Source organism: Aquarana catesbeiana, linkage group LG01 (assembly GCF_042186555.1).
Source record: "Aquarana catesbeiana isolate 2022-GZ linkage group LG01, ASM4218655v1, whole genome shotgun sequence".
Classification (NCBI taxonomy): Eukaryota; Metazoa; Chordata; class Amphibia; order Anura; family Ranidae; genus Aquarana; species Aquarana catesbeiana.
The window spans coordinates 144,336,336-144,475,746 of NC_133324.1; the positions used below are offsets into that span (position 1 = coordinate 144,336,336).

At 42.4% G+C, this 139,411-nt stretch overlaps 1 protein-coding gene across 1 annotated transcript; it reads right to left on the reverse strand.

Moving 5' to 3' along the window:
- Positions 1 to 15,227: 15,227 nt before the first annotated feature.
- Positions 15,228 to 77,098, reverse strand: ANKRD34B (ankyrin repeat domain 34B). The gene is made up of 2 exons (XM_073624433.1): positions 76,758 to 77,098; positions 15,228 to 19,984 (listed from the first exon to the last, which is right to left on the reverse strand). The coding sequence occupies exon 2, from the start codon at positions 19,954 to 19,956 to the stop codon at positions 18,385 to 18,387; it is 1,572 nt and encodes a 523-aa protein (XP_073480534.1). The 5' UTR covers positions 19,957 to 19,984; positions 76,758 to 77,098; the 3' UTR covers positions 15,228 to 18,384.
- Between the last annotated feature and the right edge of the window lie 62,313 nt (positions 77,099 to 139,411).

Sequence of the window (139,411 nt, forward strand, 5' to 3'; positions counted from 1 at the left end):
AACTTGGACACTTAGCAGCTCGGATTTAATTGTACGTGCACATTCTGGGCTGGTAACCATGGTTACGTCTTTTTTATCCAGTGTATTCCTAATATTTGTTTGTGAATTGATAGTAACTCTGCATTAACACTTAAAATGTGCTTTCACTGTTACTAATGTAAAAACAATGTTTTAGGACAACAGTATTCTTTAAATAAACACATTGGAGGTAGGTGATGCCCTCATTTATGTTTTCGGTCAAAGCAACACCTTGTTGTATAGTGGTAACCTTATTTCCTTTCCTCCAGGATTCTGTGGTTCTCTTTTATATTATAGTACAATTTCCAGCTAGCGTACAATCAAAATAACCACATTGCGTGCTATTTTTTTTAAAAAAAAAACAATTTTTAATTTTCTTTCTTACTTGATACTTTAATAACTGCGAACCTTGGCAGGGGAAATTCATGGGTTCAGGGAGTAGTCTCATGCTGTAAAATTCAACAATAGATTGGCAATTTCATTCATTTTTTTTTTTTTATTAACCATTATCAAAAAAAGAAGGAAGGAGGAGATCTGAATGTAAGCACTATGGTGGTCTCACACACACGGATACGACAATCAATTTGATATTTTTTAAAACTGCCCTTTTAAGAGATCTCAATAAACCTGCAGCAATTTTGATCCTTTTTTTTTAATCAAAGCTGAACTTATATAATGCAATAGGTATAAATACCTAAATGTCAGTCGCTTGTAATCTGTTGAATCACAGGATGTAATTTCAGCAGTACTCAGACTGGGAGAGGGAGGGGCAGAACTTGAGGCCAGTTGGGTGTCCAGCACACACATGTGCTAACAAGGAACATGCTGACATCCAGCCTCACCTCCAGTTGTGTACTGTTGTACAGGCTTCTCTCCTGTGCTGAATTTGCTTAAAGTGAGTTTAACGGCAGATAAAAAAAAAAACAATAAATAACAATCATGTCATACTTACCTGCTCTGTGTAGTGGTTTTGCACAGAGCAGCCCAGATCCTCCTCTCCTCAGGTCCCCCGCTGGTGCTCCCGGCCCCTCCTTTCAGCTGAGTGCTCCCAAAGCAAGCAGCTTGCTATGGGAGCACCCAGGCAGCCTCACTCCCGAGCCGCTGCTCCGTGTGTCCATTCACATACAGAGCGGTCCTCGGACCCACCCTCAACCTCCTTGGCTCACTGGCTGTGATTGACAGTAATGGGAGCTAATGAGGAGAAAGAGAATCGGGAGAGTCGCTGCTCTCGTGCACATCTCTGGATCGAGGGCTCGGGTAAGTATTAGGGGGGCTGCTGCACACAGAAGGTTTTTTACCTTCATGCATTGAATAAATGAAGGTAAAAAACCTTGAGCCTTTACAACCACTTTAATCTTCTCACAGTGTGCATTAGAAGCTTCACCAAGTCAGATAGATCCTGCTTCATTTTTTGGCTGGAAGACATTCAGCATCATCAAGTTATTTCCTTACCGGCATTACTGTTCCTTGCCTGCCCCTTTCATTCATTAGATTCCTGTTATTTCAATCATGGAGGCTTAGCATCACACACGGGCATTACTTGGGCAAACTGCACTCCTCCAGACTACTACTGTCCACTCATCCAGATATTTTGATATTTGCACAACTCTTTCCAAGAGCTAGTCCACTGCTTGCATCAGGGCTGAGGGCTCTTGAAAGGAGCACTAAAACATTAACAGTACTATTGCCATCATCTTTTCAATACATTATGATTTGTGCAGCTTACTATTAAAACCCTCTTTCAAAGATAACCATTGACTCTTGTTTTTGTATCTCATATCCAAGAACGTAAAGTTTAGGTCCTGCAAGCAAATATAAATTGTAAGATCACTGTTTGATGGTGAGAATACCTTAGAAAATATGTGCCAAGGTGTTTCTGAAGACAAAACATTTTTTTCCTTTTGAATAAAGTAGGGATGGTTTAACAACCCTGTTGTTTTTTCCTTTGCTCTTTGTATCCCTTTTAGAGAGATTATCCCTCTCTATTTATCTTGGTGACCAGTGTTACAGGGACTGAAAGTGAGGAAAAATTAAAACTGTTGAGTTCTCAACAAAACAGGAACAAAAGGAAATCTTTCAGTGGAGACTAAGATTGCAATTGTCTAGGAGATAATTTTCCTCACTTAGGAATTTTTTTTCTTTTTCCTCATTGTTTGTAGCAAGATGTAAGAACCCCATTGTGATTCCTTGGCAGAATTCTGCTGTAGTGTTTCCAGCAGTGGCGGCTGGTGGTAATTTTTTTTTTGGGGGGGGGGGGCCTGCTTCTGATTGGCCGATTGAGGATCAGTGTTTCAATAGCGAATAATTATTCGCTGTTGTAACACCTGGGTGGCCTCGAGGTGCAATGCTCTCCACCACGAGCCCACCCTATTTTGAAGCCTATTAGAGCCTCTGGTTCTAATCAGGTGCTTAAAAAAAAATACCCCCGCTGCTGTAATTCACGTGCCCGGTGTCCTGAAAGGGGCCAGACGCATGAATAGGGGGTGGCGGTGTCCTGTCAAAATACCGGCTGTGGATAGAGAATGGGTGTGGCGGCCGTGGATAGTGGACCGGTCACCACTGGTTTCCAGGTGCGACGAGATGTCCCCACATGTCCACAATATGTCTAAGTAGAAACTTTTCTAAGAGGAGTCAAGCATTGGACTAACAAATTCTCTACTGTGGACTCCAGGCACTATCTTAGAGAGGTCTTTCTTATAATTGGACACTTATTTAGGTTATATTATTTCCCCAATGTACCCATAGTAGAGACGTCCCAAATAGATTCTGAAGCATGGGCAAAACTCTGAACAGTGACTTTCAAAGATGTTTTCTGAAATTATAGTAGAGCCGCCATGTTAAAATGGACAGGGTGTTATCTGAGTGGCTTTAATTAAAATAAATACAGTGCCATCATCCACATACATAAAGAGAAAGGGTAATGTATATTAACCAGTGTGTGTTTAGTATCACTTTAAGTACAGCCATATTGTAGTGAAAAATCCACTTTGTAGTATTGATGTGCAGGACTTTGAAAAGCAGAGTAATTCAATTTTTAGTAGAGTTGTTGCTTCATATCTATTTCCACAAGGCTGGTGTAAGACAAGATGGAGTTGTGCATGTGGCAATCGCCGCTGTCTGTCTCCAGCAGGGAGGGGGGGCTGGTGCTTGCGGTGACCGCCGCCTTCTCATCCGCCATCTATCTAACATGGGGGGGGTGTCAGCATTATTTTGTCACCACCTCCACACCCCCCCCCCCCCCCGAAATATTTAGCACCAGCCGCCACTAGTACATGCATACATTTATTGAATAAACCAAGAAAAACAAAGTTACATCCCTTGGGCAATCCCAAAAAATAAATATATATGCACTTATTTATATAAAATACCATGGTACATTTTAATAATGCATGACTTTTAATTAGTAATTAAACTATTTAGGGCCAGTGTCGATGGGCTTTTGTTCCCTTATACAGTTACTGCTGGTTGGTAACAACATGAGGATCTAAGATGACTTTTGAAATATTGCATCCACTCCAATACTCTACAAGTACACTATGCAAATTGCAAAATAGTGGATTTCACAAAGCTGTAGTGCACTCTATATCGATCAGCAGCAAGGTTGGGGTGACATATAAACAGGTTTTCCATCTTTTTCTCTGAAGGAGAAAATGTTATTTAATAAAGACCGCCTTCCTTTTAGACATCAAGGATTTCTGATTTAGATAAATTTCTTCCCGTCTTGCATTGTTCATTAAAATGCAGTTTAAAGTTGTAGAAAATACTGTTGCATGGAAATTAATCTTTAAAAGCAATTATCCTTACGCTATTAAACAGAATCCCCATCTGGCTGTTTCAGTCCCAAATTCTTTGTGTAGTTGGCATGAATTAATCTCTGTACTTACTGTTCAATTTAACCTCCCAGATATTATCTGAACACCTGCACAATAAAGATATGAATATAAGCTACTGATTTGTGCAGCTCATATAGGAACCAAGTCCTCTCTGTTTATTGTAGATGTACTTATGCAGTATTTTCATATGATTCTGAGTCACTTATACATTACTTATTATGGAAAATATGACAAGATAAATCTACATGATGACATCATCAGGTTGATTTACTAAAATTGGAGAGTGTAAAATCTGGTGCAGCTGTGCATGGTAACCAATCAGCTTCAGCTTTGTCAATTAAGCTTTGACAAAAAAAATGGAAGCTGATTGGTTTCTTAATAAGAGCTGCACTAGATTTGTACTCTCCAATTTTAGTAAATCAACCCCCATTGGTTTTGTATTCTCTTATCGTATGCTATATCATATATCTGTTCCTCTTTCCTCTACGACTGTATTTCAATGTGATGTATAAGTAACATAAGTATTATAGAACCTTTTTGAATATATCAGGATATACAGATATCCCATCCCATGTGGTTTCAATTGTTGCACGCCTTGGGACCCTACCACTTCTGAAGATGATCAACAATGAAATACTGTGGCCATCAATGGATGTGTTGACATGTCATATTGTAGTCCACAACAGGGTGACAATGCTGCTCTTAGATGATGGAGATAGAAAAGCAACTTTTTTTACCCCGTTATAGGAAGTTGGATGGGCACATTTTTTTTACTCTATACAGCCTGCATTCCAACACATGTATCCTCCAATAATGCAGCTTTACCCTCTCCACCATCTCATGTGCTGATGCATATATTGTCCCCCTTACACACATACCTTTATGAAGGTTCATTCGAAAGGTCAGAAAGTATCCTGGGCAGTTGACAACGCAGGGTGTTGAGAATAATTTGTATATACAGTATCTCACAAAAGTGAGTGCACCCCTCACATTTTTGTAAATATTTTATTATATTTTTTTCATGTGACAACACTGAAGAAATTATACTTTGCTACACTGCAAAGTAGTAAGTGTACAGCTTGTATAACAGTGTAAATTTGCTGTCCCCTCAAAATAACTCAACACACAGCAATGAATGTCTAAACCACTGGCAACAAAAGTGAGTACACCCCTAAGTCAAAATGTCCAAATTGGGCCCAATTAGCCATTTTCCCTCTCCGGTGTCATGTGACTCGTTTGTGTTACAATGTCTCAGGTGTGAATGGGGAGCAGTTGTGTTAAATTTGGTGTTATCACTCTCACTCTCTCATACTGGTCACTGGAAGTTCAACATGGCACCTCATGGCAAAGAGGATCTGAAAAATAGAATTGTTGCTCTACATAAAGATGGCCTAGGCTATAAGAAGATTGCCAAGACCCTGAAACTGAGCTGCAGCACAGTGGCCAAGACCATACAGCGTTTAACAGGACAGGTTCCACTCAGAAGAGGCCTTGCAATGGTCGACCAAAGAAGTTGAGTGCACATGCTCAGCGTCATAGCCAGAGGTTGTCTTTGGGAAATAGACGTATGAGTGCTGCCAGCATTGCTGCAGAGGTTGAAGGGGTGGGGGGGGTCAGCCTGTCAGTGCTCAGACTATACGCCACAAACTGCATCAAATTGGTCTGCATGGCTGTCGTCCCAGAAGGAAGTCTCTTCTAAAGATGATGCAGAAGAAAGCATGCAAACAGTTTGCTGAAGACAAGCAGACTAAGGACATGGATTACTGGAACCATGTCCTGTGGTCTGATGAGACCAAGATAAACTTATTTGATTCAGATGGTGTCAAGTGTGTGTGGCGGCAACCAGGTGAGGTCTTTGCCTACAGTTAAGCATGGTGGTGGAAGTGTCATGGTCTGGGGCTGCATGGGTGCTGCCGGCAATGGGGAGCTACAGTTCATTGCGGGAAACATGAAAGCCAACATGTACCGTGACATACTGAAGCAGAGCATGATCCCCTCCCTTCGGAGACTGGGCTGCAGGGCAGTATTCCAACATGATAACGACCCCAAACACACCTCCAAGACAACCACTGCCTTGCTAAAGATGCTGAGAATAAAGGGGATGGGCTGGCCAAGCATGTCTCCAGACCTAAACCCTATTGAGCATCTGTGGGGCATCCTCAAACGGAAGGTGGAGGAGCGCAAGGTTTCTAACATCCACCAGCTCCATAATGTTGTCATGGCGGAGTGGAAGAGGACTCCAGTGGCAACCTGTGAAGCTCTGGTGAACTCCATGCCCAGGAGGGTTAAGGCAGTGCTGGAAAATAATGGTGGCCACAAGAAATATTGACACTTTGGGCCCAGTTTGGAAATTTTCACTTAGGGGTGTACTCACTTTTGTTGCCAGCGGATTAGACATTAATGGCTGTGTGTTGAGTTATTTTGAGGGGACAGCAAATTTACACTGTTATACAAGCTGTACACTCACTACTTTACATTGTAGCAGGGCTTTTTTTCAGGGGGAACTTGGTGGAACTCAGTTCCACCACCTCTGGCTCAGACCCTTTTGTGACTGCTCACCACAATCACTTGTAAACACAGAAGTCTGGTTTCTGCGTTTACAGGTGACAGCTCTGCACTGTGTATGTAATGCAATCCTGGTATTTAATGCCCCTTTAAGACCATCCTACTGTTTTTGTGAAATTTGACTGAATACACCCACCATGTGATATGATTTGGAGGGTGTGTGTAGGGGAGGTGTTTTGTGAGGCCATGGTTAAGTTCCAGCACCTATTGTTTGAGAAAAAAAGCCCTGCATTGTAGCAAAGTGTATTTTCTTCAGTGTTCTCACATGAAAAGATATAATAAAATATTTACATAAATGTGAGGGTGTACTGTGAGATACTGTATGTAGTTTGGTAAATCAGTGCCCTTTTTGTGTAGTCACTTGTGGAGATGGGAAGTATATGAAAATAGTCCACCGTGTTTTTAAATAAACTACCCAACATGTCTTCTCAGAAATGATGGTGGAACCTTTGAACATTTCTTTCTCAATATGGTGGTAGATGTGCAGTTTATAGATTTCTATCAGGTGGCTAGTCAGAAAAGATTGATTAAGACCTCCTTCAGAATTGTATTGTTGTGTTCCCATGGAAGAGGTTTTCCTTTACTGATTGAACCACTGGCACTCAGTTGTCAGTGCAGGAAATGAAATTAAATATACCTAGTGGGAAACACAGACAATAATACAAATCTAGTTTAACACCAAACAATGAAATGTATAGCTATAGGTGGGCTTTAACCTATTGACATTTAAATGGAAAGAAATCTTTAAAGACACAGAGTTCAGTTTAGGCAAATGTGTATAACTTTTGGGTTTAGAAATATTTATTTCCTTATCAATAAAATTTTTTTTTAAGAGTGAAAGAATTATACCTAGATTTTAAACATTAAGGCTTAGTTTACATTATCTTCGCATGAGGCTTAAAGCAGGGGTCTGGTGCGTCCCCGTTTACTGTTTCAGGTCCAATTTCAGCCAGAATTTTTGGCTGAATTCGGACCTGAAACAGACCAGAAAGACGCACAGGGCTCCTGAGCAAATTAGCACCGGAGCCACTGCGGAGATGCGTGAACCGGCTCCATAGAGAGCCAGTCAAAGTCTCCTGCTATTGCGAATTAGATGCGGGGAACCCAGCCTTAGGAGAAGATCATTGGTTAAAAACAGGTTACCATTGTTGACCTAGATGTATTCCCCATATTGAATTATTCTATCACATGGCAATGGTCAAATGTTCCAAAATATAAAGCAGAACTATCATGCAAGCCAGTGAATACTGAGATAATGGCCAATTATTTCAAATTATTTTGAAAGGAAACAAAACTCTTTTTAATATCAAATTTCATCAGTTTATTTAAACATTTCAGCATATAATTCATTGTCAAAAGATCTTCAGTTTAACTGCTGTGTACATACATGGAATAATTTTCATAAGAAATGTTACATTTTAATATTTGGCACAGAACAGAAGCAAGCAGTACTTTGTATGACAGGTCTGTCAGACAAAGTGTCATTTTGTCTATAGATATGTATACAGTTGCTAATTATGAATTGTTTGTTTGGAGTTAGCTAACTACACCCAAAAGAGGGTCCAGCGCCATTTCTTTTAATTTTTCAGTGCAAAATAAACACCCAAAAGCATGTACAAATTGGCTAACCTAATTTCTACAGGTATCAATGGTCACAAGGTAGCTATATCAACCCATAAGTTATAATGATTACACAGAATATTTACAGAATTATACTTTATAGAGTTCTAAATAACTTCAAACATTCATCTAACTTGACATTTTAAAGGGTTTATGTGCATTTTCAAAAAAAATAAAAAGTAACATGAAGGGTTCCCCACTGCTTCCTAGACCCATTTATCTGGATCTAAAGAGCTGTATTGTCTTTTGCATTGTTGGCTGAAATTGTCAGGTACAATGAACTCCATATATTATTAAATACGCTTTTGGAGTCCCAAGATAATAGCAAAATAATTAAGGGAAAATTGGTTCTGCAAAAGTGGCACACTGAAATTTTGTGCACCACCTTTCATAATCACACACATAGGTTGGACTTAATGGACTTGTGTCTTTTTTCAACCTCACCTACTATGTAACTATGTAACCTTAAAGTTTGTAGCTCTTTTTCCCTAGGACCACAGCTTAAAAAGAGAACTTCATTTGTTTTTTTTGTGCCCAGGTCAGATTTCATGAATGGGGTTTACAACCACTTTAAGACAATAACAGTTTCTATTCCAGCTGCCAGTAGTGTGGAGATAATCCTGATTCCAATTTAATGTAAACCAGAAATGTTTGTAATATTATTAACAGGAACCAATGGAAGTGTTATAAAAATAAGAACCACAAGGAGAGACCTTTCCTTGTCAAGCTTTTCAATAAAAGTTCATTTTCTACCTTACCATGGAATAACATCAGATAAATATTACAAATGTTGGCACAGTGGTGTAGTGGGTAGCACTTTCACCTAGCAGTAAGAAGGGTCGCTGGTTCGAATCCCAACCACAACACTACCTGCCTGGAGTTTGCATGTTCTCCCTGTGCCTGCGTGGGTTTCCTCCGGGTACTCCGGTTTCCTCCCACAATCCAAAGACATGCTGTTAGGTTAATTGGATCCTGTCTAAATTGTCCCTAGTATGTATGAATGTGAGTTAGGGACCTTAGATTGTAAGCTCCTTGAGGGTAGGGACTGATGTGAATGTACAATGTATATGTGAAGCGCTGTGTAAATTGACAGCGCTATATAAGTAACTGAAATAAATAAATAAATAAATAATAAATAAATAAATAAATGTTAATTCACTAGGTACATCATTTGTAGCACAATTTCATGGTTACATGTATCAAGAATACCCAAGAAATGAATCCAATGGAGTACCATTCAGGTAACCAACAGGGGAGCGGGAGTGCAGCCATAGGTGAATAAACTGCATGGGCAATCTAGGGTTCTGGACAAGGGCAAGAAACACAATGAGCCATGAGGGGAAAGTAGGAGAGTCTAGGAAGTTGGTGGTCAACTTTCTTGACATACACTGTAGGGCCTCAAGTGTGACCCATTTAATTTGGCCCATTTACATAGTGAATGCAACCCTGAAGCTAGACAAATCCTGCTGGGCCTTGGCCAGCCGTGGCTGATCCGGTTACAAGCACATCTCGTAATCCAGAGAACGGAGCTCCGTTTTGTCTCTTTGCTCCGGACTATTTTGGGTGTTATAATTAGTTGGCACAAAAACCATGCTCTACTGTTTCTGCTTGAACCCACAATCTTAATAATTTGCCCTTGTGTTAGTAAGGATACTGATTTTCTACCTTTTCCAAAAAGCAAAGCAGTCGATCAAAGCAGGTAAATGGGGAAAAATACAAAAAGACAGATGAAATGATTGAAATCTCTGTGATTTCATGTTTTTGTTTCTGATGAGCTGCTGAGTTTAACCTGTCCCATCTGAAGCTTGCTGCCATATCTCAGCATGCTTTATTCTCTGATGCAAAATACTGGTTCATAGTGTCAGGTCATCTGTAAAATGACTGTCTTGTGCACAGTGGTGGTGGTCATTGTAGAACGGAATATGATAACCTCACAGCTATACACATTTCAATGATACCTGCAATACGTATGTACATTACAATAAAAAATAGCATTTCTTTTTCACTACACAGCATGCTGTATTTTCTTATTTATTTTAGATCAGTCATCAACATGCGTTGGACACATTTTAAAGCTGAACTCCAGGCAGATGCAGATTTAAAAAGCACAGATTCATGTAGCTCTGTATTAATACTTCAATAAATGTAGCAGTGTACAGTAAGTACCTGAATTTGATGTGGGTGGGAGGAGGGAGAAGAAGCAGTAGTACAAAGTATCAATCAGATGCAGTAAAAGTATCAATTAACGTTGCAGTGAAAGGAGCATGCTGATAGGAGAGGGGAGCAGAGTGACAGAGAGATGATCTTGTGAGTATGCCGCTTCTCCTTTCTCTGCCCAGTCACAGGGTAGGGGTGGTGAGAGACCTGTTAGTGAAGATGCATCTGCTGCAGGGAAAGTTCAGGTCGCCTTCCTTGCCAAGGCGTTAATTGTGCCTTGTGGAAGAGCTGTGTAAATAATAAGACTGGATGGACAGAAATAATAATCCTTTGGCTGGGAAAACATCTCCAATTTGTGTATTTCATCTGTATTTAGCTGTTTGCATGGAGTTCAGCTTTAAAGGATCTTTTAACTAATGGTAACAATTATATTGTGTATATAAAGTGTTTTGCTTTTTTCTAATTTGTTAATGCATTAAAGGGTTATAATAGTACACATTTTAGTAATTCTATAATCCTATATGACAATCCGTGGCTGAACAGTACTAGAAGTTAATATACAGTGCCTTGAAAAAGTATTCATACCCCTTGACATTTTTTACATTTTGTCATGTTACAACCAAAAACGTAAATATATTTTATTGGGATTTTATGTGATAGACCAACATAAAGCGGCACATAATTGTGAAGTGAAAGGAAAATGATAAATGGTTTTCAACATTTTTTACAAATAAATATGTGAAAAGTGTGGCGTACATTTGTATTCAGCCCCCCTGAGTAAATACTTTGTAGAACCTCCTTTCCCTGCAATTACAGCTGCAAGTCTTTTTGGGGATGTCTCTACCAGCTTTGCACATCTAGAGTGACATTTTTGCCCATTCTTCTTTGCAAAATAGCTCAAGCTCTGTCAGATTGGATGGAGAGCGTCAGTGAACAGCAATTTTCATGTCTTGCCACAGATTCTCAATTAGATTTAGGTCTGGATTTTGGGCCATTCTAACACATGAATATGCTTTGATCTAAACCATTCCATTGTAGCTCTGACTGTATGTTTAGGGTCATTGTCCTGCTAGAAGGTGAACCTCCGCCCAAGTTCCACGTCTTTTGCATATTCTAACAGGTTTTCTTCTAAGATTGCCCTGTATTTGGCTCCATCCATCTTCCCATCAACTCTGACCAGCTCCCCTGTCTCTGCTGAAGAAAAGCATCCCCACAACATCATGCTGCCACCACCATGTTTCACGGTGGGGATGGTGTGTTCAGGATAATGTGCAGTGTTAGTTTTCCGCCACACATAGCGTTTGGCTTTTAGGCCCAAAAGTTCAATTTTGTCTCATTTGACCAGAGCACCTTCTTCCACATGTTTGCTTTGTCCCCCACATGGCTTCTCACAAACTGCAAGCGGGACTTCTTATGGCTTTCTTCTTGCCACTCTTCCATAAAGGCCAGATTTGTGGAGTGCACAGCTAATAGTTGTCCTGTGGACAGATTCTCCCACCTGAGCTGTGGATCTCTGCAGCTCCTCCAGAGTTACCATGGGTAACTCTTGGCTGCTACTCTGATAAATGCTCTCCTTGCCCGGTCTGTCCGACTCTTTCCATTTTCGGATGATGAATTGAACAGTGCTTCATGAGATGTTTAAAGCTTGGGATATTTTTTTTATAATCTAATCCTGCTTTAAACTTCTCCGCAACTATCCCTGACCTGTCTGGTGTGTTCCTTGGCCTTCATGATACTGTTTCTTCACAAAGGTTCTCTAATAAACCTCTGAGGGCTTCACAGAACAGCTGTATTTATACTGAGATTAAATCACACACAGGTGGACTCTATTTACTTATTACAGTAGGTGACTTCTGAAGGCAACTGGTTCCACTAGATTTTAGTTAGGGGTATCAGAGTAAAGTGGGCTGAATACAAATGCACGCCACACTTTTCAAATATTTGTTTGTAAGGAATTTTGAAAACCATTTATCACTTTCCTTCCACTTTACAATTAATTGCCACTGTGTGTTGGTCTATCACATAAAATCCCAATAAAATATATTTACGTTTTTGGATGTAACATGACAAAATGTGGAAAATGTCAAGGGGTATGAATACCCCTTTCTCAAGACATTGTGTATAAAACTCCTTAAAGACCTGAAAAATTTCTCAGTATTGACCACCTTATATGCCTTCAATATCACTTCTCTGCCTTTTGGCTAAGATCAAGTGTTTTCAATTGCTACTTGTTTTGCACTCAGCCATTTTAGGCTAGGGAGACACTAAGTGGCCACGTTTTCCATGTTCTTCCAAGTTCAACTTTTTGTGTGCAGCTAAAGTTAACTCGCATTATACTGGCTTGATCTGCAATATATTAATTTTATGATACGTTCATGAGACATTTCATTTTAAAATCCAACCTATATTTTAAGGGTTCTTTGTTCCTGTAACTATACCACTTTACAAAAGAGGCAGACCCTTTGATTCTAGCAAAGACATTAGCTATAATCTGTACACTTTCTAGACTGGTGCACTGATCTAAAGGTTGGATCATGCAACCTTACTTATAAAGTTATACGATTCAAAAATTCCCATCTACCATGAATTCATTTTAAAGACTTTATTGGTCCACAGGGGTCAGTCACTCACACAGTGAGGGCTTAAGGCTGATTTCTGCTTATTTAAGACTAGATTACCTGAAGCAGTACAATAAATACAGTTCCATTAATATATAGTCAGTGCTAATTATTTACTATATACATCTAAAGGAATGACACAGTCACCATTAAGCCTAACTTAGTTTATATGACATGCCAGACTGCTGCTATCCTGTTAAGCAGGAATACATCAAACACTAAGGATTGATTAAAAAATTGTGAAATAGTCAATACAAGCAATGATAATAAAGCACATTCATAATACAGTTTATAGCCAAAATAAAGCCATCCAATTAATTGAGAAAAACAAATTAACCAATACATTTATCTCTTATGGAGCCTTGTTTTTGCCATTCTGTTATAATTTATGTGTCAGTAGATAAACGGATTTAAAAAGTGCTAGAAAAAAAGTACATTTTAAGGAAGAAAAAAAAATGTTTGCTGGTTATACTGAAGCCTTGCCTGTGCTGAACAGGTGAGTTGTTAACAAGGAACACACAACTATACGGGACATTTTAAAACCTCTCCTGAACTATGAAACTTGACAGCTAGTAACTGACATTTAAAAATGTCCATTGTGCCGTGTTTACATGCCGCGTTCAGCCGCGTTTGCGCTTAGAAGCGTTTTTTGCATTGCAAATGGTCAGAAATGTATCTCCATTAAAAACACATATAAACGAAACGCGGCTAAACGCGAGTTGCCGGGATTACATGCTGTTACAAAGGCATTTGGCATTTCAAATGCCTCTGAACATCCGTCCTGAACGCATTTTTTTGCTTTCCAAAAAATATTTCTAACCTCAACTGCCTGGAAAGGACTATAAACGACTCAGTGTACATGTGCTGATAAGATAACATAGAGGAGAATTCAGGGGCAGCTGAAAAAAAAGCCCAACTGCTCCTAAAGTGGTTGTAAACCCTCCCTCCTGACTTTTAACTATAGGTAACCCTAGAATAAGGCTTACCTATAGGTAGTGGAAATATCTCCTAAACGTGCGCCGTTTAAGAGATATTTCACTTGTAGTCCGCCGATGATGTAATTGGCGCATGTGCTGTAAAGAAACGGACCTCCGTGCCATTTCTTCCCCAGCGTGTGCCGTTACGGCTACCGCGCGCATGCGGGGGAAGTGATGTCATGCGGCTCCGGCCAGTCACAGAACCGGAGTCCGCGGCCCCTGGAAGGAAGAGGGGCGAAGATGGACGCAGCCTGCACAGGGGACAGCGATGGATTTGTTTGCAGGCAAGTGTCACATAATGGGCTAGTATGCAATGCATACTAGCCCATTATGCTTTTAATTTACAGGCTTTGCAGGGAGCAAAGGAGGAAGTAAAACCCGTCATGGTTTACTTCCTCTTTAAATGTCCATTTACCAGCAGCAGTGTACATGCCTTATCCTGACTATCTTTGCTCTTCATACGATCAAACATAAATGTCCTCTTGGCTTTAATAAATAAGTAGCTATAATAAATAAGTTAATCGGCATGCAGTATAAGTCAGCTTCAAGAAGGTTCCTGATCGCATAAATGTACTAAAAGGGCAAAATCATCCAAAATGTTTTTTTTCTTTGGATAGAAGCCAGAAGGGCTGGGACCTTTGATTCGTTTGGTGAAATTAAACTAAAATCTATTTGGATTATTTCCAAACTGTGTTGAAATAAAAAAAAATGTAACACATTTGTCTCGTGTCCTTTGTTTCTCCATCTTTTGGGGCTACAATTTCATATGCTGTAAAACGCTGGTTCAGCAAAAAACAAGGATAGAGTTCTTTTTAATGTAGGATTATTGGTTCAGCAAAAAATACAGAAAGAGTGCCTTATAACATATGAAAAAAATCTATCAAAAATGTAAATTCATTCACACTGTTTATAACCAGTGTCAAAAATACAAACTAAATAAATAAATACAAAAAAAAAAAATTAACAAAAAGCTTGACTGAAAATCTTTTTTTTCCCGAATGGCAGGCCTCGCAGTTACAGTAAAAATGTTTAAGGCCCACTCTCTCAATAAATAGGCCACACCTAAATAGCTATATGAGACCTTGAATGGAAAAGGCAGCCATTTTAAGGCCTCATAGGCCTGCATATGAGGTTAGCGATCAAATTCTGATATAGCTGATTATATGATTTGCAGGTTTGTCATAAAAGCCAAATGTTTATCAGACTTGCCATTTGTAATGGATGACCAAATCTATTATAATCATGTAGCTTGATTATTGGGTCATACAGATGACATGGTTCTACCTACTTTTACACTTCAGAGAATTAGAAATGTTTGGTATTCAGTAGTACCACAACACAAGCAATGCGTGAAAAAATAACTAAAGTAGCTAGGTAGCTTTTTAATTAAATATCTGTACAGGATTGTGTGTATATATATATATATATATATATATATATATATATATATATATATATATATATATATATATAGACAGTGACATTGCTGGGATCATTTATGTGCAAGATTTAATGGGGCACTCCATGGCTCATCCTCAGTCATTGCTTAAAAAAGAAAAAACAAGTTTCCATGAAGAATAGGAAATACTGCCTTTAAAAAGTTGTCTGTACCTACAATGAGCAGCCGCCTTTTTTAGCTTTTCACTTTAAACCTTCCTTAGCTGTCAATAGACTCATAGAGCAACCACCTAGAATTCACAAACTTTGGGAGCTCAGAAACCGGTGCAAATTCTGACCATCTCCAATGTTTGTGGGCTCAGAGCTGCCCCTCTGCCACCATACTGCTAGCGTGTCAACTATCATAGTTAAAGACCAAGGAGGTGGACCTGAGCTCTTCATCACAGGATCTCGTTGAAATTTTCATAATAAATTGGTCTTTGGTTCCCAAGATCCTCTTCAAGGTCTATAACTGTTTAAGCAGGTGCCTGCTTTCCATGCCTGGTGACAGATAAGAAAGTTTAACGTGAACATAGATTCACTTTAATTATGATTGTGCTCATAAAACACATACTTTTGTAAAGCCTACACAGCTAAGTAATTGCACTGAGGCTAAGCACTAATATGCTTTACATGGAGTACTGTACATAAGCAGAGCCTACCTAAGCTGTTATATATTCCTAAAACATATGACTGTATTCAGTGCGTACAAAATTAAAGCATTAGTTTCACCCATTTGTTTTTGGGTGGATTGGATCACGGTTTTGTACCAGATGGCTGTCGGTTTTTGCTTGGCTGGGAAGAAGAGCTTCCTGGTTTGCTGCATTAGTGGGTTCATCCATCTATTTGTGGACAGTCCACTAAAGGTGGCACAGGTATGCCACAAAAATGCTTCAACATCTCTGTATCATCTGCCCTCTACATAAATCTGCAAGGGAGTATATAGGAAACGCACTCACCTTTCACCCCCGTAGTGGGGGAACACAGCCAGGTGAGGGAAATTCTCCCCATTCAGGCCAAATACAGCACATATCTGGTTAAAAGAGTGAACCCTGTCATATACTGAAAATCCCATCCATTGTACATAATCCATTTACATTTATAATAATACCAATGTGTATCACACACAAATAAATATTTTTTTACATATAAAATATGGTCATAAATATATATTTTAGAGTAAAGCAATAAATAAATAATTTTTCGTCACGTTTCCATTATATAGAATCAACACTTTGAAGAGTTCAATAAACACTATAAGAACATTTGTTCTGATATGAAATAAAAATATTTTCTATTACTGTACATAGACAAAGTAGTTCCACCTTTTTTAAATGGCCATTTGTTGATTTTTTTTTTTTTTTTTTTTAGATGGATCCATTCACAGCACAGTTATATGGCACTTTTTAACTTTACAACAAAATTGTTTGTCAGTTTCTACTTTACAAATTTCTAAAGACATTTTGAAGCCTGCTTTAAATGTTAAATTGTTTCTAGAATAAAACAAAATAATTTCTCAAATTAAAATACATTTTTCCTACAATCCTTAATATTGTAAGTTTTTTTCATTGCACAGTGTTATATATTTAAAATTATTTACACATCTCAAAAACAATTTCAGAATGCAAAATTAATTTCAACATTGACTGTTTACACAGCATTGACCTTACCATTTTATCTAACAAAATTCTCAATACAGAAAGATATATGAAAATAAGCAGCAATGCTATAATGCCATAAAAACAAAAGGTGGCCAATAGAAAGAAACAATTAGTTTCCATTTGGAGGTGCAATGGGAAATTGAAAACAGTGTAAACTGTGAATACAATTGTACCTTTTGTTAAAATTAAAACTAAATGATCAATACATTTTTCATAACCTCAACAATATTTATAAAACATTAATGTTTAATATGTTGTTAAAGCTAACCAGAACTGATTGAATATTGAATGATTATATATTTTTGGTATTTTACATTTTTTCAGACCAACCCAGTGCTCTTTGGTTTAGATCCCATCACAGTATAGATCCATATTAATTGCTCATCTCACTCAATTTTAAACTAAAAGAGTTGTTAACTGGGCTGCCACTGCTTCACAATCTTCAGTAAACATTAATACCATGAAAGTGCCCTTAGGTAACCACTACAGGGCAAGTTTTTCACCATACATGTAATGATGCTTTTTAACTTGCCAGTGCATTTCCTAGTGCCTCAACATTTATGCTCATTATCTTCAAATGAGATATTCATAATCACAAATGTTTTTGCAATTGATTTTCTAAATAGGACCAATCAACCAGCTCCAATCTCATAGTTTTGTCTTCAAAAAATATCATTAGTATATACAGCAATTTTCTTTAGAAGTCCTCTTAATGGGTAATTTAAGCCATTTACGTGCGTATAGTTTTCTATAACAGTGTACAAATGGTCATATTCCAGCAATCAATATATCTGTACACTCCTTGAATATTGATACCCCAGCCACTCATGCAAATCCATGAGTATAAACATGTCAATGTATATTTTACTTATGCTTAATAAGTAGAAGCATTTAAATAAATAAATCATAGCGATCATGTGCTAAGAAACCAACTGAATTCTTGTAGAGTTATAGGTTGCTTAGTGCAACCACTTGTACTTGGTACTGTATAAAATATTAAGTACACTCCTAGATTCAGCATAGAATTCTTCAATAAAAGTATGGCAAATCCACTTAATAAAAGGCAGGGCCGATTTTTTAAATTTCACAAGATAAACATACTGTGCTGTTTCATATTCACCTCAGAATTAAACCTGGACCCACTGGTCCAAATACTAAGACGTTGATGCCCAAAGATGTAACTCTAGCACCATCCACTGTTTCTTTATATTTAAAGCTGGAAGCTAGAGTCAACTGTGACTCCATACCTCCTTCATGTTGCTCGTGCCTGCTAGTACACTGACAACTGCATATGTAGGGCAGCAATTCATTTATATTGTAGAGAAAACTGTGATTACTGCTAACTAGCAAGCATTTTACTGCTTGAATAATTTATCCAGCATAAGCTGAACGGATCTGTTTTCTTTACAGAAAAGGTCTGAAGTATTGTGTGCAGCAGGTGCTATCTGGAGAGAAAGCTTGTAAAACACTTTCAAGACGCGTGCTTTGAAATCCTGCCTTAGCCAAGAATCTCTTCAAAGTTAACAAGTTGTTTAATCTGTTCTGTGTGCATTGAATGCCTTCGAAGCAGCATTTTTTTGCTCTTTGACTCTTTTGGAAAGAGAGGAGCTGAGGGCACAAGCATTTTTGTCCCTGGGAAAGTAACACTGGATATTTTGTTGTGGCCACTAATGTCCGGAATAGGAGGGTGGGGATTAACATTCAGTGGTGGAAGAAAGCCTGGTCTGGTTTGACTAATGTGATCTAGAAGTAAGGCTCCAGATCCTCGCCTCTCAAGAATGGCGTGGTTCCTTCTACTTAAGGGTGTAACAGACACACTTTCGAGAGACTCCCTGGAACCAGACAGTAGAGAAGAAGGAGAAAACATCTTCTTCTTCTCCAAAAGGACTTTGCTGTCCTCTGTTGCAGCTGGACCATGACACCTAGTGAGCTGGGAATCTGAGCTGTAATGATTGGCTCCTAAATTTCTTCTTTGAACTATGCTCCTCAGGCTTGATACTGATATTGTATTTACTGAGTCAGGGTCTTGATCTACAGGGATTTCTGATTTGTTTGGTGTCCCTTCTGTGTACAGTGACTGTGAATGAATTTCATCATACGAAAGCTTCCTTGGACCAGAGGTATCAAATGTTTTTAAAAGATGAGTAGGATCTTTCACATCTATGCTCTGATGACGAGTGAAGTAACGCTTGGAATACACCAAGCCATTCATTCTAAGAGAAAGTTCTTCTTCAGGGGTAATATCTTGAAGCTCTTCTTGCAAAGAGGACACTTTATGCTGATGTAGAAGAGATGGTGGGATTTTAAGCCAGGGTTCAGAATGTAATCTTTGTAGAAGTGGTAATTTAGCCCCAATATGCATCATATGGGCTTTTTTTGTTGGAGAACCTGGCTCAGAGGAACCTTTGAATTCAATAGATGTATCAGCCTCTTTAAAGTTAAACAGTTCCTTTTCTGCTTCAAAAGCACTTGAAATTGGCGTAGGAGAGGTTTTAAGTTCGATTTCAGAAGGTGATGTACATGGGCTTGGAGAACTGTGGTCATCAATTCCTGGAGAAGGTGGAACATTTAAATACTGTCTTGTTTTTTGTCTTCCTGATGGAGATTTATCAGTAGTTATAATAATAACTTCTTTACCTTTAGCCTTGCAAGCATTAAGCAGGATTCTGAGTGTCTCCTTGTCTTCTGAGTTGACTGCATAAACCAGTGCAGAGAAGCCGGTGTGGTCTTGAAGACTGGGGTCAGCTCCACTTTCCAGCAGCAGAGAAACCACCTCAGCACCTGCATTCTCCAAACAGGCATGCATTAGTGCTGTTTTCCCAAACTTGTCTTGGATGTTTGGGTGTGCATTATTTTCCAGTAGATATTTAATCATTTTAACTTTGCTTACACTTTGATGATCCACATGCTTAGTTTTGCAAGCAATCATTAGTGGTGTTTCTCCACGATCATTGCTCTCATCGATATAAGCTCCTCCTTCCAGAAGAAGTCTTGTGAGGCGCAATCTGCTCTGGTATACAGCTTTAATAAGCGAGTTCCCTTCAGTCGTCACATCCAGGCTTTCGTCCATTGTTATTGGTAGCTCTTCACTATCACAACTGTAAGAAAACAAAGATTATAAAGTTACTCTATAAGCTTTACTAACATGATCTTCAATTTTTAATAAATACAGTCTTACAATTGTTAAAACTGAGCTTGAGGCAAACAGTTATATACATACAGTATATGAGAACAGTTTTACCTGCTGAGGGATTTGTATTTCTGTTTATCCAGTGTTTAGCTTTACACAGTTCTGTCCCACAGCATACCCCTTTCTGGCAGAACAGGGGATCTGATTCTAGTGCAGTTACACCTTTGCGCCGTCACCATCTGGCCCTTTAAGAGGTTTCAGATGCTAGGACTGGGTTTGAGATCATGTGACCGGCTAAGAGAATAAAGTTCTCTTAAGAGGGCAAAGAGACACCTGAACACTATGGAAAAGACAATTGTATTTTATTGTACAAAATTAAATAAATACCACACAAATTATTCTAATGGCAAAAATATGGGGAAGGGCTAAGATAGGTGACTATCAAGGACCCAGAAAATTAAAAGACAACGTTGTCTAGGATATTAAAAACAAAGGAGCCGCGGCTAATCATCACACATGCAGACCACAATCACCACTCACATACACTGATGGTAATTGTTGATAGATATATGGGAATTCAAAGCAGACTGCTAGTAGAATCCTATTATTCAACGGTCATGATCGTGGTATATAGGGTAGGAGGATGAGATGGATGGAGGGTACTAATGGAAGTTCATATAGTAAATTAAGCACGGTCAATTAGGCATAGGACCAGGACCATACATCATTAGGTAAAATTGTCAGCGGATGAGACCAGCAAGCTAACCAGTGTTGGTAGGCAAATAATGAATGGAACTCCATATAGTAAGTTAAGCACGATTTGAAGACAAGCCGGTGGACACCAGCCAGCCAATGGACGCTGGTTTCTTCATGGCTCTGAAGAAACCAGCGTCCATTGGCTGGTGAAACGCGTCATAAACGTGACATCAGGAGGTCACTTTGGAGCTGCATGATCACTGGATGGATGGAGTGTCAGCAAGGATTGAACAGCTGATGACCGGCTTGTCTTCAAATCCGGATGGTCGCGTCATTTGAACACGGCTAAAGACACATAGCGAGGATTTTGGCTTCACGGCAGGAACCTGGCCCTGGATGGACTAACACTCCCAGCCATTCATCTTTTGGGGTAGAGTGTCGCTACATGAGGACATTGGATGTCCTCTAGACGGTGAGAGATGTATTGACCCAATTTATATATGAATATGCTCTTCCAGCTTACAGCACTCCCCCTACTGCCTTTGCCATTTTTACATATGCCATTTTCGCTCTGTCTGTATTCAACACTGTTTGGCTTGCTGGTTCCATCTGCTGACAATTTTGCCTAATGATGTATGGTTTTGGTCCTATGCCTAACTAACCGTGCTTAACTTACTATATGGACTTCCATTCATCATTCATTATTTGCCTACCAACACTTGTTAGCTTGCTGGTCTCATCTGCTGACAATTTTGTCTAATGATGTATATGGTCCTGGTCCTATGCCTAATTGACTGTGCTTAATTTACTATATGGACTTCCATTAGTACCCTCCATCCATCTCATCCTCATACCATATATACCACGATCATGACTGTTGAATAATAGGATTCTACTAGCAGTCTGCTTTGAATTCCCATATATCTATCAACAATTACCATCAGTGTATGTGAGTGGTGATTGTGGTCTGCATGTGTGATGATTAGCTCCTTTGTTTTTAATATCCTAGACAACGTTGTCTTTTAATTTTCTGGATCCTTGATAGTCACCTATCTTAGCCCTTCCCCATATGTTTGCCATTAGAATAATTTGTGCGGTGTTTATTTAATTTTGTACAATAACATACAATTGTCTTTTTCATAGTGTTCAGGTGTCTCTTTGCCCTCTTAAGAGAACTTTATTCTCTTAGTTTTTCCTAAATGCCTTAGGGCAACCTGAACTGCCTCCCATTCCTTACCGTGTGGATTAATGTTTAGACAACAACAATTTAATTTAATTCCTTTACTTTTGGTAGAAGAAGTGAGAGAGAAAATTATGATGCAATACTTACCCAGATGTCCTTTGAGGGTCAATAATTATTACCTCAAAATTGATATCTTGATCAGGCCTGCATCATTCACAGATATCCCGTGATTAAAATAAAAAAAACAAAAAAGATATAAGACCACAAGTGAGATTATCCATAACGGGGGTCTCATCCATACTATTATATCTAGAATGAACCCATGGATAAAATGTAATGTCCCAGCTAGAGTTAATCTGAGTTTATTTCCACACACCCAAAATCAGAATTCCTTGTCTTAGGGTGCCATCTAATGGACAGATACAATCAACACCTAAATAAATATTAGTGTAATCAGTAGAAATGCCTTCCAATCAGATAAGGGTAAATATTTTAAACTACACCTTTTAGGTTAGTCCTTAGATAAGGGAATTTTGGGAATAAGATTGGAAGTTCATAGAGAAAATGGATATCTCTCAAGCGCTCTAAAAGAAAAAAAAAAAAAATAGAAAGGAGACACTCTCTAACTTTCATCTTACTCCTGAATCTGACTGAATTTGGCCCTGCCTGCCCAGTCCGCAGCCGCAAGCAAGCAAACTGAAAAAGTGAGGGTGGTGGCACTCCAAAGATAAAAACAGCTTCTTTATTGAATAACATCATTAAAATATGAAATATAGGATGCAAAAAGACATACACACAGTCCACGGAGAGTACGCTGACCAGCGTTGCAGGCTATAGCCTGCAGCGCTGATTTAGCAGGGAAAATCCGACAAGGTGGTTGTACAAATGTTGATCATTAGATCAACTTCTGTACAACCACAGGGGCCATACATGGATTTAAATTTGTCCGGTCTCTGCTAAGACCGAATTTCAACCTATGTAAGACTGGCTTTACAAGGTTGTATTCCGTTTCACCATCACCTCTGCAAGTCGTTTGTCTGATCTGGAAGCCTTTTGCATCCAATATTTCATATTTTATTGATATGATTCAATAAAGAAGCTGGTTTTATCCCACCCTTTTCAGTGTGATTCCCTCTTTTACTTACCTGAGCCCTCATTTGATCAAGTGCTGTGCCCGTCTGCTCTTCTCAACCCTCACTTCCTGATCTCACTGACTCTACTGCTGTCAATCAAAGACAGTGACGGTGGAGACTTGGGAGACAGCCCACATGAGTGCCACCATAGAAAGGCTTTCTATGGGGGCACTCGGCGGAGGGGAGGAGCCAGAAGCGCTGGTGGGGGACAAGAGAAGAGGAGGATCGGGGCTGCTTTGTGTAGTTCATTAGGTATAAACCTGTTTGTTATTTTTTTTTATAAATAAAAATTGAATTTACAACCACTTTAAGGAATCAAAGTAATTAGGTTGAGCTGTGTCAGCGTAACTAGTAGTATAGACTCAATCCTTGCATTCTTCTGAGAGAATTCGAGGCGAGGGACTGATTGGGTGGACCTTGTTGTCTACCAGCATAGTTTAAATTACTTGTGGACCGTGATGACTATATCCACTGAATGACCAATAGGGAATACGATTTCTTCAAAGTTCCTCAGCCCCAATATATATGGATATATTTATTACCGATAAAGCAATATGCTATTGATCTAAATGTGATTTTGCATCTCACAATAAATCTGACATATCTATGTGATTGTTAGTTACTTGATGGTAAATAAATTGTGATTTGTTTTATCGTTATGTAGTCCATACCCTGACTGAAAATTTTATTGTGCTAAACATTTCTACATAGACCTAAAAGAACTCAGGATGATTAATTGTTTAGACTTCCTGACACCCCAATCCCAAAAAAATTTATGCTGTAGTCTGTGTCCCCACTAGAGAATTTTTTTTATTAGTTCCTGTCTTAAACGACCATATACTGCAACAGTGGTTCTAGGCCTTCTTTATTCTGTCCAAAACTTTAAAAAAGTGTAAGCTAGAGTTAGGTTTGCGGTTATGGTGCTGCACCTATGATCTCAATGGGCGAATTTGACAGGCAATATTCAAAAGGCTAGAAGAGGTTCCTGTTCCACACACAATTTTCCATTAAAACACTACATTTTACTAGGCCTTTCAACTTCACACATGTCACTGTTTACTAACCAATTCCAATATCTGCAAGAAATCTACTACTGTGAGATTTCATTCCCAGTGTTCAGAGCACAAAGATTTATTTATTTTTTTTAATGTGTGAAAAAGTAAAAGGCCCAGAAACACTTGGGGGGTGTTTGTATAATTGTAACATTTAGAAAGGATTCAAAAAACGCACATGAAATGTATGCCTATACCATGACAAAATAGGACCGGTGCCCAGCCATCCTACATGCTGTTTTCAAAGTGTGCCATCTGAATCTGCTACCAAAAATAAATACTGTTTTCCAGATAACTATGAAATCTGTGCTGCCAGAATGTTTTAATAAGCCAAAGACAGTCTTGCAAATACTAAGACACCTGCAGTATATGAAGATTAAAACAACATTTGTTCATCTCACAAATGAAAGTTTCTTTGTAAGCATTAAGACAGGGGTCAGCAACCTTTTTCCACTTAAGGGCCGGATTCAATGTATGTGAATGCATGGAGGGCCGCATTCACCTGCTTATAAATGAAGATAATAATAATCCTAACATAGTAATAATAACAGTACAGGTTTACCTCACTTTAAGGTGCTTCACTAATACAAAGCCAGTTCACCCTGAGGGAGCATGTGGCTGGGGATTCAGATTTTACTGCCCCCAGCCCCCCATCCTGGCACCCAAGGGTGGCTGACGCCAGCCCCGCCATCCAGCATGGTCTGGAGATGGGGTTTCTGTCCTTTTAGGTGTACTGGGGTTCCTATCCCTAGGGGTGATGGAGTCCCTGTCCCCAGGGGAGAAGGGGTCCCTGTCCCCAGGGGAGAAGAGTTCCCTGTCCCGGGTGAGAAGGAGTCCCTGTCTCCAGGGGTGTTGGGGTACCTGTGCCCCCAAAGCAGTGTCCTCTGTCCCCTGCATCCCCCACTGTAGTGTCCTCTGTACCCCCCATAGTGCCCTCTCTACCCTCCATAGTGTCCTCTGTCCCCCCATAGTGTCCCCTGTCCCCCCATAGTGTCCTCTGTCCCCCCATAGTGTCCCCTGTCCCCCCATAGTGTCCTCTGTCCCCCCATAGTGTCCTCTGTCCCCCCATAGTGTCCTCTGTCCCCCCATAGTGTCCTCTGTCTTCCCCATAGTGTCCTCTGTGTACACTGTGTAGATAGCACTGTCCTACCTTACACAGGTGTACAGCGAGCAGAGATCGATATCACAGGGCTGGATGAGGGAGGTAACTGCTGGTTAACTTTCCACGTTAACAAGCTGGTGATTGGTTGCTAGGATCGCCTGGCAACCAATCACCTGCTGTGTAATGTAAAAAGTTAACTCCAGTGGTTCCCACCCCCATCCAGCCCTGTGATACCGCCGCTTGCCGCTGTCCAATTAAGAGGATGGCGGCAAAAATGTCCGCTGGCCAGGTGCCTGTGAATTAATCACGGCACTGATGGGCCTGACATCTGGTGGTGGTGGGCCGGGTGTGGCCCGCGGATTGCCAACCCCTGCATTAAGACTTCTTGTGTTAGATGATAAACATTGTAAAATAATACTCAACTCAAGATAAAAACTTTTGCAGCCCTATTTTGGTGGGTTAAGAGAAATGGCCCTACTCAAACAGGATAATGCGCTAAACCTTCAGGCTGGGTTCACACTTATGCGAATTGGATGTGGATTTCTCCGCATCCAATTCGCATGACAGGAGAGTGTGAGTGGCTCTCAATGGAGCCGGTTCACACATCTCACGGGCGGCCACGAAGCGCATTTCACAGGGATCCTGTGTGTCTCTGGCTCCATTTCAGGTCAGAATTCAGGCAAAAATTCATGCCTGATTCGTCCCTGAAACGGAGAACAGGGACACTCTGGACCCCCTGCTGTGAGTCACGTCTGTATTAAGTGTGAACCCAGCCTTTGGTAAATAAAAGAACCAGAACCTTTGCTAAGTGTTTGATAATAAAATTGGCAGTGCCTCCATCCAGAACAGGGCCACTGTGATCAGAGGGGAGTTGCTTCCTGGGAAATTATCCAGTAATCTAATCAGTAATTAAGTAGGTAATTAGGAGCAGAGAAACTACTGCAACCAGCATATAACTTTATATAAGCTTTATATAAGAAAAGATTAATAATAGTACATACATCCAATGTACAAACAGGTATTATCAACAAAGGGCCCAACAAGGATACTGGTGGAATTGTGCACATATATCCAGGTATATATTGCTATTAAAAAAGATAGCTCCAGATGAATGTTTCAGAAAAGTTCAATTGCAGCCTGGATGAGGCCGATTGTGATGAAATGTCCATCTTTGTGTTGGAGACCTGAAGACAAAAGTAGTGAAACTGGTGAGATCCTCCAACTGTTGTCCAACCAGCCTTTAATGCAGATTCTCACCAGCAGAAACCGTTCCGTGGCACTGGAACTCAGATTCAGCTTATCTACTCTGCGCCTTAGTCCCTAGAGTTTCTAATCTGTCATGCAACCGGACCTCTAACTACTAGAAGTGTCTGCTGGATGCAGACATCTCAAGTCTCCCGCGACTCGTGGGATACTCCTGCATTTGACGGCAGGCTCACGGACACCCGCGAGTGCGGCGCGATCTCCCAGCTGAGCCTGCATGGCCACTTAGCCTGTTCGGCGGCTGTCCACTGTAACAAAGCCCCGCCTCCTCATCCATGATAGACGGAACACTGATTCAATTTCCCAGCACTGTATCAGTGTTCAGTTGCTGGTCTATCATGGATGAGGAGGCAGGGCTTTGTTACAGTGAACGGCCGCCGAACAGTTAAGACTGCAGCTGCATTAGACAGCGGGAGACACCCGCTGTGTGTAATCAAGGTACTGGCGAGGCTGCAAACGGGCACTGATGAGGATACAGATGGGCACAGTGAGGCTGCATTGCTGGCACTGTTAGGCTGCAGATGGGCACAATGAGGCTGCAGATGAGCACTGATGATGATACAGATGGGCACAGTGAGGCTGCATTGTTGGCACAGTGGAGCTGCAGAGGGGCACAGTGAGGCTGCAGATGGGTACAGTGAGGCAGCAGATGGGCACTGATGAGGATACAGATGGGCACAGTGAGGCTGCAGATGGACACTGATGAGGATACAGGTGGGCACAGTGAGGATGCATTGTTGACACTAATGAGGCTTCAGATGGGCATAGTGAGGATGCATTGGTGGCTCAGTGAGGCTGCATTGATGGGCACTGACGAGGCTGCATTGTTGGCACAGTGAAGCTGCAGATGGGCACAGTGAGCTGCAGTTTTGGCACAGATGAGGCTGCAAATGGGCACAGTGAGGCTGCATTGTTGGCACCAATGAGGCTGCAGATGGGCACAGTGAGGGTGCATTGTTGGTGAGTGTGACACGACATTATCTTTTAAAGTATTATTTTATTATGGCATTATATTATTAATTATCTTTAAAGTATTATTTTATTATAGTGTTTTATTATGAATGGGGGGGGGGGGAGTTGTCGGCACGGAGCGTGACCTCCCTGAAATGAGCTTGCCACTTCCCTGAAATTAGTTTTTGCAGGTTGGGATGTCTGTGGATGCCTAACCTCGCTCTAGCCTATGCTGCATATAACCTCTATTGCAATAAACAGGTTCACTTACTATAATACTGGGAGGTGATCACTACATACATACAGAATCACTGACCTAGTTATCTAGCACTGTGCATGTGAGATAATAACAATAGGACAGAGATACGTCTGTCACAAGGATTCAGATATACACTCAAGAAGCTATGAGTAGGTGCAGTTAAACTATGAGAACATAGGAATACTTGCCTAATAGTCTCTGCGTCTGGCCTGGGTGAAATACAGCAGCTCCTGTGTGTATAAGGTCATGTGGCTTAGTTCTGTGTCTACTTCCTGGAAATTCCCCTTTACATAACATCACAGTCCTCCAATCAGGGTTTTTTACCCAGCTGGCAGGGACAGGAAGTACCTGTCTGTAACCAACTAGCTCTTTGATACTTAATAAGCGAAAGCTATTTCAGAATACAGACAGTAGAGGGCATAGAGTGGGAAAGGGTTTAAGCCTCTGTCAGATAGACACATGCTCTCAATGAAGATCAAGCAGCAAAATCTTGGGAAAGATACTTGAGTCTTAAAGGGGTTGTAAAGGCAGAAGTTTTTTTATCTGAATGCATTCTATGCATTCAGATAAAAAGCCTTCTATGTGCATCAGCCCCCATCAGCCCCTCTAACACTTACCTGAGGTCCCTCTCTGTCCAGCAATGTCCACGAGTGTTTCAGCCGCACTGAGATTCTCCTTCCTGATTGGCTGAGACACAGCAGCTGCGCCATTGGCTCTCACTGCTTTCAGTCAAAGTCAGCTAGCTAATCAGGGGAGAGAGGGGAGGTAAGGCTGGGTCGACCTCTATCTCTGAATGGACACAGGGAGCTAAAACTCGGCTCGGGTGACCGCATAGCAAGCTGCTTGCTGTGGGGGCACTCGTCAGGAGGGAGGGGCCAAGATCACAGAAGAGGGGCCCAAGAAGAGGAGGATCTGGGCTGCTCTGTGAAAATCCACTGCAACAGAGCAGGTAAGTATAACATGTTACAATCACTTTAACAGGAGAAGAATGGGAACAAATAAACTCTGTCTTACTAAATGGCTATATTAATATTAACATACAGGAAACAAAATATAAAATGTGTACTAGATAGTACCACACACCTGAAGCCTTACACAAAATATCAACAGACATTCCTGAATTTGTTGGAGATGTCAAAAGGAAACAGGCACTCTCCTCCATATCTGGTGAACGCGACCACTAAATCAACCATCCAGGTCCCAAGTACATCAACTTATTGAAAAACAATTCTGGACACACCCACACACTTTTTCCTGTCCCGATTCCCCATACACCACACAGACCTGCCACTCATGGCATTTAGGTGCTCTCTCCCCTTTCCTCCTTAACTCCACGAAAACAGAGATCCTGTTTGGAAATCTACCAACACATCCAATGTCGGAAAATTGTATTGTCACACAGATAATGGAGTGGAAATGGAAGAATTAATCCACATCAGTCATGACAACATGACCCATACATAATATAGGTGGCCTGGCTGGACAATGTTTAAACCCATTCACACTTAAAATTATGAGGCATGTTGCAACCCCCCCCCCCCCCCCCCCCACACACACTTGTCTTCCTTACCCCAACATGTACTCCCATGTCCTGCATTCTCAACCCAAATTATAATTCCTATACTCTGTAGCTACAATACTCACCTCTTACAGATCATTACATTCCTTGTGCAACCACACTACCATTCAAGTCTACATCCATTCCCTTACCAACCAATGGCTTGCGCTTTCCACACTACCCATACTAACACTAGTTAGACCAACCACACACTCTTAAAGTGTTACTAAACCCGTAACCCTGCATTCACTATATCTGGTCTCCCACAGTACACAGAACATGGAAATGCAATTCTTTTAGTAAATATAATATAAATACCTTTTTTTCAATCAGCAGTTAGAGCAGTCCTGTGACTTCTATAATTGCCTGGTTAAAGCTTTTAGCAGGAGTTTTCATTCTCCCATGATTGTCCTATGAGAATGCAGGACCCCTTACCCTCTGTCTGGACAGTGCTGATTGGCCCTGTGCTGATCACATGCACTCTCCCAAGAAAAAAAAAAAACTATCTAGGAATACACACCAAACAGCATGTGCAGCTTGTCCCCTGGCTCTGTAAATACCAGGAGATATATTGGAGTCAGTGGAAGGAGATGATCAGAGAAGACAGGATCAAACAGCCTTTTTACACAATGCAGAGGATAAACCTCTTAGGTTCCATAGTGAGTATAACAAGAATGCTTTACTGTATATACAGTCTGATTCTACTGTTGTGGGTTTAGTAACACTTTAATACTGGTGTTATCCAACCAGAGCAGTTGTACACTGACTTTGTATAACTTTACATTACACCCCCAGGGACTCTTGCCATGCAATCTTATACAGTACCTTGAAAAAGTATTCATACCACTTGACATTTTCCACATTTTGTCGTTACAACCAAAACTGTAAATGTATTTTATTGGGATTTTATGTGATAGACCAACACAAAGTGGCACATAATTGTGAAATGGAAGGAAAATGATAAATAGTTTTCAAAATTTTTTACAAATAAATATGTGCAAAGCGTGGCGTGCATTTGTATTCAGCCCCCCTGAGTCAATACTTTGTAGAACCACCTTTTGCTGTAATTACAGCTGCAAGTCTTTTTGGGGATGTCTCTACCAGCTTTGCACATCTAGAGAGTGACATTTTTGCCCATACTTCTTTGAAAAAAAGGTCAAGCTCTGTCAGATTGGGGGGAGAGCGTCTGTGAACAGCAATTTTCCAGTCTTGCCACAGATTCTCAATTGAATTTAGGTCTGGACTTTGACTGGGCCATTCTAATACATGAATATGCTTTAATCTAAAACCATTCCATTGTAGCTCTGGCTGTATGTTTAGGGTCGTTGTCCTGCTGGAAGATGAACCTCCGCCCCAGTCTAAAGTCTTTTGCAAGTTTTCTTCGAAGATTGCCCTGTATTTGGCTCTATTCATATTCCCATCAACTCTGACCTGCTGCCCTGTCCCTGCTGAAGAAAAGCATGGTTTGTTCAGGATGATGTGCAGTGTTAGTTTTCCCGCCACACAGTGTCCTGCTTTTGGGACAAAAAGTTAAATTTTGGTCTCATCTGACCAGAGCACCTTTTTCCACATGTTTGCTGTGTCCCCCACATGGCTTCTCTTAAACTCCAAACAGAACTTCCTATGGCTTTCTTTATGGAGTGCACAACTAATAGTTGTCCTGTGGACAGATTCTCCCACCTGAGCTGTGGATCTCTGTAGCTCCTCCAGAGTTACCATGGGCTTCTTGGCTGCTTCTCTGATTAATGCCCGGCATTGTCTTGGTGGGTTTGCGGTTGTGCCATACTCTTTGCATTTTTGGATGATGGATTGAACAGTGCTCCGTGAGACGTTTAAAGCTTGGGATATCTTTTTATAACCTAACCCTGCTTTAAACTTCTCCACAACGTTATCCCCGACCTGTCTGGTGTGTTCCTTGGCTATCATGATGCTGTTTGTTCACTAAGGTTCTCTAACAAACCTCTCAGGGCTTCACAAAACATCTGTATTTATACTGAGATTTAATTACACACAGGTGGACTCTATTTACTAATTAGGTGACTTCTGAAAGCAATTGATTCCACTACATTTTAGTTAGGGGTATCAGAGTAAAGGGGGCTGAATACAAATGCACACCACACTTTTCATATATTTATTTGTAAAAAAAATTAGAAAACCATTTATCATTTTCCTTCCACTTCACAATTCTGTGCCACTTTGTGTTGGTCTATCATATAAAATCCCAATAAAATACATTTACGTTTTTGGTTGTAATATGACAAAATGTGGACAATTTTAAGGGGTGTGAATACTTTTTCAAGGCACTGTAGAGTTCATATGACTTCCCAAAAATGTAAAACACCCTGAGGGTAGGGACCGATGTGAGTGTGCAATGTATGTGTGGAGCGCTGCGTAAATTGACGGCGCTATATGGGTACCTTAAATAATTAAAAATAATAGATGAGCATCTTAATGAGACACAATGTATAGGGATACGGACAATTGTAGACACGCACCCACACTCACTCAGGTTGAACTGGATGGACTAGTGTCTTTATTCAACCTTACTAACTATGTAACCCCTTTACTGAGCATGTGCAGATGAGGCTGTGCCTGGCCTTCGGGTCCTTTGAAACACAGAATCTGTGGCGGAGCACATCTGCATGAAGACAGGGAAGGTTTCAGGCTTCCCTGGTAACAGTCTTTGCATGCGCACAAGAAACCCCATGTAAATCAGCGCATGTACAGGAGGTGGAAAGAAATTCTCACCTAGGCAAGAATGGTGGAAGTGCTGCTTAGCAAAATACACCACTTCAAATTTACTCAATAAAAAATACTTGGAAGGTAAACCTCTGTCAGGTTTTTGTTGCTGTCTGAATCTCTGTTGGGGAGAGTTCCTTGACTTCCTGTTCTATCGGATGACTACAACTTGGACACAGCAATCAAATCCTGAGAAATGCTTTCATAATTCACAGCTTTATTCAAAACTAGAATAACATTTTGCTGGGAGCTGGGTTTTTAAGTCTTTGTCTTGCTTGTGTACATATTAAGCGTTAAAGAGAGACAAAATAAAGTAAGCTTTCCCCCTCATCTTCTGGTATCTCAGCTGCCTCGTGCTAGGATGAATGCCGGCCAACAGTGCAGGAACCCAGAATCTGTATCTTCACAAACTGGTCTCCCCACTCCATCTGAAACATGTGGATGTGGGGTTACCTCTTAGATCCCTAGTAGTGTAGCAACTGTAATTAAAATCGGGCAACGGTTGTATCAGAAGAACAAAAAAAAAAAAAAAATGAAACCTAATCCTGCAGATTCTATATGAGTCCTTTTCACAATTATTTGCATATTCAAAGAACTGTTTAAACTGAATATAGGGTAAGTGTTACCTATAGGTTAATAGCGCTCATTAGTAATTCAGAGAACATTAATTATCATTAGCTCAGGCTAACAGGTTCAGGCACAGTGCTTTAGTAAGCAGTTTCTTCTCTATTGATTTCTATTTGTACTCAAAGAAAGCGATAAAGAGAACATTCTGAGGTTTGTATGAATTTATTCTATATTTTCTGCATAATTATGATAGTGATAAATACTGTTACATTAACAAAAAATGTCATTATTATTATTACTATACAGTATATAAGTAGTGGTACCAGTACTATTCTGGTGTCTATACCCTGAACCAAGCACCTCTTTCTTTAGTCACTAGCTATATTTGCTACGCATTGGGTATCTTAGTTACCTGTAGGATGAGAATCATCAATTGCAAAGCAATAAGTAATATTAAAGTGGTTGTAAACCCTCAGATACAACTTAATATTAGCAGATACTACATAACACAGGCAGCTAATCTCTACCTGTGAAAGTGCACTTACTTGTGTAGTCTCAATATAAATCGTCTGTTTATCCGTGATTACGTCATGCGCGATTGCACAGTATGCTCTTTCATTAACGGCATGTATATTGTGCCGTTTGTTTATTTCCTGCATTTCGGGAATTTACTGTGAGCGAGATTCCCCTCTGAACGGCACAGAGGAGAAGTCTCGATGCAGAAAAGATTCTAGTCTTCCTGATACTCCCCCTTGTGGCTGAACGGCACATGCGCGAGATTTCGGCAGTGATACGAACTAAGGGCGGAAATGATGTCTGCATCGGCTTCGGAAAACAAGACTAAGAATGGTGCGGATGATACCCGGAAGAGACAGCAAAATCAAATAAATAAAAAATGTACTTCTAACACTTGTTTAGGAGTAATTTATACATCTCTTGCTTTGCAATGTAAAAAAACCATAGAAATATTAGAAAAATAAGAATTTTTTGGCGGGGTTTACTTCCTCTTTAAGAATAGCGTGAAATAAAATACTCTACACTTACTACACCCATAACAACCTAAACCAATTAATATTAGCAGCTGTAATTAAGTAATTAATAATACACCCTAAATAAAGGAGACAACTGTAGCGCTACCCCTGTAGAAGTCTCTGGATAGGATGGGTCCTCTGTTATATTCCTCTTCCTTCTCATACACCTCACCCCCTTTGACATACCAGCTTGAGTGTACAAACATACAATATCATAGGATATCCCTGAAAGTAATACTGAGTACCAAACAGTAGTGCTATATCAAAGAAAAAAGAGACCAAACCAGGTAGAAATTACAAACTTAAAGTGGAGGTCCGCCCACCGCTGAAAGAATTAAAAGCCAGCAGCTACACATACTGCAGCTTCTGGCTTTTAATAATAGGACACTTGCCTGTCCTGAAGTTCAGCGAGGTCGGCACCGCAGCTGATGTTTCCATCAGCTGTCGAGTGCTACCGCCGCCATTGTGGGTAAGAGAACCCGGCAGTGTAGCCTTACGTCTTCACGCCGGGAACCCTAGTGCGCATGCGTGTGGCTCCACTCCTCTCGTCTACTTGCCCAGCACAGGGAAAGGAGGAGGGAGCCGAGTGGTGACGTCAACGGCCGTGGCTGTGGCTCCCAGAAGTAGGAACAGGATACCGCTCTCCCCTCCCCCGAAAGGTGCCAAATGTGGCCCCGAAGTGGGGGGGGGGTGACAAATGAGCAGAAGTTACACTTTTGGGTGGAACTCCGCTTTAATATAATGTCACCCAATATGATTGGTAAGCATTAAAATGTATTAACAATGGTAATAACACAATTTAGCATAAAAAGTGATTACCAGTAAGGACTAGGCATAAGATGACATTTGGCATCCAGATCAGTGTAAACAGTAGCAAGACCACCTCAAGTGCAGCAATGAGCAGTAGTAAAGTTTAATCTGCTGAGTGCTGGAACTAGACTGTCAGAGAACATCAACCCCTTGGCGCCAGCGCACGCAAATATCCAGCCTCTCTGCGCCTGTTCCTTAGCACCAAGGGGGTCGTATATTTGCGTGAATTGCTGTCCATACAGCTGTGCCGAGAACACATGGTGCGCACTCCCAGGACAGTTACCGGCACCTAACCATAAGCTCCTGATTGATGCTTGCGATTGGGAGTGACAGCCAATCACGCGGTCATTTGCTCTTAGGCCCCCCACCCTGCCTCTTGGCATCATAAACCTCTTAAAGGGCCGGGAGGCGCCAGTGTTAAGAGGTTAATGGCAGCGACGCTTAGTCCTAGACTGACTTGGTATGCACTGCCCAAAATAAAAGGATGATGGTATTGGAGGAGGCAGGGGAACAAAAGGGACTTGCAGAATAATTATTATAGGAAGAGCAGTCCTGTCAGATGTTCTTCTGCAGACTATCGTTGGGGCCCTTTAAGAGCATCTTTGCACTCAACGACTGTCCCAGTTAACCAGCATGCAGTATATGTACAGTATAGGTATGATATAGTCTTAGTTGGTTTAGGTGCAGTCTATGTTTGGAATGAATATGGTATAGAGTGCAGTATGGATGCCGTATAAATATTGTACACTTAGTGTCCTGCTCTTAGTGGCCCAGTCTCTGCTAGCAGTATCAGCAATAGGTTAACAGCCCACTCACTAGTCCCAGAGATGCTGCATTGATCTCTCGCCTCCAGTGATTAGCTGAGAGTAAGAGCATGCTCCAGTCTCTCTGCTGCAGCACTGCAGGTGCTGTGATGTGATATGGTCTCCCGCTAGCAGACGAATATCCAGATAAAGGTGCACTCTCTCTCTAACTCCCTCTGTGTCAAGAGGAATAGCTTTCCCAGACACATTAATAAAAATGATCTCTCCACTCCTTCTACTGCACAATGCCTATTGGGGATTGTGTTGTAAGAAGTCTATTCGTCCCATTATGTGACTGCCATCGCAAACTACAACTCCAAGGATTCTCAGTGCCCTGCATAGAAGTCTATGGGCTTGCTTGGCTTTAGCTCTCCTCCTGCTGGCTGGAGGAGAATGATGAGGCATAACATTAGTATCTCAGTAGAGGGAGAGAAGAAAAAAAGACAATGGTGTTGATTTAGTAAAACTGCAGCATGCACAATCTGGTGCAGCTCTGCATAGAAACTAATCAGTTTCCAGATTTTATTGTAAAAGCTTATTTGAACAAGCTGACGTTAGAAGCTGATAGGCTACCATGCAATGCTGCACCAGATTCTGAGTGTTCCAGTTTGAAAAAAACTCCCCGAATGTCTCCTTCTCCATATTGCCGTAGTCCAGCACCTGGCTACACAACACTCCCCCACATCTAAATGTTATGCCGCGTACACACGATCGGACTTTACGGCATACTTGGTCCGGCGTACCAGATTTCGTTGGACAATTCGATCTTGTGTGGGCTCCAGCGGACTTTGTTTTCTCAAAAGTTTGACAGACTTAGATTTGAAACATGTTTCAAATCTATCCGACGGACTCGAGTTCGGTCGAAAGGTCAGCTCGTCTGTATGCTAGTCCGACGGACAAAAACCAACGCTAGGGCAGCTATTGGCTACTGGCTATGAACTTCCTCGTTTTAGTCCGGTCGTACGTCATCAGACGAATCCGTCGGCCTTTGTTTGATCGTGTGTAGCCAAGTCCGTTCATTCGGAAAGTCCGTCGTAAAGTTCGTCGAAAAGTCCGCCGGGCAAAGTATACCGTAAAGTCCGGTCGTGTGTAAGCGGCATAAGAATGTGCTCTGTGTTACATTATAAAAAGGGAGATGATTGAAAAATATAAAGTAATATAAACAACATCTGTGCCACACATGACAATAATGTGCTTCATAAATATATACAGTGAGGACGGAAAGTATTCAGACCCCCTTAAATTTTACACTCATTGTTATATTGCAGCCATTTGCTAAAATCATTTAAGTTCATTTTTTTCCTCATTAAAGTACACACAGCACCCTATATTGACAGAAACACACAGAATTGTTGACATTTTTGCAGATTTATTAAAAAAGAAAAACTGAAATATCACATGGTCCTAAGTATTCAGACCCTTTGCTGTGACACTCATATATTTATTTATTTATTGAGATGGTTCTACACCTTCATTTGAGTCCAGCTGTGTTTGATTATACTGATTGGACTTGATTAGGAAAGCCACACACCTGTCTATATAAGACCTTACAGCTCACAGTGCATGTCAGAGCAAATGAGAATAATGAGGTCAAAGGAACTGCCTGAAGAGCTCAGAGACAGAATTGAGGCAAGGCACAGATCTGGCCAAGGTTACAAAACAATTTCTGCTGCACTTAAGGTTCCTAAGAGCACAGTGGCCTCCATAATCCTTAAATGGAAGTTTGGGACAAACAGAACCCTTCCTAGAGCTGGCTGTCTGGCCAAACCGAGCTTTTGGGGGAAAAGAGCCTTGGTGAGAGAGGTAAAGAAGAACCCAAAGATCACTGTGGCTGAGCTCCAGAGATGCAGTCAGGAGATGGGAGAAAGTTGTAGAAAGTCAACCATCACTGCATCCCCCCACCAGTCGGGGCTTTATGGCAGGGTGGCCTGACGGAAGCCTCTCCTCAGTGCGAGACACATGAAAGCCCGCATGGAGTCTGCTAAAAAACACCTGAAGGACCAAGATAGAACTTTTTGGCCTTAATTCTGGTGGTATGTGTGGAGAAAACTGGGCACTGCTCATCACCTGTCCAATACAGTCCCAGCAGTGAAGCATGGTGGTGGCAGCATCATGCTGTGGGGGTGTTTTTCAGCTGCAGGGACAGGATGACTGGTTGCAATTGAGGGAAAGATGAATGCGGCCAAGTACAGGGATATCCTGGATGAAAACCTTCTCCAGAGTGCTCAGGACCTCAGACTGGGCCGAAGGTTTACCTTCCAACAAGACAATGACCCTAAGCACACAGCTAAAATAACAAAGGAGTGGCTTCACAACAACTCCGTGACTGCTCTTGAATGGCCCAGCCAGAGCCCTGAACCCAATTGAGCATCTCTGGAGAGACCTAAAAATGGCTGTCCACCAACGTTTATCATCCAACCTGACAGAACTGGAGAGGATCTGCAAGGAGGAATGGCAGAGGATCCCCAAATCCAGGTGTAAAAAACTTGTTGCATCTTTCCCAAAAAGACTCATGGCTGTATTAGATCAAAAGGGTGTTTCTACTAAATACTGAACAAAGGGTCTGAATACTTAGGACCATGCGATATTTCAATTTTTCTTTTTTAATAAATCTGCAACAATGTCAACAATTCTGTGTTTTTCTGTCAATATGGGGTGCTGTGTGTACATTAATGAGGAAAAAAAAATGAACTTAAATGATTTTAGCAAATGGCTGCAATATAACAATGAGTGAAAAATTTAAGGGGGTCTGAATACTTTCCGTCACCACTGTATATATTTATGAAGCACATTATTGTCATGTGTGGCACAGATGTTGTTTATATTACTTTATATTTTTCAATCATCTCCCTACTTCTACTTTCCGTCCCCACTGTACATACAGTATAATCTGCTGCATTTCCTCTGTGCAACACTTTATATACTGTAGCACACTTTTAGATTAAAGGTTTGGGAAGTGACATATGGAATCTCCCTATATTAATTAAAAACCTTAAATATGATTAAATATCGTAATGTAATCTTTAAAAAAATAATAAATAAGTATTATTAATATTGTTTTATGCAGTAGTAAAATTAGTGGAAAAAGGGGAAGCTCCGCTTGTGTTCACCCTCCCCCCTCCACTGCCACATTTGCCACTTATTGGGGGGGGAGCAGGTACCTGTTTTTGACAGTTCCCCGCTCCCTCTCCCTGGTGAGATCGTTACAAGGTGATCTAAATAATTTCCAGTCCCTCCTCCTCCCCCCCGTAGCCTTCTGGTACACACAGAGGTCCCATAAGACGGCAGGACCATTCAGAAAGCGCAGTGCAACTTACGCATGCACAGTAAGAAACGGGCTGTGAAGCCGCAAGTTTTCACTTCCTGTTTTCACTTACTACAGATGCTGGCGCCTGCATCCAAAGCCGATTGATGAATCGGCTAGGGGTGCGACATCGCAGGATTCCTAGACAGGTAAGTGTCCTTATATTAAAAGTCAGCAGTTACAGTATTTGTAGCTCCTGACTTTTAATTCTTTTTTTTACAGACTGAAACTCTGCTTTAAGCTAGAACTCTAGGCAGCCATAACATTTCACCAGTTTGTGCAGGAAATGTGTTACACGATTACCAGGTGAAAATAAAGAAAGCCTGAAAAAAAGGAGACTTAAAACTAATGCAGTCACTACATCTAAGGGATAGTAATCAGCAATATATTACTTTCAGGTATTGGGGTTTAGATACAGTTTAAGCTATACTGGTGTGTTATCATCAGCCATTACTGCCATCTCCTGCATTTTGCTTTTCACCGTTGGTCTTTGGTTATGTGTTATGTTCTAATCTGCTGCCTGTGTCATCCATTGGAAACACTGCGTACCTTGCTCACAGTGTTCCAGTCTGTCTTTCTAGTTCAGGGATATGCAATTAGGGGACCTCCAGCTGTTGCAGAACTGCAATTCCCATGAGGCATAGCAAGACTCTGACAGCCACAAGCATGACACCCAGAGGCATGATGGGACTTGTAGTTTTGCAACAGCTGGAGGTCCGCTAATTGCATATCCCTGCTCTAGTCTATACTATTCTATCAGTGTGTTTGTTTGTCTTGTGCCTCAGTTAACCCATGTTCATTCTTGCTTGGTACGGGAAGAACAATGAGTACTGATCAATATTGGTAGATCATCCAAAAAGGGAATGCTACAAGTAGAACTCACCCAGATTCCAAGCATTCCCTATTGACCCACAGCTGGGTGTAATATATATCTTCACACATTGAGAAGAGTGTTGAGCATGTCATGCTTATTTGTCCAATCAGCATGCTGGGTTCTTTGGGTGCAGAGGGCGCTCCAATACCAAAACACAATTAAACTGTGCGAAAATTACGTGTTCAAAAACCTAGAACAACTCCACTGAATTGATGTTGTTCTAGGTTTTTAAACACATCATTTTTGCACAGTTTAATTGTATTTTGGTATTGGAGCGCCCTCTACACCCAATTTCACTAGTATCTTGAGTAGTTCATCTACCTAATTAGGGGAGCAGTCGTTATTTTTCTTATTCGTTTCACATTTATTATATAATTTATTTTGGCGCGAAGTACACATATTTTATTATGCTGGGTTCTTTATTAAGCCATACTAATATTGCAAAAGAGGTCAAAGACCTGTCTGCTGCCTTGCAGGGGTGGCTGGATCAACATTAATGGTCCATTCACACTTAATCAATTAACGTGCGCTGTTGCATACTTTAAGGTGCTTTGCATTAAGGCGGCTCATTCATATTAATGCACGCAATGGATAGAAAAATATACATGACCCTTTTTTTAAAAATGCAGAGCACACCACAATATATGGTATACGGTGTGGTGTGGTGTGTTGGGCTCTACTGTGCAACGTGTTGGGTTGCCATTCAAAGGAAATTATAATGACGTTGCGGTGCCATCACAATGAATTGCACCACAACGGACTGCACAAAGAACAGACAAGTGTGAATGAGCCCTTAATGCCTAACTCTGGCTTTTGGTACTCATCCTGAAAGCATAGTGGCTCTTTTTGCCCTAGTTTCTTTCACAGGAATCCCGTTATACACTTGCATGCCGTGGATGTTTCTTTTGAAAAGAAATTCTTCTACAAGATTCTGCTAGAGACATCACAGGCATGATAGAACACACTGGCCACACACCTCGCCCCGGCTATTTCTATCTCACATCAAACACATTTAAACAGCAGGAGATACTATTATAAGCACAGAGCTCAGTAAAGGTCTGTTTCCCCTTGCGTTCCTCTGTGAATTCGTTTTTCAGTAGTGCTTTGACATATGAGAAGGAGGATTCATTAACATTTAACCTATTCTGGTAAAATTCTAAATTCATATTTCACATTTACTAAAAATAAACTCCCCATTATACCCATTGGGTCAGGATTACCAAAGTGACTTTATTCTTGCCATTAAAGGATAAACTCCAAAATCACAAATAAATCGACCCAATGTTGTGTGCTCTCTAAGTTTTTATATATTTTTTTTTATGTAAGGTACAACCACAAAGAATGTTGCTAATTCCTTCCCGTAGGCTATGTTCCCCTTATCACAGGAACAGGATTGGAAGGATTAGCCTGGATGCTCATGGGCGTTGGAAACTGAATGTGTAGAAGATGCAGCAAGACAATGACAAATTCATTTTGGAGGACTTTTCATCATGTCATCTTCAAAACGGACCTTTTAGATCTTTTATCCATTGCTGTTTTTTGCACATTGGAAATATTCTTTCTGTGGCTGGTAAATCTTTGTCTTCTGTGTGATGGAAGATCTAAACTCACCCTGTCCCACAAGAGTTTGTGCAACCAAAACTGAAATTTTCACAAGGTGAATCACATACTATAACTGAATTAATTGGGCTATAGAGGACCCCCCCCAAAAAAAACCCAGCGCACAACACCAGTCCAATTTATCCTAATTTATTAATATTAATAATGATAAAAAAAAACAATGATAGCCATATGCTACACACGAGCCTGAGGTTAATTGATTAATTACGTGAGGATCTATCATTATCATTAAAGAAAGTAACGTGGGCAGGGAGCACAAACTCCATAGGGTAGTATATTAAGCTGAAAGCATTTATTAAATGAATAAAATACACTCACACAGAGAAGGCTGGGTGACCTGGAAGCCGGGAGTGATAGAGTGTAAATCAGGATCTTTGGCTGCCTCTATCTTCGCTGATCTTCAGATATTGAGGTATAGGCTCAACAAACTACTCCTACACAAAGCCAAAGTACATCTAGGCAAAGTCCGGAAAATATTTTTTTTTTCACGAATGGGGCAATAAACTGGGCAGGCTCCTGGCAATCGCACTGATCGAGCTATGAGCTCGTTCTTATATCCGCAGTATCGCCTCAGATAGAGAAGGTCTGGTACACACTAATGCCGAAACTCTATAATTATTCCCCCACCACACACATCTAGGAATTACAAAAGCGAAGTGCCCAATATTTGGAAGATGTATGTAAAGAGAAAAAGTGCACAGCCAAACAATATATATAACTTCCTTAATATAAAAAGGAAAAAATATTACAATGGTGTGTAATGACAGTAAATTTTAAAACACAATAAAAGTCCAAAACACGGTGCTCCAATGGTGAACGAATTTAAGAGACACTGAAGAAATCACGTGATACTTCTATCCAGAGAATAAAGGAAACAACACCGCTTAGCAGATTAGCTGGATCTCAAATTATAGGGATCAAACACGCTCATCAAGTATCACTCAGATCAGGGATATTCCTCCATGGGTTCATCCAATGCAGGGATCCTAGTAATACGGCAAACTCTCCCATGTTATGGTTATCCTGTAGTTGCAATGATATCCTTATCCAGAAAATCTCCAGCAGTGTGATAAATCATATGACAGAAAAGAGAGGCTTCATGGTGCAGTACTCCAGTTTAAAAATGTATTGAAAAGTTTTCTTAGGCGCTGACATCCAAAAAAGCCAGTGAACGGTACATTTCCAGTCGATGCCGTGTATGGGGAAACGCGTAGGGAGGAGCACTTGTTCTTGACGTCACCACATATCAGCTGGCTGGCTTGAGCCGCGGCTGTTTGAATGTACCGTTCACCGGCTTTTTTGGATGTATAAAAAAAAAAAAAATTTAAACTGGAGTACCACACCATGAAGCCTCTCATTTCTATCATATGATTTATCACACTGTTGGAAATTATGGATAACCATACCGCGGGAGAGTACGCTGTATTACTAGGATCCCTGCATCGGATGAACCCATGGAGGAATATCCCTGATCTGAGTGATACCTTTATGAGCGTGTTAGATCTCTATAATTTTAGATCCAGCGAATCTGGTAAGCGGCGTTGTTTGTCTTATTCTCTGGATAGAAGTATCAAGTGATTTCTTCAGTGTCCCTTAAATTCGTTCCCCATTGGAACTCAGTGTTTTGGACTTTTATTGTGTTTTAAAATTTACTGTCATTACACACCATTGTAATTTTTTCCTTTTATATTAAGGAAGTTAAATAAATTGGTTGTGCACTTTTTCTCTTTATATACGTTATTAGCTGAATATTCAGGCTATTTAAGTTGCAGCACCAGTGTGTCATTTTTTTCTAGGGGTAGTGCAGATATTTCACCATACACAATATCTGGGTTCCCACGCCTCTCTGATGATGATAGTTTGCCTTTGGGGGAGCCAAATACAGTTGAGGAATTGCAACTGGCCCTAAAAGACACTAAACCCCAGATGGGGGGCCAGATGGGTTTTCCCTCACATATTATAAGGATGTTTTGCAACTGCTTGCCAAATCATTTACAGAAGGCTTTAATGCTATCTTAGAAGGAGGGTTGTTACACGTGGACACCCTTCGGACCAATATTACTGTAAACCCTAATGGGGGAAAAGACCCCACCCTTTGTAGCAACTACCATCCAATCCCTTTATTAAATGTGGACTTAAAGTTGTTCACAAAAATCTTGACGACATGACTATTACCCTTAGTACATAAATGTGTCCATCAGGACCAAGTGGGTTTTGTCCCACAGAGGGAAGCAAAGAATAACACCACATGGGCCATCAATGCGGTCTATTGGGCGTATTAGAAAACTGTACTGGCTATGTTACTTTCAACCGACGCCAAAAGGCTTTTGGCCACGTTGATTGGAGCTTCATGCCTATGGTCCTTACTCCTCTCAAGGTGGATCCAACTTTCTCAACTGGATAACCGCAATTTATTTGTGTCCGACGGCAACTATTAAAATAAATGTCTCTTTGTCAGAAACTTTAGAACTTTGTAATGGTACAAGGCAAGGATGTCCCAAATCACCACTATATTTTATTTTAACTCTAGAACCCCTTCTATGTCGCATTAGAGATAATCCCAATATCCAGGGTATCCCCACGAAACAGGGTGAATATAAAGTTGCAGGTTATGCGGGCGACTTATGTTTTCTTACCCAGCCTACCATCTCCCTTCCCAACTTACACTCTGAATTCAGGGAATATGGCACCTTTGCGAATTTTAAAATCAACTGGCAAAAATTGGAAGCCATAAATCTTACTATAAAGAGAAAATGGGGGTAACTGACGCCAAACACAGAATATCATGAATACTGACAGCCCTTTGGATAATAACATGTAATCATGGGCAACATAAACAAATGAATTAAAATCAGATAAGATACGATGATAGATTCTCAAGTACAACAAGTCCCAGAGTCCAATCAATGGCTAATGGTGGCAGCCGTCTTCAGAGATAAGCCAACTCTGTGAATACAAGCAAAAACAGACAAACAAAGAAAGCGACCACGAGTGTAGTATTAAAATGCACAATTTTACTCCTAGGATTAAAAACACTCACAGGAGAAAAAGTATTAAAACTCATCTGGTGCTCCGAACCGTCCCACAGACATCACGCTCACATCAGGGACAAGGTGACTGCTGCTGCTGGTAGACAGGGCTGGATGGCATCCAGAGAAGTTGGAAGAGCCACTATGGACTGCAGGGCGGATGTGACGTCACCGAGGACGGGGTGTAAGCTGGGAGACACACAAAGTTTGTTGTGATGGGCAAGGCTACACGCTCGGAGCATCAGCTCCTTCCAAAGGCCAGGGGCCTATGAATAAAATTGTGCATTTTAATACTACACTCAGGTGGCGCTTCCTTTGTTTGTCCATTTTTGCATGAATCTTACTATGCCTCTTTCAACATGCACCGCACTTCAAGCCCATTTTCCTTTTAAATAGACACCACCCCGCCTTAAATACTTAGGCAAGGTCGAGGATATTTTCGCAGCAAACTTTCCTATATTTTTAGCCAAAGTCAATTGGGACCTTGCTAAGTGGACAACAAAACTTCTATCTTGGTTTGGAAGAAATAGTGCACTTAAGATGACTGTATGGCTCACATTATGAGCTGGTGCTTCCTGGATGCGGGAAACAGTGGGTACATTTTGAACAGACTTTCTCAGAATGTATATTGGGTGGTCTCCCTTGGCTTGCTCGAGAAGTACCCTGACACTTATACACCCACCCAACCATTGGGGCTATCCTCACGCTTATACAGAAGGACAAAAACTCGATTTTATCAGCCCTAACTCCCTCTAGCTTGACTCCTGTCATTTCTCACCCAGGCTTTATCCCAGGATTACATGATAGTTCTTTTCTTACCACCCTGAAAGATAACCAATTCAGGGTGCGACATTTCCATATGGGAGGTCACTCCTTACCTGACATTCAAGCTATGTTTGAGCCTCCTCTCCCTCTGTGGAAGACGCTGCAACTGCGTCATTTTCGAACTCACCACTGGGGAAGGGTACTCTCTCTCTTCTAACCTTCACGGAGTTTGAAAATCTTTGTTTATCACAGGAAGCCGTTCCATGTGGACTTTCAAAGTAGTATAGAATATTATCACATCCACAGAACTTGTCACCTCCGGAGTACCTTCTTAAATGGTAACGGGATTTGGGTGTTACTTTCACAGAACAGCAGAGGGACAGGACTATACAGATGACTCATAAGGCCTCCGTCTCTAGTAAGATCCAAGAAACTGGATACAAAATTGTAACTAGATGGTATAGAATCCCCAAAACACTGCATCAATTGTTCCCCCCGGAGCTCCTTATTATGTTGGAGATGTCAAAGGGAGGTAGGCTCCATGCTCCATGTTTTCTGGTTCTGTGAGGGTCCTAAAGATTTCTGGTCACAAATCAAACACTGGATTCAGAGGTTTACTGATATCCAGATGCCAGATGATGCAGCCGCCTTTCTGTTGCATTTGACCCCCATGTCCTTGAAACATTACAAGAGCTCTCACTGCATTTGCTGAAAGCTGCAAAGGCATGTATCCCACTATTCTGGAAACAAACCACACCCCCATCCATTAAGTCTTGGTTTACCAAGATCAAAGAAGTTCAACTAATGGAAGATCTCATGGCACACCATAGAGAGGAACGGTTTCGTAAAACATGGTTTTACTGGACCGAATTTACTTTCACATCTCAATATTGGGATATTCTGGGCTCTCAACTGTTGCTCTCATGACTCCCCCTGTTGAGAAAATGACCCCAACAGACTTCCCTGTGCCAGCTATACTTGGGCATCACACTCACTGTCTTATTCCGAACCCCCTTTCCTCCCAGACGTCCGCCCCCCTGCCCAGCCACAGCAACTCTTATTAATAACGTGGCTCACTAATGCATTCTAAGCCTCCAAATCTTGGTTAAGGAGGCCATATAAGGACAAAAGCATGGCTTTACCATATACCATATACCAAAGGAATGTTATTAACTGACCAAGTCCTTGAGGTGTCATATAGCAAAGGGAGTTGGCTTTGGGGATGTCTATTCCATATACACAAGTCTAAATACTACAGCCTAAATTGGAATAAGTTAGTCTCACCCAGAACTGCCATCAGGCATATGTGTCTGGACCTGGTTAACGACCATACTATATGAAAAGCAGACGGGGCTCCATGGCGAAATAGCATCTTTAGTTAGGTACTCTTGTCATATTTTCTTTATCTTATCTGTATCTGTCATTATCTTTAATAAATGTTATACTTTTAAGTATTTGTGAGATCTCTCTTTGCACATATTGAACACAACCCCAAAAACGTCACAAAACAGCGTCCTGGCACCATAGCAGTTGCACGGACAACTTTTGTTATCAGTCTATTTTTGTTTGCAATTACACTACAATACTAGCCTAGAAATGGTTAGATCAAGCTCCTTTCTAGCTGTAGAATGGTTTTAAAGATGATGTGAATTGTGAAGTTGAAGTAATGATGCCGGCATCTCAGCGTGTTACATTTCATTGACAATGAAGATGACCATAATTATCCTTGTAATGTGTTCAATTCAAAACCAATAGTTGAGAAGAGAATCATTTTATATTATGCTAAAACAACACACAACTAGTCTGACTATATGAGACATATCATATAGTCTGTGTAATTCATTGTAATGGAGGTACACTTTACAAGATCTTGGCATGGGTACAAAACATGGTCGTTAATTAAAAAAAAAAAATTCTAAAACCTTGTATTCTGTACAGTTGGTGAATATTCTATCCTGCCAGATGTTTATGCTGGATGAGTCAGAATATTTTAGATGCAAAGACTGAAAGGAGAGAATCGGCAATGTGGAGGCGACAGGCAGATAAACAGCACACATGAAGCGGCACAATTATAAGACTGAAGTGAGGAATGGCAAAGACTCCTTCTGTAATCAGTGATAATATAACTCTACATTATGAATGGATCACACTCTGGGAAAGGGGATACACAATTAGATTCAGGACTTGAACATCTCCACATATTACCTAAGAAGGCCATGTCACTTCTTACTGTCACTTATAATTTAGTGGAGTGCACACCACAGAGCAAAGGTTATATTATATATGATTCACATATTCACACATGTACGTATCATCATTAATGAGGAAAGGGCACAGTTCTCACAACAGTATTAACATAATAAAGTCAAGTAAGAGTACAGGCATAACTGGTATAGGCCATGGTAAACCATGTAGGAGACAGGGACGCTCAGGGCCAGTCCACTGGACAGCGTAGTGTAGTGGACAGCAAAGTGTAGTGGTCAGTGTAGTGTAGTGGTCAGTGTAGTGTAGTGGTCAGTGTAGTGTAGTGAACAGCGTAGTGTAGTGAACAGCGTAGTGTAGTGGTCAGTGTAGTATAGTGGACAGTAAAGTGTAGTGGTCAGTGTAGTGTAGTGAACAGCGTAGTGTAGTGGTCAGTTTAGTGTAGTGGTCAGTGTAGTATAGTGGACAGTAAAGTGTAGTGGTCAGTGTAGTGTAGTGGATTAAGCAAGGCATCAAACAAATACAATTTTGATGCAGGAGGGCATTGAATAAGAAGTCCATAGTGAAGAAAAAACAATACATCTGTCTGTTCACGCTACTAACTAACCACTTGCTTAGACCCCTTTCACACTGGGGCGGTTTGCAGGCGGTATTGCGCTAAAAATACCGCCTGCAAACTGCCCCTAAACAGCCTCCGCTGTTTGTTCAGTGTGAAAGCCCGAGGGCTTTCACACTGAAGCGGTGCGCAGGCAGGACGGTGAAAAAAGTCCTGCAAACCACTTTTTTGGAGCGGTGAAGGAGCGGTGTATGAAATCAATGGGACAGCGCGGCTATAGCCGCGCTGTACGAGGGATTTTAACCCTTTTTCGGCCGCCAGCGGGGGTTAAAACCGCACCGCTAGCGGCCGAATACAGCTGCAAGAACGACGGTACAGCAGCGCTAAAAATAGCGCTGTTGTACCGCCGACACCCCCCCCGCCCCAGTGTGAAAGGGGCCTTACTGGGCACTTAAACCCCCCTCCTATCCAGACCAATTTTCAGCTTTCAGCACTGACGCACTTTGAATGACAATTGCACGGTCATACAACACTGTACACAAATGAAATTTTTATCATTTTTTTCCCACAAATAGAGCTTTCTTTTGGTGGTATTTGATCACCTTTGGGTTTTTTATCTTTTGTTAAAAAAATGTAAAAAAACAATTTAAAAAAAAAAAAAAAAACATTTTTTTTTTTTTTTTTATATTTTGTTATAAAATTTTAAAAAAGGTAATTTTTCTCCTTCACTGATGTACGCTGATGAGGCGGCACTGATAGGTGGCAGTGATAGGCACTGATGGGTGGCAGTGATGGGCACTGATGGGTGGCAATAATGGGCACTGATCGGTTACACTGCTAGGTGGCACTGATTGGCACCACTGGTGGGCATTGATAGGTGGCACTTGTGGGCATTGATAGGTGGCACTTGTGGGCATTGATAGGTGGCACTGGAGGGCACTGTCAGGTGGCAATGGCAGGTGGCACTGGCAGGGGGGACTGGTGGCACATATGAGGCAGAATTGCCTCTTCCTCTTCGGGACCGATGTCCCTTGCTGATAAGCCGGTGATCGACTTTTTTTTTCTCCTTGCGCTGTCAGCGTGAGGAGAAAAAAAAAAAAAAAACGATCACAGAGCTTTTGTTTTGATCATGTGATCAGCTGTCATTGGCTGACAGCTGATCACATGGTAAAGGGCTGGGACCGGCCCCTTACTCGGATCGGTGATCACCGAGTCTCAGTGACTCGGTGATCACAGCACGCTCCACGCGTGCCCTGCGTGCACAGGGGAGGCCGTCATATGACGGCCTTTCGGAAATTCAGGTCCGCGCTGTAGCCATCATTCGGCTATAGTGCGGATGTCAAGTGGTTAATCTTAGTTCCTAACAGGGTGCCCCTAATTAATTCCCCAAAACAAACAGGCAGCTCTTTTTAGTGTTCTGTCAGAAGCCAGCCCTTTTATCCAGCAGGAGGCTCTCACAACAGAATGAGAGAGCCCTGAGCATTAGTATTTAATGTATGTGGACAGCTAAGACTAATAACGAGGACTGGCTACAAGATACGATGTGGATCTAGGGATGGAGGCTTTATCCCACCCACAAAGTCTCTGGGATCCAGGACCCAGAGCAGGGCTTGTTAAATTTCTGAGAAAACACGTTTGTTTTCTCAATGTCAGATGCATATCCTGAAGCTTTTGAAATATAATGTATATTGACTGTGAGGCATTGGCTGGCAGGATAGTGGGCATTGTCTATATGTTACGTAGGTTTCTCACATATACATGGTGTGGGTAGGGTTGCCACCTCATCCCTTTAAACCCAAACACATAATAAGTACACAGGCTTATCTGCATTAAATTAGTCTCAGAACCTGTGTAATTAATATGTGTTCGGGATTAAAGGGATGAGGTGGCAACTCTACCCACACCATGTATATGTGAGAAACCTAGGTAGCATATAGACAATGCCCACTATCCTGCCAACCAATGCCTCACAGTCAATATACATTATATTTCAAAAGTATTGGGACGCCTGCCTTTACACGCAAATGAACATTAATGGCATCCCAGTCTTAGTCCGTAGGGTTCAATATTGAGTTGGCCCACCCTTTGCAGCTATAACAGCTTCAACTCTTCTGGGAAGGCTGTCCACAAGGTTTAGGAGTGTGTCTATGGGAATGTTTAACCATTCTTCCAGCGTGAGGTCAGGCACTGATGTTGGATGAGAAGGCCTGTTTCGCAGTCTCCGCTTTAATTCATCCCAAAGGTCTTCTATCGGGTTGAGGTCAGGACTGTGCAGGCCAGTCAAGTTCCTCCACCCCAAACTCACTCATCCATGTATTTATGGACCTTGCTTTGTGCACTGGTTCAAATCATTTGGTGGAGGGGGGATTATGGTGTGGGGTTTGTCTTCCAGGGGTTGGGCTTAGCCCCTTAGTTCCAGTGAAGGGAACTCTTAAGGCGTCAGCATACCAAGATATTTTGGACAATTTCATGCTCCCAACTTTGTGGGAACAGTTTGGGGATGGCCCCTTCCTGTTCCAACATGACTGCACAACAGTGCCCAAAGCAAGATCCATAAAGACATGGATGAGCGAGTTTTGGGTGGAGGTGTGGTGGAACTTGACTGGCACAGAGTCCTGAGCTCAACCCGATAGAACACCTTTGGGATGAATTAGAGTGGAGACTGCGAGCCAGGCCTTCTCGTCCAATATCAATGCTTGACTCTCTATGTTGTTTGTACTGTGGAAGATATAGTGAATGCAGGGTCCTGGGTTTAGTAAAACTCCCTTAGCCTTTTTTTTTTTTATTTTACTGTTTTTCAGTCAATACCTTTTCTATGTTCAGTTTTGGACATGTGGTGTTAAGCATGTCCTTCTTTTAGATTTGTGGCACTATTTAACACTATATCCTTCTCTATCTCTGGAACATTCCTTTATAATTTTGCTTTGCGTCTCCAGGACTGGAGACTTTTGGGTAAAAACAGAAAAACATTGAATGGAAGGTGGTGAGAGGCTGAGAGGAGTCATAAGACCTTCTACAGTGTTTACTACAACCATCTCTTCTTTCTCAGCAGTTTGTTTAATTCCCGTAAGATGTAAAATGATTCCAACAAATTAAAACAACAGTTTAACTAGGTATGGAGTGAAAAGTACTGCCAAGCTCCCGAAGGGATTGGCAGTTTTCCCTCCTTATTATACAGAGATAGAATGTCAATGTTCAGTATTTGGAAAGATCATCCAACATGCATTGAACATGGAAGGTCTGTTCACATCACATGCAGTGCATTGTTTTTTGTTTTCTTTCTGCATCAAAAACGCATGGAAAGTAGGTTATATGGGTTCCAATGACATACAGTAGATCACACCAATTCAGTGCGTTCCAGTGCTTTTCAGTACCAGAAAAAAGTACATGTTGCTTTTTTTCCTGCATAGAACTGTACTGGAAATGCATCTAAAATGCACTAGACCCCAGTACAGTGAAAAAACAGGAAAAAGAAGAAAAAAAGCATCTGGAATGCATCTGGAAATGCATCAAAAAAGCATCAAAAACGCACTGGAATGCTGAAAGCATTGAAAACGCACATGCAGAAACACATCCGGAATGGATCTGGAGGACGTTTTGTGGTGTGAGCATCCTCCAACTCATCTCCAGTTGAATTTTGAACTCACCTTCTTTTTTTCTCCCAATAGCTCCAGGTTAGGTCATTTCTGCAGAGCACCTCCCTCTTTAATTGAGTTGCAGGGCTGGAATGACCTGGCCTGCAGCTCATTGTTGTATAAAAAGAGTTAAAGTTCAGAATTTCGGCAAGAGATTAGTGGTAAGGGTGCCCAGGCTTATCTCTAGTGCTTGGTCGCTCAGACACTCAGCACTTTCAGGCAGGGACAGCTAACTCTTTTCACTCATAACGGCCAGAACAAGTTTACTTTAGAACCCTTTCACACTGGAGGCATTTTTTAGGCGCTTTAGCGCTAAAAATACCACCTGAAAAATGCCTTATCTGCAGTCCCAGTGTGAAAGCCCCAGTGCTTTCACACTGGGGCGCTACACTGGCAGGTCGTTAAAAAAAGTCCTGCAAGCAGCGTCTATGGGCCGGTGGAGGAGCGGTGTATACACCGCTCCTCCACCGCCCCTGCCCATTGAAATGAATGGGCATCGCTGCCAAAGAGCCTGCAAAGCGCGTCGCTTTTCGGGTGCATTTAACTCTTTCTTCAGCTGCTAGCGGCCGAATAACGCTGCTAAAACGACGGTAAAGCGTCGCTAAAAATAGCGGCGCTTTACCGCTGACGCGGACGCGCTGTGAATGTGAAAGGGCTCTAAGGCTAAATATATACATTACAATCTGATTGTACAATCAACTTTAGATCTACCAACAACTATACAGTACAGGGCCTGTCTGAGAGCATATAAATTGACTGGATTGTTTCAGATTACAACAGATTGTACAGAGAATGGATGGCCCTGTATGGCCACCTTTACACACAAACACATCTGAAAACATATACTATAGCCTTCTCTGTGACACCTATATAATAACACAAATTTGACAACACAGACTGAAGCCCAGTATCACTGTATTACTGTTATTATGTGTAAAATCTAGGGAGTTTAAGGGTACCTCCACTTTCATAAAAAAACGATGTATGCAATTCTTACATTTTATAAATTAGTGTTAAAGGATATAGCTTTCCTTGTCTGTTTCCCATAAGTTCCACAGGTCCCTCATGGTCTTTGATGAATCATGCCAAGGTAAGAGCACAATGAGATGTATTCTTTCTCTCTCTTATCAACTCCTTATGAGTGCCCGCTCAAAGACAGACCCATTGGGGGAGATTTACTAAAACTGGTACACACAGAATCTGGGGCAGCTTCTAGCTTTAGCTGGTTCAATTACAAGAGAGGTTTAAAAAAAAAAAAAAAAAAAAAAAAAAGCATACTTACCTAGGTGGATGCAGCATCTGTCCCCTGCCGGTTCTAAGACTGAGGATTGAGCAAACAAACACCACTGATCGCTCGGTTCTCAGAGCTCCATGTGCAGAAAGCTGGTGACTGTCAGCCACCACTGTCTGCTCCCCCCTCCCCCATGCTTACTGGAGCGCTGGGCTTTGGAAGAAGCGTTAGCAGCTGGCCCAGGCTCTCAGCAGCCCACTGGGAGGCTGAGCCAGGTGCCGATCCAGGCTTCTGGGTGGATCCTGACCATTAGGTTGCAGTCTTTCTCCAGCCTTGGCCGGCTCTGTGACATCAACCAACAGTGGGCTTCAGCCGAAAACGGGTCACAGGAGTGCAGAATGACTGTCAGTCACCACTGTCTGCTCTGCACCCACCTTCCTCGCTCACTGGAGCGCTGGGCTGTGGAGGAGGCGGGAGCGGCTGGCTCAGGCTCTCAGTGGCTTGCTGAAAGGTTGAGCCTGGTGCCGGTCCAGGCATTTGGCCGGATCCCGACCATATGGTCGCAATCTTTTTCAAGCTTGCACCAGCTCCCAGCCCTCTGTCTTCTGAAAACAGCTAACAGGAGTGCAAAATGAACTGCACTCCTGTGATCCACGGGAGAAGTACAGCCAAACGAGCTGTACTTCTCCTTTAAGCTTTGTTAATGAGACCTAAAATCCGATTGGTTACTATGCACAGCAGCACCAGATTATGTGTGTACCAGATTCATACCATGTGCACCATTTATAAATGGAAGAGAGACCTACAGATAATATTTACAAAGGCACAACAAGAATGAATTATGTTTTTCTCCCACAAGGCCTCCATTTGCAACAAATAGTGGGACATCAATTGCAAAATCATAACTCGCTGGTACAGGACTCCATCAGTCCTTTCCAAATTTGCTACAACTGCAAGACCTATGCTGGTGCTGCAAGATCCATAAAGGAACATTGCTGCACGTCCTTTGGGAGTGCCCTGCGTTTCACACTGTTTGGCAGTGGCGGCTCATCCATACAGGGCGCAGGGGCGCCGCCCCCCTAATCCATGCGCCCGGCCCCTAATCTACATCTACTCAGAGGAGTGTTAAAGATTCGCCTACATGGCAGACGCTCATTTCCTAAGCGGGATCTGTCCATAGTCCTTGAAGTTCTGTCTCGCCATCCGTTCACTCGCAGTGGAGCAGGTAGCAATATGTAGTCTAACACTGAAGACTGCTTTCCTTTTGGCCATTACATCCGGCAGAAGAATCTCAGAGCTTCCCTCTTTGGGGATAGGTGACGATCATATCTCTTTTTTCCCAGACAGGGTGTAACTTCGACCTCTTTTGGGGTTCACACCTAAGGTTGCTACTCCAAGCCACCTGTTGGAACCCCTGGGCGTTACCAGTATTTACAGACGTGGATTCAGAGTCCTGTCATGAGCTGGACATCTTCAGAGTGCTCAGGGCCTACTTAGAAGCCACAAGATCCTTCAGAAACTCTGAGAGACTATTCATTATACCATTTGGTAAATACAGAGGTAAAGAAGCTTCCATCAGAACTCTGGCATCTTGGGTTGTAAAGTTGATCAGAAGGCCTACAGGCCAAAGAATATGGAGCCTCCGTCCCAAGTGAATGCTCATTCTACGAGGGCAGTCTCTACTTCTTGGGCAGCAAGGGAGATGTTTCTTTGGAGATGGTTTGCAGGGCTGCCACCTGGTCTTCTCGCCACACGTTTCTCAGGCACTACCATTTTGATTCGGGGGATTCTCGAAACTGTAGAGTTCCGAAGGAGGACGGTTCAGGCTGCAATGTCCTTTTCTAATTAAAATATTTATTATTGGCATTATCCCACCCTTGTCAGCTAGTTATTTATCATCTGTATGCTGCCATGGAGGCACCAGGAAAACGGAAAATGTTATCATACTTACCGTAGTTTATCTTTCCTGGTGCCTATCCATGGCAGCATATGCTCCCACCCTCGGTATTCTATATTATGGAGAAAGTTGGGGGAAGGACTATGTCTTTAATTTATGCTATTCACTAGTCTTGAGGGAGGAGTCAAGGCAGAGCACTATCATCTGTATGCTGCCATGGATAGGCACCAGGAAAGGAAAATTACGGTTCTAGCTCTCACTAAACCCACTACCGTATTAGTCGACGTTTCCTTTATTAGCCATTTGACATTCAGACTTATGGTTTATTGGCTGTTTTATTCAACCATCTGTATAACAATGTTGTTAATTTACCTTTTTGGTTTATGTTCACAAAAAAAGAAAATATTTAATGTCAATGTAGGTTTCGGTGATTCTAATAAACAAAGAATTAAAAAAAAATGGGATATACCTTTCTGTTTCAAGCCACAGCCAGCTATAATTGTTTAAATGTGATTTCCTGCTTATTTGACCATCATTTGGATTGATTATGTGATTATAGAAGGGAACCCTCCCTCTCAGCACATAGAAGGTAGCAAGAAAACAGAATTTATTGTGTTGGGTTCAACAGTCATACTGGAAGATAGGACTGTGCAATGAACCTTGCTAAAATCTATGCTATGCATGTAATTTACCAGAAGACAACTGTTTTCATACAGCTAAAGTGACGTTACAGTTAAAAGAAACTTATAGTGTGTGTGTATATATATATACCTTAAAGAGGAGTTCCACCCAGGGGGGGCCGTCAAAAAAAAAAAAAATTAAAAGTCAGCAGCTACAAATACTGCAGCTGCTGACTTTTAATTGGACACTTACCTGTCCCAGGGTCCAGCGATGCCCCGCTCGTCCCCCCCCTCCGCTCGTTGGCACCGGCATTTCAACTGTGGGCGCCGGGCTGTGGCTTCACAGCCTGGCACCCACTGCGCATGCGCGAGCGGCGCCGCGCGCCGTGATTGGCCGCTCAATCACCTGGGACCTGTAATGGGTCCCAGATGATTGACACGAGGGAGGGAGAAGAGCAGAGCCTTTCCTGTGCCGAGAGGGAAGTGATGTCACCAGCCCAGGCAAAGGAACAGGCAGACTACGAGGGACCACCTAGCAACAGGCATTTAAAGGTAAGTGAAAAAAAAAAAAATATCTAAATGTTTTTTTGTTTTTTTTTTTTTTTAGAATTTTTCCAGGTATTTTTGTTTTTTGGGTGGAACCCCACTTTAAAGTGCTACTAAACCCAGGACCCTGCATTCACCATATTGGGTTTCCCACAGTACACAGAACATGGAAATGCAATTATTTATGTAAATATAAACTGCTAAATACCTTTTTCATCAGCAGTATATAGCAGTCTTGTGACTTCTATCAGTGTACGGCCGAGCACTGGTTAAAGCTTGTAGGAGAAGTTTTCATTCTCCTCTGACTGTCTTAAGAAGGCTGTATGACCCCTCTGCCTGGACAGTGCTGATTGGCCCTGTGCCGATCACATGTACCCTATCAAAAAAAAAAGAAAGAAAACCCCCCTAACAATACTCACCGAACCTAGCATGTGTAGAGTGACTCCTAGGACTCTGTACTATCAGCAGATGGATTGGGGACTGTGGAAGAAGGGGACAATCAGAGAAGACAGGCTCACACTGCTTTTTTACACAATGCAGAGGATTGATCCCTTCCAAAGTGAGTATAACAAGCATGCTTTACTGCATATACAGACTGATTTTACTGTTGTGGGTTTAGTAACACTTTAATACTAGTTGAGTTTATATGAAAAATTGCACATTAATGTTTTGTATTTTCCTTTGCAGACAGCAGACAGAGCTCTCAACTCTGTTTCCCAAGTTTACTAAGCTCTCTTTTTGCCTAAAGCAGATCTTTGACGCCACCCCCCTGTTGTACACATTTCAGATACTCACCCACACTTAGGATTCAGTGTTGTCTTCCACTAGTCCTGCACTGCCATGTTGCTTGTGATGTCATGGAGAGGCCCACCAACTTCTCCGGCTTCTGCCAGCGCACCTCCCACTGATGCATTGCTAGCCACGCCCACTCCTCTTTTCTGAATGAAGGGCTGTGCCTCCTGGGATATGTGACGTGCATATCTCCCAGGACGCACAGCGAACCTAGATGAATGTCCTGCATGGGGGGGTCGAGGCTACATGTTTTCATTACATAGTTACATAGTAGGTGAGGTCAAAAAAAGACACCAGTATTTACAGAAGTCCAACCTATGTGTGATTATGTGTCAGTATTACCTTGTATATCCCTGTATGTTGTGGTCGTTCAGGTGCTTATGTAATAGTTTATTGAAACTATCGATGCTCCCCACTGAGACCACTGCCTGTGGAAGGGAATTCCACATCCTTGCCGCTCTTACAGTAAAGAACACTCTACGTAGTTTAAGGTTAAACCTCTTTTCTTCTCATTTTAATGAGTGGCCACGAGTCTTGTTAAACTCCCTTCCGCAAAAAAAGTTTTATCCCTATTGTAGGGTCACCAGTATGGTATTTGTAAATTGAAATCATATCCCCTCTCAAGCGACTCTTCTCCAGAGAGAATAAGTTCAGTGCTAGTAACCTTTCCTCATATCTAAATATCCTCCAGACCCTTTATTAGCTTTGTTGCCCTTCTTTGTACTCGCTCCATTTCCAATACATCTTTCCTGAGGACTGTGCCCAGAACTGGACAGCATATTCTAAGTGGACCAGAGTCTTTTAGAATTATCGTTTTGTCTCTGGAATTAATCCCCTTTTTAATGCATGCCAATATTACATACATAGTATTACATAGTAGGTGAGGTTGAAAAAAGTCCATCAAGTCCAACCTATGTGTGTGATTATGTGTCAGTATTACATTACATATCCCTGTATATTGCGGTCATTCAGGTGATTATCTAATAGTTTCTTGAAGCTATCAATGCTCCCCGCTGAGACCACCGCCTGTGGAAGGGAATTCCACATCCTTGCCGCTCTTACAGTAAAGAACCCTCTACGTAGTTTAAGGTTAAACCTCTTTTCTTCTAATTGTAATGAGTGGCCACGAGTCTTATTAAACTCTCTTCTGCGAAAAAGTTTTCTCCCTATTGTGGGGTCACCAGTACAGTATTTGTAAATTGAAATCATATCCCCTCTCAAGCGTCTCTTCTCCAGAGAGAATAAGTTCAGTGCTCGCAACCTTTCCTCATAACTAAGATCCTCCAGACCCTTTACTAGCTTTGTTGCCCTTCTTTGTACTCGCTCCATTTCCAGTACGTCCCTCCTGAGGACTGGTGCCCAGAACTGGACAGCATACTCCAGGTGCGGCCGGACCAGAGTCTTGTAGAGCGGGAGAATTATCGTTTTATCTCTGCAGTTGATCCCCCTTTTAATGCAGCAGCTTGGCATTGCATGCCATTGCTGAGCCTATCATCCACTAGGACCCCCAGGTCCTTTTCCATCCTAGATTCCCCCAGAGGTTCTCCCCCCAGTGTATAGATTGCATTCATATTTTTGCCACCCAAATGCATTATTTTACATTTTTCTACATTGAACCTCATTTGCCATGTAGTCGCCCACCCCATTAATTTGTTCAGGTCTTTTTGCAAGATTTCCACATGCTGCGGAGAAGTTATTGCCCTGCTTAGCTTAGTATCATCTGCAAATACAGAGATTGAACTGTTTATCCCATCCTCCAGGTCGTTTATGAACAAATTAAATAGGATTGGTCCCAGCACAGAACCCTGGGGAACCCCACTACCCACCCCTGACCATTCTGAGTACTCCCTATTTATCACCACCCTCTGAACACGCCCTTGTAGCCAGTTTTCAATCCATGTACTCACCCTATGGTCCATGCCAACGCACCTTATTTTGTACAGTAAACGTTTATGGGGAACTGTGTCAAATGCTTTTGCAAAATCCAGATACACCACGTCTACGGGCCTTCCTTTATCTAGATGGCAACTCACCTCCTCATAGAAGGTTAATAGATTGGTTTGGCAAGAACGATTCTTCATGAATCCATGCTGATTACTGCTAATGATATCATTCTTATTACTAAAATCTTGTATATAGTCCCTTATCATCCCCTCCAAGAGTTTACATACTATTGATGTTAGGCTAACTGGTCTGTAATTCCCAGGGTTGTTTTTTGGGCCCTTTTTAAATATTGGTGCTACATTGGCTTTTCTCCAATCAGCTGGTACCATTCCAGTCAATAGACTGTCTGTAAAAATTAGGAACAACGGTCTGGCAATCACCTGACTGAGTTCCCTAAGTACCCTCGGATGCAAGCCATCTGGTCCCGGTGATTTATTAATGTTAAGTTTCTCAAGTCTAATTTTAATTCCGTCCTCTGTTAACCATGTAGGTGCTTCCTGTGTTGTGTCATGAGGATAAACACTGCAGTTTTGGTTACTGAAGCCCCCCCGATTCACTCGTGAAGACTGAGGAGAAGAATAAATTCAATACCTTTTGCCATCTCCCCATCCTTTGTAACCAGATGTCCTTCCTCATTCTTTATGGGGCCAATATGGTCTGTCTTCCCTTTTTTACTGTTTACATACTTAAAGAATTTCTTGGGATTTTTTTTGCTCTCCTCCGCTATGTGTCTTTCATGTTCTATCTTAGCCATCCTAATTGCACCCTTACATTTCTTATTGCATTCTTTATAAATTCTGAATGCTGAGGATGATCTCTCAACCTTGTATTTTTTGAAGGCCTTTTCCTTTGCTTTTATATGCATTTTTACATTGGAGTTAAGCCATCCAGGATGTTTGTTCGCTCTTTTAAATTTATTACCCAATGGGATACATTGGCTAATGCCCTTATTTAATATGCTCTTAAAGCAAACCCATCTCTCCTCCGTATTCTTTGTTCCTAATATTTTATCCCAATTTATGCCTTCTAGCAAGGTTCGTAGTTTAGGGAAGTTGGATCTTTTGAAATTCAGTTTCTTTGTATTCCCCTCATGTTTCCTATTTGTGTGATTTATACTGAAGCCAATTGATCTGTGATCGCTGTTACCTAAATTACCCCGTATTTCCACATCCGTGATCAGGTCTGTATTGTTGGTAATCAGTAGATCCAGTAACGCTTTATTTCTAGTTGGTGCGTCTACCATCTGACCCATAAAATTGTCCTGCAAGACATTTAGGAGCTGGCGAGCCTTAGATGAATGCGTGGTTCTCTCCGCCCAGTCTATGTCTGGATAATTAAAATCCCCCATTATGATAACACTTGCCATCCTTGCTGCTAATCCAACTTGTGATAGGAGATCTGTCTCCCCTTTCTTCCTCAGGTTAGGGGGCCTATAGCATACTCCGAGTATTATTTTCCCCTTAGCTTCATACCTTTGGAGATCTACCCATAAGGATTCCACCTCCTCCCTAGCTCCCTTAGTGATTTCATCTCTCACATTCACTTGTACATTATTCTTGATATATAGGCATACCCCTCCCCCTGTTTTACCCTCTCTATCCTTGCGATAAAAGGTATACCCTTGAATAGTTGCCAGCCAATCATGAGAGCTGTTGAACCAGGTCTCTGAAATTCCCACAAAATCCTCCTCGTACAACAGTATCTCTAGTTCACCCATCTTGTCCGCTAGGTTCCTGGCATTGGTGAACATTCCATGTAGTTTAGACCGGTCGCATATTATCGTCTTATTGGGTGTTCCGAGATTGCAACTAGGACTTGTTACTATACTTACCTTGGGTTTATGTGCTTTATGTCAACCTATCACTAATGCCCCCAATACTAACCTCTGGAATATGTTCCGCGCTGACTATCTCTACCTCTGGACCCTCCCCCCCGTTGCCTAATTTAAAAACCTCTCTAACTTTTCGGTCATCTTTATTCCCAGCTTATCTGCACCCTCCTCATTTAGATGCAGTCCATCCCTTTTATCGTACTGGTTAACGACTGAGGAGTTGGCCCAGTCTTCCAGGAAAACCCAACTCCTCCTTACTACACCAGCTCTTCAGCCACTTGTTTACTTCCCTAATCTTCCTCTGCCTTTCTGGTGTGGCTTGATGTACCAGTAGTATTCCTGAGAATACTACCTTGGAGGTCCTTTTCCTGAATTTAGCTCCCAAAGCCCTAAAACTTCCTCCCACCCAGTCACTGTACATAAATGGCCGGGTGGGCCTTTCCTCGTTCAAAGTGGACGTTCAGGAACGTCCTCAGAATGAGTGCCTGCGGCACGATCCTGTGATGGTTGTGATCACAGGACACAGCCAAGACAGGATCGGGAAATGAGCGCTGTGATTGGCCATCGCAATCATGTGACGGCTGTGTCCAATCACATGCCTTCACAATGTAGACAAAGACGCGTGTCAGTTCTCTACGCCGAGCTCAGTGGGGGGGGGGTTAGGGGGTGCGGGGCAATCTGCAATCTCTGTGACAGCTTTCTGTGTAAGGATGATTTTACACACAGAGCGGTCACAGATCCCCCACAAACAGTACACCAAGCACCAATGTCCCTATACACATCTGTCATAGTGCCCCCATAAAACATCTGTACCAATGCACAAAACATCTGTCAGTGTCCCCATCACATCGGTACCAGTGCACAAAACATCTGTCAGTCCCCCATCACATCTGAACCAGTGTACAAAACATCTGCAATAGTCCAATAGTGTACCATTGTGACATCAACATCTGTCAGTGTCCGCCGGTGACCGATCAACATCTGTCAGTGTACCAGTGTACCACCAATAAATAAATAAAACATTTAAATCGCCCCCTGCCCCCCCGGGCTCGCGTGCAAAGGCAACTGCACGCATTGGTCCCGTACGCATATGTAAACAGCAATTGCACAACACGTGTGAAGTATCGCCAAAAACGCCAGAACAAGAGCGATAATTCTAGCACCAGACTGCCTGTGTAACTCTAAACTGGTAATCAATATATGCTTATAAATGGAGATTTTCAAATACATTTTACATGTGTCAAGTCGCACAACAACTCGCAGTAGTGGAAACAGAGCCTAAGTAGACAAATTTTCCATCTGTACTGCAAGTCTACAGTAAGTAGCTTCATCTGCCTTTTTGGGTTATTTGCCTAACAGCAAGTATGTGTCTGTTCATTCATTAGCATTAATTAATCTGTTTACTGAAATCTCTCTAAAAATATTTGAAAGGATATAAAAACTTCCAAATGTTGGGCTTATAGGCTTATTTAGGCCAAAACATTATAAAATAAATGATTTTCAGCTTGATAGCATGTGTCCTAAAGGATTTTAAAGCCGAACTGTTCCTAAGTACAGTTCAGCTTTAACGTAGGCTAGAATGAAATATTTTATTTTTTTAGATGTTCATACATGATATAAATTGTGTGCCTTATGCCCCGTACACACGATCAGAAAATCGTACGGAAAATACCGCTTTCGAAGCGATCGTACGATAATCGAATCGTTAGTACAGAGCTTTCAAGAGCCGATCATGACAGTTCATCCGATATTATTCTATCGGTCATGCATGAAAAAAATCTTTGGACGATGCCAGATCGTACGATTTTCGTTTAATCAGTACAACTACTGTTCAAAAATGCAATACAAATGCATTACAACACATGACATCACTTCAGATTTTTTTTTCTGTCGTACAGGAATTTTTGTGACTTTAGTAAACTCATCAGATTCGATCTGAGATTAGCATGCAAAAAAAATGGACAATCATTCATCCGATAATCTCATCATGTGTACCGGGCATTAATATTATTAGTAATTTGACTTACAGGTTTTTGGTGGCTCTTGTCCCCCATTCACACGCCTTGCATCACTTTTGTACAGGTTTTGGCTGTTTTTGGCTGTTATATGCAGTAATCAGTGTGGTCACTGGCACACCCCCACCCGTTCAGTACTGCCCAATGTTTACAGAGCTCTATGCTCTCTCCTAAAATTGGACTCTATGTTTGTTTAATACAGGGGTACAGGGGTGCTCAACCCGTGGCCCACGGGCAACATGTGGCCCACAAACCAGGGAAAAACATGCCCATGCTCTAGGATGGCGGGTCAACAACCGCAGACCACGGTCAACTGGTTGCCAACCCACCATCCCAGAGCATCAGAGTGCATGGAGCTGGCGCCAGCAGAGGAGGAAGCAGTCAGTCGCGGAGGGAGCAAGAGCCACAGAAGCTGATGCTACATCTGTAGCACCACCCCCTGTTCCAGGCAGATTGTGTAATGCCAGCAGAAGCTAAGAGAGGAAAAGGTCAGTGTATTAAATATCACATACACTACACTTTATCAATGGGCATATTAGCACTTATAAAAAAGGGTTCTTAAGCTGCTTTCACACTAATACGCAGATGCAGTGCAGTGCACCTGCGGCTTTCTTGTGGGTTAGCTGCGCTGAGCAATAGATTTCTTTTTTTTTTTAACAAGAAAGAGCAATAGATTTCTAATACATCCTGCGAGTTTGGTGAGCTTTCAGCACCACACCCGCAAGATTGAATAGAAGTCTCTGGCTCAATGCAGTTAACCCGCAGGAAAGGTGCAGGTGCACTGAGCTGCACCCACGGTGTGAACAATCCGCAGCATATCAGTGTGAAAGCAGTCCTTATAGGGGGCTCAGGACAGTAAGGGCTCATTTACATTTGCAGTTTTGGGGGCAGTAAAACCCCACAGTAAATTGTGGCCCGTGACCGGTTACCAAATCAATTAAGTGCCCCTCCCTCTTCAAAAGGTTGAGCATCTCTGATGATACAATACATAACAAAGGCACTCTGACTTGTATTGCAAAACCAAATATACACAAGTATCTAAATAGGTAGACAATAAGTAAATACATTTGAAAAAAACAAACCATCGCTGTTTCATATTTGTTGCCAATTAAAGTGTATCCAATTAAAGTGTATCCCTAGCAATGGGTTAGAACCTGTGTTCGGTTTTTACTGCTGTCTGTGTCCCCATTGTGGATTTTCAGCCTCTCTATTTGTTCTGGTGACCACGGTCACTACAAGTAAGGACATTTTCAGAACATCAATAAAAAGAGAATCTTCCAGTAAGGACAAAAGTGGTGACAATAGATGATTTCCCTTACTTCCTTTTCCTGAAAGGAACACCGATAGGAGAGAAAAAAAAATGCCTTGAATTTAACTATTCTCTACAATATACAAAATGGGAAGCATACACACGAGCGGACTTTTCGACCTAGTCATGTGTGGGCTTCATCGGACCTTCAGCGGACTTTTCCAGTTGAAAATCTGACGGACTTTAGATTTGAAACATGCTTCAAATCTTTCCGATGGGCTCGAGTCCGGTCGAAAAATCCGCTCGTCTGTATGCTAGTCCGATGGACGAAAACCCACGCTAGGGCAGCTATTGGCTATCAACTTCCTTATTTTAGTCCTCACGTACGAATCAGTCGGACTTTGGTGTGATCGTGTGTGATCGTGTGTAGGCAAGTCCGTTTGTTCAAAAGTCCGTCCGAAGTCCGTCAAAAGTCTGACGAAAGTCTGCCGGAAAGACCGTCGGACTTTTGTTGCCAAAAAGTCCGCTCGTGTGTACGCGGCCTTTGTGTTTGTTTTACAGTACTTTAAACTGAAAGTACACTCCTACATTTCTCTGAAAAGCACTTACTGTATATGAATGTAGCTGGTTTCCAAGGCAAAACTGCATCACATGGAAAAAAGGCTAAGCAGAGGTGGAACAATGCAAACAGGTGAACACCAAAAGCAATGTTAGTCCACACCAGGTCTTCTTAGAAGTGGAAATCCCCTTTAAAAGAGACACTGTCAGCTTGTCCATGCAGGATCATATGACCTGCTCCCCTATAACAATGCTTGTACCTAGCAGCCAATCACAGTCCTGTCACATGATCAAGAGAGTTGCCTCTACCCTGTGTTGCAGACACTGCTGATTTAAGCTTACGCTGTAGGGAAGGAAGAAGCTTAGTATAAGGCTTCGATCACACAGACGTACTAAAGCATCCATCCATGTGCAGGACATGTTTGACAGCATGGGATGTTCAGGTGTTCCATACATCCATGCTCAGGCAGTCCCTTTCATGTCAATCAGGACATACCGCCTGCATGGACACTGCCCCTGCTCCCAGTTTGACATCCGTGCGTAGGTGGGTGTGTGTAGGTGCGTGTCTCTGAACACAGACTACAATGGCTGTGTCTGTACAGTCACTACGTCCCAATTTACATGAATGGGACTGCCTGCATGCAGATGTATGGAACACCGGTGCATCCTGTGTGGTAAACAAGGCCCTCACATGGATGAACGCTTAAAGAGGAGTTCCGCCCCCCCCACGAAGAAATGAAAAGTCAGCAGCTACAAATACTGTAGCTGCTGACTTTTAATATTAGGACACTTATCTGTCCAGGATTCCCGCAATGTCGGCACCCGAAGCCAATTTTCGGATCGGCTCTCGCGTGCTGCTGCCGCAATTCAAGGTAAGGGAACCCAGCAGTAAAGTCTTTCACTGCGCATGCACGAAGCGTGCTGCGCTTTCTAAATGGCCAGGTGGTGTAGTAGGGGGGCTGAACTTCAAAGGGACGGCGCCGCGGCGCTGTCTCCCGGAAGTGGGGAAGGGTACCTGTCAAAAACAGATACCTGTTCCCCGCTCCTCCCTGAAAGGTGCCAAATGTGGCACCGGAAGGGGGAGGAAGCATATAAGCGGAAGTTCCACTTTTGGGTGGAACGCCGCATTAAGTACACCTGTGTGAACTGGGCTGTCTGCAGAGACACTGTATTCATTTCTTCATTCGGGGGAATGTAAGAAGACTATTTAATTTGAAACTCCATTCAAAAAACAAAATATACTGTTGTAACACTGACAAAGCTTGTTTGGCTGTACTTCTGTGGATCACTGGAGTGCAGTTCGTTCTGCACTTCTGTGACCCATTTTCAGGAGACAACGGGGTGAAATCAGCTGTCTGCTGATGTCACAGTGCTGCTCCAGGCTCAGGCAAGATCGCGACAATGGAGTTGGGATGGACCGGCACCCGGCTCAGCCTCTCAGCGAGCCACTGAGAGCCTGAGCTGGCCGTTACCATCCCATCCATAGCCCAGCACTCCAGTGAGCGAGGAGGGGGCAGAGCAGATAGCGGAGACTTACAGTCACCCGCTCTCTGCTCGCGGAACCCTGGGAACCAAGCGATCTGCAGTGTTAGAGACGGTGGGGGACAGATGCAGCATCCACCTAGGAAAGTATAAATCTGCAAAAACCCCATACTACTCTTATAATTCTATTCAGTCAATCTTGTATTTTACACTCTGCAGAGCCATGAAGATCAATCCATCATGCTATTTTCTGGTTCATCTTTACTGTTTCTTGGCACAGCTTTGTGCCCATTTGGTATGATTAAGTTGATTCCTTGTTCATTGAACAGACTGGAGAAAGAGTCATAAAACAGGAAGCTGCAAAGCTGAACCAAAATATGTCACCTGCCTGTCTAAGCAGGGCACCAGAATCACAGTACTGGCTGATCACAATTACACATCCTTCTCTATATAAAACGGTTCACATACTGTACATGTTTTTTCAACTAGAGTATTTGACTGAAAGTCCAGAGTCCTGCTTTAAGCAGGGCATGCAAACGGTAAAGCTACTGCATTATTTCTGAAAACAAAAAAAGATATTATGAACACAAATATTGCTTTTATTATCTTCTGTACTTTCTACTATCTTAGCACTGATCAGAGAAGGCTTCTTACAATTCTCAGAACTCATTAAAACTCTCCGAACAGCATTTGAAAGAAGCAAAAATTAATTCCCCGGTGTGACGGCAAAATATATTTTGGATGAAGACAGAAATCGCTTCAGATAAAGGACAATAAAGGGAAGTAAATTCATGATCCATTGTTCTTCATAAGGAACCATCCAGAAACGTTCTCATATCTGCTCTACCCAAATTCGACTCATTTGTATTCCACAGGTGCAGATGAATTCTCAGCTTAGACTCCCAAGTGGATTTGTAAATTAGGTAACAGAAAATAAGGCCACAAATCAAAGCTCAGTGTGCTTTATCATTTCTTCCCAGTACTAATGGAATCTCTCATACTTCAACCACAATACAAAGATGTACAACATCTGGACAAGACAGAATAACCCAGAACACACAGAGATGAACATGAACAGCCATGCTGTAGTTATTCTTGACAATGGCATGGTCGAGTGCTAGTGAAAGAAGCCATTTGGGCACTGGTAGGTATGTTTTTATACATGCATACACCTACTGGAGTATATGTCAAATAAGCTTTGTTATTTCCAAGAAAAAAAAAAAAAAACCTGAACTAAAATTGAATTTCATCCCTGAAGGTATCAGTAGTACTTCAAAAACTCTGCCTAGAAACAATGAACACATTAAAGCCATACTCCAGTCAAAAGGAATAATCTAGTGTTGAATAAAGTGGGATAGGCTGGTATTGGTTCAGGTTTTTATTACAGTCCCCAATGGAAAGCGGGGGTCACTGGGGCAGGATAGCACAGACAGCAATAAAAACTTTGGAATCTTTTTTTCCCCTCTGCTAAAAAAGTGATCTTGCTGCTGTCTCTGTGCCTATTGGAGAGATTTCCCATGGGTGAAACTTCTTAGCTCTCTCACCGGGATGGGGTAATAGAAGAGATCTCCCTAATGGACACACACGGGAGAAGGCTGATTTCCTAAAGGCAAATATAATGGTCACTTTGCAAGAAAGGTTGCACTTTGGAAGGGAATTTGCCTCGGAGCTTAGTGAATGAGGTAAAGCACTGCTCACTTCCATCATCCAATCATGTGCAAGCAAAAATGCTGTGTAGCGCTACCCCTGTAGGAGCAGCTAGTCAGGATGGGCCTTCTGTTCTCTGCTTCAACCTCCCCAAGCACTTCAACCCCTCTGACACACTATGTTAAGTGTATGGGCAAGACATTTTGCAGAAAATCACTAAAGGGACACTTGGTACCCAGTAATAGGACAATGTCAAAGAAGCAGGCACTAAACCCGTTAGTAAAGGCAAACGTGGTATATTATCACACATTATGGATAGCAACAAAGGAAAGCTTAGAGATGGATTGGCAATAGTAATAACACAATAGTGATAACACTAGGCATAAGATAACACTTTGCGCCAGATTAGTATAAACAGCAACAAGGTCAACGAAGATCAGAAATGGACAGTAATGTAGATTAATAACTGTGTTCAGGAAAGTATACTGCCAAGGTGCCTTACTGGTGACTATGCTAGGCCTATGCTGGGCGGAGGTACCTGCTAAATGAATAATGAGCAGGGGCTGCAAGAATGGCTTGGTAAGGTGGGGGGCAGAGTCCTTTAGGTTGTTCTTCTGCGAGCTGTCTATAGGGCCCTTTAAGAAGTGTTGCTGCACCTATTGACAGTCTTAACCAGCAGGAAGTTAAAAGGTTACTTAACCCTCGTTTTTTGTTTTTTTTTAGATATCAAACATGTCATACTTACCTCCTCTGTGCAGTTGGTTTTGCACAGGGTGGCCCTGATCCTCCACTTCTGGGGTCCCTCAATGGGGCTCATGGCTCCTCTTCTTCTCGAGTGCCCCATTGGAAAACCTCTCTCCCTCGGGGCATGCGTGTGAGCGCGCTCCCGTGTCCTGCTGCTGCGTCTATTGACACAGAAAGCAGAACTCGACCCGCCCCCCAGTGCCCATATCATTGGATTTGATTGACAGCAGCGGGAGCCAATGGCTGTGCTGCTATCAATCTATCCAATCAGAACACGAGACACCGGCTACAGCTGGTGTGCTCGTCCCGGGGGTGAGAAAGAAAGGGTTCAGGTAGGTAAAACGGGGGGTCTGGGAGACTGCTGCATGACGAAAGGTTTTTCACCTTTAAGTGCAGTAAGGATGCAGTATAATTGTTGTATTGGTGCAATATAGGTGAGGTATGATCAATGTCCTGCTTCTAGTGGCTCAGTCCCTGCTAACAGTGTGAACAATAGGCAATGAGCCTTCCCACCAGTCCTCAAGGTGTGGCTGTGAACTCTAGCTGTAAAAGGGGCCCCCCTCTGTCTCTCCACTGGCCTCTGGTGATCAGCGATGAGAAGAAGAAGGTGAGAGGACGCTCTGGTCTTTCTGTGGCAATGGTGCGGATACAATGCTGTGGTCTATGTGGCTTTAAACCAGGATCTCTAGCCTCTCAGTAGTCCTGTCGACATGCAGGTAGATGTGCTCTCATGAGTTCCTGCAGCACCAAGAGGAAGAGGTTTCTCACGCACAGTCTGGTAAAAGCCCTCTCGCCATTCGCCCTTCTCCTTAGTGTCCTTTGGGAACTATAGTGTAGGGGGTCCATTAGCCCTATTCTCTGGCATATGTCTCAAACGACACCTCTCACAATTGTCAGCATCCTGCATAGGAATCCATTGGCTTCCTGGTTCTAGCTCTCCACCTGCTAGCTGGAGGGGATAGTGTGGCATGACATCCAGCATCAAAGTAAAGAGTGATCTGTGCTGTGACAGTCTGTGGATTCCCGCTCACCTCCTCCACTGTGGTCCAAGACATCCATGTACGTTTTAGCCATTGCTTAATAAATAAATAAACTTTTAGAATTCATGGTCCGGCGCCTTGGTCACTTGTTTGCTATCAACCATTCAGAAAGAATTACTTTAGTACAGCAGTTTGCACAAATTCACCCCACCTTATTTAACCTTACATAAAGGTTTATAGGAAATTTAGACATTCCCTGTGTGTTATAACTGTTTCATGTGTTACAGTGAAGAATCCCCTCCATTTTTCTGACCTGAATTTACGGTCTAAAGCTTCGTACACACGCTTAGATTTTCGGACGACCGAGCGTCTGATTTTTGTGGCATGCTAGTCTCATGTCGAAAGTGAAGAGGTTACTGACAATACGAACATTTCCGGACAACAGAATACAACGTCAGAAGTGACATAATGTGTTGAATAGTTTTGTCTGTATTCTTTCGTTTCTGAGCATGCGTAGTCTTGCTCTTACTTTTTTTTCCGTACGAAAACTGTACTAATGAAACGAAGATTGGACAATGAGTTCACATCCAACAAAAATTTTATAGTCTGCACATCCAGCTTTTGTCTGACGAAAAAGCGAAATCGGCTGTCAAAAGCACCGTACTAACAATCTGAAAATCGGCAGAATTTTCCCATCTGATTTTTGTATCCGGGCCTTTAGTTTTAGAACTCACTTGCAGCTCCTGCTAAAATCTGGAATGGCAATACAAGCATGTCTTATGGCTCTGTATTGTACGTTGTACTTACCCGGATAGACATCAACTATCTAGATAATGTAAATAATATTATGACACAAATTTTTTTTTCTTTAAAAAAACACTGTAATCTTTTCTAATACTACAGTAGGTGATGCAGTGACAGCGGAAACAAGTGGGGAATGCTATGGGTAGGACTTTATACGAAGAAACAGGCATGCAGTCTGTAGATAGATAGATAGATAGATAGATAGATAGATAGATAGATAGATAGACCTGTAAATTTACCCATGAATTAGCCTGTCTTCAGAGTTTGTATCTGAATGATTTATGCGTGACTATATGAGCAATTATAACTGAATATGAAACAGGATTCTATAACATCCAGGCTGAATAAAACAGTCCCTGGAGCCTTCATACAGATGTAGGAGTTGGTGATCAGTAATACTCACTAACCTTTCTTAGTATGCTTCCTTACAGCTAAGTAAAGAGACCATCACTGACAGCAGGGGAGGCATTGGGTCACCAATATAAGCTAATAACAAATAATACTGCATGGTTACAATTCATATCATTATAGGCTCAACTCACAAAGCCTTAACAACAGGATAAATATCAAGCTATGTCACGGTCGTTTTCAAATCTCATTGGACCCAGCTGAAAATAACCGTCACTTTTCTGGAAAATTAGGATCCTTATCCTAGTGTGTTAGCTTTGTGAATTAAGCCTACTGTCATTATATATTATAATACAATACACTACGTTACTGTCTACATTGGCTCGCAAGTCAGAATGGTTCCTATGGTGAAGTTCTACTTATAACTACCTATTATTACAAACAGCAAAGGGCAGAAACCCACAGCAGTCAATCAACTATCAGCCTTCATTGTTCAAACTGCTGTATATTGTGCAAAGGAAGGAACAATCAGTTGCTTTGAGTTCCTGTACCTTGCACATCACTGTTGTTCTTACGCCTGCATGGCTTCTCACCTGAACATCTGCATAAAATTATGACATCAATGTAAAGTAGCATTTTACACCCAGTTTAAGTACTTATGTGTTGAGGTCCAAGCTGATCTCTCCCAGTATGTGGTGGACAATCTCAATCCGCTGTTGTTCCAGTGTGTTCTTACGTGTTCCATGTTGATGCACCTTTCTTTAAGCCTAATAGGCTATAAAATGTCATACACCATTCCTATTACAAGGGATGTTTATAGTAATAGGAATGAAAGTGATTTAAAAAAAAGAAAAAAAAAAAGAGAAAGTGTAAAAAAAAGAAAAAAAAAAAAAGTAAAATAAGTAATAAAAATTAACTAGTTAATTAATTAATTAGCTCGCGCACAGATGCGAACGCACACATAAGTAAACGCCATTCAAACCACACATGTGAGGTATCGCCACATGCGTTAGAGTGAGAGCAATAATGCCAGCACGAGACCTCCTCTGTAACTTTAAACCGGTAACCTATAAAAAAATGTAAAGCGTCGCCTATGGAGATTTTTTTAGTACCAAAGTTTGGCACCATTCCATGAGTGTGCGTAATTTTAAACCGTGACATGTTTGGTATCTATTTAATCTGCGTAACTTCATCTTTCACATTATACAAAAAAATTGGGCTAACTTTACTGTTTTGTTTTTTTGTAATTCATTTTCCAAAAAAAAAAAAGCGTTTGAAAAATTGTTGCGCAAATACTGTGCAACTTAAAAAGTTGCAACAACCACCATTTTATTCCCTAGGGTGTCTGATAACAAAAACATATATATAATGTTTGGGGGTTTTGAGTAATTTTCTAGCAAAAAAATGATGATTTTTACATGTAGGAGAGGAGTGCCAGAATAGGCCTGGTATGGAAGTGGTTAAGCATTGTTTATAACATTGAGACTACCCAATGCAGGCAATTATTTATCTTTCACGCTGCCTTATATGCTAGAAGGAAAATTTTGTTGAGATGGAAACTGCATACTACACCTACAGTACATTCGATTATTGGAAAACAATAATTATTAGAATCCTTCCCCTGTATAAACTCGCATATCTTAGTAGAAGCTGTCCAAAAAAGTTTGATAAAATTTGGTCTAGTTAGATAAATGAGCAGGGTATAACCACTTAAAGTAGAACTATGGGCAAAACCTTTTTTTTCATTTTGGATAGAGCAAGGGAGGGTTATAACCCCTGTCAGATTCGTTTTCACCATCTGTGTTCTATTGCAGAGATTTCCATTCACTTCCTGTCCCATAGCCAAACAGGAAGTGAGAGGAAATCTCTGCAAATTAGGGGAATTTCTTGGGGACCCCCAGGTCACCAGAACTAGTGTCCCCATTGGAAGATTTCCCCTCTATTACTTTTCCAGAGAAAACCCAAAATTTGGGATTTTCGTTTACTTTCACTTTTAATGTTTTTTCTTAACAGGGGCACATGCAGAAAATAAAATTTGACAGGGGTTCTAATCCCTCTCCACTCCATCCAAATATAAACAGAAAGTTTTGTCTTTAGTTATACTTTAATTGCTTCCTCTGGCTCTGCCTACATCTCTGCCTGATATATCCATAAATAGCTTCCTCTGATGTTCCTAATGCTGCTTTGTGCTCTTTGGAGAAATACTATATTTGTGCCCTCCAGTACCATAAGACTGGATACTCATTTGCTTATTTCTTCTGCCTCTCCCCTCCTGCCCCCCTCCTCCTCCTTCCCTTCCAATCTCCCATTCCTCAACCTACTTTGCCCCCCCCCCCCCCCTCCAGGGGTACATCCTGCGTCACACACTGCTTATACTATGTTGTCTTGCAATGGCTGATTAAATACCTGTGCAAGTTTTATACTCATGCTAAGATATCCTCTGCCCATGGCCTATATATTTTATACACTTCTGCCGACTCATGTTTAGTTGTTTTTTCTATTATTTTGCATTACTTTGTATACTTTTAATATGCAATTTCAATTGCAATAAACATTTTCTGTTTAAAAAAAAGTAGCATTTCAAATTTTTATTTTATATCAGATATCTATACTGAAAACGACATGAAAACAGAGTGATGCAAAGATAAATCAAATAAAAATAAGTAAGAAAAAAAGGTTCCTATGGTAACAACATACAGTATTTTTCCTTCTTAAAACCTATTATAAGAATTGAGGAGTAATAAATAATTGTGGGGACGATCAAAACCTGGATTTCAAGGTTTGCTGGTCAGGTACTTTTTCACTCTTGCACTGCCACCTTGGGCATTTGAAACCCACATGTCATGTTAGATTGTCCCATTCACATTATATTACGGAGGATGCAGCAGAAGGAAATGTCCAACAGTGCAGGGAGTTATTGTCAGTTGAATCCCCCTAGAGATATAGGAAGCCACGCCTCGATCTGAAACATCACTTTTTTGGTGGAGTGACGTTGTCTCTACAATCAAGCATAAGTATTGCCAAGCATTTCCATGGAACAATCCTAAATCTAGCAGAACACCTATTCTTAGCGTAAAGTGATTGGCTAACTCATCTGTGAGCTGTCATAGCTGATTAGTCATAAAAAACGACTCACTGAATTATCAAATAAAAGATTACTTAAAGTGGTCGTAAACCCTCACATATACCCAGTGAAGTGACTAGCCTCTGATACACAGAGATGAAACAAATCCTCCTATATAAGTTGTACCTGTTTATCTGCAGCCCTCTCTTCTCTGCAGCTGTTCAAAATCCAGAATTTATAAAGCTTGTCTGAGATTTCAGAAAGCAGGGGGCGGGAACTGAAGTTACACTCTACAGAGCTCGGTGAGGAGAGCTGATTGGAGAGAAGGGACACACCCCCTTCACACAGCACACAGGAACAGAGCTGACAACCACATGCTGTGTGCTGGAGCTCCCTCCTCTGTCACCTTTTTTCTCTTGGTGTCAGGAAAATGTGTCATAAGTGACTCAAACAAATAGCAGAGGAAGGTGGCAGCAGAAATGGCACTCGGTGCTCTGGATTGAGACAAATACATACTATAGGTATATATATTTCAAATCAGAGATTTACAACCACTTTAAGGACTATCTATGTTAATTTTACCAACTGGCATATCAGAACAACAAGCACAATAGGATTGTGAACTGAAAGTTCTGCAATATTCTTTTTATGACTCCCTCAGGCAGTATCCAAAAAAGACATATTTTTAATAAAAGAAAATAAATGATATCTTCCCTGCAAATTTTAATCTGATCTTCTGTATTTATTATTTCACTTTCTCAGCTACTGAAAAAGATGCTGTAATCTCTTACATTAAAGGGTACCTGTCATTTATTGCTATTGTGGGTTGAACTGTTTATGATTTGTGATATTATTGCACAAAGGATATTAAACAGGAATCAGTCTGGGCACAGGTCACATATTGTTTTCTTTTCTACATACATGTACAGTGTGTATATGTATATATATATATATATATATATATTAAAACTGACCCTATCGCTGCTGAGCTTTGCTCTGTTACACAGATTATCTTGCTGAGGGTCTTTAGAATCTGACACTTCAGGGAGTGTCGGATGCCTGGTTACCCATGGTGCGCTGTGTCTCCATCCACAAGCCCTTACATCACTACAGAACGCAGTAATGACTTAGGGATCAGCAGATGGAACCACAGAGCACACAGTGTTGGATGCAAAAAGATTTGTCAGCTACCCTAGCTCTGCAACACAATGACAACTGGAGGCAAGGGAAAGCAAGTATAATTTTTTTTTTTCTTGCAGGCTGGGTTTTTCTTTAACATTTTTATCTAGCAGCAGAGTATCCTTAAGGAAATCATAATTCATAAGCCTTTTATTTAAAGGATAAGTTTATTCATAATCAATATGTCAATTATGGGTAGTTAATGTTGAGCTAAGTCAACTACTGGCTGACCATGTGTATGCTCCATCGAACATTTGCTGTCGGACTTTCCGCCAACAAATGTTTGAGAGCAAGTCCATCACACAAAAGTTCACGCATGCTTGGAATCAAGCAGAAGAGCCGCACTGGCTACCGAACTTCATTTTTCTCGGTTCGTTGTACGTCTTGTACGTCACCGCGTTCCCACGTTCCTAATTGTTGGCCAACATTTGTGTGACCGTGTGTATGCAAGACAAGTTTGAGCCAACAACCTTCGAACAAAAATCCACGGTTATGTTGGCGGAAAATACGATCGTGTGTACGGGGCATTAGACTTCTCCCTGGGACACCATACAGTGATATAAGATTACGGCTGCTAAATTTGATCGCTATGCCCCTCCTTTCCACTCCCACCTCTCTTAAAGGTTGTGGTTGGTGGGAAGAGCTGGGAACTCAGGAGCAGAAATTTTGCTGTCAAACTTTTAGAGCAGCCTTTCTCAACCAGGGTTCTGTGCAACCATAAGATTCCACCAGAGGTTGCTAGGAGTTCATTGAGCATTATTTTGCCTCTCAGATTATCTAACTATCTACTGAAACCAATTAACTTTGGTGGGGGGGGGGGGGGGGATTTTCCAACTGACCACAAATGTAAGGAGCATTCTTCTTACTGAATATCAATGTATGGATCATTCCTCCAACTGACCACAAATGTAGGGAGCATTCTTTCCTTTGACCACAAATGTAAGGAACATGCTTCCCACTAACCACCAATGTAAAGAGCACTCTTCCCAATAATCACACATCTAACAGACCATCTTTTCATTGACCACTAAAGTAAGGCGCACTTTCACAATTATCATCGATGTAGGGAGCATTATTTCCACTGAGTATCAATGTAAGCAGCATTATTCTCAATAACCACCTGTATAAGAAGCATTCTTCCCACTGACCACCAATTTAAGGAGCATTTTTCCCACTGACCCACTGATCACCATTTAGGAAGTATTCCACCCACTGATCACCAATTTAGGGAGTACTCTTCCGACTGACCACCCTAAGGAGCATTATTCCCACTGACCACCAATTTAAGGAATATTCTTCCTGCTGACCATCAATTTAGGGAGTATTCCTCCCACTGACCCAGTGATCACCAATTTAGGGAGTATTCTTCCCACTGACCCACTGATCACCAATTTAAGGAGTAATCTTCCCACAGACCATCAGTTTAAGGAGCATGCTTTCCACTGATCACCAATTTAAGGAGTAATCCTTCCACTGACGATCAATTTAAGGAGTATTCTTCCCACTGACCATCAATTTAAGGAGCATTCTTCCCACTGATCAACCAATTTAGAGAGTATTCCTCCCACTGACCCAATGATCACCAATTTAGGGAGTATTCTTCCACCTGACCCAATGATCACCAATTTAGGGAGTATTCTTCCACCTGACCCAATAATCACCAATTTAGGGAGTATTCTTCCACCTGACCCAATAATCACCAATTTAGGGAGTATTCTTCCACCTGACCCAATAATCACCAATTTAGGGAGTATTCTTCCACCTGACCCAATGATCACCAATTTAGGGAGTATTCTTTCCACTGACCAATATAAGGCTCATTATTACTACTGACCACCAATTTAAGGAGTATTCTTCCCACTGACTATCAATTTAAGGAGTATTCTTCTCACTAACCAACCATTTAAGGAGCTTTCTTCCCAGTGGCTACCAATTTAAGGAGTATTCTTGCCACTGACCACTAATGCAAAGAGCATTCTTCCCATTGACCATTAGTAATGTACTGTGAGCTGTAGATGTAATAAATATTAGCAGGAATTCCCTGAGGCCAAAAAAGTTATTTCAATGGTTCTTCTGTGTGTAAAAAAAAAAAAAAAAAAAAAGGGTTGAGGAAGTCTGTTCTAGAGAGACATAAAAGCCGATATGCAATTCAAAACCCCGTAAATGACACAAACCTAAATATATCCATTTAGGGTGGACTATCCCTTTAATCTAGAGCTATAACTCATAAAGCTTTTATGAATTTAGTGTTACCTGTGCAGGCAATTTTACAGAGAAACTCCACTGGCGTTGATTATAGCTGGTCCAGTCTTTAATTCATTACATTAAGCCCCATATATTTTATTTAGTGAAACTACACCGACACACATACAGTGTTATGGGGGAATGGATTTATGTACTGCACTTGGAGGGTACCGATGTGCTGCTCACTACTGTTTTTTTGTATATATATATATATATATATATATATATATATATATATATATATACACATATACACACACACACACACACACACACACACACACACACATACACACACATACATATATATATATATATATATATATATATATATATATATATATTGCACAAAAGCAAAAGTTTAGACTGAAACTCAGTTATCCCCAAACATTCCTGATTGTAGCAAAGTAAGAAGAAATAAAGGAGAAGCTTACCTGGGTTGAGATGTCAGTGAATGAGGTCCGGTGAGTGCAGCAGATCACATGAGCCCAGAGTAAGCCCTGGTGATGGGAGTGTGGGGTGTAGGGTGTCGGAGTGCAGGGTGTCGGGCTGCAGGGTGTCGGGATACAGATGGGGTAGGTAGGTGGTCAGTGTTGGCACTCATTCATTGCAATGGTAAGTCTCAGCTCAGCTTCTCTCTGTATGTCTCTGCAGCCCAGCGCCGCCTCCGCTTCCCCCTCCGCCTCTGCAAGTCTGTACAGAGGAACCTGCTGCCGCAGCTCGCGAGTGGCGAGGAGAGCTCGTACCGGCTGCCAGGGAAATCTCCTCTCCTCCTCCTCTCCTCCTCCTCCTGGGGATGATCGGGGATCTGGGGGCGGCACAGCAGACGGAGGAGGGTGATTAGACTCTCGCCCCCATTCCTGACACAACTATAACTTCCAGCTGCAGAGATAGCCGGCCATTGGGGGGATTGTCCAGGGTGACACCCGGCCGGGTGACCTTCCTCATTGTCTTGGTATACTGAGCACGTCTAATGGATCGTGCAATTAGTTTTCTGCAGTCACTGGCTGACCTTATAATCATCAGGAGCCTCATATGCAGACTGTGCAGCTGCACAAGGGCCCCTGGGGGACCCATTTATACTAAATGTAGGCAGGTGGTAGGACCCACAACTCCTGGGTAGGGATGAGACAAACACCCACCACCACCCCCGGTTCGGAACATGCGAACAGGCAAAAAATTTGTGCGAACACCTTAAAGTCTATGGGACTCGAACGTGAAAAATCAAAAGTGCTAATTTTAAAGGCTAATATGCAAGTTATTGTCATAAAAAGTATTTGTGGACCCGGGTCCTGCCCCAGGGGACATGAATCAATGCAAAAAAAAGTTTTAAAAACGGCCATTTTTTCGGGAGCAGTGATTTTAATAATGCTTAAAGTCAAACAATAAAAGTGTAATATTCCTTTAAATTTCATGCCTGGGGGGTGTCTACAGGATGCCTGTAAAGTGGCGCATGTTTCCCGTGTTTAGAACAGTTCTAAAGGAAAAAAGTCATTTAAAACTTCTTGCAGCTGTAATGTAATGTCGGGTCCCGGCAATATAGATGAAAATCATTGAGAAAAACGGCATGCCCCCCCCCCCCCCCAGCCCATTGCCAGGCCCTTTGGGTCTGGTATGGATATTAAGGGGAACCCTACACCCAAATTACAAAAACAAAAGACGTGGAGCCCCCGGGCCCTATATACTCTGAACAGCAGTATACAGGCGGTCCCCGGGTTACAGACAAGATAGGGACTGTAGGTTTGTTCTTAAGTTGAATCTGTTTGTAATTTGGAACTGGTACATTTTTAAAGTGTAGCTACAGCCAAAAAATCTATTTTTTAGCTTTTTGGATATCATAGGGAAGGGTTATCACCCCTGTAACATTTGTTTTGCTGTCTGTGCCCCTGTTCAGAAGATTTCACCTCACTTTCTGTTCCAATGACAACTGGATTTTGAAAATTTTGGGTTATTAGGGAAACTAGGATTGGTGATAAAGCATCAGTGGAGACACATTTTTCCCATAATAACTCTTATGCCCTGTACACACGATCGGACATTGATCGGACATTCCGACAACAAAATCCATGGATTTTTTCCGACAGATGTTGGCTCAAACTTGTTTTGCATACACACGGTCGCACAAAGTTGTCAGAAAATCCGATCGTTCTGAACGCGGTGACGTAAAACATGTACGTCGGGACTATAAACAGGGCAGTAGCCAATAGCTTTCGTCTCTTAATTTATTCTGAGCATGCATGGCACTTTGTGTGTCGGAATGGTCCACACACGGTCGGAATTTATGCGAACGGATTTTGTTGTTGGAAAATTTTATAGCCTGCTCTCAAACTTTGTGTGTCAGAAATTCCGATGAAAAAAGTCAGATGGAGCCCACACACGGTTGGAATTTCCAACAACAAGCTCCGATCGCACATATTCCGTCGGAGAGTCCAACCGTGTGTACAGAGCATTACAGGACAAAATGTTTCCTTCCTAGGGGTATATTTCCTCTCACTTTCTGTTGTCTCCCTCCGTTTGTAAGTAGGAGTAGTTTGTAAGTCAGATGTTTGAAAATAGGGGACCGCCTGTATATACTATACGGTCTGCCCTATACACTCTGCGGTAAATTGGGCCTTAGGCATTGGTGGTACCAGAACACTGTAAGCCCTCACAGTTACTCTTGGTGGGCGCTGGAATGGGCCCTGCTGTGAAATATTATATCAAGAATTGTAATTACATGCCCCTGTTAAACAGGGGCAGAAAAATTGGGCCTTAGGCGGTGGTGTTGGCACAACACTGTAAAGCCTCACAGATACTTTTGTTGAGCGCAGGAACGGGCCCTGCTGTGAAATATTAGAGCAAAAATTGTATTTACATGCACCTGTTAAACAGGGGCAGAAAAATTGGGCCTTAGGCGATGGTGGTGGCACAACCCTGTAAAGCCTCACAGATACTCTTGTTGAGCGCAGAAACGGGCCCTGCTGTGAAATATTAGCTCAAAAATTGTAATTACGCGCCCCTGTTAAACAGGGGCAGAAAAATTGAGCCTTAGGCAATGGTGGTGGTGCCCTGAACCAAAAATATTCTTAGAAGCTATCATCATGAAGATTGAGGAGGAATAGGATAGTCACTCAGCATAATAGGATAGTCACTCAGCATATGCAGTCTTCAAGGGATCCCACATCCATAGAAAAATCAATCGGTTACATCAGCATCAGGTGCTTGGTAGCTGGTGATCCAAGACTGATCCATTTTTATGAATGTGTGCCGATCAACAGAGTCTGTTGACAGGCGCACTCTGTGATCAGTTACAAAGCCTCCAGCAGCACTGAATGTGCATTCAGAAAGAACGCTGGATGCAGGACAGGCCAGTAGCTCAATTGCATATTGAGCAAGCTCTGGCCAGTGGTCCTTCCTCAAGACCCAGTAACCCAGTGGATGTTCTGTTGGAAAGGTCTCCAAGTCTGATCTTGCCTCTAGATATTCCTGCACCATGTAATTCAGACGCTGGCGATGGTTGCTGGAACCGATCAGACCTTGGCGCTGAGGACTGAAGAACTGTCTGAAGGCATAGGTCAGCTGGCCACCTTCTCCACCATTCTTTCAGTGACTGAACGAAGCCTCAGCAACAAGTTGTCCAGCACCAGGAAATTGTAACCTCCCAGGCTCTGGAAACACATTGCACAAACCTTTCTGCAAGGCCTCCCGAAGATGTTTCATCCTCTGCTGCCTCTGCGAAGGCTGGATAAGTTCTGCAACCTTACCCTTGTAATGTGGATCAAGAAGGGTTGCCAACCAGTAATGAACCCTCTCCTTGATACCACGAATACTAGGGTCCTTTTGCAGGCTTTGCAGGATCAGGGAGGCCATGCAGCGTAAGTTTGTAGAGGCATTCGATCCTGAGTCCTCTGGATCACATGATCCTCAACCACCTCCTCTCAGCCACGTACAACTCCATGGGTTTCTGGGGACTGAAAACGATCCCTTGAAGACTGCTGCTGATGCTGAGTGTTATCCTCCACCTCCATGCTGACACAATCCTCCTCCTCCTCTTCTTCTTCCTGTGTGATCGGCGGGCCCGCAGGAATACTATACCTTGGATAAAGGGGGCCTGGAGAGGTAAGGAAGTCCTCCTCTTCCTCCCTCTGTTCTGCCTCAAGTGCCCTGTCCATTATTCCACAAAGCGTGTGCTCCAACAGGAAGACCAGAGGGACAGTATCACTGATGCATGCACTGTCACTGCTCACCATCCTCATGGCCTCTGCAAATGGTGACAGGACACTGCATGCATCCTTGATCAGTAGCCACTAGCGTGGCGAAAAAAAGCCAAGCTCCCCTGACCCTGTCCTGGTGCCATACTCACACAGGTACTCATTGATGGCCCTCTGCTGCGTGTGCAGCCACTGCAGCATTGCCAACGTTGAGTTCCACCTGGTGGGCATGTCACAAATGAGGCGGTTCTTTGGGCAGGTTGCATTCTCTTTGAATATCAGCCAGCCGAGCACTGGCATTATATGACTGGTGGAAATGACCACAGACTTTCCTGGCCTGCCTCAGGAGATCCTGTAAGCCCGGGTACCAGCTCAAGACCCGCTGCACCACCAAATTCAGGACTTGAGCCAAACAGGGAACATGAGTCAAGTGTCCCTGTCGGAGGGCGGAGAGGAAGTTGATGCCATTGTCGCATACAACCATTCCTGGCTGAAGCTGGTGTGGCGTCAACCACCTCTGAGTCTGCCCCTGCATAGCTGCCAGAATCTCTGCCCCAGTGTGGCTCCTGTCCCCTAAGCAGAGCGACTCAAGCACCGCATGGCATCTTTTTGCCTGAGTGCTTGCGTAGCCCCTTGAACACCTATGGAGCACCGCTGCTTCAGAGGACAAATCTGCAGAGGAAGAGGCCATAGAGGAAGAAGAAGAGGAGGGGGTGGAGGAGAGAACTGTGGCAGAATCACAACTATTAGCATTTTGGAGGCGTGGTGGCAGAACAAGCTTCAACAATACTGAACCCTTTCCTGCATCCTTCCCAGCTGCCAGCAGAGTTACCCAGTGCGCCGTGAAAGAAAGGTAACGTCCCTGTCCATGCCTGCTGGACCATGAGTCAGTGGTAATATGCACCTTACTGCTAACCGCCCTGTCCAACGAGGCCAAAACATTGCCTTCCACATGCTGGTAGAGAGCCAGAATGGCCTTCCGTGAAAAGAAATGGCGTTTGGGAACCTGCCATGAGGTACTGCACATTCCACAAATTCACGAAAGGGGGCAGAGTCTACCAGCTGAAAAGGCAGCAGTTGCAGTGCTAGCAATTTGGCCAAGCTAGCATTCAGATGTTGAGCATGTGGATGGCTGGGACCGAATTTCTTTCGCCGGTTTAGCAAATGGGGTAGGGAAATTTGCCTGCTAAAATCGGATGTTGGTGTACCGCCAGCAGCGCCTATTTCTATACCTACATTCCTCTCAGTGCAGGTTTCTGAGAGGACTGCAGGTATAGTGGGAAGGTTCAGCTTGTTCTTTAAAGGGGGTCTTTTAAAGTGCTGTTGCCAACGGACTGCATAGGAGGTCGTCGTATGTCTGGTCAAGCATGTGGTGCCCAAGCAGGTGCTGTTTTGGCCATGCTTGATACGCTTCAGACATATGTTGCAAACAGCAACGGTGCGATCTGCTGCACAGATGTCAAAAAAGGCCCACACCAAAGAAGTTTTCAAAATATGCAGGGAGTCAGCAGCGCCCTGCATCTGCTTAGCTCTGCGGTGTGATGCAATAGGGTGGGTGCCCTTAAGCTGCCCGCTGGAGGGCATCCTGCCTCGTTGGAGATGTGCCTCCTCCTCTCTTCTATCAGGCACCCAAGTAGAGTCAGTGACCTCATAATTCCCCCCCCTCCTCGTCACTGGAGCAAACTTGGCAGTATGCTGCAACTGGGGGAACATGACTGCCAGTTTCTTGACCTTCTTGGGCACCCCCTCTCTCTACGCTCACATTACTCCCTTCCTTAACCTGGGTACCATCATCGGAGCCTTCAAATCACTGCGCATCCTCCTGCAGCATGTACCCGACACTGGTCGAATAGTTCGGGGGACTCCTCCGTGCATGATGGTAGGGCTAGGGAAGGAGTGACTGTTGGCATGGAGCCGATGGAATAGGCCGCTTTGGCAGCTGCATTGGCAGGCAAACTACTCTGAGCCTGGGTGACAGAGGATGAGGAGGATGAGGACGGCTTTCTTATCCATTCCACCAACTCTTCTGCATGTTGTGGCTCAATGACACGGCCAGCTGCAGAAAAAAAGGACAAGCGTGCCCCACGGCCACGTACTGAGGATGCACCGTGTCCATCACCAGCACTGTCGACTGTAGACACAGAGCCTGCTTGCCCTCTTTTATTGGCCTGTGAGCGTCTCCCTCTCCTTGGTGGCCTTCCAGACATGCTGTAAATTTTGTTTAGCAAAACCACACTACACTTTATTGTGTACTGTATACACCAGCAGAAAAGTAGTAGCAACTGCACTAGGGGTGCACGGTACTCAAATATATATATTTGAGAATGGCTGTATATATATATTAAATACACTGCAGCTAACTGAATAACCTGCCTGCTCAATCTAAATGACACTCTCTCTCCATCCACGCCAACAACACACTACACGGGGCCGACGTGCAGGCAGCCTTATATAGTGTGGGGCATGGACTTAGTCCCCCTGAGCCATGATTGGCCAAAGGCACCCTGCCTTTGACCAATTATGGCTCTCTTAGCTGAGGTTGCTGAGATTGGCCAAAGCATGCAGGTCATGGTGCATGCTTTGGCCAATAATCATATAGCAATGCACTGCGCTCCTGCAGTGCATTATGGGGCGTTACGCGGCGCTCGAATTTGGCGCAAACACCCGATAATGTTCGCTTTTCGATGAACGGGCGAACAGCTAATGTTCGAGTCGAACTCATGTTCGACCCAAACATAAAGCTCATCCCTACTCCTGGGTATACACCAGAGGAATTTTGTTTGACATTTTTAGTTGTAAGAACATTAACACGTTCATTTTTTGCGGGTCAAATTAACATTTGTTTTCAAATGCTGGAATGACAAAATTTGAAGGAGCAGGATGAAATTTTTTTTCTCAAAAGTACATCAAGATTGCTTGTCATAGCTTCTTCTTTGTAATGTTATTCGATTTTCTGTTTGCTTATATTACTTTGTAATTTCTTGGAAAATAATAAAACTTACAATATAAAAAAAAAAAGAAAAAAAGAAAAGATGTACGAATGTTCTAATACTGTATGCGGGTTTTCGTTCATTCATTCTAAAATCAAATGTTATTGCCAGTTCACACCACAAAAACGTCCTCCAGATCCGTTCCAGATGCGTTTCTGCATGAGCATTTTTAACACTTTTTTTAGACTGTGGCCATTGGGAGTAGAAATTGCCCTGGCATTAAGTGGGAGTAAAGAATGCATCTTTGGTTTAAGGGTGCCATTGCTGGTGTCAGTCGGACGAAGAGTGCCTTATCATTGGTGTCAGTGGGAGGAAAAGTGCCCCATCATTGGTGTCAGTGGGAGGAAGTGTGCCCCATCATTGGTGTCAGTGGGAGGAAGAGTGCCCCACCATTGGCGTCAGTGGGAGGAAGAGTGCCCCATCATTGGTGTCAATGGGAGGAAGAGTGCCCCATCATTAGCGTCAGTGGGAAAAAGTGTGCCCCATCATTGGCGTCAGTGGGAGGAAGCGTGCCCTGTCATATTCATCAGTGGGAGGAAGAGTGCCCCATCATTAGTATCAGTTGGAGAAAGAGTGCCCCATCATTGGCATCAGTGGGAGGAAGAGTGCCACACCATTGGCGTCAGTGGGAGGAAGAGTGCCCCATCACTGGTGTCAGTGAGATTAACAGTGCCCCATCATTGGTGTCAGTTTAAGGAATAATGCCCCATCAGTGGCATCAATGGGAGAAATACCACAGTGCTGCATTGTTGATGGCATTAGCAGAAATATTTCCCCATTGTTGGGGTCAGTGGGAGGAAATGTGGCTTGTATCAGTGGAAGCAAAAGGGCCAGATAAAGGCAAGCAAAATTCCACATCCAGCCCATCAGCTGCAGTTTGGAGACCACTGGTCTAAACCATCACTATTTTTTGCACATCCATACCATTTTTGTCCCGCTCATTTGATGTCCAAGATGATTGTATTATTGGACATTGATTGTTCTGTTTTTCGGACCAGGTATGGCCACCGTAAAATGCACCTAGTGTTTGATATACTGTTTCATGCTACGAAAGTAATGCAAATGTAACACTTATGTTAAGTCTTCATTACCTCTATCTAACAATCCAACCAGCTCACCCATAATTAGCTTGCTCCAAAGCTTCCTCTGGGAGCACGAACCACTCGCTCTTGCACATCATTAATCAATCTCTTTGGTTTGAGAAAGACCTAGTAAAGGTCAAAACACAATATCTGGCTGAGCATGATATTACTACATCGGTATGTAAAGCTTTTATTTGAAGAAAAAGGTTGTTTTTTTTTTGTTACAGCAGTGGTGCTGGTCATCTTTTTGAAGGACATTATTTTTACCTCTCACTGAGATCCCAGGGCTAACCTTGACAATGCCTTCAGCTGCCCTAGTCTTCCAAAAGGACACAGCCATCTTTGATCAATCCCAGATAACCCAAAGCTTAAAGGGTAACTCCACTTAAGTGGGAAAAAAATAGCAAATAAAAAAATAATAATATAGCAATTGCGACCCAAGTCATATTGTAATTGAATGTTATTAACCACTTGCCGCTCGCCATATAGCAATATGACGTCGGCAAAGTGGTTGCGATATCCTGACTGGACGTCATATGACGTTGCCAGAATATCAAGCCGCTGCGCGCCCCCGGGGGCACGCATTGCGGCGATCGTTGTGGCAGTGTGTCTGTCTGACACACCGCAACTCCGATCTAGGTAGAGTCTCTGACAGACGCGAGTAGAAGAGAGCCGATCGGCTGTTCCTCAGACAGGGGGGGTCTGTGCTGATTGATTATCAGCGCAGCCCCCCCGAGGATGCCCACACTGGACCACCAGGTATGCCACCCTAGACCACTAGGGATGCCAATCAGTGCCCACAATGGATGCCAATCAGTGCCCACAATGGGCATCACTGATTGGCAGGCATTATTTGGCACTGATTGGCATCCATCAGTACCATCCAATGGTGTACATCAGTGTCATCTATCAGTCCCCATCCGTGCCACCTATTAGTGCCCATCCATGCCACCTATCAGTGCCCATCCATGCCACCTATCAGTGCCCATCTGTACCCACCTTTCAGTGCCCATCAGTGCCACCTATATGTACCCATCAGTGCTGCATATTAGTGCCACCTATCAGTGCCCCATCAGTGCTGCATATTAGTGCACATCATCAGTGCCCATCAAGTGCCACCTCATTGGTGCCCATCAGTGCAGCCCCATCAGTGCCCATCAGTGAAGGAGAAAACTTACTTATCTACCAAGTTTTGTAACAGAAAAAAAAAACATTTTTTCCCCAAAATTTTCGGTCTTTTTTTATTTGTTTAGCAGAAAATAAAAATTCCAGAGGTGATCAAATACCACCAAAAGAAAGCTCTATTTGTGGGAACAAAATGATAAAAATTTGTTTGGGTACAGTGTAGCATGACCGCGCAATTGTCATTCAAAGTATGACAGCACTGAAAGCTGAAAATTTGTTTGGGCAGGAAGGTGTATAAGTGCCTGGTATTGAAGTGGTTAAAAATGACCTTTCCTTTTCAATCTGCAGCACTGTAATTTTCTGTAAAATGCAATGCAACATGGCTACCTGGAGGTGTTCTGTACACAGAATGTGTACAGAATGCCCCCCCACCCAGAAACATAATTTCCTGCTTGTGTGATTGGCTTACAGATTTTTCCATAAGTCTGCCCTAAAATAGAAGTCAGATTTCAGGCATCCCCTGCAATAAAAAATGTCATTTTTGACAGGGATTTCTTCAGAATAACAAAAGGTAGGAATCTACAACGAAGTTTGTTAAAATTCCTGCAATGTACATAGATCACCCAGAGGGGAGTATGTATTTTTTCAACAAAAGTGGAGTTACTCTGTAAAGCAGAATTCCAGCCAAAAATTTAAAGATAAAAATGAATAGCCCATTAACGATAAAATAAAAAAGTAGCCTCTTCTGCAATATTCAATCCAGAGATTTTCCCCACAGTACTTTTTTCTGACACTAGACGTCTGATGTTAGCATCACTCAACCCACTTCCCCTGAGCCCAGGCTGAGAACTGTACCAGGCTGTTACTAGACAGTGAAAGAAGAAGCAGCACATCTCTTTGCTTTCTCTTCCTTTCAGCATGCTTCTTTTCAGCACATGAACAGATTGGCTTTATCCTCTAACACTCCAGTTCTGCAGTACAGGGGTTACAAATGGCTGATGCCAAATCAAATTCAGATACACTGCTTGCATTAGAAAATCAATTTAATGATGCATTAATCATTACAAAACTACATTCATGTATTTCATTTATATGTGCATGCATAGGGTTTGACCTTATAGCCAAAAGGGATTGTAAAGGCAGAAAGTTTTTTATCCTAATGCAATCTATGCATTGAGATAAAAACCCCTCTTTGTGCAGCAGCCCCCTTCAGCCCCACTGATACTTACCTGAGCCCCATCTCTGTTCAGCAATGTCCATGAGTCCCTCGGCCATCCCTCCTGATTGGCTGAGACACAGCAGTGGCGTGATTGGCTCCCGCTACTCTCAAACTCAGTTAGCCAATCAGGAGAGAGAGGGGGCGGGGTGGGCCGCAGCTCCGTGTCTGAATGGATACATGGAGCTGCAGCTTGGCTTGGGTGCCCCCATAGCAAGCTGATTGCTGTGGGGGCACTCAACGGGAGGGAGGGACCAGAAGCATGGATCAGGAGAGGAGGATCTGGGCTGCTCTGTGCAAATCCATTACACAGGATGGTAAGTATAACATGTTTGTTATTTTTATAGAAAAAAAAAACAAGACTTTACAATCACTTGAACTCCAGCCTCACTCCTCCACTGTCAGAATACACTGATAAGCGATGCAACCGATTGGCTGCAACCTGCTGATTAAGAACATTTTTCCAACATTCTTCTTCTGTCCCCTTCTGTCAAACAGGAATGGTCGATCAAAATTTGTCTGGTTCCTGCTGAACCTGCCAGATTTTGATTAATTTATGGCCAGCTTAAAGTGTTACTAAACCCACAACAGTAAAATCTGTATATGCAGAATAGCATGCTTGTTATACTCACTGTGGAACTTAAGGGGTTAATCCTCTGCATTGTGTAAAAAGGCTCTTTGATCCTGTATGCATAGATCCTTCCCTCTTGCACTGTCTATCTGGGGAAGGCCAGCTAACACACAGGCAGGGTAGCCAACCTGCACATGCTCAGTTGTGTCTTTTTTGCTGGAGAGAACATTTCCTTGATATTGACATTACACATGTAGGCGTGTATACAGGCTATAGTGGAAATCTCCTACCTGAACACACAGCTCTGGACAAACCCTGTGGGTTATCATGTGACCGTGGTATACACATCAATCAAAAAGGTATATAGTGGCAGTATTTTAATGTAAAAAGAAGATTTATAAGCTGTGGGCACTGTGGGTGGGCAGATTAACTATTATCATATTACTGGGTTTAGTAACACATTAAGGACCCTGAAGAAGACACTTGGCCACGATTCGAGGTTAGAAAAAAAGAGGTTTAACCTTAGATTCAGGAAAGGGTTCTTTATTGTTAGAGTAGAAGCAGAATATACAGGGCTAAGAGAATCATTAGAGAATAAAAAAATCACACACACATACTGTAGGTTGAACTGGATGCACTTGTTTCTTTTTTCAAACTTATAACTATATAGCTATAAAAAGTAATGAGCTGCGAAAGACTGTAGGTAAGGCGAGTGTAAGGTCTCGTTCACACAGGCACATAGATATAGACAATGCCGGGACAAGGTCGTGTAGAGCCCAGGGAAACCATACCAAACTGTGCCCCCCCCCCCTCCAAGATGTACAAGCATTATGTGCCAGCAACCCCCCCCCCCACCACCACCAAAAAAAATAAAAATAAATTGAGCACTAATCTGCATGCTTACCCCTCAACATAAATTCCCCCTCCTCCCAGTACAAATCTGCCCCCTGCTGAAATCCCCCCTACCAGCACAAATCTTCCCCATCCATCCTCTCTTTAAGCTCTCTAAGCATAATGCACAAGCATTATGTGCCAGAAAAAATCCCCCCCCCCCCCCCAAAAAAAAAATAAATACATTGAGCACTAATCTGCATGCTTACCCACTAAATATAAATTCCCCCTCCTCCCAGTACAAATCCTCTCCCTCCACTCCAAATCCCCCCGCCTAGCACAACCCCCCCCCCCCAGCATAAATACCTCCGATTATCACCTGCCCCCCCCCAAAAAAAATCCCCTCCTAGCACATAGGAGGGAGCGACAGGTGTTCCGTGCAGCCAAGTGCAGCCAGCCTGTAGAAACCAATGACAGGCTAAGAGGCGCAGTCGCTGTACAGATCTTCCCGCACATCTGAGCCCGTACATCTATTTAGGGACAGGTGCACAGCTCTGGATGTGGATAGACTGTGTTCAGAGCTGTGCATCCTTTCTTATACAGATATAAACACTGGGAGGTGCAGGAAGATATGGACAGCCTCTGCGTCTCTCAGCCTGTCATTGATTTTTACAGGTTGACTGCATGCAGCTGTATGGAACACCTGTCACCCCCCAGGGGGGTCCGGGGGGGGGAGGGGGGGTCCGGGGGGGGGGGGGGGCTTGTTCCTTGCCCTGCATGGAGCCAGTGTCTCTTTAAAGTAACCAAAATTATTGTTATTGCAATACATGTGCAGAATAAGTAAGCAGACATTGCGAAACCTGCACATTTATTTGATAAAACAACCAATCAGATTTCAGCTTTTTATCAGTTCAGATTAGTCAGAAAAATAAAAGTTGATTGGTAATAGGGTTGCCATGATGTTTTTTAAACTACTGACATTCCCATAATAAATTAGATTCAGACAGTACTTACCTGTATTTAATCAGCCCCAGAATCCATGCAATCCATTTGTGTCAGGAATTAAAGGGATGAGCAGACAACCCTTATTGCTGATTGTTAGCTATAGGTTGCTGCACTTTGTACCACACTCCCATCCTTATTAAATAAAGGCTGCAGAGTTTTATACACACTTTAGGGCTCATTCACACTGTGTGCGTTGACCTGCGTTTTTCTGCACTGAATAAATGCAGGTCACTGCAAGGGCACATAGAAAACAATGTTTTATCTATGTGCCTCATTCACACCACAACATTGTGTACGTGTGCATTGCGGTGAGTTAAAAGGCAACATACATTCATTTTAACGTAATGCACATAAACGCATGTCATTAAAGTATTGAAGAGATTTTTTTAAATATATATTTTAGGCCTTCCAGGGTACTGGGAATGATATAAAAGGAAATAATACTGCAAAATGCGCATCAACAGATGAATAATAAAATGCATGCCGCCAAAGCACATAAATGCTACGTGCATAAAATGCAGGCAAATGAGAGTTACTGTACATGTATTTTCAGTGCTGATGTGAAAGGACCCTTAGGGCTTGTTCACAAATTGACCTGCATTCTACTGCATTGGATGAATGCAGGTAACCACTAGGACACACAGAAAACAATTGTTTTCTACAGTATATGTCCTATTCACACTGCATCACACCCCTAAAGTGCGATGCAGTGAGCTGCGTTAAAGTGCAGCATTTTATCACAGAGCACAGGACAGGATCGCATGTCATTGTACAGCAGCACAACACACCATGCTGCTGTACAGTGACATGAAAAAAGTGTCACTTTTGTGTACGTCAAATAAAGGTGCAAAAAAGAAAGAGAACTGTATGCTGCGCATCACGACACGCTCTTCGCGGACTCACTGCAGTTGAAACACACAATAAACTGTTGTGGTTTAGTCTGCTGCAAATGTCCAGAGCAGTGTGAATGGATCTGAAAGAAAGCACCCATTTAATAATTGTACACCTATCATAAATGGTTTCAGCACCACGGACAGCACAGCTAAAGACAACAACTAGAATCAGTGAGCTACTAACATATCCCAGCCAGCAGTACTACTTACATTCAGAACATTCGCATAAATGTGGTTGAACCACCAAATCGGTCTAAGTAGACCATCAAGTAAAAGTGGAACATCAGGTAAACGTAAAAATAGAGCTCACCTCTCACCACATCCCCAAAAAAAACAGCAAAAATATATAACCAACAAAAGGGGGGGACCCCAGGGATTTTATGGGTGGGAGGGAGATGGAAAGTATAAGTACTGTATTTATTGGCGTATAACACTCACTTTTTCACCATGAAAATCGGGTGTAAATAGCGTGTGCGTGTTATACACCAATACTTAAATTTTAGCTGCCAGGCAAACCCTCCCTGTCCCCTCTAGACTGCAGATGGGCATCAATCAGGCTGCACTGATGGCAATGGTAAGGCTGCATTGATGTGGAATGATGAGGCTGCATTGATAGCAATGGTGAGGCTGCAGATGGGCACTGACCCTTATTTTGCTTCAAAGTTCCTTATTTAAAATTTAAGTTTTTTCCTGAAACGTCCCTCTTAAAATGAATGTGCGTGTTATAATCCTGTGCGTGTTATATGCCGATAAATATGGTATATAAAGGTGAGAGATAACAGAGTATATAAAAAATATAATGCTTTATTCAAAATTACATATAAATATGAAAAATATAAAAACGATCACATATACAAAAACTGCAATTCATCCTAGACATACAGGTTCTAAAAGAAGAACTCATACGTGAGTGGTATATATGGGACAATCCAACATGTTTCGGAATATCTTAGATGTGAATTCCTTCTTCAGGGAATTTCCTGTGCAGTTATAATATGTGTGTACATATCTCTAGCAATACACACCAAACTGCGCATGTGCAGTGTGACTCCATAGACTTTGTGTTATCGGGAAATTATCAGGGGACAGTGGAAGGAGAGGAGGATTAGAGAAGACAGGATCAAACAGCCTTTTTACACAATGCAAAGGATTAACCCCTTAGGTTCCACAGTGAGTATAACAAGCATGCTTTACTGCATATACATTTTACTGTTGGGTTTAGTAACACCTTAAAGTATCCAGCATGGAAAAGATCACAAGTTGCAGTGGTAAAATCATACAGAAGTGGGTATGGACTTAAACGAGCATGTTCATACATCACATGAAGAAGTCAGCCAGTCAGGGTGGTCGATTACAATTATATACAATAAAGATGAGTTTCCCAAGGCTACGACTCGACTGGTCCAATGTTCAACAATTGATAACCATATCAGCATGAATGCATAGGACAGAGACAAGTAGGTAGGTACAGAGGAAACAAGAAAAAGGTAATAGATTGCAGAAACAAGGGACAAGGAAAGAAGACGATTGGGGGAAAAAAGGGGGGGGTGGTGTTGAGGGGGGATAGGGAGAGGGAGGGGTGGGGTTTGCTGGAAGAAGGGGGTAGGGTGGGGAAATTTACTGTGTAATAGGTCTGAAAAGGGCTTTACCCTCATCTGAAAATGTAAACATGTTCTAGTGGATCTAGTCTAGGGTAGGTCTCATGTTTATTTTGAGCTGAATGTACCAGGTCTTCCATCTTGTTTAATTCTTCAACTCTTGTAAGCCATAGCGAGATAGAGGGAGGCTGTGGATCTTTCCATCTCAGAAAGACGCTCGATTTGGTGACATTATGAAGATGGCATAAGCTTGATTTTACTATAGGTTTTTTCAGGGATATGGGAGACGTGAAAAAGGGAAAAGTCTGGGTCTCCCGAAAGGCCACAGTCAGTTATTTTTTGTACCATTTTCCTGAAATATTCTAATTTTGGACAGGACCAGAAGATATGTAGTAAATTCCCCTGTCCCTCCTGGCACCTGTCACATAACACGTTTTTTGTTCCAATATACAGATTCCAAAAAGGGAAATCTAAGTCGAAATGCATAAACGCTCAAACTCAGCATTTGCATGCTGCCTTTGATCCCAGACACAGTCGTGGCATCAAGTATGATGCTGGTTTGAAGCCAAAGGGTAGTCACACCAAATATTGATTTGATTTAGATTTTTCTTCTGTTCACTCACTTTGCATTTTGTTTTTGTAAATGGATAAAAATAAACAATTCAAATATATACTTTTGAAAGCATTCTTACGCACAGATACACACACCTGCCTAAAACTTTACACACACATATGTGTGTATATATATATATATATATATATATATACACATATATATATATATACACACACACACACACACAGTATCTCACAAAAGTGAGACCTCTCACATTTTTGTAAGTATTTTAAAATTTATTTTCATGTGACAACACTGAAGTAGTGAGTGTACAGCTTGTATAACAGTGTAAATTTACTGTCCCCTCAAAATAACTCAACACACAGCCATTAATGTCTAAACTGCTGTCAACAAAAGTGAGTACACCCCTAAGTGAAAATGTCCAAATTAGGCCCAATTAGCCATTTTTCCCTCCCTGGTGTCATTAATGTGACAAGGTCTTAGGTCTAAATGGGGAGCAGGTGTGTTAAATTCGGTGTTATCACTCGCACTCTCATACTGGTACCCAGAAGTTTATCATGGCACCTCATGGCAAAGAACTCTCTGAGGATCAGAAAAAAAATGGTTGCTCTACATAAAGATGGCCTAGGCTATAAGAAGATTGCCAAGACCCTGAAACTGAGCTGCAGCACAGTGGCCAAGACCATACAGTGGTTTAACAGGACAGGTTCCACTCCGAACAGGTGTCACCATGGTCGACCAGGAAGATGAGTGCAAGTGCTCAGCATCATATCCAGAGGTTGTCTTTGGGAACTAGAGGTAAGAGTGCTGCCAGCATTGCTGCAGAGGTTGAAGGGGTGGGGGTGGGGGATCAGCCTGTCAGTGCTCAGACCATACGCCACACACTGCATCAAATTGGTCTGCATGGCTGTCGTCCCAGAAGGAAGCCTCTTCTAAAGATGATGCACAAGAAAGCCTGCAAACAGTTTACTGAAGATAAGCAGACTAAGGACATGGATTACTGGAACCATGTCCTGTGGTCTGATGAGACCAAGATATACCTATTTGGTTCAGATGGTGTCAAGCGTGTGTGGCGGCAACCAAGTGGGGCCGTATGAGTGCTGCCAGCATTGCTGCAGAGGTTGAAGGGGAGGGAGGGGGGTCAGCCTGTTAATGCTCAGACCATACGCCAGACGTATTGTATGAAACGCGTCTACAAGATTGTGTGTTGATGTCTCCTGGGGTCACTTGGTGACTAAATAAATGGCATTTGGAACCATCTGAAGTACAGCCATTTCTTCTTTAACTTGAATACACCCACAGGGGTGGGCCGGGGCTAGCACTCGGTTGGAGGTTCCATCAGGCACATTCAACTCACCTGGAGCAGCGAGTCCTTTCTTTCCCCAGAAGGAAGCCTCTTCTAAAGATGATATACAAGAAAGCCCGCAAATGGTTTGCTGAAGACAAGCAGACTAAGGACATGGATTACTGGAACCACGTCCTGTGGTCTGATGAGACCAAGATAAACTTATTTGGTTCAGATGGTGTCAAGCGTCTGTGGTGGCAATCAGGTGAGGAGTACAAAGACAAGTGTGTCTTGCCTATAGTCAAGCATGGTGGTGGAAGTGTCATGGTCTGGGGCTGCATGTGTGCTGCCGACACTGGGGAGTGCTGCTGAGGAGCTACAGTTCATTGAGGGAACCATGAATGCCAACATGTACTGTGACATACTGAAGCAGAGCATGATCCCCTCCCTTTGGAGACTGGGCCACAGACAGTGTTAATTTCGTCAGCGGCATTTTTACAGTGGCGGAAATGAAAGTACAGCACATTTTCGTCCGCTGACGAAAACTATGATGAAAATCCAATCTGTTTTCACTATCGAACGACAACGAGATGAAAATGGCAAGGAGCGACGTTTACCAACTTCCGTTTTTTTACGGAGCTCTGCCTACTTCTGCAATCCGCGCCCAGCAAGTCATGGTGCCACCGTGACGACTCTGAGAGTGCCAGAGAGTGTGAGTGAGAGCGGCACTGTGTGCATTACAGGCCTCCCAACTCCCGAGTCCCGACTCCTCCTGACACCAGGCGCCCAGAGGCAGAGCAGACTGTGTAAATGCAGTGCAGTACTTTGAAGTACAATAATTGTGGTACAGCAGGTCTGAGGCCTCCCCTCCCCTCAGATGACCATCATCTGTCCAGAGCACACTGTGCAACAGTGCAAGTGCAACTGTGGAGGCCTCCTCTAAACACTGGCAGTGGCATCCAGGCCTCTTTTGCACTGTTGATTATAGGCCATCCCTCAGACCACCATCCAGGCTCCAGCACTGTGTGTGCTGCATGCCATTTATTTCTAAATTTTACAGGCCTACTCTACTCAGACCACCGTCTAGAGCACTGTGCACACTGCACTGCAGGATACAGTCTTCCAGTTCCTCCCCACCTTCCGCCCACGACTCCAGACTATACCGGAAATGTCGGCTTCTGTGATTGTCATTGGTAGAAAGACAAGAGAAGACCTATGGATGTGTTTTACATTTTACGTTAACAACAACAAGACTCTTTGCAAACCATGTGGAGCGACACTCCACAAACAACAAACTTGAAGCGTCATTTGCGGACAACTCATCCAGAAATTCATACACAGGTAAGCACAGCAACACTTAACTCCACTTTTTGGGAACAGTCTTATGTACATTGGCATTGCAGGGATTTTTTTTTACAAACTTTCTTGCACATTTCATACCTTTTGTTATTCTGAAGTAAAAGCTGTTTGTCTGTCTATGTTGTGCACTTTAGTCACTGGATTTTAATGGGAGCGAGTGATTTGATTTCATAATATCTATCAGCTGCTGCTTTCCCTGAATTTAAGTATCTCACCAAAATATATGTAGAAGGATGTAGTCAGTGGTCACTGGGGGGGGGCTGGGGCACTGTCAATTTTGGCACAGCACAGGCACCTAAAGGCCTAAGGCCGGCCCTGGGAAGGGCTATACATGTAGTATATTATAGAGAGACAACTTGGAGCTGACTGTGTGGGGTGAGAGAGAACGTAAAATCAGAATAACTTTAATTTTCCTCCCTAATTCAACCCCACAGATACAGAAAACCTCAAATGATGGGCCAAGTCAAGCCAGTGGCAGTGCACAACCACAGCAAACTATTTGCACTGCTCTTTTAGGTGCTTCAAAATACAAAATTGACTCTGGAACAACATGCCAGGGAGGAGGCCATAGCAAGATGGATTGGACGCTCCGGATTACCAGTCAGAATGATTGAAGATGAGGACTTTGTTAGCATGATGGAGACAGTAGAGAGGAAGCTGACTGTTCCAAAGAAGACTAAAATAAGCAATCTGATTGACAAACAGTATGAAGATGAAAAACAAAAATTCAAAAAGAGAGTGGCTGCTGCTCGGAAAGTATCTATTTTTACTGATTTGTGGACCAAAAAGGACTCTCAGCTTTATTACTTGCCATAAGTGCATGCTTTTGTGTTGGACAGCATAAACCTGAACACATATTGTTGACCTTTGAACAAGTAGCCCACCCACACACTGCACAGGCAATCAAATCATATGTGGACAAATGCTTGCAAGAGTGGGATATACCAAAGAGGAAGATCCTTACAGTGATAACAGACAATGGGAGCAATATGGTGGCAGCATTTAAACAAACCGGAGCAGCAGCAGAACAACCAACCAGCTCTAGTGAGGAAGAAACCCCCATGACTGAAAGTGACTCTGAGGCTGAGACCGAAATTGATGATCTGTGGTGAGCCATTTTTATTATTCTTTTACATGATGACATGGTTGACACCAGTCAATTATCACATGGATATGAGATGATTGATATGGGGGCACTACTCTACGGGTGCACATTTGTTATTTTTCCACTTTATTTGTAGTCTTGTGTACTGTAAAAGTATTCCCATAAGATGTTAAGTGTTAAAATAATAGAATGGAACAAAAACCTTTTCTATACTTTATGCTTATTTGGCTGTGTGTTCCACTTGTTAGGTAGCAACAGATCGACATGGACCAGACACCATGTGTGGTGCATACCTTGCAACTTGTGGTCCACATGGTGCATATGGAGGCAAGATTGAAGAGAATACTGGATAAAGCACCTGTGTACCTGTTCTGCAAGTCTTCAATTGCAACACAGAAGCTATTGAAGCATTGTGGCCTTGTTCTTTTAAATAACTGCATCACACGCTGCTCAAGTACATTCAACATGATCACAAGACTCCTCAAACTGAAAGAGTCAGTCTGTCAAATCCCAAACATGGGATGGGACAGCTTGCTCTCTAATGAATGGCAAAAGCTCACATCATTGCATGACCTACTGCTGCCTTTTGCAGAACATACTAAAACCCTCCAAAGTGACACCATGTCCTTGTCCCTGGCTGTAAAAAAAAAAAAAAAAAAAACAAGGAAAAGGGGCGCCACTGAGTATGTATCAAATAAGTTTATTAATAAAAAGCAATATCCACTCACATGTAAAACCGAAGTGTAGAGTTCAGGTACATCTCCCACAGGAGAAAGAGCGGAGGACTACAGGTGGCAGCAAGTCCGGATATACTGACATCACATCTGGTAGACTGGAGATGGGCTGCAGTAAGCCAACATAGTAGACCAAAGGCACACCAAATAGAAGATAGCAGGGGAGCCGTCAAAGATGGTGTGGGTTCCAGGAAGAGGGAGATGAAGGCATCAAAGCCGGTCTTCAGCTGTGTAGCGGTATAAAGCAGAGCCTCGTCCAGCGTCTGTGATGGAGAGATAACACGGCTGTGTGATCGGAGCTGAAGCGAGGCTTGGATAGCAAACACAGTGGCGCCGAGCTGTGACGTCACTACTGTGCGACGCGTTTCCGAGTCAGCTCGCTATCGATGGAAGAGATAGCGGCACTCCTTTGTCAAACATCGACAAACTGATGAAATGTTCTCTCCACTTGCAGCAGCGGCTTGTTTTGTCAACACAATCATCTGTGAAACCCTTGTTGGTGTCCCCAAACAGCATAGAGCAGCAGATCAGAAAATATAAGGAAGAGCTTTTGCACCAAGTTGCCATCAGTGAGGACACCGCAACAGATTTTTGGCTGTCAAAGAGTGACATTTTTTATCATCAGCTAAAACCTTTTGCATTAGACCTTCTGGCTATGCCAGCTTCTCAAGCCTTTGCAGAGAGGGTATTCAGTGTTACAGGTGACCTCTCTAGAGGTCGGTGGAATAGAGCAAGGGTCATGTTGGCACAAAGTGCTTTCCTTAAAATGAATGGAAACATATAGAAGTGTTTTATTATTCTCTTCAGGTATTTCTATTTCTCTCTTTCAATGTTTTTATTGAAATCAAGTTTTAACAGATAACAGAGTTCACATTGATACAAGTTTTGTGTCAACAGTAATGTTACAATAGTGAATCTCAAATTAGCATGAATGGCTCATTATATAACTGTACTAGAACTAAGGTCCCCACCCTATCCATTCCTATCCATAAACAAACTGATGGTTGATGAGACGCCTAACACACATGGAAGATAGTACAGTGAAATTACCTGAAGAGGGACTATCATGTGATGTAATTCAATTTCCCAACTTGGAGTTATAACAGAAAACTTAGGTATTAAGTATACTCTAGGTTTAATATACCCCATATATGGGGACAAAGTAAAAGTTTGTATGTAGAAATAAAAGAAAAGGAAAGGGGGAAAAAAAGAAAAGGAAGAAAAGAAAAGGAGAAGTAGAATGTGCAAACGATCTCCACGCACCAGGCCGCTGACCCCCCCCCCCCCCCGCCCCTCACGGTGACTGAAGATATTTAATCCAAGGGTTCCAAACCCTTTCAAATCTATCTTGTTGGTCGCGAAGAATACTAGTTAATTTTTCATTTATCATGATCCAAGAAATTTTGTTTTTAACTAATGCCAAATTTATCAGGGGGGTTTTCCATGCTTGCACTATGGTTATCTTAGCTGCTAGGAGGATAAAAAAGATAAGGGATCTGAGGTGCCTGGGTAGTTCACTCGAAAGATCAGAAAATAAGGTTGTCTTAACATTTTTAGGTATGTTAACTCCAGTCACCGAATAAACCAAGTTGAAAATTCTTATCCAAAATCTCCTGACTTTCGGACATGTCCACCAGGTGTGGAGCATTGTGCCCTCTTGACCACACCTCCTGAAACAGAGAGGCGATGCATCTGGATAGATTTTGGCCATCCGTGTCGGAACTAGGTACCATCGTGACAAAGGTATTTCTATTTCTAACATAAGAAGCATACCTAATGCCGCGTACACACGAGCAGACTTTTCGACCGGACTGGTCCGACGGTCTATCCGACGGACTTTCGACGAACTTTCTGAACAAACGGACTTGCCAACACACGATCACACCAAAGTGATGACGTACGACCGGACTAAAGTAATGAAGTTGATAGCCAGTAGCCAATAGCTGCCCTAGCGTCAGTTTAGTCAGTCAGACTAGCATACAGACGAGCGGACTTTTCGATAGGAACTGGGTCCGGCGACGTTCCGATGTAAAGATTTGAAACATATTCCAAATCTAAAGTCCGTCAGATTTTCGACCGAAAAAGTCCGCTGCAGGTCCGATAAAGCCCACACGCGGTCGAATTGTCCGCCGGACTCGGTGTGTCGGACCAGTCCGGTCGAAAAGTCCGCTCGTGTTCAACAGTTTTAATTGTCAATTCAATTCATAGGAAAGATGCACAGGCTGAGTCTCAGGCTACAAATGCCATTAGTATGTGGAACATTAACAGCAACCACCACTTTTTATCAACTTCTCTTGTACTCTCTCTCTCTTAGCATTGACAAATTTGACAATATAGGTAAATATCACACTAATGAAAAAGAAAAATAGATCAGTAACGGAAGGTCAAATGGGCATCCTTTGAGCCTTACCTTACGCCGGGGTCCTGCCCCAGTAGTCTTTCAGTGTGATATTTACCTCTATTATTGTCATTGCGAATGCTGAGAGAGAGAGAGAGGAGTTGATAAAAAGTGGTGACTGGTATAGTCCAGTAAATCCACACACTAATGGCATTATTGTAGATTGTGCACTTTTTCTTTGAATGTATCTGAGAATTAGAACTGTTGAAATAATAAACTGACAGTAAACTTATTCTTATTGTAGAAATAAGCATTACCCTCAAGTATTGGTTGATTATGCTGTGCCTGTGCCAGACTGGCAGTAACAGTGCCTGTGCAGTGTACTGCTGTCTGTGTGTGCTGTACTTGGCCATGTACGTGTACAGCTATGGCTAAAATGACACCAATATTAATCTTGACAAAATCTGCCAGTGCTGCTTCAGTGTTTTTAGATTTTTTTGTGTCAGATGTATCAGGTATACATAATCTGACATTTGTGTCAGATCATTGTATCTGGTAAAGCATTCCATAAGTGTCAAATGCTTTTATTGACAGTTACATTAAGTTTATGCAAAGAGTCAATATTTGCAGTGTTGACTTGAGTTGACCCTTCTTTTTCAAGACCTCTGCTGCAATTCGCCCTGGGCCTGGCAGGGCATGTTGTCATTGTCAATCAACTTCTGCGCCACATCCTGATTCCTGGCTGATCTGGCACTGGCAGTGGCACTGCCCATCCTTGCATAATCAATGCTTGCAGCTTGTCAGAATTTGTGGGGTTTCACTCACCAGCCTCTTGAGGTCAGATTGACCATGGCCACCGGTCCACCACAAGTTCTCAAAGGGATTAAGGTCTGGGTAGTTTCCTGGCCATGGATCCAAAATTTAAATTTTTGTTCCCACTTCCCCAAACCACTTAGTTATCACTTTTGCTTTATGGTAAGGAGCTCCATAATGCTGGAAAAAGCATTGTTGTTCATCACCACACTGTTCTTAAATGGTTAGGAGAACTTGTTCTTGGAGCCTGAGGATGTTTTTGTACCATTTATTCTTGGCTGTGTTCTTAGGCAAAATTGTGAGTGGGACCACCACTCCCTTGGCTGAGAAGCAGCCAACCGCACACATGAATGGTCTCAGGATGCTTTACTATTGGCATGAAAGTCACGCAAAGAGTTCTTATTTTTTGGGGTTTTTTTTGGGTATTTTTACTTTACCCTTTTGTAAAAACAGCAATATTCTTGGCGAAACGGTTTTACTTGAATAAAGACATTATATAATGACTAAATCTGTGTCTGTAGTGCATGTTCAAACCTAACCATTAATAACAACAACATATTCAATTTTTCACTCCAGCAGCAGTATATAATGAGCTACTAAAAGGAGTTTTAGTCGACTAAAATGTACTGGAGATTTAGTCGACTAAATATGACTAAAACTAAAACACCTGCAAAAGACTAAAATAAGACTAAAACTAAAATGCCATTTTAGTCCTAAGACTAATGCCGCGAACACACGATCGGACTTTCCGATGGGAAATGTTCGATGTGAGCGAATGTTGTCGGAAAGTCCAACCGTGTGTATGCTCCAGCGAATATTTGCTGTCGGAATTTCCGCACACAAATGTTTGAGAGCAGGTTCTCAAATTTTCCGACAACAAAACTTGTTGTCGGAAAGTCTGATCGTGTGTACACAAGTCCGTCGCACAAAAGTTCACGCATGCTCTGAATCAAGCAGAAGGAGCTGCACTGGCCATTGAACTTCCTTTTTCTCGGCTTATCGTACGTCTCCGGGGCATCTTCAAATGGAAGGTGGAGGAGCGCAAGGTCTCTAATATCCACCAGCTCCGTTATGTCGTCATAGAGGAGCGAAAGAGGACTCCAGTGGCAACCTGTGAAGCTCTAGTGAACTCCAAGCCCAAGAGGGTTAAGGCAGTACTAGAAAATAATGGTGGCCACACAAAATATTGACACTTTGGGCCCAAATTTCACTTAGGGGTGTACTCACTTTTGTTGCCAGTGGTTTAGTCATTAGTGGATGTGTGTTGAGTTATTTTGAGGGGACAGCAAATTTACACTGTTATACAAGCTGTACACTCACTACTTTACATTGTAGCAAGATGTCATTTCTTCAGTGTTGTCACATGAAAAGAATATTTACAAAAATGTGAGGGGTGTACTCACTTTTGTGAGATACCGTATATATATATCATTATAAATACTTTTTTTTATATACAATAAGTGATCACATGCCTTCTGTTCTCAGCTGCCTAAGAGGTGGGGGTGGAGTTTGCAGGGGTTTGTGTTAGTAGGAGGCAGAGAAATGGCAATGCACTGATCTTCCCATTAAAGAGCTGTGCAGAGGAAGCGTGCCAGCACAAGTCTTGGCCAATGGAGGACATAGCACAGCCAGAAAACTGACCATGTTGGGATGTGCTTTCATGTCTAGTGTGGTTAGTCTGAAATAGGACAGGACTCGCAGAATCACCAGATATTGCACACAAAGGAAGAAAAACAAAGAGAACAGAATACTTTTTACCATGCGTATATGGTACAACATACGCATATGATGATAATGAAAGGTTGGAGTGAAATAAAAATAAAAACTTGCTGCCCATTATTATTAAGAATTTGTCCATCAGATATCCTTAAATAAAATAGATGAATCTTAGCATAAAGGTCATGACCACTCTGCACTGTGAAGGGTAATTCACACTCTCGAGACTTTTGAAATCTACATTAACCAAATGTTCTTAGGAGGCATGTAGCATGGGTTACGTGGAAGTAAGCAGTGGCTATAGGGTCTGCAGTAGTAACTAATGCATCCTTCTGATGCATTTCACCCAAAGGCATCATCTGAGCAGCATAGCCCTCAAGCAAAGCACATGGATACACATTAGATGCATGGTTCACTGACATGGAACAAGTATGTAGATCAAGAAGGTCACAGAAAAGTTAGCATTTATTATCTACATAGTTTATCTGGGTCAGCAAGATTTAGAGGAGGAGGTCAGCAACATCAGCCTCCATCCACCCAGCCTCCTCCATCATCAGATTTACTTTAAAATACAAGAACCCTCTTGATAACATTTGCTATCTCAAACATTCTAATGATAGGTTCTTAATTTCCTCTTTCATTACCTTGTTCACAGTTTTTTCCTTTCCTGTATGTTTAAGGCCTCCCCGACTTCTTCAAACTTTGCTGGTTGATATGGATGCGTTCATCACATAACACATAAACATGACATAAAACCCCTCTGTTGACAGTGGTTGCTGAAAAACCCCTCAACTTGATTGTACTTGTAACTTATGCATAGTCTTCCACAGTGCAGGTCACGGAAATATCCTAGGGATATGTAATTGAATATATGGAAGAATCAAATACCTTTAAAATTAAGCAGCTATCTAAAAATGTATCACTCTTAACATGTATCTGTTTTTTTTTTTCATGTTTTGTGTTCAAAACGTGAATAAAATCAATCTTCAATGCTACATATCAGTGATAAGTTGTCAGTCAATGGCCTGTGAGCCACACGTAGCTCCCTACTCCATCTGACACTCACAGCAGTCTATCAGCAGGATCTCAGTTTTGACATATGTGTATTTTCTTGATTTAATGAATTATGTATAAATCCACCATGGCATATTAAATGTATATGCTTTCGTTTAAAGGGCATCTCTCTTATTAAAATTGACACCAACAGAGCCCCCATAAATAAATGGTTTATGTAATAAGAAGTATTTTGGTAACATAGGCTGTGTACAAAAACAGTCTATACATTTTATTGTATTTTTTCACTGAATTATCAATATAAGAGTTGGTTACTGAGCAGCCAATGGTGCATACTGTACCATTTTGCATGGGAGTATTAACAAAGATTATGGGTTTGATGTGATGGGACTCACAACACCGATGACTTATGAATTCAGTATCAGTGTATGCTTAGATCATACACTACACCAACCCCACTTTCCATCATGATAAACCTAGACAGGATTAGGATATAACATATTAGTATGAACAGATTCAGTATATCATACCTGCAGCTACCTCTGCCAGGACCAGAGGTGTAGCAGGTGAAACCCAGCTTCAGTTAGTTATTTTTTTTCTTAAAACATTCCCTAGCACTGTGTTAAAAAACACCCTGCACTGCGATACTAACCTTTCCTTTGGTGCTGACCCATTTGGTTTCACTGTTTTGTTGGCCACTGATGGAACTATGAGCCTAAGACATCATGGACCCACTACCTTGCGGTTCATCATCATAGCACCCAGCACGTACCGTACAATGATCCAGAAAATGTGCCTGATGTCATTAAATCAGCATTACTCTTTGCTTTATGTTGGAGGACCCATCTGTGAACAAAAAAAGAAGGAAAAGGAATCCTTTGCATATATGCATACAATAGATCTTTAAAAAAAATTAAATGCAGCAGGTAGAGCTTCAGAGGGAAGCTGGTGCATGGGCCAGTGGGCTACAAGAAGGGCCTACCAACCAAGCTGTATGTTGACTTACACAGGTAGTTTCTGAGATGTTCCTGTAACTTTATTTTCAGACTCTACTTGCTTGGCCCCAGGCAGACATTGACTGCTAACTCATGGCTATTTCCCTACACAACGCCCAGTCCCTGTTCATCATGCATGGGGAGAAGGAACAACTGTATGGCAATGTTTAATTTGTAATTTCTCATCCACATCCAGGATTCATGTGCTGAGAATAAGTTCAGAGCATGACTGAAAAGTCAGTAGCATTAAATGTATAAATCATAAGGGGGTTGTGTTGGTTCTAGTATTCAGCATCCCTAATCTGTTTTACAGCTCACAGTTTTTTCTTTTGTACATCTGTTCCAAAGAAAGCACACAGTTCAGACAGTCACTTTACTGTAGAAAATTTGCCACTGACAGGCAGCAGTGCTGCGAATAGCATGACAATATACGACTTCTTTGGGTAACGCAGATGTACACAGTAAAAATATTAGAACAACTTGTTACAAGCCAATAATCAGTCTCTCACAATGGAGTGGGCACGGGCTTAACTGGCTGAACCAGGTTGGTAACTACAAGTCATGGGCACTCATAGTAAAATCTCAGCAGGTCCTCCTTCCTGTCTTGAAGAGTTGTATGTATTGTGACAAACAAACTGCATGAGAAGTATGTCATAGCGGAAAGTGAGAGAGACTGCCCTGGCGTGAGAAGGAAGAAGAGACTAGCTTGAAATGAGAGCATTGCTCCATAAATACTGGCTTAGAGAGAGAGAGACTGCTTTGGAGAGCTGTTGGGTGGGGGGAGGTGGGACATCCTGAAGAAAGATAATGGCTTGCTTATTGATCTGTAGAGCTGCATAAGAAAATAATTGTGTTCTTTCCCAGCTTAGTGCACAGAACCAGTCATGTGGCCTGTAAATTCCAAGAAAAGGGATCTCTGCAGTCAGTCTAGGCTGTGTGAGGAAGAACATATTGCCCTGCACAGCCCTGTACATCTAGAATATCCCCTGCACTTATGCATTAATGGCTTTTAAAATGGTGGCAGCCAAATTTCCCTCATACACAACTGGCCCGATGGACCTTTCCCAAGTGCTGACATTACATAGTTATATAGCACTCACAGTCCACGTGCCCTCGCAGCCCATGTGCACTCACAAGCCACGTGTACTCAAGGTCCATGTGTACTCTCAAGCCACGTGTACTCAAGGTCCATGTGTACTCTCAAGCCACGTGTACTCAAGGTCCACGTGCACTCGCACATTGTAGGTGTCTGAACTGCCATAGATGTTGTTATGCTTGGGTTGAACACAGCTGACTATGTTTTGCTCAGAGGGCACTTCACCTATTTAGTTAGAGTTCCAGGCCATTTCTCTAATAATTCCCAGGAGTTCTTACTTAATATTTTGAAAGTCATACACAGGGCATGCATCCACCACGGTTGTACCAATCCCAGTGATAAGCCTAGAAGACACGTTCTCTCATGAGGTGTGAGCTTCTTGCACTAGCTCATTGTCTGTGCTGCAGATTATGAACTCTGCCTCTTTCTATCTGAAAACACATAGGTCAAACATTGCGTTATTTGCCCTCATGCTGTTGAGTTCTGTTCATAACACATGCCTAAAAAGTGGAAAGTAGCTTAGAGCTCCACCTGCTGAGTACAAGTGGCAAATATGAAATATTTGTATGCAATATTTCATATTTAAATATGATGACGCTGCGCCAAAAGTTTAATAAAATAATTATCCAGCTGCAGTCATTATATTCACTGTGGAGTGTGCATGAACAATTGTGTGTGTGACCTCAATACAGATATCAACTGTTAAAATATCGAAAACAAGAAAATAATCATTAGTTGGGGAAGATGGTGGTTGCGCTGTGATGAGGAAAAAAAGGGGGGGACTAAAAAGATGAAAAAAGGGACAAAGTGAACTAAGAAAGAAACGGGCCAATGCATGAATGAATCCTACATGCTAAAAAAACATAGTGAGGATGCAGTGCAGTGCAACATAGCTAATCAACATGACTATAGTGTTACGGACAAACAGAACCTAATATAAAGGTAATTGTGAAACAGTGACTGTTGAAGTAAAACATTCTCAACATCCTCTGAAGAAGTCACGTGACGTGACGATACGCGTTAGGATTGGAGCACCGGACGCTGCCACAGACAGACAACAGGAGACGAGCTCGGCGCTCGTAGTTACTACACACTACAACATTGTTTTAAATGTAAGTTTATTGGACTTGTTTTACTTAATAAATACATCTTTTATATGGGATCACGCTATATGTGTCTCTTTCCCCCTCATACTGCACATTACTACTCTACCTGACGAACACTGAGGAGAGAGGCACAGGGACAAATTCCAGTGTCCAGGCACAGGGACAGTTTCCAGATTGGGGATACCCCTGGAGGCATACGAGCTCAGCGCTCGTGGATTGATGCCCACACTCACTTCTTTAAAGTGAGTGCAACCTCCCCCCCATGTGTGTCTTGCCTCCCCTCCACTGTGGTCATCGCAGAGTCATTTTACATGCTGTGTATTTTCTATTTTTTATATCTTGCTTGGCATGTTCATCATTGCCACTACCTGCGTACACGGAACGTCTACACCTACGGGTCATTTGCAACACAGGCTGTACACCTTACAGCTGTAAGGTAAGCGGCTTGCAAACATGGAGGTGTCCTCACTGAAGATCCCCCTTCCCTTCACGATTGGAACTGTTTTGTGTTTTTTCATTCACGAGTTTTGTTTTTGGACTGGATGATAGAACTATTATTCATTTTTGTCCTAGGGATGTGTCACTTGTAGTCCACCAGGATTTGGCACGTTTTTGCTAATGGGGCACTAGCCCACATACATTTTTCTTGCATTATTTTTATTTATTTTATTTGCATCGTGTCATCGTTTATTCTATTTGTGTTAGCATATGCAGTTTTGTTTTACTTCAACAGTCACTGTTTCACAATTACCTTTATATTAGGTTCTGTTTGTCCGTAACACTATAGTCATGGATCAGTACTTAGGTGTTGCAGCAGTGCCCTTTTAGCGTTTCCTCCCACCCGACAGCGCAGGAGTTTCCACTCTCATATTAAGAAAATAATCATTATTCCTAAATCCAAATAAAAAATAAAAAAACAAGTTCATAATGTCCACCATTATCCAAGTGCGTGCAATCTGTGCAAAAAAATATAAATAAAAAAAGAATTAGAAGAAATAAAATAAATAAATATATATATATATATATATATATATATATATATATATATATATATATATATATATATATATAGTGGAACCTTGGATTGCGAGTAACGAGGTTAACAAGCGTTTCGCAATACAAGCACTGTGTTTTTAAAAATTCGGTTTGCGAGTGTTGTCTCGCAAAACGAGCACGATTCAGGCCAAAGCGGTGTGCAATACCGCTTTTGGCCTGAGGTGGGGGGGGGGGGCGCCGGAGCCAAGCAGAGCCGAATGTCACGTTCGGAAATGCATGGACTGACCCGAGTACAGCACGGCTGACCTTGGCAAATCTCGGGTAGGAAGTCTTTCCGAAGTTTGCTGAGGTCAGCCGAAGTGTATTCGGGCCTTTTCGGGCGTTTACAAGGCTCTCCGGCGCCCCCCACCTCTGGCCGCATGCGGTATTGCATCCCATTGAAGTCAATGTGGAACAAATTATTTTAGTTTTCGACTTCAATGGGAAAACTTGCTTTGATATGCGAGTACTTTGGATTACGAGCATACTCCTGGAACAGACTATGCTCGTAATCCGAGATCCACTGTGTATATATATTTATATATATAGCACACTGTGCTATCCAGCTCCCCCAGTGCTCTCCAACCCCCACCCTCCCTGTGCTCTTCTGCCCCTCCCCCTCCCTCTCTTTCCACAGCTTCCTGGATTCCCTGCATGCTTTGCAGCTTCTCCTCTGCCATTTACTTTTAAATTTCTAGGACTACATATTATCCAACAGCGCTCGCCCAGAGAGCCACTGTGTGCTCAGGTGCCATGCGATGAATACATGACCACATTTGATGTTTTATTTATATGAGCACTATGTAAAAATATGAACAGTTTGTAAATGGCATTGTTTTTCCTAGATGAGTGCTGTTGGTTTTCATGAGCCCTGATGAAGAAAAATTTTGGCCAAACGTGTCGGCGCATGAAGACCTATTACATCATCATTCAATCGCTGGTGTACAAACCCATACAGTAAACTCTACCAGCACTATTCATTGTTTTTAATCAGTTAGATGCATACATATTGCATGATCTTCTTAATAATTGTTATTCAATAAATTGTATGATTATATATTACAAACTGTTGCTCCTTTTGTAGCCTGTACTGTCCTAAATCTTCTTGTTCTTTTTTACTGTATATTATCCAACTTTGGCTGCAAAAGTGAATATTCACTTTAACCTCTTTCAGACGAACCACCGCAGTTTTACTGCGGCAGAATGGCACAGCTGGGCGAAACGACGTTACCCAACGTCGCTTCACCTAATGGCCACTAGGGGCGCGCGCGATGACTGCCGGGCTCCCGCGATCGCTCGTGACAGAGCAAGAACCGGGATCTGTGTGTGTAAACACATAGATCCCGGTTCTCTCAGGGGAGTAGAGAGAGATCATGTGTTCATACTATGTATGAACACTGATCTCTCTCTCCTCCTAGACAGTCCCATCACCCCTACAGTTAGAACACAATGAGGGAACACAGTTAACCCCTTGATCGCCCCCTTGTGTTAACCCCTTCCCTACCAGTGACATTTATACAGTAATCAGTGCATTTTTATAGCACTGATCGCTGTGTAATTGTCAGTGGTCCCAAAAATGTGTCAAAAGTGTCCGATATGTCCGTCGCAATATCGCAGTCCCGATAAAAATCGCAGATCGCCGCCATTACTAGTAAAAAAAAAATTATAAAAATGCCATAAATCTATCCCCTATTTTGTAGACGCTATACATTTTGCACAAACCAATCAATAAACGCTTATTGTGATTTTTTTTTTTTTTTTTACCAAAAATATGTAGAAGAATACAAACTGAGGAAAAAATCTGTTTTTTTATAATAAATGTGGGATAATTATTATAGCAAAAAGTAAAAGATATTGGGGGTTATTTACGAAAGGCAAATCCACTCTGCACTACAAGTGCACTTGAAAGTGCAGTCGCTCTAAATCTAAGGAGTAGATCTGAAATGAGGGGAAGCTCTGCTGATTTTATCATCCAATCATGTGCAAGCTAAAATGCTGTTTTTTTATTTTCCTTGCATGTCCCCCTCAGATCTACAGCGACTGCACTTCCAAGTGCACTTTAAGTGCACTTGTAGTGCAAAGTGGAATTGCCTTTAGTAAATAACCCCCATTGTGTTTTTTTTTTTAAATTGTCGCTCTTCTTTTGTTTATAGCGCAAAAAATAAAAACTGCAGAGGCGATCAAATACCACCAAAAGAAAGCTCTATTTGTGGGGAAAAAAAGGACATCAATTTTGTTTTGGTACAGCGTCGCACAACCACGCAATTGTCAGTTAAAACGACACAGTGCCGTATCGCAAAAAATGGCTTGGTCATTGAGCAGCCAAATCTTCCGGGGCTGAAGTGGTTAAAATATGTTATCCTAGCAAACCTACTCCACCCCTCATGTTGACAGCACAGTCTTTATATAACAGTATAGGGGAAGTATTATGGGAGTAGAGATTTGATGTCCGTGGGCAAAATGGATACTTCAAAAGCCATTATTTGCATGAAACAACAAGATTATCAATATTAACAACACTGAACATTTCACTATGCTGCATTACATTTTGAGGTAGTTAACCATTAAAGGTTATGTTGTTTTACACATAGCTTTGATTTGCCCTGTATACATTATGAAATAGCTATGATTCAGCTTGTCAACATCATGAAACATCCCAGTGTATTTATTTTAGCAAGCACGGCTTTTAATAATTGAATAAGCTGCTTGATAAGTTCCCCAACTGATTCACTTTTCCTATTGTTCCTATTGAATCCACATGTCAGACTAACAATACAAGGTACAGACAAGGACATGTAGAAAACAAAAACCCAGAATGCTGCCAGGCAAGTTGTTGTCTTCTGTGTTCCTTAGGCACAAAAACAGAATTGAATGTGTTCATTTGTCTTCTATAGCCCTATGCAGTACACTGTGACTAGCACTAGGAGCCAGTCAGGCTTTGCTGTATGCACACTCAAGAGTGAGCAGAGGGACGACCTCTTCAGTGTACTGCTCCTGCTTCATTATCCAATCAAAGAGGTGATGCTGTGATTTTGACCAAACCGTGCTTTTGCTGCTAGTGCTACACTCAATTTTTTCAAAGGGGAAAACGATTTCCTTTATCTATTTTACCTATTTATCTGCTTACCAGGAGCTTAGCTTGAATAAATATGTAAATGCTTTGGGATAATTTAGAAACTGAAACCAGTTGTAGACATCGGATTTGTGTGCTACGCACACCCAAAAACTCCTTCAAAGTACAAAGAGCATACATATGCGCATTCTGTCCATATCCCCTGTTTCTGCTCCCCCCTTGCCGCATTTGTCGTCACTTTCTAGCTGTCACTTTGCTAGTGTTATATAGCAGCTTTTGCAGCTGCTGCTGAAAATAAATGGACCTTCTGAACAGTGTTTATAAACATTGTTCAAATGAGGGATTCACAAATACAAAGTAACAATATTGTTCCATTTATCTGCATGTCAAATGGGTGACAAGAACTGGATACAATGTCAGCTAAAACACTGACAAAGTAAAAAAAAAATAAAAAATGTTAAATTAAATGCATTTCTAGTTAACCCTTTATTAAAAGTATGGGACTTAGAAAAAAATATATACTCACCTAGGTGGATGCAACATTGATTCGATGCTGCATCTATCCCCCGCCAGCTCTGCACTGAGAACTGAGCGATAAAACACAGCTGATCACTCAGTTGTCAGCATTCTGTGAGCAAAGAGCCATAGACTGTCAGTTTCCAGATCTCTGCTCTGCCCCTCCAGCACTCACTGGAGCGCTGGGCTGTGGAGGGGGTGGGAGGGGCTGGCTTAGTCTCTCAGCAGATCGCTGAGAGGCTGAGCCAGCTGTCGGTCGAGGCTTCTGGGTGAATCCAGACTACATGGTAATCCATAGGAGAAGAATAGCCAAAATAGCTTTGGCTGAACCTCTCCTTTAACCATTAGTATATAATTTTCAGCCCTAATTAACTTCTTATTCACTTTCTCCCCTCAGCTCATATTTCCTTGATTATTTTTTGTTTGTTTTAGGCACTAGTATTTAATGTTTTTTTTTCATTTTTATTTATTTTCTTTATTAAAAAAAAATATTATTTTTTTTTTAAAAAGAGCCTATATTTATTTGAAAATAACTGTGCAATTATTTGTACCAGAATCATAATTTTAGAGTAATTTTATACAGAACACATCATAGAATAACATTAATAGTTCTTGTCTACAGCAACACTATTTTTTTTTAACTAACACTGATCAAAGTAGGAGAAAGTGCATTTTTGTTTTGTTAACCTTTTTGTCTATGGATAACATAAAAACTAAAATAATTTAGCAAGATAATATCACCACAATTATAAACATTTAAGTGAAACTTTACTGCTGAATATGCTGAATTCCTGGCCAAAAGAAATATACACAGATACATTCCTGTACTGAATATATATAGAATACAGAATACTTTATTAATCCCAAGGGGAAATTGGAAAATTGTTACGACACAGACACACGTAAAGGGGTTGTAAACCCTCGTGTTTTTTCACCTTAATGCATCCTTGATTGGATAGATCGATAGCAGCGCAGCCATTGGCTCCCGCCGCTGTGAATCAAATCCAATGACGCAAGCGCCGGGGGGCGGGGCCGAGTCCTAGATTTGGCGTCTATGAACACTGAATGATGGACTCGGGAGCGCACCTGCAAGGTAACCTCCCCGGGAGAGCGCTTCTCCTAGGGGGTTATACGATATGGGGGAGGGATGCCAAGGGACCCCAGAAGTTGAGGATCGGGGCCACTGTGCAAAACGGACTGCACAGTGGAGGTAAGTATGATATGTTTGTTATTTAAAAAAAAAATATATATCTTTACAATTACCTTAACAAAGACAACACAAGATCACAACAATAAACTGAACAAGTTGCAAAAACACAACAAAATTACCAATAATAGCCATTAACACCAAATAAAATTAAAACCACACTACAAATAAAACATCCATACAATTAAAATACAACATATAATAAAAACACAGATTAAAATAACAAGCAAACTACCAAATACAAATAATACACCACTTTCTCTAACACCACCCCAAATAATAACCAACACAATACCAACATACTATAAAAACAACACAAAATCCTGATCATAAACCAGAATTAAATCTTCACCTCCAGCCCTCACAGAAAAGAATTATATATCTTGATCACCACAGGCAAAAATGATTTCCTGTGTCGCTCTGTGGTGCATTGTGGGCGTAACAGTCTGGCACTGATGGTACTATGCAGACTGACCAGCGTATTGTGGAGTGGGTGGGAGGAGTTGTCCAAGATTGAATGTAACTTGAACAACATTCTCCTCTCCAACACTGTTGTAAAAGACTCCAATTCCAATCTAACAACATCACTGGTCTTGCAAATCAGTTTGTTGAGTCTGTTGGTGTCAGACACTCTAAGCCTGCCACTGCATACAGGAGAGCGCTGGCCACCACAGACTCATAAAACATCTGAACAGTGTCCCCTACCAAAGGATTTGTAATTGCATGCTGACAGTCTTGTGATCAGGCACTCATGCCAGACAGCTTACCCAGGTTCTGGACCTCCACTGCTGTGACAGCAAAGTTTGGTCAGAGACATGCCCCAGTTCAGCTGTGCATATCAGAATTAAAATAAAAAAACAATGTGTCTGCGCTAGAAAAAATCGCTGCACTCAAAGTGCAGTACCCCTAGGTGCTAAAGTATAAAGTGCACAGTGCTATGTGAAACACAGCAAATGAGTGATCAAACAAAACAACATATCCATTAAAATATCAAAATAAAATACAAGGGGATATAACAAACAGTGAATAAATGAAGTCCAAAAACGTGTATATCCAATGATATAAAAGTGCCCAAATAAATTAGTCCAAAAATTTGGTGAATTTCACATATCCTATCTTCCAAACTGTGCCACCAAAAAACATGCTATGGTGTCTTCCAGCCGCCCCCACAGGTGTATATGCTCACCTTCCTGTGTGTGACACAGCGATTAGACTATGTCAAACAAAGCCTTGGAGCCACTCCTGTGCTCATTAGGAACCAGCTGTGCAGACTTCCAATGTTCTCAAGTGGAGATGGTTTATGCAAGAGAAAAAAACTCCATAGCGCAATATGTAGGTATAAAGGATTTTAAAATAATCAGCTCCCCTCACATATATGTGCATGCGTAAAACTACCCCTAAGTGCTAAAGTATAAAGTGCACAGTGCTATGTGAAACACAGCAAGTGAGTGATCAAACAAAACAACATATCAATTAAAATATCAAAATAAAATACAAGAGGATATAACAAACAGTGAATAAATGAAGTCCAAAAACGTGTATATCCAATGATATAAAAGTGCCCAAATAAATTAGTCCAAAAATTTGGTGAATTTCACATATCCTATCTTCCAAACTGTGCCACCAAAAAACATGCTGTGGTGTCTTCCAGCCGCCCCCACAGGTGTATATGCTCACCTTCCTGTGTGTGACACAGCGATTAGACTATGTCAAACAAAGCCTTGGAGCCACTCCTGTGCTCATTAGGAACCAGCTGTGCAGACTTCCAATGTTCTCAAGTGGAGATGGTTTATGCAAGAGAAAAAAACTCCATAGCGCAATATGTAGGTATAAAGGATTTTAATCAAATAATCAGCTCCCCTCACTGGGGTACTCACATATTGTGGGTGCGTGAGTGCACCATCCTTAACAAGCATAAAACGGTCAATCTCTCGGTGTGGTGTGCGGTGCGGCGTGTGTAACGAAAATCTCCTGCTCTCTCTCTGCTGACAGCTCCGTCCAGGCCCCTCCCCTACGCGTGTTCGGCACCGGGACCACGTGCCTTCTTCAGGGGGAATCAGGGGGATTCCCCCTGAAGAAGGCACGTGGTCCCGGTGCCGAACACGCGTAGGGGAGGGGCCTGGACGGAGCTGTCAGCAGAGAGAGAGCAGGAGATTTTCGTTACACACGCCGCACCGCACACCACACCGAGAGATTGACCGTTTTATGCTTGTTAAGGATGGTGCACTCACGCACCCACAATATGTGAGTACCCCAGTGAGGGGAGCTGATTATTTGATTAAAATCCTTTATACCTACATATTGCGCTATGGAGTTTTTTTCTCTTGCATAAACCATCTCCACTTGAGAACATTGGAAGTCTGCACAGCTGGTTCCTAATGAGCACAGGAGTGGCTCCAAGGCTTTGTTTGACATAGTCTAATCGCTGTGTCACACACAGGAAGGTGAGCATATACACCTGTGGGGGCGGCTGGAAGACACCACAGCATGTTTTTTGGTGGCACAGTTTGGAAGATAGGATATGTGAAATTCACCAAATTTTTGGACTAATTTATTTGGGCACTTTTATATCATTGGATATACACGTTTTTGGACTTCATTTATTCACTGTTTGTTATATCCTCTTGTATTTTATTTTGATATTTTAATTGATATGTTGTTTTGTTTGATCACTCACTTGCTGTGTTTCACATAGCACTGTGCACTTTATACTTTAGCACTTAGGGGTAGTTTTACGCATGCACATATATGTGAGGGGAGCTGATTATTTTAAAATCCTTTATACCTACATATTGCGCTATGGAGTTTTTTTCTCTTGCATAAACCATCTCCACTTGAGAACATTGGAAGTCTGCACAGCTGGTTCCTAATGAGCACAGGAGTGGCTCCAAGGCTTTGTTTGACATAGTCTAATCGCTGTGTCACACACAGGAAGGTGAGCATATACACCTGTGGGGGCGGCTGGAAGACACCATAGCATGTTTTTTGGTGGCACAGTTTGGAAGATAGGATATGTGAAATTCACCAAATTTTTGGACTAATTTATTTGGGCACTTTTATATCATTGGATATACACGTTTTTGGACTTCATTTATTCACTGTTTGTTATATCCCCTTGTATTTTATTTTGATATTTTAATGGATATGTTGTTTTGTTTGATCACTCATTTGCTGTGTTTCACATAGCACTGTGCACTTTATACTTTAGCACCTAGGGGTACTGCACTTTGAGTGCAGCGATTTTTTCTAGCGCAGACACATTGTTTTTTTATTTTAATACTTTGCACGAATATGGAACGTGACTGAGTGTTTGCAGCTGGTCTCCACTGTTCACTTATTATTTTGTAGGCATTTATCCGTAAGTGGCTCGCAGGGTTTCATATATATTTTGTGCATATCAGAATGCCTTGAGTACTAAGTTCTGGAGTACCACAACATTTGTAAAGTTACAGGCATCATAGCGTTACATTGTCATGTTGCAATCTTAGGACAATGGAAAAATGACTTTAAAATATATCAAGAGGGGGTCTGCATAGTAAACAATAAGTGCATGAGCAGGTGAGTATAACACACCCTCATATAGAGCAAATCCATATTGGATGAAGAATGTTAGCTGTGGCCTGTGCCATGTACCTTCATCATACCTTCATACTTTCATGTAAAGCTTCAGCGTGAAGATTTGGAGCTGTTAAGTTTTTCTAGTGATGTCATTTCCTAATTATTTTTGGTGTTGCTTTTGGGTGGAGGTTTCTTTAGATTGGTCCACCCAAAACATCCTGCCATAATTCCTGAATCCACTTGGGGTCTCAATATGTAAAAACAATTTTCCTCAAAAATGGGACTTTGGAGGACCATGAACACTCAAAAAATAAAGATTATATATAAAATAGTAGAGATTTATTACAAAAGATAAATAGCATTATACAACAAAAACTAAAACACATGATAACAATGAGGTGATCCAGACAACAAATGAATACATGAATGGTGGAAGAGGCCCAAACCAACTGTCAAAAAGACAGATAAAATCCAACGCGTTTCGACATGTGAGGTGACGGTCTTCTTCAGGGTAAAAGGAATGGGCTGAAAGCTTCCAGATGAATACGGACAATCTACAATATTAATATAAATATAATATTATAATCATGATTATACATAGAAGGAAAAACAAGATATTGTATAGTCAATGGATACAAGAGCTGGATCAGTATAAGTAAACATCTATTGATATCAGTACTGACCTCATGTGTTAATCGGTTTAAGCACTGGACATCATATACTCAACAAAGAAGAAGGAGACAGGAGCGCCTGAAGAGGCGTTAAACAAGCCAAAATAGGATAAAAGAATGTCATGTCCAGGTGAAGCACCCCCAAAGGAATACCTCCCAAAAAGGGGGTGGGGAGACAACCGGAGGGGGGGCAAAAGGAACAAAGCCTTCACATCTAGTATACCAGAATGGATCTAAATATGGGACATAATAGTAAAAAAATATAAATAAAATACCAAATTAGACCGAAGCATAAAGAAAAAGCAATACATATAATAAAGGAAATAGAGTTAACCAGTATATCAAATAAATCAAGGTGCACGAACCTATCGCTGTGAGGTTTTTTGCTGGAATCTTGTAAAGCACAGACTCTATCAGGGTCAGGGATCAAAAATTTGGATTCAAAACTAAGAAAGAAAGAAGAGAAGAGGAAAAAAAGGGGAAGAAAATTGTGAAATGTAAATGGTATCTATATAACTAATGTTCATTCTCTGGGCTGCCCGAGACAAATCCCTCCAAGAAGAGCTTGTAGGAAATTGTCTAGTTTAGGCCAGCGAAGGTGGTGGCTTGAGTCTAAAAATCCAGCGCTGCTCCTGTTGCAGGAGTATCTTGTTCCAATCCCAGCCTCTAAGGCCTGGATGGATGCGGTCCAATATTAGAAATTTTATTTGCGGAAAGAAACTGCCATTGAAAAGGGTGACATGGCGTCCCAGTGGCAGGTCAGGATTGCAAGATCGCATACTATGAATATGTTGGTATGCTTTCTGCCAAAATTTTGGTTTTCAATTTTGGTCTTACCCACATAGAAACAGGAGCAGTCACATTGGAGTAGATAAACAACACCCTGAGTACGACAATTTGCAAAATCTCTAGGAACAAAATGGATTCTATTTGGGAGATCTGGGCATCTGACTTTAACTGACTAAATGCATTTATATCGGTGAATAATGTTCTTTTTGTACTGAACTGTTCTGCTAACTATAGTATATAAATGCTGTATATATGAATACGTGTACTGACCTCATGTGCTATGAATTAATATGGATTAAAAAGAACAACTTTTGGTTCTTAGCTTCTTTTTCTCTCTCTTTCTTCCTTTTTTCCTCCTTTTTTTTTGTCTTTTTCCTTCTTGTGCTTTTCTTTTCTTTTTAACTCTCTTTCTGGCATTCTGATCGGGTACATGGCTAATCTATTAGGATCTACTCCTGTGATTTGAATTATTTCAATCTTTTCCAATGGCTGTTCAATTCCTTTTTTTTTGCATATTTATTTTTCTTATTTTATTTACATATATTTTTTCAACCCTTCTTGTTCCATTGTCATGTCTTTTGTGCTGTACAATCCGCCACCCTCCCTCTTAATCTAGACCTCTATATAAATTGGTTAGTTCAGTAAGGTTCTGTGTTTCATTCTGAAGAAATAGGATATGTTCAGTGGCGGCTGGTGCTCCAAATTTTTTGGGGGGCAAAAAAATGTTGAAAAAATCATCAATTGCAGCCACTGTGCCATCAAACGCTGCCACTGTGCCCATCAAATGCTGCCACTGTGCCCATCAAACGCTGCCACTGTGCCCTCAATTGCAGCCACTGTGCCATCAAATGCTGCCACTGTGCCCATCAAACACTGCCACTGTGCCATCAATTGCAGCCACTCTGCCAAACGCTACCACTGTGCCCATTAAACGCTGCCACTGTGTCCATTAAACGCTGTCACTGTGCCATCAAATGCTGCCACTGTGCCCATCAAACGCAGCCACTGTGCCAAACGCTGCCACTGTTCCCATCAAAGGCTGCCACTGTGCCATCAAACGCTGTCAATGTGCCATCAAACGCTGCCAATGTGCCATCAAACGCTGCCACTGTGCCCTCAAATGCTGTCACTGTGCCATCAATTGCAGCCACTGTGCCAAATGCTGCCACTGTGCCCATTAAACGCTGCCACTGTGCCATCAAACGCTGCCACTGTGCCCATTAAATGCAGACACTGTGCCAAACGCTGCCACTGTGCCCATCAAACGCTGCCAGTGTGCCCATCACATGCTGCCAGTGTGCCCATCATATGCTGCCAGTTTGCCCATCAAATGCTGTCAGTGTGCCCATTAAATGCTGCCAGTGTGCCCTTGAATGCCCCCAGTGTGACCCCCGACGAGCAGGGTCCACCATGTGTCTCCTGCCGTCCTCATCTCCCGTCCTCTCCTCCAGCCCGGCCCCTTATCACGTGATCAGCTGTCAGCCAATGACAGCTGATCACGTGATGTAAACAGAAGATTGGTAATTGTTTTTTTTTATCCTCACGTTGACAGCGTGAGGAGAAAAAAAAGCAGATCACCGGCTTCAGTGCAAGGGACATAGGTCCCGAAGAGGAAGAGGCGAAGCTGCTTCATTTGTGCCCACCAATACTGCCTTCCAGTGCCCCCTGCCAGTTCCCACACAGTGCCATGTATCAGTGCCCACCAGTGTATAAGTGCCAGCAATCAGTGCCACCTATCAATGCCCACCAGTGGTGACAACCAGTGCAACCCAGCAGTGCTGCCTATCAGTGTCACCTACCAGTGCCCATTACTGCCACCCATCAGTGCCCATCACTGTCACCCATCAGTGCCCATCAGTGCCAGCTATCAGTGCCACCTTCAGTGCCACCTATCAATGCCCTTTAGTGCCACCCATCAGTACCACCTCTCAGTGCCCACCAATGCCACCTATCAGTGCCCACCAGTGCCACCTCATCAGTGCCCACCAGTCCCGCCCATCAGTGCCACCTATTAGTGACCATCAGTGCCCATCAATGCAGCCTATCGGTGCCCATCGGTGCAGCCTATCAGTGCCCATCAGTGCAGCCTCGTCAGCGTACATCAATGAAGGAGAAAAATTACCTCTTTGCAATATGTATTAACAAAATATAAAACTGTTTTGTATTTTTTTTTTTCGGTATTTTTAAATTTTTTTTTAACAAAAAAAAAGCAACGCAGAGGTGATCAAATGCCACCAAAAGAAAGCGCAATTTGTGGGGAAAAAAAATTATAAAAATTTCATTTGGGTACAGTGTTGTATGACAGTGTTGTATGCAATTGTCGTTCAAAGAGTGACAGCGCTAAAAGCTAAAAATTGTTCTGAGCAGGAGGGGGGTTTAGGTGCCCAGTAAGCAATTGGTTAATTAAGGAATGAGAAGCAAACAGTCTTTGACACAGCATAGCAAGGGTAGAAACTTGATCCCTGATGGTGCTGACATTCAGAGACTGGTCCAGTCCCAGCTATGGGAAGGAGATGATTTATCCTATGGAGAATCTCCAAAGGTGGAAGCCCTGACACTTACAAGTGAAGCATGACTTCTATGTACCATGATAGACCTTGTGAGAAGAAGATTTACCATCAACAGCAATGCCATTGGGGCCAACAACCGTGAATCAGAATGGTAAAACTTTCCAGAGACAGAAGATCCTCATGGTCCAGTAGAGCCCACAGATTGTCTTTTAAAGTCAAAGTACCACATTCATCTGTGACATTCCAGGGCAAGGGGGATAATTAAAATGCCCTCTATCTTTATCCTTGACAGCAGACAAGGAATAGGTTTCAATGGAGAAAACTGCATAGAACAGGGTGTACTAATTCCACAGAGCCACCAGAGCATCCAGTGCTCCTGCTAGAAGATCTCTGTACCTTGGAATAAACTTTCCTAGTTTGTTGTTAAATCTGTAGGTCAGGAAATTAATATCAGGCGTCTCCAACCTGTGACACAGGTCTTGGGACACCTCTGCATGTCAGGGCTACTCCCCTGGTTCTAGACACTGCCAGCTGAGGAAGTCTGCCTGCCTATTGTCCACACCTTGTATGTATACAGCAGACAAGGCTGGAATGTGAAGATCAGCCCAGGACAGGATTCACTCTACCCCTCCTGCCATGCTGAGACTTCTGGTTCCTAGATGATAGGTGATGTATGCCACTACCGTGGCATTGTCTGACTGGATCCTGATCAGATGACCCTCCAGTAAGATAGCACAAGGCTGGAGAGACAGTCAAATTGCCCAAAGCTCCAGGATGTTGATTGGGAAATTAAATTCCTTCACAACTAAGTTCACAACTAAAACTGGGCAAATGGCACTGGCTCAAAGGGGTCTATTATAAGGACCAGTACTGTCATACAAATGTGAAGAGTCATATGACTCTGGGACTGGAGGGTACAAACCTGGTATAAAAGGGCTTGAAGATTCTCCTGAGGGAAAAAAATATGGCCTGAAATGTGTCTAGAACTAGAACCAAATAATCCACTTGATGAATCAATTCCAATTTCCTATTTCTGAAGGTTTATGATTAGCCTGAACTATTAAAATGTCAGGATGGTCAAGATCCCATTGTCTAATAAAGCGTGCGCCAACTGTTCCCTCAACGGAAGGTCATCTAAGTAAGCCATGAGGGGAAGCCACAAGAGCGTAGCATACCTAGTACTAGTGCCAGCACTTTGGTGAACACCTGAGGTGGAGACCAAAGACCTAATGGCAGGGCCATAAACTTAAAAGACAGGGAACCCACAGCAAAACACAGCAAACACTGATGCGCTAGAAAGATGGAGATATGACTACAGAAGCTAGAAAATCTTCCTGGTGCAGGTTACAGACCTGGTGGATTCCATGTCGAATTTCTGAGCTTGAAAAAAGACATTTAGGGCTTTGACATCCAAGATAGGGCAGGTGCCCCCTTCGGATTTGGGAACTGTGAACAGGTTAGCGTAAAACCCCTGAAACTTTTCTGAAACTGGAGCAATGACAACTTGATTCAGTAGACCTGAGAGGGCCTGATGAAGATCTGCTAGTCTGTACATTAGAAAAATATTGAACATGCTTGTGATAAATCCAAACATCAAAACAAACTACAAAAACTATTTAAAGAAAAATGCAGACTTGATGGACTCACTCTTCCATTTCTCTCTGAAGGATAATGCTATCACTATGTGATGAGTGTGCACTGATAACTTTTTCTGTTTTCTGAGTGTTGTAGGAGCGCTTTTTGTCATGGCCCAACAGAGTAAAAGTGATTGATTCTCTTGGGTTACCTTTTTATATTCATTGCACTGTTAAGTCCTCTTAACTTTTATATTATTATTATTATACAGGATTTATATAGCGCCAACAGTTTACGTAACGCTTTACAACTTGAGGGTAGACAGTACAAATACAATACACTTTGATACAGTAGGAATCAGAGGGCCCTGCTCCTTAGAGCTTACAATCTAAGAGGGAAGGTCAAAAGATACAAGAGGTAATAACTATGGGTGATGTGTTGATTGAGAAGATAAATGTACAGTTGTTAGGTGGGGGCCAGATAGGCTTCTCTGAAGAGATGAGTTTTCAGGGATCGTCTGAAAGTGGATAAAGTAGGAGAAAATGGGGCGGATTGGGGTAGAGCATTCCAGAGGATGGGGGAGGCTCTGGAGAAGTCCTGAAGGTGAGAATGGGATGAGGTGACAAGGGAGTTTGAGAGCAGGAGGTCTATATATTCCATTAAGGTTTTATATTCCATTAAGGTTTTACAAAGTGAGTGTAAGGTTCATTCATATGCCATAGGTTACTGATAAATACAGTGGGGTAGATTTACTAAAACAGGTTCACTCAGAATCTGGTACAGCTGTGCATGGTAGCCAATCAGCTTCTAACCTAAGCTTGTTTAATTGGGCTTTGGCAATAAAACCTGGAAGCTGATTGGTTTCTATGCAGAAGTGCACCAGATTTTGCACTCTCCAGCTTTAGTAAATAAACTACAATGTCTATAAAAAAAAGTAATAATTAACACCCATTTTATAATAAAAGTGTATCAAAGTCCCAGTTCCCATGAGGCCCAATGGTGACCTCCAGAGGTAGGAACAGCTGACATGCTACTGTGTAGAGTGGGTTACAAGGCATGGTGGGTGAACTGCAAGATGAAATGGTGGGCGTCAGACACTTTGTGAATGCAAAGAGATGTATTGTCTCTTGAACAGAACAGTGGGAGAGAGGGTTAGAGCCAGGACACCCTTAAGTAGATGCAATGATAATTGGCAGACTCCGAGACCTCTATAGGAAGACAGCTACACAGGTGAAGGCCTCCAGCCAGGCACCACTTCTGTATAGGTAGGACTGCTGTCTCCTATGGCAACAAACTTGTAGCGGTTACTAACGGTAGTTGTATTCAACTATTGGCAACACAAACAGTTCTCCGGTTACTCCACAGTCATTCACTGTGGGTCTTCAGGCAACGAACTCCCAGTCTTTCACTAGACTTCGGATCCAATAGCCTCACCCCCGCTTCCCTGCTGGGTCCCTGACTTGGCACTCAAAGATACTCTTCAAGCGTCACCCCTGCTGACCCGCTGGTCCCTGGCTTGGCACCCACTAATGCTGTGCAAGCATCACCTCTGCTGTCCTGCTGTGTCCCTGGCTTCACCATCCCCGGCTGGTGAGAAGACTGCTCTGGTACTGGCCTCAGCTTACTCACAGTGTTCTCCGGTAACAAGGTGGATGATCCCTTAGTGGCAACAGCTTCCCCTTCTACCTCCGTCCACAGCTGGTTCCCTGTCTGGCTGAACCACTACTTCTGGTTGGACTACAAGCCAGCTCCCAACCCTACGCTGCTATGCCGCTCCTGGAAAGGCCCTCGGAAAGCCTAGCAGCCCAGGTCAGCACAACACACGTCCACCCAGGCAGCCGTCCAGGTGGCACAGAACCCCGATCACCTGACTCCACCCAAATAAATAGGCTCTCCCAGCAGGCCAAGGGACCAAAGAAAATGAGCTTGCAAAGCCCCTGTCTTATCCAATGTCACTAACATAGTGCCACCTAGTGACAGAAGAGAAAGGGTGCAACAAGTCCAGATTTAGAGAGGAATCAATTGATCTCCAAACAATTGGCCTAGGCAACTTTCTCCTGGCAACTAAATTTGATAGCAAACCTGCCTAAACTTTAGGGTGCTACATCATGTCATTATTAACATCTAAAAACAGAGATGAAATACATACTGTATAAGGGCACTATTTTACCTGCCATCATTTTGTCCTATGTCCTTTGTCCATTTTGTCCTATGCTTTTCAATTATAAACCCAGCTTTTGCATTTGCATTTTTGCCCATTAAGTCCTTAGATTTACACAGACCTGCCAAGTTGGACAGCCAGGTGGATGACGCCAGTAGAGTCATCTTCCCACAGTCAGCCTCCTGATTAGACAATTTTGGAGCAGCAGGGGACTGATGAGGTTATCTTCCAATTTACTCTGCTCTCTACACCTATAATTACGTTCCTTGTCAGCACATTTGCTTTCAAATTACTTGATTGGCTTTCAGTCCTGCCTTTCCCTCTCCCAGTATAAGTACTGCCATATAGGAGGTTTCAGGAGGCCAAGATAAATTCAGGGACTTAAAATTGCTGCATTAAAAATTTGAATGCTTAATGATGAGCTGTATTGATATTAGCATTTTTTTTTCTGTCTGCATGTGCCTTTATCCTAAAAGCTGGGTTTATAATTGAAAAGCATAGGACAAAATGGACAAAGGACATAGGACAAAATGATGTTAAAATTGAACTTACCTGGATACCACCTGTTCCAACCAAAACACACAGTGGCCAATGTAGAATAGCATTACCAGCCTGTGATCATGTTCCAGAGTCTTCGTGTCAGCTGTCTTCATTTCCACTATAGATTTGTATGATAATCATGAAATTACTTTTTTTTCTCAGAGCATTTGCTCCTATGTTAAGTGGTCTGGCTTCAAGCTAAATTGCCTTTAATACCATGTAAATGACTTGATTTGCAGTGCAGAGTGTTTTGATGCCATGCAAAATCATTCAGGGCAATTTTCTTTAATGCATAAAACACAAGTGTCTGTCTTTTTAGTGAACTCAACTGCTGCATGTCTGACTCAGTGTCGATTATCACTATCAATTTCAATTGTAGACGTTAACTGCCATGATAACAATTCACGGGGGTAATATGTCATAATATTGCTGCTTACATGATGGCTTCTGCCTAGATATTGATTTGTCCTAGATACTAATCTTTGTAAAATGCCTCCTCATCACTAAACTAAATTACTGCTCTGGCCTGCTAGGCCTTTAAAATAAAACTGCATATAATATAATAATTTTATCTGCATATAAGCACACTATTTTCATGAGCTCTGTTTATCCAGTGTCCTGATGGAAAATGCTGGGACTTTTGGTCCCACAGCTGATATAGAAATAAAAAAGTGCTTTGTAACACATAACACATAAAATACATATCTAAAAAAAACAGCCTTTCCCAGACATCCCAACCTGCAAAAACTAATTTCAGGGAGGTGGGAAACTCATTTCATGGAGGTGACGCTTCATACCAGCGCCGACCCCGTTGACTGGGCACACATTAGGACATGGGGCACACAGCTGGGCACGGGGCACACAGAGAGGCATGGGGCACACAGCAGGGCATGGGGTACATAATAGGGCACACAGCAGGGCATGAGGCATACAGTAGGGCACACAGCAGGGCACATCATGGGGCACACATCAGGACATAGGGCATACAGCAGGGTATGGGGCACATAATGGGGCACACAGCAGGGCATGGGGCACACAGCAGGGCACAGGGCACATCATGGGGCACACATCAGGACATGGGGCACACAGCAGAGCACAGGGCACACAGAGGGGCATGGGGCACACAGCAGGGCACTGGGCACACATCAGGGCACACATCAGGGCACAGAGCACATCATGGGGCACAGAGCAGCACACAGGGCACACAGGACACGGAACACACAGCAGGGCATACAGCGGGGCATGGGGCACACAGCAGGGCACTGGGCACACAGCAGGACACACAGTGGGGCATGGGGCACATAATGGGGCACACAGCTGGGCATGGGGCACGCAGTACGGCACACATCACGGCACTGGGCACATCATGGGACACGCAGCAAGTCACTGGGCACACCATGGGACACACAATGGGGGAAACAAACCAGCAAAATCCAAGCAGTTGCTGTTTACATTACTTGCAGAGTAGTGTGGGAAGCGGCTGTTATTAGACCTCTCATGGCACATTCCTCCCTGCCAGCCCCTTCTCTCTTCTCTTCCATCCCAGGTGCACCTGGGGTAGACGGGAGGGAAGGAAGGGCCGGCAGGGAGGAGCGTGCCATGAGAGTTCTAATGACAGCCACTTTGCAGGGACCAGATCTACCCGTCAACTAGCTGTGATTGATGGGTGGATCACAGTCATGATTTAACACCTATTGGCAATGTGCCACCTCATCAGTGCCTACCAGCGCAGCCTCAGGGTCCACCAGCGGAATGCTCCCGGCTCTGTCCCGCCCCATCCCCTGGCCACAGACAGAAGACAGACGGGCTGCTCCGTCTTTGGCTGAGTGACAGGCCCAGCCGGGAGATTACCCGGCGGTCGCGGGTGTCCGGGAGTCCGTAGTCAAATGCGGGAGACTCCCGCGACTCACAGGAGACTTTGGAAATCTGCTTTCCATTAACTAAAGTCGAACTAAACTCTCTCGATGAACATTAACTATTTTAATGCTTATGCTGCTAGCATTAGTAAATAGATAAGTATATTACAGTGCCTTGCAAAAGTATTCACTCCCTTGGCTTTTTACCTAATTTGTTACATTACAGCCTTTAGTTCAATGTTTTTTAATCTGAATTATATGTGTTGGATCAGAACACAATAGTCTAAGCTGGTGAAGTAAAATTAGAAAAATATATACATAAAACTATTTTTCAGAAATAAAAAAACGATAATTGGCATGTGCGTATATATTCACCCCTTTTGCTATGAAGCCCTTAAAAAGCTCTGGTGCAACCAATTACCTTCAAAAGTCACATAATTAGTATGCAATCTAAGTGTCACATAATCTGTGATTACATATACACACCTTTTTGAAAGGCCCCAGAGGCTGCAACACCTAAGAAAGAGGCACCACTAACCAAACACTGCCATGAAGACCAAGGAACTCTCCAAACAAGTAAGGGACAATGTTGTTGAGAAGTACAAGTCAGGGTTAGGTTATAAAAAAATATCCAAATCTTTGATGATCCCTAGGAGCACCATCAAATCTATCATAACCAAATGGAAAGAACAGGGCACAACAGCAAACCTGCCAAGAGATGGCCGCACACCAAAACTCATGGACCGGGCAAGGAGGGCATTAATAAGAGAGGCAGCAGAGAGACCAAAGGTAACCCTGGAGGAGCTGCAGAGTTCCACTGCAGAGACTGGAGTGTCTGTACATAGGACGACAATAAGCCGTACGCTCCATAGAGTTGGGCTTTATGGCAGAAGAGTTGGGCTTTGTGGGCAGAAGAAAGCCATTACTTTTAGGAAAAAAACAAAATGGCACATTTTGAGTTTGCGAAAAGGCATGTGGGAGATTCCCAAATGTATGGAGGAAGGTGCACCGGTCTGATGAGACTAAAATTGAACTTTTTGGCCATCAAAGAAAACGCTGTCTGGCACAAACCCAACACATCACATCACCCAAAGAACACCATCCCCACAGTGAAACATGGTGGTGGCAGCATTGAGCTGCGGGGATGTTTTCAGCAGTCGGGACTGGGAAACTGGTCAGAGTTGAGGGAAAGATGGATGGTGCTAAATACAGGGATATTCTTGAGAAAAACCTGTACCACTCTGTGTGTGATTTGAGGCTAGGACGGAGGTTCATCTTCCAGCAGGACAATGACCCCCAAACACACTGCTGAAACAACACTTGAGCGGTTGAGGGGAAACATGTAAATGTGTTGGAATGGCCTAGTCAAAGCCCAGACCTCAATCCAATAGAAAATCTGTGGTCAGACTTAAAGATTGCTGTTCACAAGTGCAAACCATCCAACTTGAAGGAGCTGGAGCAGTTTTGCAAGGAGTAATGGGTCAAAAATCCTAGTGGTAAGATGTGGCAAGCTCATGGAGACTTATCTAAAGCGACTTAGAGCTGTGATAGCTGCAAAAGGTGGTTCTACAAAGTATTGACTTTAGGGGTGAATAGTTATACACATTGACTTTTTCTGTTATTTTGTCTTATTTGTTGTTTGCTTCAGAATAAAAAAAAAAACATCTTCAAAGTTGTGGGCTTAGTGGACAGTGGGAGGGGACCTAGCAAGTAAGGGCACAGGTGTTGTAACAGCCCTGGCTATTGGCAGAGGAAAGTGCCTCAATACATGCAGGGATACTGTATAAAAGCCAAGGGCACATGTGCTTGAGTTCTTCAGCTGGAGAGCGGGGTCCCGCAGGGAGGGGGTGGCTGCCACTCCTCTGTAGAAGTTGTTATGCAGCCTTGGGTAGTCAACCTAAGGGCCTGAAGTCAGAGAGGAGCTGAACCCAGAGGTCCTGCAGAGCTGACTGGAAGGGAGACACTAGCAAGGGTCTGAATCTGCCTTCAGTGAGTAGGGCCCCTTTGAAGACGTCATTTATGATGAAACATGTAGGGCGTGGCTACGCACTATACGCCATCACGCTATTATGCCCCGTGTTCTCATGCTACACAGGTGTTTGCTACTGTTTTAACTTGCTGGAATTTTTTATTTGTGATTTTATGGCGGAGAATGTTCCTGCTTTTTATTCAACTTACTACACTATTGGAGTCCCTTCGATTTTTACACTCACGGTCTTCCCGACCAATGAGTGTTCCTTTCAGATTGGGATCTTGGGTCTGCTTGCCACTGAAATGCCATGGACGTTTAAAGACACAGACACACTGGAGGTCCATTTGTCCCTGCAGAGGGCTCTATCTGCTTGCGAGTAAGACCCTGCTCTTCAGGAGGTCCACCATTTCTGGTAAGAGCATAGTCTTATCGTTTTTTGGATTCAGCATCAATTCGGGGACCCTCTTTACATCTGCCTCTTCCTCTTTTTTTCCTCTTTGGGTGAGGGTGGATGAATTTTGGATACTTGATCTTCCTCCATTGGATCTGCTTGCCCTCATCAAGTGTTTGGACTTATGAATGGACTTCTTTTGTATCATTTTTTTTATGTAATTTCAATCACTCTTATCTTTATTTTTTTTCATTTGTCACTTTTATTTTGTCACCTATATTTGTGAATTTTTTACCTTTTTATATGTATCACCTATGATCACTTTTTAGTAACCAATTTTTGCATTTTACTGCAAGCGCACTTACATTGTTTAATATTGTTGTTTGCCACACTGATATTCATTGGTTTTTGTTGCAGCTGTAGTACATTTTCTCAGTTCTCTGCTCTTGAGCGCGGTTTTCCACCCCCACACTATATGATTGTAACAGACCTGGGACACCTTTGGGCAGAAGAATAGTAATGTGGTGTGCATAGTGCTCCCTTACCCTCCTATCAGGCCCTGTTCTGAGCCACAATCCTGTCTGAATATTGTGTCTTGGTTTCAGGCAGACTTAAACCTGGACACATGATTTAAAACCGAACTGTCCGGGTGAACCCCTGACAGGTGGCAACCCTAGTGGATTGGTGTCAGTCAAGGGGGTGCTACAGAGTGTCCTGAAGGTAAAATAGTTGCATCAAGTCTGCTGCTGGAGAAAGCAAGAAGACCTAATTTTTCCATACATGTGGAGGTATGGTAAAAGCAGTGGGTCTGCTTCCACAAATCTTCTAGTAAGGCCAAGTGAGAGTTGTCCTTATCTACTGTGAATTGTTCAAGTTGGAGTATACCACTATTCCCTTCTCCCATCCAAGTTCCACAATAATTATTAAAAACCACAAATACCCTGGCCTTTTTATTAAGTAACAAGCAAACAGGAGTAAGGGGGGATAAGTGAAAACTGCCCTAATCTTAAAGAACCACATGAATGACCTGCCATCAGACGAGGCCTCAATGATCATCAAGTAGAACTTAGAAACTTGTGATCAAATTGAAGAAACAAATCGAAGAAACAATAGCCTGATGCCAAAAAGCCCAAGAAACATCCACTGATCTAGTACAGTACAGCAAGCCGCCAACCTGAGCGGAGGAAGAGAGTTGTGACATCACTTCCGCCGTCGGTTATAGCTGCAGAGGAGACACGTGTGAGGAGTAACAAGATGGCGGGTACCAGAGTGAGCCGGAGCGCAGAGGCTATCCCATGTGTTGGCGGAGAGCCTGCAGAGCAGACGCAGAATCCGACCCTGTGGGACACAGGGGTGTGATTGATGCCCAAAAGAAGTCTGGTGTTGTGCAGTGAAGGTGACACAGAGCATCTTGGGCTGGTATGTAAAAAATGCCTGAATGTGTCTGTGCGGCTGCGAGCCAGTGTGGGCACTGCGGTGACATGTTGCTGCAATTAGAGTGGAATGATTGCCAGCCCAGAAGATTATATGTGAACTGGGAGGTAGGAACCACTTCTGAGCTACTGACATCCATAGTGGCTATTTCATTTGGGAGAGGACGGGGAGTGCCGAGAACACCGCTGGGGCCAGGATCAGTGGTGCACACCGTACCACAATTCGCCAACCAGGAAGCCCCACATCTCAGAAGTGCAATGTGCGCAAGTTATGAAGGCCGAGCAGCGGCCACAGGATGCATTAGTAGCAGTCGCAGCAACCCAAAGTCTATCTCTTAAAGAGGCAGAGGGGCTTCAATGGATCCAGAAGCTAAAGTCCTCAAGTTCATCCAGTGAGGAGGAGGTAGGGATCATTGATGTGGGGTCACCCCGATTTAAGTACTGATTTGGGTCCCTGGAAGAGGGAATCAGTGAATCGGGGATCAGAGGCAGAGACTGAATGGGATTGGGAGACTGAATGGGATTGGGGGACAGAGGGAAGAATAAGCTCTTCAAGTCCCAGTTCACTCAGAAGAGTGGAAGGCATATTGGACAGTGGGAGGGGACCTGGCAAGTAAGGGCACAGGCATTGTTACAACCCTGGCTATTGGCAGAGGAAAGTGCCTCAATGCATGATGGGACACTGTATAAATGCCAAGGGCACATGTGCTCAGGGTCTTTCAGCTGTAGAGCGGGGTCCCAGAGGGAGGGGGCGGCTTTCCCTTCTCTGTAGAAGTGGTTACGTGGCCTTGGGTAGTCGACCTAATGGCCTAAAGTCAGAGAGGAGCTGAACCCAGAGGTGTTGCAGAGCTGGCTGGAAGGGGACACCAGCAAGGATCTGAATCTGCATACAGTGTGTACAGATCTGTGTCTTTGGGCCTGTCCTGTGAGGACCACCCCTTAGCTAGAAGAGTCAGTGGATGGGTATCAGTCAAGAAGATGCTAGAGAGTGTCCTGAAGCTAAAGTAGTTGCATCAAGTCTGCTGTTAGAGAGAGCAAGAAGACTTCATTCTTCCATACAATTGGCAGTATGGTAAAAGCAGTGGGTCTGCTTCCACAAATATTCTAGTAAGGCCAAGTGAGAGTTGTCCTTATCTACTGTGATTAGTTCAAGTTGGAGTATCCCACTATTCCCTTCCCCCATCCAAGTTCCACAATAAATATCAAAACCACAAATACCCTGAACTGTTTATTGAGTAACGAGCAAGCGTGAGTAAGGGGGATAAGTGAAAACCCCTAGCAATTGGTTGCAGGTAATCAGAGGGAGGCCTAAGAAGTCAACACACAACAAGCCCTACAGGGACAGTGCTACATCTGGAGGAGGGGAGCAGGGGCTCTCTCAGCTAAGCACACCCCCTGCCTGCATGCCTGAGCTAAGGGAACATGGATTCCAGGAAGTAAATGCTACATGAATCATCTGCCCTTACTCAAGATGGCCACAGCCAGAAATGCTAGGGAGCATCTTTCAAGAGTAAGGCTGGGTTCACACTTATGCAAATTGGATGAGGGTTTCCCCACATCCAATTTGCATGACAGGAGAGTGTGACTGGCTCTTAATGGAGCTGGTTCACACATCTCCTGGGGCTGCCGTGGAGCGCACAGCAGAAGGGTCCTTTGAGTCTTTGGCTCCATTTCAGGTCCGAATTCACACAAAAATTCACGCACTGAACCGACCCCCTGCTGTGCTCCACAGTCGCTCATAGTATGAACCCAGCCTGAATATTAAAAATGTAAGTGGAACTCTAGACTAGATATAGTATGTCACAAAAGTTAGTACACCCTTCACATTTTTGTAAATATTTTTTTATATCTTTTCATGTGACAACACTGAAGAAATTACACTTTGCTACAATGTAAAGTAGTGAGCACACAGCTTGTATAACAGTGTACATTTTCTGTCCCCTCAAAATAACTCAACACACAGCCATTAACCACTTCAGCCCCAGAAGAATTTACCCTCTTCCTGACCAGAGCAGTTTTTGCAATTCGGCACTGCGTCGTTTTAACTGACAATTGCGCGGTCGTGTGACATTGTACCCAAACAAAATTTAAGTCCTTTTTTTCCCACAAATAGAGCTTTCTTTTGGTGGTATTTGATCACCTTTGCGGTTTTTATTTTTTGCGCTACAATTTAAAAAACAATGCATTATTTTTTACTTTTTGCTATAATAAATATCCCCCAAACATATATGAAAAGACTATTTTTTTCCTCAGTTTAGGCTGATATGTATTCTTCTACATATTTTTGGTAAAAAAAAAATCGCAATAAGCGTATATTGATTGGTTTGCGCAAAAGTTATAGGATCTACAAAATAGGGGATAGATTTATAGCATTTTTATTATTATTTTTTTTTACTAGTAATTGCGGCGATCTGCGATTTTTATCATGACTGTGACATTATGGTGGGCACATCGGAAAATTTTGACACATTTTTGGAACCACTGGCATTAACACAGCGATCAGTGCGATTAAAAATGCATTGATTACTGTAGAAATGTCACTGGCAGAGAAGGGGTTAACACTAGGGGGCGGTGAAGGGGTTAACTGTGTTTCCTGGGAGGTGATTCTAACTGAAGGGGAAGAGACTAACTAGAGGAAGTGACAGATCGTAGTTCCTAGCTAATAGGAACACACGATCTGTCACTCCTGTCAGAACAGAACAGGGAAGTGTGTGTTTACACACACTCGTCCCTGTTCCGTGTCTCCTGGTCACAATCGCCCGTGGCCGGTGGTCATCGTGACCGTCGGCCATGAGCATCGGCACCCCCGCTGTGCAGCGGGCGAGCGCCTCCGGCAGCGCTCGCACGCCTGCTATCTTGACCCTGCGAGATCACGTACAGTAACGTGATTTCACGCAGGAGAGCCAGCCTGCCGCAGTAAAACTGCGGCGGCTGGTCCGAAAGCGGTTAATGTCTAAACCGCTGGCAACAAAAGTGTGTACACCCCTAAGTGAAAATGTCCAAATTGGACCCAATTAGCCATTTTCCCTCCCCGGTATCATGTGACTCGTTAGTGTAACAAGGTCTCAGGTGTGAATAGGGAGCCACATGTGTACATAGTTCATTACCTTTTTTGCAAGGTTCCCATGTGTTTTGAGTTGATTTAAGAGCTGTGGTCTTCAAAGAGGTAGACCAGTTGTTTATTTCACATAGTAATTGGTTTAGTGAGATTGTTACTTATCTATTGATATAAACACATATATTGGAAAAACCTGTCATACGGTCACTGCCAATATTATACTATGTATAGAAAGAATAGAGACAGGTGCATAAACACTGCATTTTGTCCCATTTTTATCTACCTCATATAGTTCTGCCCATACACTTGAAGACAACTCATCGAGAGATGTGATTGCTTCAAAGAAAGACGTTCAGCAACGTTAATGTTGTTACCTGATTGGGATTAATGCATCCCATACGGAGTGATGCAAGGTTTTAAATGAGCACTTTTGTGAAGCTGGAGTGGCGGGGTTATCAGAGAGTGATAAGTTTCACAATCCTTTATATGTTGTAAAGAATAATATTCACACATGTAGGAATTGAAGCAAAAGCATTTATTCACACATAGACTCCTGTAAATCAGGAGACTTTTGGTCGCATTATTGCGACAGGACGCCAGTTTTCTGCCCAGCTTCCAATTCACATATGTCACCACATTTTTTGAAAGTTGAAATCATCATGTATATACACATACACACACATATAAAGAATTGCTTTTCATCATTATTTTTATCTTTATGTCGTTAAAAATGTTTGCATATATTTATGCACCATACACACATATTTAGTCTTTTCTTGTAGACACTGATAGTGGTGTTGGATGCACATCTTTTTATCACATGCATATAGACCCAATTCCAATTCTTATCCTATACACCGTTTACATTATACCGCAGCCACCAGCTCACATAGTTTGCCCATACTTGCACCTATCCGTATGATAATTTATACGTTTGAACGTCAAATTCCAGCACCCATCTCATTATTGTGGTTTTGAGAAATAACAAACATGTTTTTCAAAAACCTTGAATAGAATTTTTTTTATTATTTATATATGTTGACATTTGCCAATATGAATACATTTCATTTATATATTCATGTCTTCATTAGTGATTCCACTATAGGACGCACATCCAATCACATCTATGCCAAAAAGATCCCACACAGACTAACGATCAGCTGTTTCAAATCAGATAATCAATATGTAGTCATGTGGTAGATAAATTATGTGTATATAAGTGGTGATCACTTTCGTACAAACCAGCTATGAGTAAGCGCTCTATGGGAGCGTGAAACGCGTTAGCGGTTAAGCTGCATTATCCCAACAAAGCCATGTACGGATTTTAATCATGTTATTACTTTTTCAATAAAGAGGATTTTATTTTTCACTTTTCCAATCCGGAGTGCGGCTGTCCAGATTTTTCCATCACATACATACCATTGGAATAGCAATTGCCGGCACCTGGGGCTCTCACAATCATCCACACAGCGGAGGACGGGAAGCTTGAACCCGATCACCTAGAGCGGTGGTAATTATCCTGTGAATAGGGAGCAAGTGTGTTAAATTTGGTGTTATCATTCTCACTCTCTCATACTGGTCACTGGGAGTTCAATATGGCACCTCATGGCAAAGAACTCTTTGAGGATCTGAAAAAAAAAATTGTTGCTCTACATAAAGATGGCCTAGGCTGTAAGAAGATTGCCAAGACCCTGAAACTGAGCTGCAGCATGGTGGTCAAGACCATACAGTGGTTTAACGAATAATTGAAAAAGTGCTCAATGTCACAGAATACGCACTAGATTATCCCACATCCCGAGTAACAAGACATTGAAAAAATAATAAAATTTCCTCTAGGTGGGATATTTGGAAAGGGATAAATAGTGCAATGAGGTATGAGAGTAGTGTAAAAAGTATATACATTTTTATTAAGAAACATAGGTTTAAAATAATGAGCACATATATACACCATACATATCACAAAATATCATGAATGAATACTGGACAGGACTAGCAGTTTAGGAAAGCAGTTTAAATGTTGCAGCTGTCAGCTTGTGGGCCCCAAAGCCCGACGGGGTGAGTAAATGCACCAGCGTAAATAGATGGGTCCAATGGTGGTATGAGGGGAAACATGGGCAGAGTCCCACACAAAGGACAAACCAGGCTGGCCCTCCGAAATGTATCCCTTACTGAAAAAAAAATAGGTGTGTGCATGCACCTATTTGGATGTACGCGCACCTTCCTTCATGTATATGCAAACTTTTTACAGCGGGTGGTCTCATGTGAGTGTGTGTGTGGGGGGGGGGGGGAGTTTACAACTCTAGCAATCCATTTAATACCTGTCCTTTCTCTGTCTCTCTCCCCCCTTTTTTTTTTTTTTTCCCGGGGGAAGTTCCCGGCTAGCCCCGCCCCTCCGAACATAGGCATGTAGTGATTGGTCTATTTCCAATCACTCAGGCTATTTCAAATCCCTCCACCCTCCAGCTGCTGTCTGCTTGCTGTGAGGGTGGACACTGGTGAGGAGCCATCGCCATAGAGCCCGTACAAGTATCAGGTAATACCTCCTTGCTCCTGCACCCTGGATACTCTTTACAGTCTCCATGTCCTTACTTTGATAGCGCTCAGTTATGATGCCTGATGCGCCCCCAGGATTAGCCCTATTGATTGCTGCCCTTTGATGTCCTACCTTCTGTTCACTGTTACAGATTAACCTCTTGGGCGCCACCTTTGGTCTCCTGATTCAAGGATCTGTGGAGGTATAGATCCTCGTTTGCCTTGGCTCTGGTATCTTTTCCTCCTTCTCCACTCCGACCGCCCCTAGGCAAGTTATATTCCTTTACATTTATATTGGCATTAAACGTATTATTCAAGCTGTTTGGATGCACATGCATGCACATATGCATGTGTGCATGCATGTGTGCGTGCCTGTATGCGCATGGATGCATGCATGCTCATCTTCCCCTGATATGTATTACAGAGGGGATGTATCTATGGTGGGCAGACCACTCCACTAAGCTGTTTTTTCAACTGTGTAGATGTAGATGTGCATCTGTTAGACATGCACGTATGCATGTTTGTGTGCATGCACCTATTTGGATGTACGCGCACCTTCCTTCATGTATATGCAAACTTTTTACAGTGGGTGGTCTCATGTGAGTGTGTGGGGGAGTTTACAACTCTAGCAAACCATTTAATACCTGTCCTTTTTCTGTCCCTCTCCCTTGTTGTGGTGTTTTTTTTTTTTTTTTTTTTTTATCAGTAAGGGATACATTTCGGAGGGCCAGCCTGGTTTGTCCTTTGTGTGGGACTCTGCCCATGTTTCCCCTCGTGCCACCATTGAAGCCATCTATTTGCGCTGGTGCATTTACTCACCCCGTCGGGCTTTGGGGCCCACAGGCTGACAGCTGCAACATTTAAACCGCTTTTAAACGTCAAAATCTGGACAGAAAATCCACTCTAGTACTACACAGTTCATACGACGGTTGTAGGTTCTGCGATAAAATCGCATACACCCTGATGAAGAAATAGCATTTTCGAAACGCGTTGGGTCTTTTCTGTTGTGCTCACCCCCAACATAACAGATCTTTGCGATTTACTAGCTGTCTTTTTTTGTAATATTATTATATGATTAGTCCTGTCCAGTATTCATTCATGATATTTTGTGATATTATGTATGGTGTATATATGTGCTCATTATTTTAAACCTATGTTTCTTAATAAAAATTTATATACTTTTTACAGTACTCTCATACCTCATAGCACTATTTATCCCTTTCCAAATATCCCACCTAGAGGAAATTTTATTTTTTCAATACAGTGGTTTAACAGGACAGGTTCCACTCAGAACAGGCCTCATCATGGTCGATCAAAGAAGTTGAGTGCACATGCTCAACGTTATATCCAGAGGTTGTCTTTGGGAAATAGACGTATGAGTGCAGCCAGCATTGCTGCAGAGGTTGAAGGGGTGGGGGGTCAGTCTGTCAGTGCTCAGACCATACGCCGCACTCTGCATCAAATTGGGCTGCATGGCTGCCATCCCAGAAGGAAGCCTCTTCTAAAGATGATGCACAAGAAAGCCCACAAACAGTTTGCTAAAGACAAGCAGACTAAGGACATGGATTACTGGAACCATGTCCTGTGGTCTGATGAGATGAGACCAAGATAAACGTATTTGGTTCAGATGGTGTCAAGCGTGTGTGGCGGCAACTAGGTGAGGAGTACAAAGACAAGTGTGTCTTACCTACAGTCAAGCATGGTCGTGGGAGTATCATGGTCTGGGGCTGCATGAGTGCTGCTGAGGAGCTACAGTTCATTGAGGGAACCATGAATTCCAACATGTACTGTGACATACTGAAGCAGACCATGATCCGCTCCCTTTGGAGACTGGGCCGCATGGCAGTATTCCAACATGATAACGACCCCAAACACACCTCCAAGATGACCACTGCCTTTCTAAAGAACCTGAGGGTAAAGGTGATGGACTGGCCAAGCATATCTCCAGACCTAAACCCTATTGCGCATCTGTGGGGCATCCTTAAATGGAAGGTGGAGGAGCGCAAAGTCTCTAACATCCACCAGCTCTGTGATGTCGTCATGGAGGAGTGGAAGAGAACTCCAATGGCAACCTGTGAAGCTCTGGTGAACTCCATTCCCATGAGGGTTAAGGTAAAGCTGGAAAATAATGGTGGCCACACAAAATATTGACACTTTTTGGTCCCAATTTGGACATTTTCACTTAGGGGTGTACTCACTTTTGTTGCCAGCGGTTTAGACATTAATGGCTGTGTGTTGAGTTATTTTAAGCGCACAGCAAATTTACACTGTTATACAAGCTGTACACTCACTACTTTACATTGTAGCAAAGTGTCATTTCTTCAGTGTTGTCACATGAAAAGATATAATAAAATATTTACAAAAATGTGAAGGGTGTACTCACTTTTGTTAGATACTGTACATGATTCTAATACATACAGTATGTGTTTACTATTGTATCTTACCTGCCGAAAAAATTTCAATTGTGGACAGCCATTTGCTACAATGTAGGTTTATTGCATTGTGTCCTGGATTGACTTGTTGAGCTGATGGCCCCTGCCCCCTGAGAAGGAAGGGTTAACACTGCTGGTCAGGTTTTCCTGCTCTTTTCAGGGAGGTTACCACCCCCTGTAGGTTACACCATATAAATATGGGCTAATTTTTCCCCTGAGAGAGAAGAGGGAGGAAGATGGAGCCCGGTTGGGGTTTTAAGGGGTATGGACTTGTATCATATCCATGACAGTCATGGATTGAGTGCCTTTTGTGGATTATTTCTACCTCATGAGGATTTACTGCTGATCATGGACTCTTGCCTTACTGAGGACTTTAATGGATTTTACCACTTATGACTACTTATGGAGCACTTTAGTATGGGTCCTTAAGAGAACTTTATCAGGAATGTGTGTTGGAGATGCCATGGAAAACTGCTTCTGTACTACCTTCAACTCCTTTAATAAAAGAACTTGTTTAACTGCCTGGTCTGAAGCTATTAAAGGGGTGCATGCATGGTGTATCAAAAGAACACGGCTTATTCAAGGGGACAAGAGAAGTTAAATAAGATACTGTACATGGGTCTAACGAGCAGAGAAGCTGTTTTAAGGAGACTATTTTGCCTTTACTAATGACTTATGCATTTTTGTCACACGATAACGCAACCAACCAGCCAGGAAACAGGTGACATGACCAGGGTGATGGATACTCTGGTTGTGAAGCAGTGTTATGCTTGGCCTCATCACTGGTGACTGATTCCCCACATACTGTAACTGGTCTTGCGCAGAGAGCTGAAGGACATGTCAGTGGACTGCGAGGGCACTCATCAGCGCCCTCACAGTCCATTGAGAACTACAAGCCATCTGCCGAGGTGATAGATGGGACTTGTAGTTTTCTCATTCGAAGACTCCCCTGAATGAATGACATGACTGTGTGGGGCGCCGCTGTTTTCAAATGTGGCAGTGGGTACAGGGGGAAAGGAACCCCAGCCCACCGTCACAGGGAGTGGGGAGATCAGGGGTGTGGGGAGAGGCGTTAAGCATGTTACACCTAACACATCCTTTAAATTGAGGACAGCCATAGAGCTGACAGCATAGTCAGTAACTGTTTTAGGGACCAGTACTGTTGATAGAGGTTGGCAGAGAAGAGCAGAAGTGCAGGCAATTCACTTTAATTTTATTAAGCAGCTTACCAGCATCAACTGATCTTTTTGGTATATAAGATCTTGGGACTTTGTAAATCCTGAGACCTTTCACCACCACAGCCAGCTAGGACTGAACATTGGGGTTTAGTTTTCAGTAAAAAAAACGAAAATGTATATTTCATTTTATATTGTTATATATGATGTGTTTAATGTTTCTATGCACAATTCTTAAATAAGCTGAACACAAACTTCAACTTTTTTTTTTGTTTTTGTTTTTTGTTTTTTTGTTTTTTTTGCAGAATTACAAACTTCAAGTGTCTTATTTTTATTTAAAAAGACCATTCTGGGATTTTTTAGCCTCCGGAAGATTGTGTTAGACATACAGGGTTAATGTCAGGGTGACAGTCAAGATTACTAGAAGCTCTGAAGGCAATATATCTACGCACAGATGGGGAGAAGCAAGAGAAAGCTGTGACTAATGACAGCTCAGGATCAGGCTTATTGATACAGTACTGGATCTGTGCTTATCTTTATTTGCACATTAATATTCAGCTCCCTAATAGGGTCCCCTCCCAACCCTGGGCCCCATAGCAGCTTCTGGGCTGCTATGACCATATACAGCGCAGGTATACATATGTACAGTATGGAATTGTGATTCCTGAGGGTCTTGACATTGCTAGTGATACACTCAGAAGCCCTGATACACTAGGCTCTCAATATTGATGTCATTCTAAAACCACCTTTATTTTCACAATAATAATATCTTCAGCAAAATGTTGCTTTCAATAAATGTTTAGGGTATAAATGTGTTATCTTAATATGCAATTGAAGAATTCTTGATGAAAATGGCAATTTGATTGATTCAAGTATTAGAGCTCTTTCTGTTATTTTGATTTTCCCTTAATTGCCGGTTTGTGCAGCAGTTAAATAAAATAATCTATAGTCATTGAAACACAATG

Coding starts and splice junctions, on each gene's coding strand:
- ANKRD34B (XM_073624433.1), bottom strand. CDS start 19,956: ATGGACGAAAGCCTGGATGTGACGACTGAAGGGAACTCGCTTATTAAA.